At 49.7% G+C, this 127,110-nt stretch overlaps 1 protein-coding gene across 1 annotated transcript; it reads right to left on the bottom strand.

The window, feature by feature from the left end:
- Positions 1-21,437: 21,437 nt before the first annotated feature.
- Positions 21,438-120,845, bottom strand: LOC133356819 (uncharacterized). The gene is made up of 5 exons (XM_061574528.1): positions 120,739-120,845; positions 75,339-75,458; positions 45,485-45,975; positions 35,422-35,963; positions 21,438-24,360 (listed from the first exon to the last, which is right to left on the bottom strand). The coding sequence occupies exons 2-5, from the start codon at positions 75,439-75,441 to the stop codon at positions 23,946-23,948; spliced, it is 1,551 nt and encodes a 516-aa protein (XP_061430512.1). The 5' UTR covers positions 75,442-75,458; positions 120,739-120,845; the 3' UTR covers positions 21,438-23,945.
- Positions 120,846-127,110: the final 6,265 nt, after the last annotated feature.

The following is a 127,110-nucleotide window of genomic DNA, read 5'->3' on the forward strand; positions in this document are numbered from 1 at the left end:
ATTCGAAATGTGGAGGAATAATCGGAGAAAATACACAGGACCACGTGGAGAACACGCAAACTCCAAATATACAGCAGATGTCAGGGCCGGGATCGAACCCACGACCTCCTGTATACCAGGCGACGTAGTTAAAACCTCGCCACCACGGTGTGACCGAGTGAGACAAATCAAATATTGGGACCCCACCTGAGCGTTTGCGGCACAGCCTGAGCTGATAATGTCTTGACTGTGTAATGCTAGCAAGGATTGAGGGGGGAGGCGGAGTCTGGGTCACGTGGGGAGTGGGTAGAGTTAGGGTCACGTGGGTGAGAGGATTTAGGGAGAGAACCGGAAGGGGAAGGGGGAGTTGAGACGGAGTGAAACACGAGGAGGCCACGCTGGGCAAGATGGAGAGTGTGGCACGGTCGCCACGCGGTGGGAGACGTCGACACCGACGGCCATCGGTGTCAGACGGAGAGAGCTAACGGGGCAGTGAGAGGCTAGCTGTGTAAGGGGCAGCAGTGACGCTAGATAGCGGAGCAGCGGTGTGGCTGCAAGGATTGCCTGATGGAGCAGCAGGGAGACTGCATATTGGAGGAGCAGGGAGACTGCATATTGGAGCAGCAGGGAGACTGCATATCGGAGCAGCAGGGAGACTGCATATCGGAGCAACCGAGGCTGTGGAGAGGTCGTCAACCGGGACGCGGGCCTGAACGAGACGCCGTGGTATCGAGATTCTACGAACCCAATAAAGGATAACGGAGATCGACATCTGAGAGAGAGAGTCCTTTATTACAACTATGCCACTGCCTCCTCCACTGAGCCCTCTCATCGCAGCCACGAGCCTCACTCCACCTTCCACCAGGGGGCTTCAGCGGCTCAGCCACCGCGAGTGTTGAGGGTTGGCCAGGACAGGTGACGTCCAAATGCAGCGTTGCCGGTTGTGAGTGCGATGACAAGTGCAGTGCACGTGGACCCCCTGACGAAGCGTCAGCGGTGAACCACGCAGATCCTTCCTGGAAAAGCCAACAAATTATTTACCGATGCTGCTGCTGCCGCTGTTGCGCTGGCAGCGGTGCGCACAAGCACAACTAGCAAACAACAATCTAACAGATTCATCAGTAAGACTACTGCGTGTGTGACCTTAAAATAACAATTTTGTTTTGAAATATAGACAATTCGAAATTGCCCTTTGGAATCGCGTTGCCCCCCAATTAATTCCACTGGCTCCCAAGCCTCCCCCCACCCCCCACCAGACACAGACTTTAAGTTCAATCTTAATTTTGGAGCTTTCGTGACTGCAGGAATTATTCTTTGGTTCTTTCGGTTAGTCACGTCTAAGTTTCATTAAACATGTTTATTGCCATGCACACGTTGCTCAAATTACCACAATGTGGCATTGATGTCCCCACGATCGGAGTATTTCATTGATACTCGAGCAATCCGATGATCTGTGAAGCTTTTTTCGATGTCCAGCAGCCAACCGTGACGCTGCCGTGAAAGTGTCAATGCTGCCGGGCAATATGAGCCGCTTTAATAAACATTATTTTCGTCGTTTCTTTATTTTGTATAATTACATCTTGTTTATGTTATTATTATTATAACAATCTCTGCCTCTCTCTCTCTCCCCGTGGTGGTGTTGATTTCTTTCTTCTCCAGGTCCTCCGGTTTTTTCCCATCAACATTTAGAAACGTGAGTCTCGATTATTTCGATTGTTTTGCTGCTGCTGCTGTGGATTTTTACGTGATACGCCACTTGGTTGAGCTATCATTTGTGACCAGATCACTACTGAAAGAGTAGCTAACGACTCTTCATCTGAGATCGACCCTCTTCAGCTCGTGCACGACTCTTCATCTGAGAGCGACCCGCTTCAGCTCGTGAACGGCTCTTCATCTGAGAGCGACTCTCTTCAGCTGGTGCACGACTCTTCATCTGAGAGCGACCCGCTTCAGCTCGTGAACGACTCTTCATCTGAAGCGACCCTCTTCAGCTGGTGAACGACTCTTCATCTGGGAGCGACCTTCTTCAGCTCGTGAACGACTCTTCATCTGAGAGCGACCCTCTTCAGCTCGTGAACGACTGTTCATCTGAAGCGACCATCTTCAGCTGGTGAACGACTCTTCATCTGGGAGCGACCTTCTTCAGCTCGTGAACGACTCTTCATCTGAGAGCGACCCTCTTCAGCTCGTGAACGACTGTTCATCTGAAGCGACCATCTTCAGCTGGTGAACGACTCTTCATCTGAGAGCAACGCTTTTTAGCTTGTGAACGACTCTTCATCTGAGAGCGACCCTCTTCAGCTCGTGAACGACTCTTCATCTTAAGCGACCCTCTTCAGCTGGTGATCGACTCTTCATCTGAGGGCGACCCTCTTCAGCTGGTGAACGACTCTTCATCTGAGAGCGACCCTCTTCAGCTCGTGAACGACTCTTCATCTGAGAGCGACCCTCTTCAGCTCGTGAACGACTCTTCATCTGAGAGCGACCCTCTTCAGCTCGTGAACGACTGTTCATCTGAAGCGACCATCTTCAGCTGGTGAACGACTCTTCATCTGAGAGCAACGCTTTTTAGCTTGTGAACGACTCTTCATCTGAGAGCGACCCTCTTCAGCTCGTGAACGACTCTTCATCTTAAGCGACCCTCTTCAGCTGGTGATCGACTCTTCATCTGAGGGCGACCCTCTTCAGCTGGTGAACGACTCTTCATCTGAGAGCGACCCTCTTCAGCTCGTGAACGACTCTTCATCTGAGAGCGACCCTCTTCAGCTCGTGAACGACTCTTCATCTGAGAGCGACGTTCTTCAGCTCGTGAACGACTCTTCATCTGAGAGCGACTCTCTTCAGCTCGTGAACGACTCTTCATCTTAAGCGACCCTCTTCAGCTGGTGATCGACTCTTCATCTGAGGGCGACCCTCTTCAGCTGGTGAACGACTCTTCATCTGAGAGCGACCCTCTTCAGCTCGTGAACGACTCTTCATCTGAGAGCGACCCTCTTCAGCTCGTGAACGACTCTTCATCTGAGAGCGACATTCTTCAGCTCGTGAACGACTCTTCATCTGAGAGCGACCCTCTTCAGCTCGTCAACGACTCTTCGTCGCTGAGTGAGAGCGAGAGAGCGAGCGGAGTGGCGAGCAAAGACTGCGCGACCGCCCCTCCCTGACATTTTGCAGCGAAATAGAAAAATAAAAACCTGTTGGGGGTAAAACAACAACAACAACAACAAAAAACCCATCTTGGCGCGGTGTAAATGTTTTATTGTTCGCGGCTTGCGGAGGCGCGTTAAAGGGTTGAGATGCTGCAGTGAACGCACACACAACACGCACACACACAGAGAGAGTTAAAGAGGAAATGCCACGTCTGTTGACGCTCTTTGTCCGGGCGAGCGGGCCAGAGCAAAACGAGGTCCTCGTGTGATAACACCAAGACCTCGGAATCGTTACAAAGAGACAAAGAGATGAAGACGAAATACCCCCCCCCCCCCAACCACCCCCCCCCCTCAATCTGCAGGGTAGTCAAACGCGCGCTCTCAAAGCATCACGCCTTGACGGGTGAACCGTGCGCATCGTTCCTGCCCAAGGCACACGCGTGCGTGCAAAGACAAGCGGTGTCCCGACCTAACCCCGCCGCCCTCTCCCCCACGTGTATCCTTCAGCAGACTGTTGGGGACAAGTGCTGTTAGCGAGTAGCGCCTACGAAGGCCGGCATGGCGCACGAAGGGGGTGACCAACACCATTCCCTGGTCGTCTTTGTGTCTCCGGCGCTGAGATGTCTAAAATACCACACATACAGTATTAGAACCACACACACAGACTCATAACCACATATACAGCCTCAGATCCACACACACAGAGACTCAGAACCACACACACAGACTCAGAACCACACACACAGAGACTCAGAACCACACACACAGAGACTCAGAACCACACACACAGAGTCTCAGAACCACACACACAGAGACTCAGAACCACACGCACAGAGACTCAGAACCACACACACACAGAACCACACACACAGAACCACACACACACAGAACCACACACACACACAGAACCACACACACAGAACCACACACACACACAGAACCACACACACAGAACCACACACACAGAACCACACACACACACAGAACCACACACACACAGAACCACACACACACAGAACCACACACACACACACAGAACCACACAAACACAGAACCACACACAGACTCAGAACCACACACACAGACTCAGAACCACACACACACACAGAACCACACATACAGATACTCAGAAACACACACAGAACCACACACACACACACAGAACCACACACACACACAGAACCACACACACACACACAGTGCCGGCCTTCTAAATTTTGGCGACGCATGTTGGCTTGTGCCAACGTAGTCGCGCATATTTTGTTTCGGTTAACTTATGGGAAACCTTATTATGATGAATGTTTTAATTTTTACCCTTTTATCTGGCAACAAAACTGACACTTTTTTTTACAAGGAGTCATGTTTGCATTGACCACAATAACTGCGGTCGCAATGCAAACAAAAAAACACAACTCTGATAATGTATGCACTGTCCTTGAAATGTTTTGGTCCACACCCGAGACAGCTTTTCTTAGAGCCCAGTCTCACATGGTGTTGGACCAGATGACGCCAAAAGGCGCACAACTCAAAGACGATGCACCATCAAAGTATGAGAGCTCGGGATAAGCATTTACACCATTGGAACCTCCTTTGTCAGTAGCAAAATATGATCATTGTTATTTTTAACCTTTTATCTGGCAACAAAACTAACACTTTTTTGTTACAAGGAGTCATGTTTGTATTGACCACAATACCTGCGGTCGGAATGCAAACAAAAAACACACAACTCTGATAATGTATGCACTGTCCTTGAAATTGATTGGTCCACACCCGAGACAGCTTTTCGTAGAGCCTCGTCTCACCCTGGTGTTGGACCAGATGACGCCAAAAGGCGCACAACTCAAAGACAACGCACCATCAAAGTATGAGAGCTCGGGGTAAGCATTTACACCATTGGAACCTCCTTTTCCAGTAGCAAAATATGATCGTTGTTATTTTTAACCTTTTATCTGGCAACAAAACTAACACTTTTTTGTTACAAAGAGTCATGTTTGTATTGACCACAATACCTGCGGTCGGAATGCAAACAAAAAACACACAACTCTGATAATGTATGCACTGTCCTTGAAATTGATTGGTCCACACCCGAGACAGCTTTTCGTAGAGCCTCGTCTCACCCTGGTGTTGGACCAGATGACGCCAAAAGGCGCACAACTCAAAGACAACGCACCATCAAAGTATGAGAGCTCGGGGTAAGCATTTACACCATTGGAACCTCCTTTTCCAGTAGCAAAATATGATAAAACGTTTTTTTACCCTTTTATCTGGCAACAAAACTGACACCTTTTTTTTACAAGGAGTCATGTTTGCATTGACCACAATACCTGCAGTCGGAATGCAAACAAAAAACACAACTCTGATCATTTTTCGATTTAAAGCTTTCGTGACTGCAGGGATTCATCTCCTTGGTTCTTTCGGTAAAGTCACGTAGAAGGGAAATGATAAAATAAATATAAATAAAACATAATAAAATAATTCTCACGACGTTTCGGCCACAACGCAAGCAGCCGTCCTCAGGTGTTTTTTTAATTTTATTACTTCCCTTCTACGTGACTTTACCGAAAGAACCAAGCAAACTCAGATAATGTATGCAATGTCCTTGAAATTGATTGGTCCACACCTTTCCTATGTCAGATCCAATTTGTGCATGAAACTTCGAGCATTGGCGTGGTGTGATCCACACTCTCTCACCCTCCTCGTGCGCACGGCCCGGCCTTAATAGGCGCTCGGTCAAACCCGCCATCCCCTCCCCTCCTCCCCCTTGCCTCTTATTTATTAGGCCAAGAAGAGCTACAGTTGGACAATTCCCAGAGACACTCTCCAAGTCGTGCGTTCAACGAGCCCGAAGGCAATGAAAATAAAACATAATAAAATAATTCTCACGACGTTTCGGCCACAACGCAAGCAGCCGTCCTCAGGTGAAGACGCTGTCTCCCCGACAAGACCAGGTCTTCACCCGAGGACGGCTGCTTGCGTTGTGGTCGAAACGTCGTGAGAATTAAATTTCGATTTAAAGCTTTCGTGACTGCAGGGATTCATCTTCTTGGTTCTTTCGGTAAAATCACGTAGAAGGGAAGTAATAAAATAATAAAAATAAAACATAATAAAATCAAATAATTCCCCGAAACGTCGTGAGAATTATTTTATTATGTTTAATTTTTTTTTAATTTTATTACCTCCCTTCTACGTGATGACTTTACCGAAAGAACCAAGAAGACGAGCCCGAATGCCTTTCCCCGCGCGTTGCGTGCGTTGCGGGGTGAGTTTTAGGTCTGTGTGTTAGAATATATCTGCGTTTTAATTAAGCACCAATTTCCTCTTAATAGAGTTTCCGTGAACTGTGCGCCAACAACATGTGCGACCTTTTGCCACGGCCGTTTGCAATCCAAGGGCAGCACCGCGGCCGTGATTACGAATCCGCGTATCGCAGTCAACCGTCGTCGGCAAAGTTTCGCGTCGGTCGCGCCTAATTGCCCGGTAACTGCCTGCTCGAGTGTACGGGGGAGAGAGTCCGTCGAGAGAGATGTGCATCCGCACATTTGATTGCCCTCTCGTGTGCGCGCGTGCGTGAGTGCTTGCGGATGTGTGTCAGTGTGTGCGTGAGTGAGTGTGTGAGTGCTTGCCGATGTGTGTCAGTGTGTTGCGTGAGTGAGTGTGTGAGTGCTTGCGATGTTTGTCAGTGTGTGCGTGAGTGAGTGAGTGTGTGCGTGAGTGCTTGCGGATGTGTCAGTGTGTGCGTGAGTGAGTGAGTGTGTGCGTGAGTGCTTACGGATGTGTGTCAGTGTGTGCGTGAGTGAGTGTGTGAGTGCTTGCGATGTTTGTGTGTCAGTGTGTGCGTGCGTGAGTGTGTGAGTGCGTGAGTGATTGCGGATGTGTGTGCGTGCGTGAGTGAGTGAGTGTGTGCGTGAGTGCTTGTGGATGTGTGTCAGTGTGTGCGTGAGTGCTTGCGGATGTGTGTCAGTGTGTGCGTGCGTGAGTGAGTGAGTGTGTGCGTGAGTGCTTGCGGATGTGTGTCAGTGTGTGCGTGAGTGAGTGAGTGTGTGCGTGAGTGCTTGCGGATGTGTGTCAGTGTGTGCGTACGTGAGTGAGTGTGTGCGTGAGTGCTTGCGGATGTGTGTCAGTGTTCTGCGTGAGTGAGTGTGTGCGTGAGTGTTTGCGGATGTGTGTCAGTGTGTGCGTGAGTGAGTGTGTGCGTGAGTGCTTGCGGATGTGTGTCAGTGTGTGCGTGAGTGAGTGTGTGCGTGAGTGTTTGCGGATGTGTGTCAGTGTGTGCGTGAGTGAGTGAGTGTGTGCGTGAGTGCTTGCGGATGTGTGTCAGTGTGTGCGTGAGTGAGTGTGTGCGTGAGTGCTTGTGGATGTGTGTCAGTGTGTGCGTACGTGAATGGGTGTGTGCGTGAGTACGTGAGTGCTTGCGCATGTGTGTCAGTGTGTTGCGTGCGTGAGTGAGTGAGTGCTTGCGGATGTGTGTCAGTGTGTGCGTGAGTGAGTGAGTGTGTGAGTGCTTGCGGATGTGTGTCAGTGTGTGCGTGAGTGGGTGATTGTGTGCGTGAGTGTTTGCGGATGTGTGTCAGTGTGTGCGTGAGTGAGTGAGTGTGTGCGTGTTTGCGGATGTGTGTCAGTGTGTTGCGTGCATGAGTGAGTGAGTGTGTGCGTGAGTGCTTGCAGATGTGTGTCAGTGTGTGCGTTCGTGAGTGAGTGCTTGCGGATGTGTGTCAGTGTGTGCGTGCGTGAGTGAGTGTGTGCGTGCGTGAATCTTAGCGCACGTGAGTGAGTGAGTGTGTGCGTGAGTGGTAGAGTGTAGTGGTTAGCGCTACGAACCCGGCGACCCGAGATCGATTCCCGATCACGGCCAACGCCAGTGACGAATATCTGAACCGGTCCTGGGCCTACCCTAGGTCGATTCAGCCTCAAATCAGCCCTGGGGAGATAATGAAAGCCCGGCGTGGTGCTGGCCACCCACTCCCCCCTCGTGTGTCGTACTGGCCTTGAGAGGTGCTCGCTAACAGCACTTGCCCCAAAAAGTCTGTCAAGGCTAAACGGGGGATCTTTTAATTCGTGTGCCTGTGTGTGTGGGGAGCGGTAGCGTAGTGGTTAGCGAACTGCGCTACAAACCTGGCGGCCCGGGTTAGATTCTTGCTCACGGCCAACACCAGTGACGATTATCTAAACCGGTCCTGGGCCTCCCTTAGGTCGACTCAGCCTCAAATGAGTACCTGGTGCGGTGTGTAGTAAACATTGCCACCGGGGAGATAAAGGCGGCCGGGCGTGGTGTTTGCCACCCACCTCCTCGTGTGCCGTGCCGGCCTTCATATGTGCTACTCGCTAACAGCACTTGCCCCTACAGTCTGTTAAGGCTACACGGGGGATCTTGATCTTTGTGTGTGTGGGGAGCGGTGGTGTCGCGGTTAGCGCGCAGCGATTACGAACCACGGCCACCCGAGTTCGATTCCCGCTCACGGCCAACACCATTGACGATTATCTAAACCGCCCCTAGGTTGACTCAGCCTGAAAATGAGTATCTGGTGCGGTGTGTAAACATCCGCAGGGCGGCAAAGGCGGGAGGGAGACAAAGGCGGCCGGGCGTGGTGCTGGCCACTCACCCACCCACCGTCTCGCGTGCCACGCCGCCCTTTATAGGTGTTCGCTAACAGCACTTGCCTCAACAGTTGTTAAAGGCTACACGGGGTGTCTTTGTCTTTGTGGAGTGGCAGTGCTAACGGCAGTGCCCGGATTCGATTCCCGCTTGTGTCCAACGCCAGTGACGATTATCTGAAGCAACCCTTGGCCCCATCACCGAGGTCAAATCAGCCTCAAAAGAGTGGTGGGGCGTTTACACATTGGCACTGGGGAGACAAAGGTGGCTGGGATGTTGATCACCCCCCCCCTCCCCCCGGGCGTGCCGTGCCGGCCTTCGGAGGTGCTTGATAACAACGGTACTTGCCCCAGCTGTCTGTTAAAGGCTATACGGTGGATTTTTATCTTTGCTTGTGTGTGTGTGTGTGCATTGACTGCGGTTCTCAATCATGCTGTACAATGAGCGCACATCATACATCCGATTGTATAATTCGTTAAAATTAAAAAGGTTTAATTAGCGATCCATTTAAATTGTAGAAGGGTTCTTTCGGTAAAATCACGTAGAAGGGAAATAATAAAATAATAAAAATATTAAACGATAACAATTCTCACGACGTTTCGACTGCACCACAAGCAATCATCATCATGTTTGAAATCCACAGCAAGAAAATTTGAAAAAAGTGGCGGTTGCAGTCGAAACGTCGTGAGAATTTTTATTGTTTTATATTTTAATTATTTTATTTTTTCCCTTCTACGTGACTTTACCGAAAGAACCAAGAATATGAATCCCTGCAGTCACGAAAGCTTTAAATCAGAACTTAATACTCTTTGAGGGGAAGCTCCTATATTTTACCCCTTTGGAATTATTCAGATTTGAGATTCATAAAATGCGTATTTTTTTCGTTCAAAACCGATTGGATCCTAAATATCTGAAAAACAATGAAAGATAGAACAATGGTTCTAACGCTCATCTTGTTTGCTGTTTAACGCTCTATCAAACGAAAAACAATCTTAGATTTTGAACGGTTTCTGAATGACACCCGGTCCAATTTTTTTGGGGCAATTAAAATCGACATTTGGGGGCCTTAACATTAAAACATCTCGGATTTTCAGATTGTCCCTCTTGTTTCTGCCTTAAAAGCTATCAATGTACCAATTTCTGCTTTCTCTCTCGTCGGGAAGTACCCCAGAGGTTTTTGAGACGTACAGATTAAGGTATTTATGTTCATAGAAGATAATTTCCCTACTAGTCCCAAAACCGCTTCATCTTGCAAATCATTCGACTGGTGATGATGATGATGCTACTTTTGGTCAGTAGGTGCATTGACACAGTTAACAACAACAACAAAAGACGCAACAGATTTTGTTTTGTTCAATCGAGGCATATCCTATGCTCTGTGAATCAGGGCCATGACCTAAAACGTCGTCTGCCATGTATTTATTCTCTCAAGGCCACAGTGACATCGATTAATTGTTTACCATTCGATCGGGGTTAAATAACCTTCTGTCTGTTGTCAAAACCTTTCGATACGGCATTCCAGCGAGGGAAATACATCGTTGAAATGCATAACGACTCATACTATTATTCCTATTGATAATATATTTCATACGGTAAACATTGTGTGGGTTTTTTTTTTGTTCGTTTCATTTTTCTTTTTTTCTTTCTCACGCTTTCTCTTTTATCGCCGACAATTCTTGCAGCCTGAAAATACGAGCGCACCGCAATTCTGTTCTGTATTTCCGACCCGAATGCGATCTCTTTGTATTCAAGGCCTCGGCTTTAACGCTTTTGGATGCCCCACCCCCCCCCCCCCCCCAGTAATCGGAAGGGGGCCCAGCCGCTTGCCACAACAACTGCCCTCTCCCTCCCACCCTCTGCAAAATGTTTTCATTTTTATTAAAAGAGGGGCCTTATTTGTCTGGCCCAACAAACGGCTGCATTCCTCCCCCCACCCACCCAAATGCCCCCCCCCTCCTCCCCCGCCCGTGCCCCCCTTCCCACCCTCCACCCCCCACTGGCTCCCACCCCCTCCCCCTCCTCTCCACACCATCACCCCCACACCCCCAAACCAGATTCAGTGTGAAAAGATAAATAGCCACAAATCATTTTCGTATCTTAAAATTGACAGTGGGCAACTCATCGTACTCTTCTAGCGGTTGCGGAATAAAATAAATAAAACTCGTCGTGCATATCTCTCACTCCCTCTCTCCTGGCTTCCCTCTTTAACCCTCCCACCCCATTCTCACTCCCTATCTCACTCCCTCTCCGCACTTTGCTCCCGCTCTCTGTGTGTGTGTTCATCTTCTTGGTTCTTTCGGTAAAAGTCACGTAGAATGGAAATAATAAAATAATAAAAATAAAACATAAAAAAATAATTCTCACGACGTTTTGGTAAAGTCACGTAGAATGGAAATAATAAAATAATAAAAATAAAACATCAGAAAATAATTCTCATGACGTTTCGGCCACAAGAGAAGACAGGCCTGTTCTTCACCCGAGGACGGCTGCTTGCGTTGTGGCCGAAACGTCGTGAGAATTATTTAATTATGTTTTATTTGTATGTTTTATTATTTAATTATTTCCATTCTACGTGACTTTACCGAAAGAACCAAGAAGATGAATCCCTGCAGTCACGAAAGCTTTAAATCGAAATGTGTGTGTGTTGTTAATCCTCGACACAGCTTGCGTGATGGTCAGAAAGCTTTCCGCGGGCGGGCGAGCGGACGGGGAGGGGAGCGGGGCAATTGTAAGCCATGTCATTGGAAAATTGCATAATTTATGTGCTCATTCCCGTGTAATGTTTTGGCCCCGTGCAGTTAAGCGTCTTTCATTTATCATCGTAGGCCTGGCAGCAGACGTAAAAGATTGGACGCGCTCGCTTCTCTTTGTCGGCTGTCGTTTGCAAACCACAGCGGCCGCCTACACCCCAACAACAACAACTCACAAGCCCAACCCTCCCACCATCACCACAACCACCACCGCCACACAACCCTTTCAGCTTTCAGTCATCCTGGCCAACGGCTGGTGCTTTTGCCTGACTCGGCTCATGCATATGCAGAGCCAAAGACCCCCCCCCCAACATCGCGCAAGGCGTTGGGTTCTTCGGGGGGGGGCCGAGGTCGATCTTCCGCGCAAAACCTTTTCTTCTTAGATGGAATCTTTCAAACGCGCGCCGGTGCCACTGAATGAGGACAATCACCGCAGACGATGAGGGGACCCGGTCACGATTAGAGATTGCGCCAACCGCTGACCAAACGCATTTAAATTTTTAGTATTTATTATCAGAGATGACGGACCACCCCTTCTCCCACGCATACACCGCCCCCCTCCGCCCCCCCACCCACTCTGTGTTTCCGAAGATCTGCTGGCGAGAGATGTTCACTTCTCATTTTTTAAATCCTTTATATTAAGTTCGCTTGCTTGCTTAGGACCGTGCAAATCTTTCGGTCGTTTTTTAACCCACTTCCCGTGATCCAATCGAGCTGACATTTTCCACACAGACTCGTTGTGCGTGACAATTAATGTTCGTGAAATTTTTCCCCCAAAATTTTACACTTTTTAGGACAAAAATATTATATGTAATTACCAATTGCTTAATGGTGCAATGCAATCATCTGACCCATAGGTGGCAGCCATCTCAAGCCAGAGGACGAGAGGACTCTAGCCGCCACGCATATAAAGGATTTATAGTGAAAAACTTTGTTTTTACGGGTTATACTTGTTTACTGCTATAAATGCGCGAGGCACGCAGTAGTTTCACTTCCGTCGTCGCGGATTGAGAATCAACAACAACAACACAACAACAACACCGAGATGCTGACACACATCGGCATGTTTGTTCGTCTAACTAAAAGCCATGATCTATCCGCTGCTAGATAGAAAGCGTCCCTCCTCCTCCTCCCTCCTCCTCCTTCCATTGCCATCTCCTCGTGGTCACCCGATGCGACAACCCCATACAGCTCCCTGACCAACGGAACCCCGCGTCCGTTTAAAAACAGCAAGGACACGCATCGGTATCATCATCAGCAGCAGCAGCAACCACCATCGTTTATCCGCTGCTGGATGAAAGCTCCCCCCCCCCCCCCCCCCCCAAAAGCCGGTCCATGCGATGTAACAATCCACCCACGAGAACCCAATCATCGTCACTGCGTCTCTCTCCGCTCGACGTCTCCTCTCAGACTGGCGTTCCATTCCTTGGCTGCTATTCCATGGTTAGTCTCGACCAACCGGCCGTCTTTGCTCGTCCCCGACAGTCAACGCGACCACGTCTTTAAACTGCGTGTGTTTGTTCTCCGAGCTTAATTGAGATGATTTTTTTCTTTATTGAGATATTATTTTTTTTACCAAAAATCATCGTCAGTCAGTTAAAGACATTCCTGCGGAGGGAGCTGGTAGGAACGTTGGGTTGCTCGGTCAATGGCCAGGGTCAACGGCGGCGTGGTGTATTCCGTAAATATGCCCGACTGTGAGGGCGGGCACAAGCCGGCGTGAGTAGGTTAAACGTTGAGTTTTATAAGGGCACCACGGGGTGACCAGCCCCTCCCACACCCAGCCCCACCCAAGTTTGTTGCATGTCGGGAAGTACGCTAAACATTTTGAACAGACACACATATTCACAACTTCCCCTTTTATATATATGGAGATACCAACCAGAGTGGTGAAGTATGTCTAAATAACCGCCCCCCCCCTCGTAATCGTCACGGCGTGGGCAAGCCTGAATTTGTTTGAACCTGCAGTAGATGCGTGTGGAGTAATAATTTAATGAAGTGGTGAATACTCTCACTAAGATTCACACCACCTTCATTTACTTTGATACCGTATATTGCATGCATCAGTCACTCCTACATCGTTTTAATATCGCGTTATTGTCAAATGTGAATAGCCGTGCGTGGCAGAGGTGAAATATTAATTTTGTTTTAGAAGGGCTCGAGAGCTGAGCGACATTAATTCTAGTGATGTTCTTGAAGGGTTAGAAAGCTGAGTGACGTGAATTCTAGTGATGTTTTAGAAGGGTTAGAGAGCTGAGTGACATGAATTCTAGTGATGTTCTAGAAGGCCAAGAGAGCTGCGTGACATGAATTCTAGTGATGTTCTAGAAGGGTAAGAGAGCTGAGTGACATGAATTCTAGTGATGTTCTAGAAGGGTTAGAGAGCTGAGCGACATGAATTCTAGTGATGTTCTAGAAGGGATAGAGAGCTGAGTGACATGCATTCTAGTGATGTTCTAGAAGGGATAGAGAGCTGAGTGACATGAATTCTAGTGATGTTCTAGAAGGTACACAGAGCCGCGTGACATGAATTCTAGTGATGTTCTAGAAGGGCAAGAGAGCTGAGCGACATAAATTCTAGTGATGTTCTAGAAGGGATAGAGAGCTGAGTGACATTAATTCTAGTGATGTTCTAGAAGGTACACAGAGCTGCGTGACATGAATTCTAGTGATGTTCTAGAAGGGCAAGAGAGCTGAGCGACATAAATTCTAGTGATGTTCTAGAAGGGTTAGAGAGCTGAGTGACATGAATTCTAGTGATGTTCTAGAAGGGTTAGCGAGCTGAGTGACATGAATTCTAGTGATGTTCTAGAAGGGCAAGAGAGCTTAGTGACATCAATTCTAGTGATGTTCTAGAAGGGCTAGAAAGCTGAGTGATTATAGAGAGATATATAGTACACCCGTCCAAAAGCAAACATTTTGGGTTTGGGATGCGCTAAATATGAGCGGTAATTTTTTTTTTGTTACCTGTTATGTTTTTGAACCTCAGCCTAAGAAGGTTGGCATCTGCAAGTTTTCCGAGTATTCAGAATCTCAATGAAATCAGATTAAAAAAAATAATCCACAGCCAGACTGGAAAGGTTTAAAATGTATCCCCACGAAACTCCACACCTGGGGGTGGGAGCAAAGGGTTCTGCCGAATCAATATTGAAAAAACATTAAATCTTCTGATTTTGCTGTTGGGAAGCTAACATTAACTTAAATTCTTGGTTCTAAATATAAAACAATACAATTATTGTCTTATATTTTTATTATTTTATTATTTCCCTTCTACGTGACTTTACCGAAAGAACCAAGAATATGAATCCCTGCAGTCACGAAAGCTTTAAATCAAAATTTAACATGAACTTGTTATAAAAAAATTACTAGGTAAAGCCCACCGAACTATATAGCTACTTTTATATCAACCCGAGGCCTTCACTAATTTTGACACGAGGAGGATTTTGAATGGAGCTCAATTTAAACGCAACGTGGTATATTAATATAGAATTAATAGCTCAATTCGTCGGTACCTTTGGTAACGAGTGTGAGAGCAAAGTTGATCAAAAGTACAGCAAGCCGAGAGAGACATTTACTCACCCTAAATTAAACATTACGATCACGCGAAAAGTGACTTCATTATATTTTCATACATTTCTGACGAGACAAACGAACTCAAATATGGACACACAAACAGACACGAGCAGCTGTTTAACGCATATTTTTTTATTATTATTTTTGATCATCTTGGCAAAGGAACTCAGACTTTACAAAAAAAGTTTATGTACACATCACGTGTTTTTTTTTCTTTGTTCAGTGTTCTCGCGGTGTTTTGTTGTTGTTATTATTTTAAAATCATATTTTTGTGTTCATCCTTTCGCTAAAACGACCTTCTAACTTTTCTAAATCGTGGCGGCGGTCAAAACAAAACCCAACAACCTCGCGAACAAACACACACAAACACACACACACAAACACACACACACAAACACACAAACACACACAAACACACACACACAAACACACAAACACACACACACAAACACACACAAACACACACACACAAACTCACACACACAAACACACACACATACACACACACAAACACACACACACAAACACACACACAAACACACACACACAAATACACACACACAAACACACACACAAACACACACACACAAACACACACACACAAACACACACAAACACACACAAACACACACACACACAAACACACACACAAACACACACGAACACAAACACACACACACAAACACACAAACACACACACACACAAACACACACACATAAACACACACACACAAATACACACACACAAACACAAACAAACACAAACACACACACACAAACACACACACAAACACACAAACACACACAAACACACACACAAACACACACACAAACACACACAAACACACACACAAACACACACACACAAACACACACACAAACACACACACACGCACACAAACACACACACACAAACACACAAACACACACACACAAACACACACACACAAACACACACACACAAACACACACACAAACACACACACACAAACAAACACAAACACACACACACAAACACACACACAAACACACAAACACACACAAACACACACACAAACACACACACAAACACACACAAACACACACACACAAACACACACACAAACACACACACACAAACACACAAACAAACACACACACACAAACACACACACAAACACACACACAAACACACACACACACAAACAAACACAAACACACACACAAACACACACACACAAACACACACACAAACACACACACAAACACACAAACACACACACACAAACACACAAACATACACACACACACACAAACACACACACAAACACCAACACACACAAGCACACACACACACACAAACAAAACCGCGGTGCAGCCTCACACTTTCGTTCTTTTGCCGTTTCACGTCTCGTGATGCGGACGGAGGTCAACGTTTGAGCGCAAATTTGTTTCGATTTCAGCCGCGAATGTTATTTTGACAATTGTAGATTATTATGATGATTATCAATTATTGTTAGCCCACCCCCACCCCTCTCCCATTAACGATCGCTGACATGGCAACAGGGAAAGTCTACGCGAGAAGGTACAACACTTTCATCTTCTCTGGTTCTTTCGGAAAAGTCACATCGATGAAAAAAAAAATATATAAAAAATCCATAAAAAACAAAAACTCACGACGTTTCGATCGCAACACATGCATGATGACGACCGCTTGTGTTGCGATGGAAACGTCGTGAGTTTATGGCTTTTATAAATTGTTTTTATTTTGTTATTATTTTTATTTCTTTTCCTTCTACGTGACTTTACCGAAAGTTCCAAATAAAATGAATTCCTGCAGTCACGAAAGTTTTAAGTCAAAAACTTTCTTCGTTCAATTTTTTGAACGAAGAAAGAGATGGTCGCGTAAGGCGTCGTGTCAATGCTTCAATCGCACGAACAGAGCTCAATCGATCCAATCAAGTGATCACGTTGTGGGGCAAAAATGTGTTCAATGCAGATCAGGGTGTGCCCTACACCTCCCCCCCACAAACCCCGCTCCCCCCCCACCCAGGACAACCAGCATGAAATATGTATTCAACAACAAGTGTGAAAGAACACACATCAATTAAAAACGCGGTTGGAATGTATGTTTTGTGAAAATGCTTAATGATGTGATTAGTTCAGAGGAAGCGGCGATATTCAATAGCCTGGGTGCGATCGTGCGAAGAGGCAAATCAAATATTGGGGGTCCCTCCACCCTGACCGATTGCTGAGCCAATAATGTCATCACCTCGCCACTGGTTAAATGATTTGGTTAATCAGGAGGGAGGGAGTGTTGAAAAGGAAGGGACATTTTCGATAATTGTTTACATTTTTGGCAATGTAAACATTTTTGTAAAAAAATAAAATTGTGTAAATTTTTCAAATTTTGGCAATTTTTTTGATAATTTAACACTTTTGATAACTGGAAATATTTCACATTTTTTATAATTTATCATTTTTTACAATTTTTTTTATGTCTTTTTTGCTGATTACATTTTGAAAACATTTTACATTTGAGATTTTTCACATTTACATTTTTTCTCTTAAGAATTTTTCACTTTTGATAATATTTTTTTTTTATCATTTGACATTTTTTGATAATTTAACATGTTTCTGTTTATAATTTGCCGCGACGTTTTGCTGAACATTACAATCAGCAGCAGCATCACCAGCTTCAGGGAATCGTCGTACAAATTAGTAAACAAACAAAGAACCACGTGGCATATTCCTCCACCCCCCCCAAGACTTCACACATTTATTTGCTTGCTCTCCGTCGGGAGATGGCTCGCTATCGTCAGAGATTGACACCTATAACTGGGACGACGTTCAACGCCAAAATAAACTTAATTTAGAATCGTGAAGCTTGTCGTGAAAGCCTACGCACAGAATAAACAATCGTCGTCTTTCCTCGACGAATTCCCACTACGCTATCAAGTTTCTGAATCAACGCCACGTACCGTCGACCGTACTTCAACGCATTCACTTTATACTTATTATTATTCAAAAATAAAATAAGCTGAATCACCCCGAAAGTGGAGCTTTTGTTTCTTAATTTCACATTAGCTCTGCAGCGCGCGCGCATGCACGCAGTTGCAATTGTCCAGTCCAGGATGTCCCCCCCCACCGTTCTTCTCTTCGCTGGGCTGCGAGGGGACACGCTGGCGAACGACACACACACAGAGAGAGAGAGCTGGAGACGGAGACGCTCCGCATGGGTTGACTGCCCTCCCCGTAATTCAACTCTCTCCGGTTTTTTGTTTTTGTTGCAAATAAACGACGCGCGGCTTCGCGAACCGTTCTTGCAGCTTCAGGTGTCACGGGAATGGCTCGGCAGGACGCGCACGAACCTCCGTGGGCAGTGATCGACGCGTCCGTTGTTTTGACGCGCGCGGCCGTGGTGGTCGTGGTGGTGGTCGTGGTGGTGGACGTGGTGGTGGTGGTGGTGGTGGTGGTCGTGGTGGTCGTGGTGGTCGTGGTGGTGGTCGTGGTGGTGGTCGTGGTGGTGGTCGTGGTGGTGGTCGTGGCGGTGGTGGTCGTGGTGGTGGTGGTCGTGGTGGTGGTGGTCGTGGCGGTGGTGGTGATAGTCGTGGTGGTTGTGGTGGTGGTGGTGGTTGTGGTGGTGGTTGTGGTGGTGGTGGTTGTGGTGGTTGTGGTGACGGTGGTGGTGGTTGTGGTTGTTGTGGTGGTGGTGGTTGTTGTGGTGGTGGTGGTTGTGGTGATTGTGGTGACGGTGGTGGTGGTTGTGGTTGTTGTGGTGGTGGTGGTTGTGGTGGTGGTGGTTGTGGTGGTTGTAGTAGTGGTGGTTGTGGTGGTGGTTGTGGTGGTGGCAGCGACGGTGGGGACTTTGTGAACGAGCGATTGTAGCCCCGTCGCGAGTACGATCAAAGTGGAGAGGGAGCTCGTTTGCTCTACGTGGTAGTGTGGACTTGGTGTTTAGAGGCGGCCGTGGTGGTAGTGGTGGTGGTGGGAGGGAGGGATGGGTGTGCGGAGGTTGTGAAATGGGGGGTGGGGGTGTGCGTTCATCTTGGGTGGATCACGAACAATCCGCGGGCAGCGATGACGACGGCGACGGTGATTGTGATGAAGCGGCCTGCGCTCTTTATCCTTGAACCGCCCCAGTTGTGCGAAACCTTTCACCCCCCCCAGCTCCCCATCCACCCACCCCCCAGGGTGGGCCGCCCAGCTAGCCAGAGCCGTCAAGTGCGGCGTGACGGTGGCTGTCATCGCCGGTTTCTTCTCGTCTTGGCCACGGTCGCACGGCTTCACATCCTCCCCCCCCCCCACTCCTCCTCCATCTCCACCACCACCCCCCCCCCCAAGCCTCTCACAGCTTCGTCTCAAGGACGGTCAGGCCGAGCGTTAAGGAGAAAACAAGAGACCGATGGCTTCAGCGAATACCAAAAAAATAAAATATTAAATCACCGTCGCTATCCCACGCGTGTGTGTACGCGTAGCGCGACGTTTAACAGATCCACTGCTGGATGAAACCGCACCCCCCCCCCCCCCCGCCGTCTCCCTCCGCCGCCAACCTCCCTCGCTCAACGCCGAGTAGTTTGGTGAAGGCGTGGAGGGGAGCAGCACAGACTTGGGGGAATAGAAGTATAGTACAACGGTGGGTTTTTGCTGCACTCCCCACCCCCCATGCTGCTTCCCATCACCGCCTTTCTCCACCGCAGCAGCAGCAGCAGTCGCCGCCGCCTGTAACAATCTGAAACCACGGCAGGTCACCCAGGCTGAGACCCGCTGAGCTTCTGAAACCACGTGAAGGGGATTGTCCTCCCCCCCCACACCCCCGCACATTCGTATGTATGTGTGTGTACGGCGAACTTCTTTCACACCGTACGTAGCCCAACCGTGCTAATCGGAGGTGCAACCCAAGCCACGATCACGTAGGCGGGCGCGTACACACGCAGACACAAAGACAAAGATCCCCCGTGTAGCCTCGAACAGACTGTTGGGGCAAGTGCTGTTAGCGAGCACCTATGAAGGCCGGCACGGCGGCACACGAGGGGGGAGTGGATGGCCAGCACCATGCCCGACCGCCTTTGTTTCCCTAGCGGGCGATGTTTACACACCACACCAGGTTCTCATTCGAGGCTGAGTCGACCTAGGGGAGGCCCAGGACCGGTTCAAATAATCGTCACTGGGTGTTGGCCGTGAGCGGGAATCGAACTCGGGTCTGCCGGGTTCGTAGCGCAGCGCGCTAACCGCTGCACCACCGCTCCCCACAAACAACGCACACGTTGGCGACAGAAACGGCACCTGCGACTTTTGAAAATAACACTTCACGTTTAAAAAACAACCCCCCATCCCACTCCACACACACACACAGAGACAAATCATTGAATACCGCACAAAGCAATACTGGCCGGGCCTCACGGTAAACAACACATGGGCACAATCGTGGCGCGTGCCCCCCACCATCTCCCCCTTCCCCTCACCCCCCCCCCCCCTTCGTCCTCTCCCCACCCGCCGTTTATAACGCCGCACACAACGCGACCCCATTTGAACCCAAACCCCCTCGGGGAGGGGAGCCTTGCCACTGATTGGAGGAGGATGTTCGAAAATTGTGCTTTGATTCCGTCGTGCCCCCCCTCTCTCTCTCTCTCTGCCCCCCCACGGCTCACCTTGATCAGTGACGAAAGGGAGAGCGAGAGAGTGAGCTAGAGAGTGAGCGAGAGAGTGAGCTAGAGAGAGGGGGGGGGGAGTTTACATAAAGCCAAGTTAAAAAAAAAACATTTACGAAATGATGAACGAAGCAAAGTGCCGAATACACCGAGCAATTTCTTGTTTCCACTGATCGTAAAAAAAGAAGAGAGAAAGACACAAGTGGAGAGAGAGAGAGGAGAGAGCGAGAGATATGAGTGTTGCTGCTCTCATTCTGGGGGGGGGGGGGGGGGGGGGTGGGTGTCTGCTGTTGGCACATAGCAGCCCGGACATTGCTTCATCAAAGTCAGCGAGCCATCGTCTTCCCTCCAGGGTCTCGCCACTTCTGTGACTCGATCTCGCGGTCGTACCCCGCTTGCCCTAATTGAAGCATTGATTTGACGGAGACACGGCTCGCCTCTGAGCGTTGTTAGCGGCGGTGCTTAATCCTTCGTGGATGATATCTCTATCTCTCTCGCTCGCTCGCTCTCTCTCTCGTGTGTTCTCATCTTGTTCTCCCCTCCACCCACACGTCTCTCTCGCCCCCCGCTCACCCCGCAACTCCCCTTGCCCACCCGCTCCCCGGCCGAATGTTAAATCGGCTGCCGTCCGTAACATCGGCTTATCAACTTTACGCTTTTTTGCCATTTCGCGTCCCTTCACGTGACAGAGATCATCCGCTTGAGCGCTCGCGGCCACTCACCCCCCCGCCCCACACCCCTACCCCCCGCGTCCTTCTCTGTGCGGATTTCAAATTTTACTGAGAGGGTGTTCCCGTCACGTGGTCGTCTTGCTGCTCCGGCTGCAGTGCCCGCGTCTTGCCCCGTGTCCCCCTGGTGCATCGCGAGGAGTCTCGTTGTTGGTCTCGAGTCCAGGGGGGGGGTTGGAGGGGCGCTCGGCAACCTGCTCCCGAATCACGTGCAGCTCTTTGGCTGCATCCTCAGAGGGGCAGCCGGTTATTATTATATTTGTATAAATATATTTTTTATAAGATACACTATGAGACCTCTTTTACCAGTGGCAAAAATATAGTAGTAGATTTTTACCCTTTAAACTGGTACAAAACTGATACCTTTTTACAAGCATTCATGTTTGCAATAACCGCAACACAAGCAGTCAAAATGCAAACAAAAAGAAACAACTCTGATAATGATATGCACTGTCCTTGGAGTTGATTGGTCCACACCCGAGACAGCTTTTCTTAGAGCCTAGTCTCCATTGGTGTTGGACCAGATGACGCCAAAAGGCGTACAATTCAAAAACAGCTCACTATCAGAGTATTGAGAGCTCGGGGTAAGCATTAACACTATGAGACATCTCCTTTACCAGTGGCAAAATATGTTTGTTGTTTCTTTTGATTGCATTTTGAATGCTTGTGTTGTGGTTATTGCAAACATGATGCCTTGTATAAAGGTGTCAGTTTTGTACCAGCTTAAAGGGTAAAAACCTACTACTATGTGAGTATAATTGATTGAAAATGGCAAGGGGTAGGCGGTGACCACGGCATGTCTTGGTGAGGATGAAATGTACGACGGCCCAGGTGTATCGTTGAGGAATTCACTAGGGGAGGCGGGGGGCTACACTCAATGGGGGGATTTAACACGTAGACTCATTAATCCCACCCCCTCCCCTCCACACTTTGCGCAAGAGCGCACAAGCGTGGTCACCACCTCTCCGCCTCTATGTAAGGAACGAAACGGGTGGACTTCTCCACAAATCTGGCTGTCGCCTGATGAAGCTGGTTGTAATTACTGGCGAAACGTCGTACTCGGATTGTAAATGTTGTGGCTTGGCTCTCCAACACACCGGTGTTGTGACGAATTGGCCACGTTCTATTTACATGACAAACCCTTACTAGTTGGCTGTGTTGGGCGGCGGCGGGTTTTAACGACACATTTACATATTTACACGATCTAACCCAAACAAAAAAAAACTCTTATGAATAGGGGGGAGTTTATTCCATCGCCAAATTAGTTTTATTCGAGTCAAAATCAGTTTCGTCGCCCGCTGTTTTCCTGACGCCGCTTTTGTGCGCGTCTACAAGAGGTTTGCGGCTCCTGAAACAATTGTTTTGGTCAAAGGGGAACAAAAAACGACTAAAACAAAATCTGACTCTTCTTCTTTAGACAGGTTGCCGACCGCCCTGGGCTGGACCGTCAGCCCGGTGTCCCGTAGACCTCGTGTCCCGTCAAACTGGTGTCCCGTAGACCTCGTGTCCCGTCAAACTGGTGTTCGTAGACATCGTGTCCCGTCAAACTGGTGTCCCATAGACCTCGTGTCCCGTCAAACTGGTGTCCCATAGACCTCATGTCGCGTCAAACTGGTGTCCCACAGACCTCGTGTCCCGTCAAATGGTGTCCCACAGACCTCGTGTCGCGTCAAACTGGTGTCCCACAGACCTCGTGTCCCGTCAAACTGGTGTCCCGTAGACCTCGTGTCCCGTCAAACTGGTGTCCCACAGACCTCGTGTCCCATCAAACTGGTGTCCCATAGACCTCGTGTCCCGTCAAACTGGTGTCCCATAGACCTCGTGTCCCGTCAAACTGGTGTCCCATATACCTCGTGTCCCGTCAAACTGGTGTCCGTAGACCTCGTGTCCCGTCAAACTGGTGTCCCATAGACCTCGTGTCCCGTCAAACTGGTGTCCCGCAGACCTCGTGTCCCGTCAAACTGGTGTCCCGTCATGTCAGTAACTTATTTACAAACTAAAACTCATTTTCAGAGAAATGCTTTCTGCGCTCAGTTTCTTGTCCTTCCCCCGCCCCTCCGCTTAGCACGGTTGGCTTCGTACGGTGCGCCAAAAAAAAAAAAAACTTCAACGTACATGTATGCATGTATCTACACGTGTGTGTATGTATGTAACTTGTTTCGCTAAATCGGAGATGCGCAGGAATGAAGTCGGAGGTGGTGTGTTTGATGTGCTATCCGTTGACCCACTGTTCAGCTTGGCCGGGAATATCGACTGGGGCGACGTCCGTTGATCGATAATGTCGACCAGAAACCGTGGACCTGATTCACCTCCACCTCGCGTCCCGTTTTTGCCGGCACGTCGCGTCGGCCCGGGCACCGTCAGCCAGGCGTCTCCTCTCTCTCCTCCACCCCATCACCGGCAATCTCGTCTCTCTCCTCCACCCGCAGCCTCCACCCCAACATCCGGCAATCTCGTCTCTCTCCTCCACCCGCAGCCTCCACCCCAACACCGGGGTCTCCTCTCTTTCTTCCGCGGCACCGCCGTTGTCTCCCCGGCGGACGACGTCAGCTGCATGCGCCGTCGAGCACCGCGAAGATGCTCGTCGCCCTCGACCGGCCGTACGCCGGCGGTAACCGGTACCGGGGCGGCGGCGCCGGCGGCGGCGACGACGGCGCCGGGAGGAACCCGGGGTTGGCCGCGGCGAGGAGGAGCGCCGGGGACCGCGGCTCACGGGGCAGCAGCGCTGCCTTGTGCGGCGCCAGCACGCGCCGGTTGATGGCGAGGTCCCAGCGGACGGCGCGGCGCGCGGCGGCGGGGCGGACGCGGTCCGTGCGCCGGCTCCGCCCCCGCCACCGCCACCGCGGGCAGCAGCAGCAGCAGCAGCGGCGGCGGTGGTGCTGGGCAGCGGCGGCGACGACTCCGCCGACGAGCAGCAGCGCCGAGACCACCAGCGCCGGCAGCACCGTCTCGAGCCACGACCTGCGGCGAGCGGCGTGGAGGTCATTCGTTGTGGTGCGGTGCAAGGGGTCACCCGGCGCCCCCGACGCCCGCCACGTGCGGCGACGCGGGCGGCAGCGATCGGCTTACGGACGGCGGTCGCCCATCCGAGCCGCTGTCCGACCTCGGATCCGAGGACTCCCGTGCGCGTCCGCGCCAAAACGGCTGCTGGAGTCTGCAATGCGCCATCGCCTTGAAAGGTGGTGCGAGTTTAACGGGCGTATACTCTTACGTTTTTTTTTCGGTAAAGTCACGCAGGTAAACATTTTTTTAAATTAATAAAAGTAAAATAAAAAATCACGACGTTTCGGAGGCAACACAAGCTTCCGTCTTCAGGTGGAACCGTCACAGCACGATTGCTGAATCAAGTAAAGAGGCATTCTAAGAGACCCTTCCTTGTATATGAAGTATTGGAAATGACGGCAGGAACTTCTTGACGGGTAACACACTTTTATTAAATCTTGACGTGTCACAATACAACGTGTGGTCTCTATTCTTTGTACTATACACTCCACTTAACTCGTGTAGACTCTATGCCTCTGGCTACACACAATACACTTGACTCGTGTAGACCCTATGCCTCTGGCTACACACAATACACTTGACTCGTGTAGACCCTATGCCTCTGGCTACACACAATACACTTGACTCGTGTAGACCCTATGCCTCTGGCTACACACAATGCATTCGGCTCGTGTAGACCCTATGCCTATGGCTACACACACTACACTCGCCTCTGGGTTACACAGAGTCCCGGTCCCGTTAGGACAGCGGGACTAGGTACCGCAGGGCCCTAGGTCTTCGATCCCCGTCTTCATTCTTCGCTGGTTACATACTGCCCTTACGCCTGTGTGCATCCCCTTTTATAGCCCCTGCTCACGGGAGACGGAGCTGATGCGGACGTCTACGTGAGCATCGCTCCTTAGTTAACCAATCACGACGCGCTCTCTCTACGATCCGTTCTCCCCCAGCGCGTGTTAACACTACTCCACCAATCACACCGCGCTGTCACCTGATCACTCCCTCTCAGCGCGTCACCGGCACACAGCCAATCAGCACCCCGTAACCCACGACCCCGCGCTGACCCCTGATCCTCCACCGTCAGTGCGCGTCACCACATACACAGCCAATCATTACGCGCTGGCATACGATCCCTAATCCCAGCGCGTATCACCACTACATATATATACTGGTTGAGGGTGGGAGGAGCCAAGGTAGGCACCTGGATCGGAGTTTTGTATTATTATTGTGAGGTTGGTGCGGCTGAGGCTGCTGCTAGGAATGAGCCTTTGCTGTGTAGACTGGTTGAACTGGGAGGTGCCAGAGTTGTTGAGGTGCGGCTGCTGTTTTACGGGCGCTTTACTTTCGCTGCCGAGATAACGAGGGGACTGGTGGACACGCGATGCACGGGCGGCATACCCGGCGCGGACGCCGAAGCCGGTCGGACGAGCCCCCCCCCCCCACCCCCCCCCGTTTTTTTTCTTTTTCACCGGCGTAAATGCGGCCGTGAGTGACTTCTTATGGAAACGCAGCCTCCCCCCCCCCCCCCCCCGAGCGGTCGTCACGAAGTGGCTCTGGCAGCGACGGTGTCACGACCCGCATCTCGAAATGTGAGAAACGCGGCGTCGGTCCCCGGCGACGGCGACGATTTATCGCGGCGGCGAAATTTCAAGCGCGAGCGTGACACCTGTAGCCGATTCGCATCGCTGGGATGGAAGAGAAGGATGAGAGCGAGAAAGGAAGGAAGGAATGAAGATTGGACGATGAGGCCGATCGATCAGACCAAGTCCACGCTCCCCCGCAGCAAACTAAATATTTTTTGCGGGCAACTACCGGGGGGGGCGCTCCGGTTTGGCGCGGTGCCGCGGGTTTACAGCCCCCCCACACCCCCCCCCCCCTTCCCGTGTCGTGTCAGCCCCCCCCCCCCCCCACCTCTCGCTCTCTCCGTGTCGGCGTGGCGATAACAAAATATGAATCGTGATAAAAATTGACGACGACGATCATGACGACAATCGCAAATTTGGGAAATTACGGAAACGCAAAAACTACGTCAACCCCCCCCCCACCCTCCCCCACCCCTCCCCCCACCCCTCCCACCCCTCCCCCCGTTGTTGTCGTCGTTGAGAAAAGCGCTTCAACGAACCTCGACGATCGGCGAGCGGACGATCACATTTTGTTAATGTGCGCGGTAATGTATCTCTATGCATATCGCTGGCCTTCAGTTGTCATCTTGGTCATCAGCTGGGGCTGTTGGTGGGGCTGTGGCTGGGGGTAGGGGGGGAGAGAATTGGATGCTGCTGTAGAAGTCACTGGGGGGCAAATGGTTTTTTAAATGGGAGCCCTTGAGGCCGGTTTGTTGGGAGGGAGGGGGGGGAGGAGATGGGCACGGGAAGAAAGAAGTGGGATCGGGGAGAAAAAAAACGGAACTTTAAAGAGGGGCCTTCTTCCTCAATTTCATTTAAATGGAAATTCCCTGTCTAAAATGCGAATGCGCGAAGACTCATATTCATGAGCTCTTCACAGCACCACCACCACCGCCACCGCCACCACCACCGCCCCCTGCCTCCCTGTGCGTGCCTTATCTCAGCTTCGGAAATCTGATGCTCCGTTCGTCGGCTGTGTAATTTAACTGCGGGACATTGCGAATTTCAAAGACTTGACTTGGAAGTGCCCCCCGCCACCACCACCACCACCACCCTCCACCCACTCCACCGTACATCTATTGCGGGGGGAGGGGGTGGAGCCTTGTGGTCGACTAATACTCGGCTCATACTTTTAGTTCTTTCGGTAAAGTCACGTAGGTAAAAAATGAAATTAAAACTAATACAAATAAAACAATAAAAAATAGCAATAATAAAAAATAAAATAATAATAAGTAAATAAAATAAAATAATAATAAATAAATTTCGAGTTAAAGCTTTCGTGACTGCAGGGATTCATCTTCTTGGTTCTTTCGGTAAAGTCACGTAGAAGGGAAGTAATAAAATAATAAAAATAAAACATAATAAAATAATTCTGTGGCCGAAACGTCGTGAGAATAATTTCATTATGTTTTATTTTTATTATTTTATTACTTCCCTTCTACGTGACTTTACCGAAAGAACTAAGAGTATGAATCCTTGCAGTCACGAAAGCTTCAAATCTAGAATGAATACTCGGGCTGTTGATGATGAGTAATCTCATCCGTTGAGCCGTTCTCCTGCTCTCGCCGCTGGTCGCCATCGCTCAGAGTCGCCCGTGCGGCGACGGCCCCACGCTGGCAGGTACATTGCCTGGTGCTCGCGCAAGAGCCTCAGATATTTGTTGATGGAAAGGGCCAGCGATTTCAGACTCTCCCCCCCGCTCTCCTCTCTCCTCCCCATCACCACCAGCTGGGCTCACTACACTCCCTTCCACCCCTCGCCAGCTCTCCCCAATCCCCCCCTCCCAAACTCCTTACCATGTTTTTCCTGCCAGCGCAATTGCGGCTGATTTGTACGACAGCGTTTTTCGAATTGGGAGCCGAGTGAATTTTGAATCGGTGTTCTCTCCGTCGTTTTTATATATATATTTATATAAATGTGTGCGTTGGGTATTTTCTGGTTGAGATTTCATTTTTTTTTTATCCGAAACGTGCCATCAACATCGCGTCCCCCCGAGACGGGCACGAGTCGTGAGAATCTCGCAGAAAAGCGAAACGAGAGAGCGTGCCGTGGAGGGCCGGCGGAAGAGGGTTTTTTTGCGCGCTGGGGGGGGGGGGGGGGTGGGACGTTGTCCCATGTAAAAATAAAATGCTTCTTCAGGTGTCTCTTTCCATCTCTTGCACAGAAGGAGGCAAACCCTTCACACACTCTGCCACGAGATTGTCACGAGCCGATGTGTTGTTTTTTGCTCAGATGAAATCCTGCTAAAATAATTTTTCAAAACAACTTTTTCACGTGTTATGTTTTTCAACAGCCACTTGTCTCCGGCTCGAGACGATCAACTCACCGCAGCAGAGAATCTGGTTTCGCGACGGACGGCTCAAACCTCGACTCAAACCCAGGTTCATCAGCATTGTCAGCCTACACCTCCCCTGACCTCGAAGCCACTCGACCACCCAGTATCATATTCTTAGGTTTTTTCGGTAAAGTCACGTAGGTAAAACATCAAAATTAATAAAAATAAAATAAAATAAAGATCACGACGTTTCGGAGGCAACACAAGTCTCCGTCATCAGGTGGGACCGTCACAGCCAGATTAGCTGCATCAAGTGAGGCAATCTGGCTGTGACGGTCCCACCTGATGACGGAGACTTGTTTTGCCTCCGAAACGTCGTGATCTTTATTTTATTTTATTTTTATTAATTTTGATGTTCTACCTACGTGACTTTACCGAAAAAAACCTAAGAATATGAATCCTTGCAGTCACGAAAGCTTCAAATCTAGAACCCAGTATCATATTTAAATTCACATTACGGAGCACCTAAACGAAAAGCTCCGCTCCCGGCAGAGGTGGAAATTCACTTCTGAAAAGTGCTCGCCGCTCTCTCTCCCAGCTGAGCCACCTGGCCGGACGTCGCTGTGACACGAGCCAATCTCCCTCCCCCCCCACCTCCTCGATGTTCGTCTTGCTGCCTTCTAACGGAGGAAACGTTCCCTTCCGATGGACTCATTTGCGATCCTTTTGGAACTTTCACCGGCGACGGAGCCTCCAGAGATACTGGCAACGAACGAGACTGTAACGTACGTACGTACGCATGCGCGCATGCTGACCTTCTTTTGCGCCGTACGTATTGTACGGCAAACTTTTGGGATAATAATAATAATAATGATGATGATGACAAATATTCACTGTTCTAAAAAAAAAAAACATGCATTTTCACGTGGAACTTTCAAGGTGCTGTGCGGAGCAAAAGGACGGCACGCAGATCAAATCGCGAAACTAATTGTTAAAGAGACGGAAAAAAACCCTAAAAAACACTTGCGCCTTGAGGCTGAATTTGAATGAAGAGTCGAAAATAAAATTCTGATAAATGAGCACCTGGTGAGGTGTGTAAACATCGCCACTGGGGGAGACAAAGGCGACCGGGCGTGGTGCCGGGCTTCAAAAGTGCTGCTACTCGTTGACAGCACTTGCCCCAACATTCTGTTAGGGCTACACGGGGGATCTTTGTCATTGTGTGAGTCAAGATTTGTGTGACTTCGTTGACTTGACACCGGCCACACAAATTTAGGGGGCATCTTCCTTTCCGGATCGTCTTAGAATCCGGAGTCTTGAGGCCCCAAGAAGTCCAAGGCCTCCCCCCCCACATCAACCCAACGGAGACAGCGTTGAGGGCATGCGCGGCGGTTAAGCGGAAGAGCGTCCGCTCGCCTCTGGCTCAGCGGGAGCCGCCACTGGCTCCTGGGTGCCGATGGCGATGCCGTGTGCGGTCCGCGCACGGCGCGTCTGTCAATCAGTGGGTCGGAGTCGGCCTCATTGTTGATGTTATCTCCCCCCCCCCGCTACCCCGCCACCCCGCCCCCCCTAAAGCCGAACTGAATTTGAAACAGGAAAATAAATAGGCGCTTGTGTGGCTTGAGGTGTGTGGAGCTGGGTGTGTGTGGGTGGGGGGGAGTGGGGGGGGAGGATTCTAATGTTTGTTGTATTGGAGCACTGAGCCTGCAAGGCTGAGGTCTTGGATTTGAATTCCATCACGGAATGGCTTAAAATGGGCTTTCGAATACAAAACATTTGAATGGTCTCAGCCCTGGTCACCAATGACTGCACAACAACAACCGCCATTCGCCACTAAGTGGCGGTGACGTCACCACGATGCTTGTGCCAGGCCAAGTGCACCTTGAGGCCACGTGAAGTGTCGAACGCCCGCTGGCAGGAGGTCACGGGGCAGACCCAGGTGCCAATGGTCGACTGACCGAGATGACCGAGATGACTGGCTGATGCACCACCTGTGCCCCCTACTGTACCAACTTGCTGTGCTTTAGCCACCCGGCGCTCCGCTCGTTGTTGTGAGCGTCGCTCCTCCGCCCTCCGTTGTTGTTGGAGGGCGACTGCCTCCAACTGCCCAGTAGCGTCCTTCACGAGCCTCCTCCACTGAGGCCGATCTTGACACCGCTGGTACCAGTCATCGGCAAGTCCACTCAGCTCCACGTCCTCCTGTACCACATCACTCCATCTCTTCTCCAGCCCGTGCCGCGCCCGTCTAGCCCCCTCGATCCGGCCGAACAAAAGCTGTTTAGGCATGCGGTGGCTGGGCATGCGGGCTACATGACCCAGCCAACGCAGCCTTGCCTGCCGGAGGAGCTCACTGATGGGACTTTGCCCAGATCTTTCAAGGATTTGTGAGCTCCTCACACAATCCAGCCTGGTTAAACCCAGGATGGATCGTAGGCAGGCCAGCCTAAATGTTTCCAACCGGCGAAGATGCTCCACCAGGGGGGTCCACGTCTCGCAAGCGTAGAGAAGGGAGGGAATGACCGTGGCCGAGAAGACCTGAAGCTTCGTGCGGAGCGACAGACCAGGTAGCTTCCACACAGCGTTACGCAGCCGATGAAAAGATATTGCCGCTCGACTGATTCGGAGTGAGACCTCTGCTGATAGACTGGAGCCGGTCATAAGCACACTGCCCAGGTATGGGAAACTCTCCACTCTCTCCACAACTGCCCCATCACCAATTGGGAGTTGTGGGGGTGGAGTGTCCGATGGTACAAAATACCCAGGCAGGTGCTTGGTTTTGGTGGGGCTGATGGTAAGGCCCCACCTCTTAGTGGCACGCTCCAGTCTCAGCAGCAGCGCCTCCAACTCCTCTTCTGAATGAGCAGCTATTACCAAATCATCGGCATACATAACGTGGTTGACCAATAGGGAGCCATCCCTTGATCGCACCCGGGCGTCGATCAGCCTCCCATTATATCTGTACCAAATGGAAATTCCCCCGGTACAGCTATTGAAGGCTTCACGAACTACGCGGTCAAAATAGATGTTAAATAATGTGGGAGCCAGAGGACATCCCTGTCGCACCCCAAGGTGTACAGGGAAAGGCTCCGACTCCCGGCCACGTAGTTTTACCCGGGCCCGCTCACCATCATGAAGGTCCTTAATGATCGTGAGCAGAGGGTCAGGGACTCCGAAAGCACGAAGAACAACCCAGAGCCCAGTCCTACTGATGGTATCATAGGCCTTGACCAGGTCAATAAAGCAGAGATGTAGGTCTTTTTGGAATTCCCTACACCTCTGCTGTAGCAGACGGACAGAAAATATGGCATCTGTGCAGGACCGCCCTTTCCTGAAACCGCATTGGGGCTCCGCAAGCCCCTCCTCAGCGTGCCTAGCAAGGCGATGTTGAATAATCCTTGCCAGGACCTTACCCGGCACACTGAGGAGTGAGATGCCCCTGTAGTTGTTACAGTCGGTACGGTCCCCCTTCTTAAAGAGGGGAACCACCAGGGCATCCTTCCAGTCCTGCGGAACCCGTCCAGTGGTCCAGACTGTTGTTATGATGTCATATAGGGCAGTCTGTGCACAAACGCCACCCTCCCTCAGCATTTCGCTTGGGAGATCATCTCTGCCCGGTGCCTTCCCTGGTCTCAGACTCCGGATCGCCCTCAGTACTTCCTCAACAGCTGGCACCTCAGCCAGCCACTCACAGGGGGTGACCTCTTCCAATATTTGAGGCACCGCAGCCTCAGCAGGGTTATCCCCACTTTGTGCCATGATGTTTTCCTGGCTGAGAGAATTTCCCTCCCCCAGGACCTCACAGAAATGCTCAGCAAATCTGCAAACCTGTTCCTGGGGGTCGGAGATTGGATCACCGTTTTTTCCTCTAATGATGGTAATAGGTGTGGCGCTGCAGGTTACTTTTTTGATGGAGTTAAATAGTGATTTGTGATCACGGGCCACTGAGGCAGACTCCATCTCCTCAGCAACCCGCGACCACCACCCATCCTTACAGCGCCTTACGGCTCTCCGAACTTCTGAGCGAAGGCTGCGGTAAACCTCCTCATTCTCTGACGTGGGATGCTGTAGGCGATGAGAGTGGGCCTGACGCTTTTTCTCAATTAACCTGAACACCTCCTCTGTCAGCCAGGGTTTCTGGGGAGGTCTGGACCGCGTACCCAAAGCAGCCATTGCAGCTGCATGAGTCACAGTCTTAAACCTCGCCCATTTCCCCTCGACATCAGGTGGAGTGGGGGACGATGCCAACCCCAGCTGCAAGCGATGATGAAATTCTCGCTTGCAACTTTCATCAGCTAACTGAGACCAGGCCACTTTTGGTTGGAATGGGATCCTGGGTGTACACCCACCACCGGAGTGGAAGAAAGGCAGGCGCATCTTACAGATGACTAGTCGATGGTCAGAGGACAGATCAGCTCCACGGTAGGTCCTGGTGTCAAGGACATGGGTTCGCATCCGCTGGTCCGTCACTATGTAGTCCAGCAGATGTTCTTGCTTGGACCCGGCATGTATCCATGATGTTGTGTGGATGCGCCGATGCCGGAAGAGCGTGTTGGTAATTACAAGCCCATGGGCTGCACAAAAATCTAGCAGCCTCCTACCGTTATTATTGAGCTGATCTGGCCCATGCCTTCCAATCACTCCAGACCAGGTGTCAGCATCATGACCAACTCGGGCATTGAAGTCACCCAACAAGATGACTCTGTCCCGAGTGGCCACTTTAGCCAGCACCTGTGACAGGAGGTCATAGAAAGCATCTGACTCATCGGCTTTGCTTGCATCCCTCCACGGATGTTCGTCTTCGGTGGGGGCATAAGTAACCACGACCACCACTCCTCGCCTCTGGTTGATGGGAAGGCGAGCCCAAAGTATCCTGGGGCTTACAGCTTCCCACACCTCACCGCCACGCTCCCACGCCCCCTTCATTCTTTTGTTCAGAAGAAGAGCCACACCCTGTTGTTTGGCAGTCTCCTGCCCCGAGTAGAGGACTGTCCACCCCTCATGGTGGCAGGAGCCAGAACCGGTCCACCGGACCTCCTGAATGCCACAGAGATCCAGGCGGTACCGGTCCAGCTCCCGACAGAGGAGTGGCAGCCTCTCCTCCGCAGTGAGCGTTCGAACATTCCACGTGGCCATCCGCAATGGTTTTTTGTTGTTTCTGGAGGAGCCCCGAGGGTGAAAATTCAATCTCCTGGCTCCGCCAAATGGGGTTTGGCCAGGAGACGTCATAAAAGCCTGACCCCCCGGGGCCTCCGGCACAAGCTTATTTGTTACAGGTTTATGTTTAATTTGTGGTTTAGTGGTAATGAATTGAAGGTGGAGGGGTTACCAGCCCCTCACACCCGTCCAGAGCCCCCGTTTAGCCACTGTGGTGGTCACAGACGCCATGAGGGGAGAGGCCAATGGGCATTGGCCCTCCCCCCACAGCAATGTCCACGACAGTGTTGCCCGTCCGGCACCGCGAGGAGGTAGGAGGTTGTTTTGCACACACACACACTCACACACACACTCACACACACATTCACACACACACTCTCACACACTCACACACTCACACACACTCACACACTCACACACACACTCACACACACACTCACACACACTCACACACACACTCACACACACACTCACACACTCACACACACACTCACACACACACTCACACACACTCACACACACTCACACACACTCACACAACATCTATTTACAGACTGGGGAGACCAGGCGAGGTGAACACTTTGTGGGCCGGTCGAGTTTCATTACGGGCAACCTGTGGCGAACGATACCCGGAGCGGTCCAGGACCAACACCCACCCATCACCACCGCCTACTACCCCCCCACCCCCCCCACCATCGCCACCACCCCCCCCACTACCCCCCACCCCCTCTCCCACTACCCTTCCACCACTCCCCCACCATCCCCTCCCACTACCCCCCCACCACTCCCCCACTACCCCCCACCACCACCCCCACCACTACCCCCGCACCAACCTCCCCACCACCAACCCCTACCACCCACCAACCCCCACCACCCCCCCCCCACCACCCACCCACCCCCACCACCCCCCCACCACCCCCACCACCCCCACCACCCCCACCATCCCCACCATCCCCACCACCCCCCCACCACTCCCCCACTACCCCCACCACCACCCCCACCACTACCCCCGCACCACCCCCCCACCACCCCCCACCCCCCCCACCACCCACCCTCACCACCCACCCACTACCCCCCACCACCCACAACCAAACCCCACCACCCTACCGCACCAAGCGGCTGACGCGGCACGGGGGAGGCCGTCACCGGACAGTGTGTCGAGCAAGCAGCGCAGTGATATTTGTGTTGGGAGACGGATACACGGGGCGCTTCAAAAAGATGTTCACACTTGTGGTAATTAGCAACAACGCCACGAGAAATGTGCCTCCTCCGGGCTCTGGAGACCACCTGGAGAAGATTCCAGGCCCACGCGTTGACAACGATGGCGAACGAGTGGAGACTCTTTGACATTTTAAAGCTATTATCATTACATTTATTATCATGATTTAAAGATTTCGTGATTGCAGGGATCCATTTTCTTTGTTCTTTCCCTTCTACATGACTTTACCGAAAGAACAAAGAATATTTATTATCATGTTACAGTGCATTATCCGTTCTTTTTCCATTAAAAACGATAGTCCCGTACATTTTTTTGAAGCACCCTGCATATATTGACGGGATCTGTTCCCACCCCCCCCCCCCCCCAAAAAAAAAAAAACTTTATCATAGCGACAAATATACCGTATGTATATCAATTATCTTCTTGGTTCTTTCGGTAAAGTCACGTAAAATGGAAATAATAAAATAATAAAATAAAACATAATAAAATAATTCTCACGACGTTTCGGCCACAACGCAAGCAGCCGTCCTCAGGTGAAGACCAGGTCGTGAGAATTATTACGTTTTATTTTATTATTTTATTATTTCCATTCTACGTGACTTTACCGAAAGAACCAAGAAGATGAAATCCCTGCAGTCACGAAAGCTTTAAATCGAAATTTATATCAATCATATATATGTGTGCGCGTGTGTGTCCGTTCACAACGCGTTGCGTCTCGCCGGCCTACAAGCGCCGCCTCTCGCCTCTCCCACCTGAGCTCGCTGGTGTGCAGCGGAACGCGCGTCACCTCTCCCCCGGCGAGCTCCTCCCGGCCAGCACCGTCGGCGCCGTCGGCCCTCGCCCCCCCCACCGCAGCGTCACAGGCGCCGTGGAGCTCCGTGTCGCCCAGCCGCTCCACCCAGAACTCGGGCAGCAGCGCCCAGAAGAAGCCGGCCGTGGGCGCGCCCTGCCCACCGGCGCCCATTCGGCGCGCGAGCCGGGCGATGGACCCCCACCGGCACCGCAGGTTGTGTGCCAGCGACACGTTGAACCAAGCGACGCGCGTGTGCTCGGCGGGCCCGTGGCGGTGGCGGTGGTGGCCGCGACGGCCGCGGTGTCCGCGCTCGTCCTCGGCGGCGGGGGCCGGCGCGAGGGAGAGCAGAGCGACGTTTCGGGCGTCGCGATCGCCGAAGAACGAGGCCACCTTGGAGAGGAGCGCTGCGGCAAGGCTGCGGTTTGCTGCGAAGGCGGAGTGCGGCTCGCGCAGCGTCAGCCAGAAGACGTGCGACGGAGTCTCTCGCTGCGCGGGGAGGACCTGGCGCGCGGAGATGGTGGTGGGACACGCCGGGCGGAGAGACAGAGAGAGGAGCGAGCGAGCGAGCGGTGGTGTTAGAGAGGAGAGGCTAAGGCCGGGTACCGCCGACAGGCACGGTTCGGAGTCCCGGGTTTGGGGAGTGGAGCGAGTTGATTGATGGACTCAGTCTCGGTCACAGCCATACGCAAAAAAAAACTTTTAAAATTCTATCGCGGAAAAAAAATGTCCTGCACTCAAATTGGATAAATTCCACGTCTCGGAATTAAAATGACAATGAGTTCCATGTAGAAAAGTAAGTACAGCAAGTAGGAGCAGGTTTAAAATTGTGCTCTTTTTAAATCCTTTATATTAAGTTCACTTGCTTGCTTGCTTGCGCGCTTACGACCGTGCAAATCTTTCGGTCGTTTTTTAACCCACTTCCCGTGATCCAATCGAGCTGACATTTTGCACACAGACTCGTTGTGCGTGACAATGTATTTTCGTGAAAAAAAAATTCCAAAATTTTCCACTTTAAGGAAAAAAAGAAAAATTCATATTTAATTTAAAACACCAATGTGATAAAAATGAAACTCTTACTCAAGAAAAACAGAAATTAATAATAAAATAAACCCGATGCCACGCATATAAAGGATTTATAGTGAAAAACTTTGTTTTTACGGGTTAATTTTTTTGAGCTATTGTTTCCCGTGCGTGGTTTTTTTTTGGTCCGGGCACTTTGCCTTTCTCCATGGTGACATAATGACTTTGCGGCCAGCAATGTAATGGCTGACATCCTGGGTTCAAATGGGAGCAGCCGCCCATGATGAAGCCGGCTTCTCAGGTGCGGCGAATTGACCACCTAATCCCAGTCACCGCTGACTGAACAGCGGAAGCCGTCGCATCAAGTTTGGTTCGACGCTGACATTTTGATGCATTCCAATCGCGGCAATTCGAGCCCTGGGGAAAAATATAATGAGAATAAAAGTGCGATGGCAAATCACCAGGGGCTGTCTTCTTGGTTCTTTCGGTAAAGTCACGTAGAATGGAAATAATAACATAATAATGATAAAAATAAAACGTAATAAAATGTTTTATAATGTTTTATTTTTATTATTTTATTATTTCCATGAAAATAAAACATAATAAAATGTTTTATTATGTTTCATTTTTATTATTTATTATTTCCATTCTACGTGACTTTACCGAAAGAACCAAGAAGATGAATCCCTGCAGTCACGAAAGCTTTAAATCACCAGAGGCTGGTTTAGTGTCCACCATGGGAAGTTATCACCATGGGGAGTGTCCACCATGGGCAGTGTGTTGACCAATGGAATTGTCCACCATTGCAAATGTCCACCATGGGTGGTATTCACCATGGGAATTGTCCACCATGGCAAGTGTTCACCATATGTAGTGTCCACTATGAGCAGAATGCTTGGCACATACAACCCCTCTGTTTAATTCAGAATGATATTCTCTATTGCACACGCTCCGATGTCAGCCTACTTTAGGAATATTTTATTTTTCCATGAGAAGAAGAGGGAGGAGAAAAAAAACCACTACCGCCGGTCAACTTGCTGTCATGCATATTTATGATGCGTAGACATAAAATGCTTCGAGAAAATACATGGTGAAATATGCCACCCGCCAGCGGACCAATAAGGCGTCTTTGGGTCAGTGGCTCGCAGTCAAAGTCAACGCGTTAGCCACAGGGCCACCTTTAACCCTCATTCAGCGTGGATTTCTTCCCAAAGAAAATGAGAATTAAATCCCCCGCCCCCCCCCCCAACAACTCCCCCCCCCCCGACATCCTCCTCCCTCTGTTAGCCTGACTCCGCTAAGCCACTGCGAGACATTCTGTCGCAATCACAAAACAGGCGCTCATGCGCGCGCCGCTAATCAGCAGTCATCGCCGGCCGATCGCTGGCGACGAACCCCTTTGATGGACGAGTGTCAAACAAAGATTTGAAGCTTTCGTGACTGCAAGGATTCATATTCTTAGGTTTTTTTGGTAAAGTCACGTAGGTTAAAATTTTAAATTAATAAAATTAAAATAAAAATAAAATAAAAATAACGATTATTTTATTTTTATTTACTTTTATTAATTTAATTTTTTTACCTACGTGACTTTACCGAAAAAAACCTAAGAATAGGTCAAACAAAGCCTCTTGGCGGCGGTCGTTGCGATGAGGCCCGGGAACTCGAAGGCTGCCCGACTCACCTCCGCCTTCCGTCGTGAGAGCGTTGTCATTTTTAAATCCTTTATATTAAGTTCGCTTGCTTGCTTAGGACCGTGCAAATCTTTCGGTCGTTTTTAAACCCATTTCCCGTGATCCAGTCGAGCTGACATTTTGCACACAGAGTCGTTGTGCGTGACAATTAATGTTCGTGAAAAATTTTTTTCCAAAATTTTACACTTATTAGGACAAAAAATATTATATTTAATTACCAATTGCTTAATGGTGCAATGCAATCATCTGACCCATAGGTGGCAGCCATCTCAAGCCAGAGGACGAGAGGACTCTAGCCGCCACGCACATAAAGGATTTATAGTGAAAAACTTTGTTTTTACGGGTTATACTTATTTTGAGTTCTGTTGCCGGGAGCGTCGCGCTCTAAGCTGGCGAGTTGTAAAGGTAATTATCATCTGTCGTTTGTGTGCACAAGAAAGCCTCGCCGAGTCTGAAGACGGATTCCTCGTTTTTTTCTTCTTCTCCTGGAGGGTCGTGCGTTTGAATGTTTCATGCCGGATTAAAACAACGTGGGCTTTTTGTGCGCGCGCGTGTGTGCGTGCGTGCGTGTGTGTTATACTGCGTTGGGTTTTGTTAGGGAGCGGCAGTGTAGCGGGAGTGAACCTGGCGAACCCGAGTCCGATTCCCGCTCACGGTTAACACCGGTGACAGCGAATATCTGAACTGGTCTTGTGCCTCCCCCTAGGTCGACTCAGCCTCAAATGAGTACCTGTCGTTGTGTGCAAATATCACCACTGGGAAGACAAAGGCTGCCGGGCGTGGTGTTGGCCACGCAACCCTCGTGTGCCGTGCCGGCCTTCATGACAAGACAAAAATCCCCCGTATAGCATTCACAGACTGTAGGGGCAAGTGCTGTTAGCGAGCACCTAGGAAGGTCGGGACGTCACACGAGGGGGTGGGTGGCCAGCACCACGCCCGACCGCCTTTGTCTCCCCAGTGGCGATGTTTACACACCACACCAGGTACTCATTTGAGGTCGAGTCGACCAAGGGGAGGCCCAGGACCGGTTTAAATAATTGTCACCGGTGTTGGCCGTGAGTGTGAACTCGGGTCGCCGGGTCCGTAGCGCAGGGCGCTAACCGCTGCGCTACCGCTCCCCGTAGCCGGCCTTCATAGGTGCTCACTAACAGCACTTGCCCCAACAGTCTGTGCAGGCTACACGGGGGATCTTTGTCTTTTTGGGGTTTTGGTGAATAAGGACAAGTGGCAAAACCGCGACGCGTTCCCTTCAAAAACACTGCGCTGATAAAAAAAAGTGTCAGTGAAATATATAAATAAAGTATAAAAGCATTTCTTCTGATCTTTCCGCTCTTACCTCAAGACAAGCACGAGTGTCATTGTGGAAAATATCAACAACAATTTTTGGGGACGAAAAATGCTGTCTCCCCTTCATGTTTTAGGATGGGCGAGTAGTTGTTGGGACTGACCAGATGTCGGTACCACTAAAAATTAACCCGTAAAAACAAAGTTTTTCACTATAAATCCTTTATATGCGTGGCATAGGGGCGGCTAGAGTCCTCTCGTCCTCTGGCTGGAGATGGCTGCCACCTATGGGTGAGGTGATTGTCTGGCAGCATTAAACAATTGGTAATTAAATTTTTAAACATTTTCCCCTAAACAGTGTAAAAAAAACAATTTTTTCACGAAAATGTATTGTCACGCACAACGAGTCTGTGTGCAAAATGTCAGCTCGATTGGATCACGGGAAGTGGGTTAAAAAACGACCGAAAGATTTGCACGGTCCTAAGCAAGCAAGCGAACTTAATATAAAGGATTGAATAAGTATAACCCGTAAAAACAAAGTTTTTCACTATAAATCCTTTATATGCGTGGCGGCTAGAGTCCTCTCGTCCTCTGGCTTGAGATGGCTGCCACCTATTGGTCAGATGATTGTCTGCCAGTATTAAGCAATTGGTAATTAAATATTAAATTTGTTTTCCCTAAACAGTGTAAAATTTTGGAACAAAAATTTTCACGAACATTAATTGTCTCGCACAACGAGTCTGCGTGCAAAATGTCAGCTCGATTGGATCACGGGAAGTGGGTTAAAAAAACGACCGAAAGATTTGCACGGTCCTAAGCAAGAAAACGAACTTAATATAAAGGATTTAAAAATAGCAAAACTTCAACGGTGCCATGTTATTTGTTACACCAACAGACGTAAAATAATGGACGATGCCCCTTCAAAATGAGCAGCTGTTTGATTTTTCTCGCAGGAAACCTGTTTTTGCACCTATCACAATCACGCCAATTTGCCCGGACGTCACAAATTAAACATTCCAACACCTCTGCTGTTGATTAAAACAATAAATAATTTACTAAATTGGATGTTTGTCCCCAAGGCATACATTTAATACATATTCTTGCATTTGTTCACGCTTGCTCTTCAATGTCAGTGACTTAGTGAAGTCTGGAAGAGATTGGCGCTCTCTGTTTTCCTTCTGTTTCTAGCAGCCTGTTTGCTCACGATCACTTACTGGCAGGCGAGGCAAGTACTGGTGGAAATAAAAATAAATAATAAAAATAATAACAATAGTGACTTTACCGAAAAAACCTAAGAGTATGAATCCTTGCAGTCACGAAAGCTTCAAATCTAGAATTAAGTACTGGTGGTTCTGTATTATTTCTGTTCAGTAAATATATCTAAAGTACTAACTTTACCCTCAATGTATTGTTAATGTACCTGCTAAGATTATTAGTTAAGGCCATGTACTACAGGCAAAAATAATGATTTTTGTCCAGTTTGTCAATTTTGATATTTTTTTACATTTTTATTCCATAAATTGTAAACTTTCATAACATGCACACAATTATTACCAATAACTTTGTTCTAATAACTTTGTTATTGACAATAATTGATGATTAAAATCATAAAAATAACTATTTGTATTTTATAAATAGTTAGTTTTTACGATTTTATACAAACTTCGCCAAGTAAACAAAGCCTTAAATTAGCGTTTTTTTAGCATCTTTCATCGCAATTTTTCTCCGCATTTTAAGAAATAACCTAGCTGAATTGCACATCATTGAAAAGCTCATTCTCTGGAGCAGATGTCTACGTTAGTAACATGTGGCTATTTACTTTGCTGTCATGGCAAGAAGGGGGGGGGGGGGATACACAAGTAGAACTCTCAAATCTCATTGCTACGAGCATCACAATGCCAGAACTGGCATTGCGATTTTCTCAAAATTACATTTTGCACGTCGAGTTTGACAACTCATGTTTCATAATAGGTCGAAATGTTCAGAGGGATTTAAAAAAATATATTTTGTCATTTTCATTTTACGTGGTATTATATCTACAAAAACAGACGGAAATCTTGTTTTCTTTTTTACATGTGTCAAGTGTATTTGAACGTAATTAACTGAAAGAACAATATTTTGACAAAAGCCTGTGTAGATTAACAACCAATTAGTTATTTGTCACATTAAAACGCACCAAAAACTTCTGACTTAATCTACTAAGTCAATATTGTGTTTTACGTCATGTGCTAATCTGTGCATTTTTAATTAGATAACACGTAATATGCATACATGCATGGGGGGGGGGAAGTCACAATGTTACCAACTTATAACGCTAGACAATGGGTGGGGGCCATCACGAAGCAAAAGTGCAGATGCCGATACTGCAGCCAATACTCTTAGGTTTTTCGGTAAAGTCACGTAGTTAAGAAATAAATGACAGGTACTATTCTACTTTACCGAGTGTTGACATCCCCAGCGTTTAACAGCACTCTCCTTTTTAAATCCTTTATATTAAGTTCACTTGCTTGCTTGCTTGCGCGCTTACGACCGTGCAAATCTTTCGGTCGTTTTTTAACCCACTTCCCGTGATCCAATCGAGCTGACATTTTGCACACAGACTCGTTGTGCGTGACAATTTATTTTCGTGAAAATTTTTTTCCATAACTTTACACTTTTTAGGATATTTTTTTTTATATTTAATTACCAATTGCTTAATGGTGGCAGGCAATCATCTGACCCATAGGTGGCAGTCATCTCAAGCCAGAGGACGAGAGGACTCTAGCCGCCACGCATATAAAGGATTTATAGTGAAAAACTTTGTTTTTACGGGTTAATTTTTTTATTTGGATTGTCAACCAACACCGGGTACGACTATTGTTCTCTTTTAGCCCCGTCCACCCAACCCCAACACGTTCCATTCATTGGCTACCACATTCAGATAAGCCCCTCCCCCCTCTCCCCTTAACTTGTATTTAAGAGCTCGCCTCTTGTAATTTTGCCTCACTGGATACAGTAAATCTAGCTGTGACGGTCCCACCTGATGACGGAGACTTGTGTTGTCTCCAAAACGTCGTGATTTATTATTTTATTTCTATTATTTTTTAACTACGTGACTTTACCGAAAAACCTAAGAGTATGAATGTTTGCAGTCACGAAAGCTTCAAATCTAAAACTGCAGCCAATACTCAGCTTGGGTCCTAGCACGCATGTCACAACAAGAAGACCAGTCAATCAGAAGCCGGACAAGGCTTCAACATCCTGACTCGAGGTGAGATGACGGTCATCCCCGACAATGGAGGCTCTCCGCCTACCATCAATGCTCCAGCGGCACAAATGTCTGTTGTCAACGAGGTTCTTAACCGGTCACTGAGCGTCGTGCAGTACTCAAGCCGGACAAAGATTGATGAAATAATAAAAAAATAAAACGTAATAAAATAATTCTCACGACGTTTCGGCCACAACGCAAGCAGCCGTCCTCAGGTGAAGGACAGGTCTGTCGAGAAGGCAGAGGCTCGACAGACCTGTTCTCCACCTGAAGACGGCTGCTTGCGTTGCGGCCGAAACGTCGTGAGAATTATTTTATTATGTTTATTTTTTATTATTTTATTATTCTCCTTCTACGTGACTTTACCGAAAGAACCAAGAAGATGAATCCCTGCAGTCACGAAAGCTTTAAATCGAAATTTAACGGACAAAGATTGTCTGCGTCTTTCACCAATCCCTGTGTGCAAAGGCTGTCGAGATCACATGAAACACTCTGACGAGTCCCATGATGTCATCGTCAGGTTCGGGGTATTCCACACCATCTGCACACTGCTGGCGATAAGAGGAAAGCGTTTCCAAGATGCTCGACTCCGAGATCTCTGCATTGAGTCTGGCATGATCGCAGGAGGCTCCATTGCTGGTGTTACGGATGGCTGCAAGTATAACAGCGCAGTGCGACAACACAAACTCCCGTACGAGCCTCTCGTGTGACTGACATGGAATGAATTTCGATTTAAAGCTTTCGTGACTGCAGGGATTCATCTTCTTGGTTCTTTCGGTAAAGTCTCGTAGAAGGGAAGTAATAAAATAATAAAAATAAAACATAATAAAATAATTCTCACGACGTTTCGGCCACAACGCAAGCAGCCGTCCTCAGGTGAAGACCAGGTCTGTCGGGGAGACAGCGTTGTGGCCGAAACGTCGTGAGAATTATTTTATTATGTTTTATTTTATTATTTTATTACTTCCCTTCTACGTGACTTTACCGAAAGAACCAAGAAGATGACATGGAATGGTTTCCTGTCCTGGTTGGAAGCAACTCGCGTGAACGACATGGTTCACCTGGATGAGACACTGATGACCATTGCCAACCTTGGGAAAGATGTCTCACAAGCCGCTTTGAATGAGGTCCTCGTGAACAGCTCATGTACAGGCGTCATGGAACTATTTTAAGTCTCACCGCGAGTTCCTCAACCTAATTGGCTTTCACGCCTTCACAGGCTGCGATACTATCAGTGCATTCGCCGGTCGAGGGAAGATCAGTGCCCTGAAGATGGCGAGGAAGGACACTTCCTGCCAAGAGACTTTTATATTCTTAGTTTTTTTTTGGTAAAGTCACGTAGGTAAAAAAATAAATTAATAAAAGTAAAATAAAAATAAAATAAAAATCACGACGTTTCGGAGGCAATACAAGATTCCGTCTTCAGGTGGAACCGTCACAGCACGATAGCTGTATCAAGTGATACAGCTATCTCACTGTGATAGTTCAAGTGATACAGCTATCGTACGGTGACAGTTCAAGTGATACAGCTATCGTGCTGTGACGGTTCCACCTGAAGACGGAATCTTGTGTTGCCTCCGAAACGTCGATGATTTTTATTTTATTTTTATTTTACTTTTATTAATTTTCATTTTTTACCTACGTGACTTTACCGAAAAAACCTAAGAATATGAATCCTTGCAGTTACGAAAGATTAAAATCTAGAAGAGACTTTTACTCGACTGGGGCGGTCATGGAATGTGAGTGATCAGCTGTTCGAGACATATTGAGCGTTTCACCTGCCGCATGTACGTTGCTAATAGCAGCAGTGGCGATTTGAACGAATTGCGCTAGCAACTCTTCTGCACCAAAAGGGGAAAAGTCGACACACTTAAGCGGTTGTGCTTTCGCTAAGTTGTTATCGCTCTGATGAGCACGGTCGGCTACGTACGGTGCGAAAGAAGTGCAACAATACGTACACACGCGCACACACCTCCAATTAATGCAGTTGGCGAGGTATGGTGCGGAAGAAGTTTAACATACATACATACACCTCTGATGAGCATGGTTGGCTACAACACACACACAACGACACACACACACGCACAAGACAAAGACAAAGATCCCCCGTATAGCCTTAACAGATTGTTGCGGAAAGTGCTGTTCACTAGAGGGTGGGTGGCCAACACCACGCCCGGCCGCTTTTGTCTTCCCAGTGGCGATGCTCACACATCGCACCAGGTACTCATTTGAGGCTGAGTCTACCTAGGGGAGGCCCAGGACCGGTTCAGATTATCGTCACCGGTGTTGGCCGTGAGTGGAAATCGAACTCGGGTCGCCAGGTTCGTAGCGCAGCGCGCTAACCGCTACACCACCGCTCCCCACATATGTTCACACACACGCACGTACGTACTTACACACACTTGCACACATACGTGCTTACACACGTAAACACACACACAGCTTCGTACTTACACACATACACACGTACGTACTTATACACACACACACGTACACACACACAAGTACACACACACACGTATGTACTTACACACAAACACACATGTAGGTACTTATACCCACACACACGTACACACACACACGTACACACACACACGTACACACACACGTACACACACGTACACACACACGTACACACACACACGTACACACACACGTACACACACACACGTACACACACACACGTACACGTACACACACGTACACACACGTACACACACACACGTACACACACACGTACACACACGTACACACACACGTACACACACGTACGTACGTACCTCGATGACGAACGCGTCGCGCGTCTCGAGCCCGCCGGCGTCGCGCGCCACCATCACGAACTCCTGCGGGGGCCGCGCTGCGTCGCCTCCCAGCGGCACGCCGACGATGGCTCTCGCCCGGGCGTCGAAGCGCACCCACGACGATGATGACGACGACGATGATGACGATGATGACAACGACGACCACGAGGGAGGCTGCTGCTGCGGAGGATGATGATGATGACGATGACGATGCTGCTGATGATGATGCTGATGATGATGATCCTGATGCTGATGATGCTGATGATCCTGATGATGATGATGATGAGGACGATGCGTTTCGGCCGGCACGAGCGAGAGACGCAGCCGGGCGGCGTCGCCGTCCTCGGCGTCGAAGAAGGTGTCGTCGGGCACGCGGAACGAGAGCATGCGGCCCGCCTGGGCGCGCACCAGGTCGATGGGGTTGAGCAGACGCGGCGGAGTGTTGGCCGACGTTCCAGCCACCGCAGCCGCTGAAGGAAACGCGCGCGGGACACCCACTCGCGATTAGCCACAGCTGCCGATTGGACGCACGTACGGTGCGAAAGAAGTTCGACGCGCAACGCGCCTTAGCTGTCAGGCCGTATTGGTCTCAGTCCGTGTTCTTGTACAGGGACGTTGAGTGTTTGCGTGGGGGGTGGGGGGGTAAATACAGCGTAACGCCGTTTCAATACGGGCAAAAATAAATAAGTAATATTTGTCTATTTTGGTTTGAAGCTTTCGTGACTGCAGGAATCTATAGTGTTTGGTTCTTTCGGTAAAGTCACGTGGGTAGAAAATAAAATTAATCACGACGTTTCGGGCGCGACATAAGCGTCCGTCATCAGGTCGTGATTTATTTTATTTTATAGCTATGTGACTTTACCGAAAGAACCAAAGAGTGTTTGTCTTATTTGTTTGTGTTTATCGCCTGGGATGGGACTTTGTAGGATGAACGTTGAGATTTAGAAGGGCACCACGGGGTCACCAAAACGGTCTGAAGTGGTCTGTAATAAGGTAGGGCACTGATAAGGGGGTGCCAGGTATGACATGCTGTGCACACACTACACTACACACACACCACACGATTATACTTTACTACACAACAACAACCACCGCCAATCGCCACGAAGTGGCGGTGACGTCACCACGGTGCTTGTGCCAGGCTAAGTTCACTTTGAGGCCACGTCAAGTGTCGAACGCCCGCTGGCAGGAGGTCACGGGACGGACCCATCAGCTTGGCATGGGTCGACTGAATGAGATGACTGGCCGATGCACCAACACCTGTGCCCCTGACTATTCCAACTATACCAAAGACAAAGATCCCCCGTATAGCCTTAACAGACTGTAGGAGCAAGTGCTGTTAGCGAGCACCTATGAAGGCCGGCACGGCGCACGACGGAGTGAGTCGCCCACACCACGCCCGGCCGCCTTTGTCTCCCTAGTGGCAATGTTTACACACCGCACCAGGTACTCATTTGAGGCTGAGTCGACATAGGGGAGGCCCAGGACCGGTTCAGATAATCGTCACTGGTGTTGACAGTGAGCGGGAAACGAACCCGGGTCGTCAGGTTCGTAGCGCAGTGTAGCGCTAACCGCTACACTACCGCTCCCCAACTTTACACTACTTTACATACACACACAATACACTACGATACACTACACTATACATTACGATACACTACACTATACACTACAGTACACTACACTATACACTACAGTACACTACACCACTCTACACTACTATACAAACACACACAATACACTACGATTAGCACGGTTGGCTACGTACCCTGCCAAAGAAGTTCTACATACGTACACTATACACTACAATACACTACACTATACACTACAGTACACTACACTATACACTACAGTACACTACACTATACACTACAGTACACTACACCACTCTACACTACTATACAAACACATACAATACACTATGATTAGCGCGGTTGGCTACGTACCCTGCCAAAGAAGTTCTACATACGTACACTATACACTACAATACACTACACTATACACTACAGTACACTACACCACTCTACACTACTATACAAACACACACAATACACTACGATTAGCACGGTTGGCTACGTACCCTGCCAAAGAAGTTCTACATACGTACACTATACACTACAATACACTACACTATACACTACAATACACTACACTATACACTACAGTACACCACACTACTATACATACACACACAATACACTACGATTAGTACGGTTGGGTACGTACCCTGCTAAAGAAGTTTTACATACGTACACTATACACTACAATACACTACACTATACACTACAGTACACTACACTATACACTACAATACACTACACTATACACTACTCCGCTATACGAAATTGAAAACTCATTTCTTGATAACTTCTTCGTGTGTTTAGTTTGTTGTCCTTCCCTCGCACCTGCAATTAGCACGTTTGGCTACGTACGGTGCGAAAGAAAATCGGCGTACATACACCGTCTCCTCTGGCCAATCCATGTTTTGTGCTACGAATAAGGGCCATCGCTCGAAACGTCGTCGACTGCATACTTCACCATGTAGAGTTGTAAGGAAGCTCATGGGTTTGATTGACGAACGCGTTATTTTTATACATCTTGATGTACCCCCCCACTCACCCATACACCATAAGTGTGCGGCACCATTTCGATTTAAAGCTTTCGTGACTGCAGGGATTCATCTTCTTGGTTCTTTCGGTAAAGTCAAGTAGAAGGGAAGTAATAAAATAATACAAATTAAACATAATAAAACAATTCTCACGACGTTTCGGCCACAACGCAAGCAGCCGTCCTCAGGTGAAAACCAGGTCTGTCGAGGCGACAGCGTCTGCATAATGCACGGGCATGAGTAGTACTAATCACATACCTGCATTTCCCATAAATATGCTAAATGCCTCTTGATATGTATATTTTTTTGTCAAGGCGCTCTTTCCCCCCCCTTCCAACCCAGCTTATATATATGCTCCAAGCACGTGTGCTGTTTCATTCAGACGCTGTCGCCTCGACAGACCTGGCTTTCACCTGAGGACGGCTGCTTGCGTTGTGGCCGAAACGTCGTGAGAATTATTTTATTATGTTTTATTTTTATTATTTTATTATTTCCCTTCTACGTGACTTTACCGAAAGAACCAAGAAGATATGCGGCACCATATTGCGACCACGGGAGGCTGATCAAGCCCCCATGAACGACCTCGTCCTGTAAGCGTTATTATTATTGTTGTTTGTGTGCGCTACTCAACACTTTGACATATTTCGGCGACGAAATGCCACTTCGGGCACGGCAATGCGACTCTTGCCTTTATAGACGTGGCGTTTGGGGGGGGGGGGGTGATGAGTGATGGTCCTATTGCTCGGTGATGGAAATTTTTTTTAAACGAAAGGGGCTCAGACTTGTCGGTAATGAGGCCGGCCTGATTAACCGCATCGCCGCCGGGGCTAATTGATCTTGGGAGGGTTGAGAGGTGTTTTTTGTTGTTGACATTTTACCGGTACAGCGATAGACCCCGGAAAACTTAACCCCCCTGGACACGATCGGTGAATCCCGAGGTATTTACTGGGGGTGTGAGGTCAATGAGTGTGCGCTGTTGAGCACGTACACACACACAAAGATCCACCGTATAGCTTTCACCGACTGTTGGGGCAAGTGCTGTTGCCGAGCACCTATGAAGACTGGAACGGCACACGAGGGGCTTCGGTGGCCAGCACCACCCTCTCCCCACTTGCCATGTTTTACGCATCGCACCAGGTACTCATTTGAGGCCGAGTCGACCTACGGGAGGCCCGAAACCGATTCAGATGATGGTCATTGATGCTGGTGGCCGGACGCATCCACGCGCCTACAGGGCAAGGTGACTCGGCTCGCGAGGGCGCGGAGTTGCACGGGGAGGCGCAGGACCCGATCCGGACACGTTTCGTGCCGCGCGCGCATGTTGAACTTCTTTCGCGCCGTACGTCGCTCCAATCGGAGCCGTCGCCGCTCGCGACGAGTGAACGAAACCCGCGTTACGAACCACCGCTGCGGCGAATGAGCGCGCCCACACACTCGCCCACGACGACGACAACAACAACTAAATAATAATACAAAGAAGAAATTAACGACTTTGGCGCAGCTATTGAAGCCACCAGTGAGTGCGGCGGTGGCATTTGGTAATGCCACTGTAATTGCCATTGTAAAGTTCAAGTTAAAAAGGTCTCGGTGAGCCGTCGCTCGCCGACTTGCTCCAATCACCCCCCCCCCTCCCAACGTCACCCTCGCCGCCCCCCCCCCCACCTCCCCCGGACCCCCCCCCCCCTGTGTTGTTACACGCGCCCTGTATCTGCTCGTCGCATCGCAGGCTGTGCGAGACTCTGGGCGCGGTCACCACTTGCCTCGTGTGTGTGCCATGAAGGAGGGCCCGGTGTGCGAAACGTTGCCTATTTAAAAAAAATGTTTTACCATTTAAATTTTTTTTAACGGCCAAAGTGTCATATATTGATACTCTTAGTTCTTTCGGTAAAGTCACGTAGGTAAAAAATGGAATTAAAATTACAAAAAAATAAAAACAATAAAATCACACTTTCACCTGAAGACGGACGCTTGTGTTGCCTCCGAAACGTCGTGATTTTATTGTTTTTATTTTTTATCAATTTTAATTTCATTTTTTACCTACGTGACTTTACCGAAAGAACTAAGAGTATGAATCATTGCAGTGACGAAAGCTTCAAATCTAGAATGTCATATATTGAGTTGTTGTTAACTCCTTGGCCGTTAAAATTTTTTTTAATGGATAAACATTTTTTTGTCCACCACTGCCAACGCAACAGCAGCAGCCAGAAGCAGCCAGAAGCAGCGTCGTCAAATGATTAGCAAGATGGCACGTGGCAAGCGATCACGGGGCCTGGAGGAAATTATCAAGAAAAAAAAGGGGGTGGGGGAGGAGGGAGGCAGGTGGATGGGTGTGGAAGGGGGGGGGGGGCAAAATAAGAATATCGGAGGTGGGATGGCCAGAGACTGCGGAGTTCAAATAGAGCGATCTCCCGGCGCTGCGGTTGAAACTGTGGGTGCGAGTTTCTTACGCCGTGGGCTTCGTTGCGCCCGCCTAGCCTAGTCGATCCGCAGGCCGCATGTGAGTGGGGTAAAGTGTGGGCACTTGGTATTGACCAGCGTGGAAGAGTGGGTCAGGGCGGCTCTGAAGAGATCCGATTCCAGCCTTCCGGACAGACCCTCCTGGACATTCCCCTCCAGACAGACCCTCCAGACAGACATTTTCAGACAGACCCTCCAGACAGACACTTCCATACAGACCCTCCAGACAAACCCTCCAGACAGACCCTCCAGACAGACCCTCCAGAAAGACACTTCCAGACAGACCCTCCTGGACATTCCCTCCAGACAGACCCCCCAGACAGACACCCTCCAGACAGACCCTCCAGACAGACACTTCCAGACAGACCCTCCAGACAGACACTTCCAGACAGACCCTCCAGACAGACCCTTCCAGACAAATCTTCCAGACAGACCCCTCCAGACAGACCCTCCAGACACCCTCCAGACAGACCCCCTAGACAGACCCTCCAGACAGACCCACCAGACAGACCCCCCAGACAAACATTTCTAGACTAACCATCCAGACAGACCCCCCAGACAGACCCATCCAGACAGACCCTTCCAGACCGACAGCATCGCAAGAGAGCCGAGTAACTGCCTGGCTGCCACCTTCGTTAACCTTTCACCCTGAATAACAAGATAAGCGAAACGGAACGGGCAGGGGCATATAAATAAAATATGAGCGGCGGCCCACAATAATAATTCAGCGCTGACGCCGCACGGGCCATTACGACAGCGCGCAGGCAGCCCTCAATCACACGCGATGACTTTTAATCTGGCACGGTCTCGTTACGTTTGGCCTGGATAATTTGCCACTTATTCTGCGCGTGACGTTGAAAATGTGATGTTTGCGGGCGGGCGCGCGGTCGGGCGGGCGGGCGGTGAAAGGTTTTGTTAATAAGAAGTTGCCCTGCCGTGTGAGTGAGTTCGTGCGCGCGTACGCTTGTCCGCTGCTAGCTTAAGGCCGGCCCTCGCACGGAATCTCAAGAGCCATGCCAAACCACGCTGGTTCGCGTACTTTTCCATCATCATCATCATGAATCATCATCCATGTTCAATCCACTGCTGGATGATGCCCCCCCCCCCCTTACCTCCGCCCCGCAAACCACCGCCCTCCCACAATGCAACGTTCCATCTGACCCCTGCTTGCGCACGAGTGGATGTCCATCGCTCCATCTCCGCGGAGGACTTCCCGTACTCGTCGGTCGTGTCCTCTACTCCGATATTCGTCTCGACCGTCGGTCGATCATCCCTTGCGCATTGTAGCATCAGCCCATTCTCTATCCACTGCTGGCGCCACCATCACCGATCCTCGGCGGTTATCTCCATCGACTGCTGCTCTGCAGTTATTCTTGCCCAGTGCCCATCATGCCGTGCTGGCAAGTTACATTTACGATTCAATCAGATCATCTTGGGAGCTCTTACGACCGAGTAAAACCAAACTTAAAGCTACGTTTTAAACAATTGTTTTTTTTTAATGTAGCTATTGTTATCAGAAGCGACCTGGCCACCAATGATGACTCAAAAAAGTGGCTTATCTAGTGTAAATGTATATCAGCCAAATACTCTAAACGCGTGATGTTGTTTCTAAACGCGGAGAGAAAACCCGGAGGACCCGGAGAAAAATCCACGCGACCACGGTGAGAGAGAGAGACGCGCAAACTCCAAATATCCAGCAGCAGGCGTCAGGGTCGTGAACGAACCCACGAAATCTTTGTGGCGAGGTAGTTAACATCTCGCAGGCAATAACGCAGCCTACGCCTGTAGAAACACAACAGCAGCAGTAGCAGCAGCGGGAGCAGCAGCAGCAGCGGCAGCAGCAGCGGCAGCGGCGGCAGCGGGAGCAGCGGCAGCAGCAGCAGCAGCAGCGACGCCTCCTCACTTCGTGATGACGGAAAGCCTCGCACTGGACGAACCACGAAGACGCGAATACCAAAGGCGCTCAATTGTTCAAAACGCACGCACGCAAACAACAACAACAACAAATACCACCCTCCCACCCCCCTCCCAAACCTCCGCACGATTTAATGTCGTCGGCTTTTCACATTCGCTTTTCAAAGTCTCGTGAGCTCGAGTGGGGACAATTCGGGGGAAGCGAAATGAATATACGGGGGGGGGGGCGGAAGGTAGGAGGGGGGTGAGGGGAGGGGGAGTGAGGGGGGGGGGTGAGGAGAGGGAGTGAGGGGGGGTAGGAGGGGGGTGAGGGGAGGGGGAGTGAGGGGGGGGGGTGAGAGGAGGGAGTGAGGGGGGGTAGGAGGGGGGTGAGGGGAGTGGGAGTGAGGGGGGGGTAGGAAGGGGGTAGGAGGGGGGTGAGGGGGGGGTTGGAGGGGGGTGAGGGGGAGTGAGGGGGGGGTAGGAAGGGGGTGGTGGGAGGGGTAGTGAGGAGGGGGTAGTAGGGGGGTGAGGGGAGGGGGAGTGAGGGGGGGTTGGAGGGGGGTGAGGGAGTGAGGGGGGGGGTTGGAGGGGGAGTGAGGGGAGGGGGCGTGAGGGGGGGTGAGGGGAGGTCCGTGGATTAAGGTGACAACGGCGACCGTCTCCACCGGCATGGAGGTCCGTGCGAGGGGCCCGTGACGGCTTAAGCGTAAATCTCTCGCATCATCTACGTGGCCTTTCACATGAAACCGGGGTGGTGGGGTTTTGCCTAAGCCGGCTAATTTGGTGGCAAAACTCAAATTTCACCGTCGGTATTGCAGATTAACAACCGGCTTTAATGCGCAAATCTTTCCCTTTAATGGATACGTGTCACGTAAATTTTAAGCGATTCACGATGGCAGTGAGTGGGAAAGAAATATATTTTTTTTGTGTGTGGCAGCGATGACGGCGTGGTGGGTAGGGGAGGGGTGTATTGGGGGGTGTGCGTGCGTGTGTGTGTGTGGGGGGGGAGTGTGTGGCTTTTGTCTAGTTTTATGAATGTCAGCTTTACGCCTCGGGCAGGTGTGCCGTGATTTATTCCCGCGGGCTTAGGAATTGCTGCGATGGGGCAACAGCTTTACTGGCCACCGTAAAAATAAAAAAGGAGGAAAAAATAAAAACACAAAAATCACAGCCGCCGTAAAGGACGCCGAATGTCACAGTCACCCGCCGTTCTCTATCCACTGCTGGATGAAACGCCCCCAGCCCTTGTCGTGCCATTCGGCCCCTCGATCTCCACCCCCAATTCGCTTGTTACTCTACCCCCCCTCCCCTGTTTGCTTGTAAATGCCACCGCCGTTTTGTCGGGGACGGCCACGGCATCCGGTGAACGCCCGCGGTGCCACGGCCGAGTTAACGGAGCTGAAATTCAAAAATTCGCCGGTTCGATTCCATCTCATGGTGGGGCAATTTAAAATTAACAAAAATAAACTACCATGAGGCAAAATTTCGATTTAAAGGTTTCGTGACTGCAGGGATTCATCTTCTTGGTTCTTTCGGTAAAGTCACGTAGAAGGGAAATAATAAAATAATAAAAATAAAACATAATAAAATACAATTCTCACGACGTTTTTCAGAAGGTCGCTTATGATTATTTAAATCTGTATTGCTCAGTTTGGCTTTACCTGGCAAAATAAACACACAATCTTGATTCGAAGCTTTCGTGACTGCAGGAATCCATACTCTTTGGTTCTTTCGGTAAAGTCACGTAACTTCACCGAAAGAACTAAAATAAACACGTTTTAATTTGGCCTTCCAATACGTCTGGCCAGCGTGCAAAAGGAGAAGGCCGAATGCCACTCTAGAGGGGCTGTCGGGAGGGGGCCTTCTAGAGGGGCTCCTCCGGCTAGCGGTGACTGAGCCGACAATTACAGGACGGCGCTTCTCCCCCCCCCCCCGTGTGACCCTTTGACCTTTTGATCCGATCGGGCCGAACGGGAGAGGCGCACGCGCAGCGGATGGCACGGCTAACGGAACCGAGCGGCGTGCCCCACCTCGCCCTGGGCACCGCTCGCGGCTCTCGGTTTATCGTGGTGGGTGGGTGGGGTGGGGGGGGGGGTTAAGCACCGCGTTTGGAGTTACATCTCCGTGTGTATGTATGTTGAACTTCTTTCGCACCGTACGTAGCCACCTCCGTGTTAATCGGAGTCTGCGGGGGAAAAGGACAGCGAACTAAACGAACTGAATCGTCGCGTGGGTCGACACCGGAGTGTACCACGCTTTAGCCCACCACTCGACACTTGCCGATGGGGTAACAGTGCTACATACGTTTATGATTCTCGGTGGACAGAGGCCGTGTTCAGTTTGGCTGTGTGGCAGAGGGAAAGGCTTTGCCCTGGCTATTTTGATTGTCCACAACCGCGCACTGCTTCCCACTCGCGTTTAGAATTAGAGCCCCCCTCTCCCCCCGGCAGCCCCACCTCCGATAAGAAGATATTTGGCCTACTCTTCCACGCTGGACAGATGTCCCCTGGGTAGACATCGGAGTGTCCACGCTTTAACCCACCACTCGAGACTTGCCAATTGGCTCACAGTACTCCATCCGTTCATTCTGCTCGGTGTGTTTGGGATTTAAATGCCGCGCCGGGAGATATTGAATAGATATTCTTAGATTTCGATTTAAAGCTTTCGTGACTGCAGGGATTCATCTTCTTGGTTTTTTTTCGGCAAATTCACGTAGAAGGGAAGTAATAAAATAATTTTATTATGTTTTATTTTATTATTTTATTACTTCCCTTCTACGTGATTTTAGCGAAAAAAACAAAGAAGAGATATTCTTAGGTTTTTTTCGGTAAAGTCACGTAGGTAAAAAAATTAAAATTAATAAAAGTTAAATAAAAATAAAATAAAAATCACGACGTTTCGGAGGCAACACAAGCTTCCGTCTTCAAGTGGAACCGTCACAGCACGATAGCTGTCGTGCTGTGAAGACGGAAGCTTGTGTTGCCTCCGAAACGTCTTTACCGAAAAAACCTAAGAATATGAATCCTTGCAGTCACGAAAGCTTCAAATCTAGAAAAGATTGAATAGATCCAGGCAACCTCTGGATTGCAAGCCCAGTTTGCTCACCATTCCACCGTGGTAGCTCTTCTGAGACTTTATTGCTATTTCCTATTTGTATAATACATAATATATGTAATACACGCATGTATTTGTAAATCCATTGCTGCACGTATCGGCCCATGGTGGTCAATGGGCTCGCGTGACGAGACTTCAGCACGCTGGTCAGTGTGGGGTTGGTGAAGAGGTGGAGGGGGGCTGGGGGTGGGGGGGCTAGCCGGGGGGGGGGGGTATCCACCAGATGGGTCAGATTTCGCCCTACATTGATGTCAGTCGGAGACGGGGATACAACTATTAAAACATCTATTTTCTATTTTACCAATTAAGGCCCCCTGAGCTATTTAGTTCTTTTTCAGAAGCGATCTGGCCACAAATGATAGCTCAGCGTTGTGGAAATATATAGCAGCCAAACACTCTAAAAAGTAGATTTGAAGCTTTCGTGACTGCAAGGATTCATATTCTTAGGTTTTTTCGGTAAAGTCACGTAGGTAAAAAATTTAAATTAAAATTAATAAAAGTAAAATAAAATAAAAAATCACGACGTTTCGGAGGCAACACAAGCTTCCATCAAGTACTTGATACAGCAATCGTATCAAGTAACCCTAACCCTACTTGATTCAGCAATCGTGCTGTGATGGTTCCACCTGAAGACGGAAGCTTGTGTTGCCTCCGAAACGTGGTGATTTTTTATTTTATTTTTATTTTACTTTTATTAATTTTTATTTTAATCTTTTACCTACGTGACTTTACCGAAAAAGCATGTTGTTCCTAAATGTGGAGGGAAAAACCGGAGGACCCGCAGAAGAATCCACGCGAAACACGGGGAGAGAGACGTGCCAGCTCCAAATATACAGCAGGCGTCAGGGTCGGGATTGAACCTATGACCCGCTGTATTCGAGGCGAGGCAGTTAACATCTCGCCACCGTGGCACCCTCCTTTAGCTGCCACTCCACGTTAGTCTCGACCATTGGACATCGTCCCTTCTCGCCACGCCTGTGCCCTCTCCAAGCCTCACCCACTCTCCATGTGTTCCGCGTTCTCTCTCTCCCGGTGTTTGTCTAATTCCCCCTTCTCAGATTTCTTTTGTTCCATTTTAATTATCGGCATCCAAGTTTCTGATCCGTATGTCACAGCAGGACACACGCAGCGATTGAAACATCTCCTCGTGAGCATCCTGGGTAAGTTGCTTGTTGTTGCCTTCCAAGCGTGAATCATCGGTAATTATCTTCAATTCTCGGACGATGGGAGGTGTTCAAGCTTGGCAAAGAAAGGCTGAAAAGTCGCGCTCAAAATAAGTGTGATGAGCGCGTACGTTAGCCAAACAGCTCAACACCATTAAACACAACACGTTCATCCTCCACTCGACATCTGCGAGGTAGCTAACGTCTTGCCACCGCGGCGCGCTCGGATCGAACTCAAGCCCCCAGGGTTCGTAGCGCAGCAGTGCGCTGACCGCCACTCACTCCCCTTCCTTTTGAAAACATTTTAGGAATTTTTTAAAAAATCCGCTTTGAATTCTTCGCATTTTTATTAAATCCTTTATATTAAGTTCGCTTGCTTGCGTGCTTGCTTGCTTACGACCGTGCAAATCTTTCGGTCGTTTTTTAACCCACTTCCCGTGATCCAATCGAGCTGACATTTTGCACACAGACTTGTTGTGCGAGACAATTAATGTTCGTGAAAAATTTTTCAAAAATTTTACACTGTTTAGGGAAAACAAATTAAATATTTGATTACCAATTGCTTAATACTGGCAGACAATCATCTGACCCATAGGTGGCAGCCATCTCAAGCCAGAGGACGAGAGGACTCTAGCCGCCACGCATATAAAGGATTTATAGTGAAAAACTTTGTTTTTACTGGTTATGCTTATTTCATTTCCATCGTTTGGCAAACCTATCGCTGACGGCCACTCCCATTCCTTTTAAAAACATTTTACAAATTTTTTAAATCCGCTTTGCATTCTTCGCGAATTTATTTAATTATTAATTGTTTGGCAAAGCCACCGCTACGCCGCATGCATTGCCGCTCGGCCACGCCGCTCCTCTAAATCGACAGCGCGTGGCGAGATGCTTCGAAGGTGCCGTACGTTGGATTTAAGCGGCGAAGGAACAGCGAAAATCTTTAGCATTAATTATTTAACAGGGTGTAGTAAAAAAAAGAGAAATCTTTAAGGAGGTGCGGGGGGGGGGGTGAGGGACAAACCCCCACCCCACCTTCCCCCCCACATCCCCACCCCCTCCCCCACACACCCCCCACCCCCAGACGACGGCTGTCAATCCACCGCAGTGACAAGAGCAGAGACGCCACATCACCAATATCGGCGTGAAATGGTTGATAATTGAGGGGGGCTCTTTAGCCCTCCCCCCTCCCCCCTAACCACACCCCCATCCCAGCCCCAGGCGGCCCCACACTCCCCCTTCCAAAAAAATAATCTGCAGCTTAACTCGTTCGGCCTCGGTCGCCTTGAAAATCTTTTTTTAAACGTGCGATGCATCAGAGACGCTTCACCGGTCGGTTTTTGTTGTTTTTAAATCCTTTATATTAAGTTTGCTTGCTTGCTTGCGTGCTTGCTTGCTTACGACCGTGCAAACCTTTCGGTCGTTTTTTTAACCCACTTCCCGTGATCCAATCGAGCTGACATTTTCCACACAGACTCGTTGTGCTGGACAATTAATGTTCGTGAAAATTTTTTTCCAAAATTTTACACTGTTTAGGGAAAACAAATTAAATATTTAATTACCAATTGCTTAATGGTGGCAGACAATCATCTGACCCATAGGCGGCAGCCATCTCAAGCCAGAGGACGAGAGGACTCTAGCCGCGACGCATATAAAGGATTTAGAGTGAAAAACTTTGTTTTTACGGGTTATACTTATTTCCCCCCCCCCGGCTACTTGCCAGCGGCGTGCGTGACGCGTGGGCTCACCCCCCCCCCCACACCTCCCAGCTAGCTCGCTCGCTCTCCCCTTCATCGCTGTCGGTACCGGGGCGATCGTCTGGAACCCGAACTCCGCCAAGTCGGTCAATGCGCGCCACGGTGACGCCGGCGAGGACAGCCGCGGGGAGCCAACGCGGGGGGGTCTTCCCCGCGTGGTGGTTGGTGTGTGTGTAGTGGTGCGTGTGTGTAGTGGTGCGTGTGTGTAGTGGTGCGTGTGTGTAGTGGTGCGTGTGTGTAGTGGTGCGTGTGTGTAGTGGGGGAGCGGTAGTGTAGCCGTTAGCGCGCTGCGCTATGAACCTGGCGACACGAGTTCGATTCCCGCTCACGGCCAACACCAGTGACGATTATCTGAACCGGTCCCGGGCCTCCCCTAGGTCGACGCAGCCTCAAATGAGTACCTGGTGCGGTGTGTAAACATCGCCACTGGGGAGACAAGGCGGTCGGGCGTGGTGCTGGCCACCCACCCTCTTGTGTACCGTTCCGGCCTTCATAGGTGCTCGCTAACAGCACTTGCACCATCAGCTTGTTAAGGCTATATGGGGGATCTTTGTCTTTGTGTCCGTTTGTACGAAGAGCAAAACCTGCAACCTTGCATGTAGATCGTAGGTCGGCAAACCACGATAACAAGAAGAGCAAATGTGTTTTTCTCTCTTCAAATTATTATTATTTTTTTAAAACCTTCAATATTTCAAGGCCCACAATGAAATGCGATGAAAACGGTGGCGTCTCGCGAAGCGGTTCATTCAAGAGACGCACGTGCCAGACCCACCGCTCGACACCAGTGGCCCTTCACCTTTGCAATGCAAGTTAATACAATGGGGCTTTGCTCATGATAGAGGTCTTTTGGGTTAGATCGCGTAAATACGTAAATGTGTCGTTAGAACCCGCCGCCACCCCACACGGCCAACTAGTAAGGGTTGTCACGTAAACAGAACGTGGCCAATTCGTCACTAGGACAGCACTAGTGTATAGTGTAGTGTATAGTAGTGTAGTGTATAGTGTAGTGTATAGTGTATTGTAGTGTAGTATATTAGGACAGCAGTAGTGTATAGTGTAGTGTATAGTAGTGTAGTGTATAGTGTAGTGTATAGTGTATAGTAGTGTATTGTGTATAGTAGTGTAGTGTATAGTGTAGTATATTCTATAGTATAGTGGATAGTAGTGTATAGTGTAGTGTATAGTAGTGTAGTATACTAGGACAGCACTAGTGTATAATGTAGTGTATTGTGTATAGTATTGTAGTGTATAGTGTAGTATATTGTATAGTGTAGTGTATAGTGTAGTGTATAGTGTAGTGTATAGTAGTGTAGTATATAGTGTAGTACACTAGTACAGCGCACCGGTGTGTTAAAGAGCCAAGCCACAACATTCACAATCTGAGTACGACTTTTCGCCGGTAATTACAACCAACTTCATCAGGTGACAGCCAGATTTGTGAAGAAGTCCACCTGTTTCGTAGATGTGGTGACCACGCTTCTGCGCTCTTGCGTAAAGTGAGGGGGGTGGAGGGGGTGGATATTGGTCGCGAAATCCTACATATGAAACTGACATCGGGTTTGATGAAACAAAGGAGGTTATATTTCGATTTAAAGCTTTCGTGACTGCAGGGATTCATCTTCTTGGTTCTTTCGGTAAAGTCACGTAGAAGGGAAATAATAATATAATAAAAATAAAACATGATAAAATAATATAATATATAAGAAAAAAATATAATATTTTATTATTTTATTATTTAAAATACAACATAATAAAATAATATAATATATAAAAAAATAATATTATATATAATTTTATTATGTTTCATTTTTATTATTTTAGTACTTCCCTTCTACGTGACTTTACCGAAAGAACCAAGAAGATGAACGGAGGTTATACTTACGTGCTCGTGATTAAGTCGTGTTTTTCGATTATTTACCTTCTAAAAAAAAATCTGTCCGCGTCTCGCATCCCCGGAAAGGGACATTTCGCAACCCCAGGGCGTGCGTGCACCCCCAGATGATGAACCACTGCTCTGAATGAACCAGCGTGGAAGTGACAGCACAACGATGGGGGGTTGTTACATCCCCGAACTCTGCTGCGCATGGGGTAAAACCCTCGCCGCCGCCGCTGCCGCAGCAGCAGCAGCCTATAGCACCTGTTATACATAGCACAGTCGCCCATCGGCCGAGCTGAGCGGTGGCTGCATCGGTGCGCGACATCGCACACGTGACCTCGAGCAGACGTCAAGAGGCGCCGAGTGCGATTCAACGGCGCCTCGCTTTGTGTGTGCGTGGGAGTGTGTGTGTGTGTGCGAGTGTGTGTGTGGGAGTGTGTGTGTGGGAGTGTGTGTGTGTGGGAGTGTGTGTGTGTGGGAGTGTGTGTGAGTGTGTGTGTGGGAGTGTGTGGGAGTATGTGTGTGTGTGCGAGTGTGTGCGAGTGTGTGGGAGTGTGTGAGTGTGTGCGTGTGTGTGTGGGAGTGTGTGTGTGTAACAACTACAGGGGCATCTCACTCCTCAGTGTGCCGGGTAAGGTCCTGGCAAGGATTATTCAACATCGCCTTGCTAGGCACGCTGAGGAGGGGCTTGCGGAGCCCCAATGCGCTTTCAGGAAAGGGCGGTCCTGCACAGATGCCATATTTTCTGTCCGTCTGCTACAGCAGAGGTGTAGGGAATTCCAAAAAGACCTACATCTCTGCTTTATTGACCTGGTCAAGGCCTATGATACCATCAGTAGGACTGGACTCTGGGTTGTTCTTCGTGCTTTCGGAGTCCCTGACCCTCTACTCACGATCATTAAGGACCTTCATGATGGTGAGCGGGCCCGGGTAAAACTACGTGGCCGGGAGTCGGAGCCTTTCCCTGTACACCTTGGGGTGCGACAGGGATGTCCTCTGGCTCCCACATTATTTAACATCTATTTTGACCGCGTAGTTCGTGAAGCCTTCAATAGCTGTACCGGGGGAGTTTCCGTTTGGTACAGATATAATGGGAGGCTGATCGACGCCCGGGTGCGATCAAGGGATGGCTCCCTATTGGTCAACCACGTTATGTATGCCGATGATTTGGTAATAGCTGCTCATTCAGAAGAGGAGTTGGAGGCGCTGCTGCTGAGACTGGAGCGTGCCACTAAGAGATGGGGCCTTACCATCAGCCCCACCAAAACCAAGCACCTGCCTGGGTATTTTGTACCATCGGACACTCCACCCCCACAACTCCCAATTGGTGATGGGGCAGTTGTGGAGAGAGTGGAGAGTTTCCCATACCTGGGCAGTATGCTTATGACCGGCTCCAGTCTATCAGCAGAGGTCTCACTCCGAATCAGTCGAGCGGCAATATCTTTTCATCGGTTGCGTAACGCTGTGTGGAAGCTACCTGGTCTGTCGCTCCGCACGAAGCTTCAGGTCTTCTCGGCCACGGTCATTCCCTCCCTTCTCTACGCTTGCGAGACGTGGACCCCCCTGGTGGAGCATCTTCGCCGGTTGGAAACATTTAGGCTGGCCTGCCTACGATCCATCCTGGGTTTAACCAGGCTGGATTGTGTGAGGAGCTCACAAATCCTTGAAAGATCTGGGCAAAGTCCCATCAGTGAGCTCCTCCGGCAGGCAAGGCTGCGTTGGCTGGGTCATGTAGCCCGCATGCCCAGCCACCGCATGCCTAAACAGCTTTTGTTCGGCCGGATCGAGGGGGCTAGACGGGCGCGGCACGGGCTGGAGAAGAGATGGAGTGATGTGGTACAGGAGGACGTGGAGCTGAGTGGACTTGCCGATGACTGGTACCAGCGGTGTCAAGATCGGCCTCAGTGGAGGAGGCTCGTGAAGGACGCTACTGGGCAGTTGGAGGCAGTCGCCCTCCAACAACAACGGAGGGCGGAGGAGCGACGCTCACAACAACGAGCGGAGCGCCGGGTGGCTAAAGCACAGCAAGTTGGCACAGTAGGGGGCACAGGTGGTGCATCAGCCAGTCATCTCGGTCATCTCGGTCAGTCGACCAGTGGCACCTGGGTCTGCCCCGTGACCTCCTGCCAGCGGGCTTTCGACACTTCACGTGGCCTCAAGGTGCACTTGGCCTGGCACAAGCATCGTGGTGACGTCACCGCCACTTAGTGGCGAATGGCGGTTGTTGTTGTTGTTGTGTAGGAGTGTGTGTGGGAGTGTGTGTGTGGGAGTGTGTGTGTGGGAGTGTGGGAGTGTGTGAGTGTGTGCGTGTGTATGTGTACGCGAGTGTGTGTTAGTGTGTGCGTGTCTGTGTGTGTGCGAGTGTGTGTGTCTGTGTGTGTGTGGGAGTGTGTGTGTGTGTGTGTGTGCGAGTGTGTGTGTGGGAGTGTGTGTGTAGTAGTGTGTGTGCGAGTGTGTGCGAGTGTGTGGGAGTGTGTGTGTGTGTGAGTGTGTGTGTGTGTGCGAGTGTGTGCGAGTGTGTGGGAGTGTGTGTGTGAGTGTGTGTGTGAGTGTATCTGTGCGAGTGTGTGGGAGTGTGTGTGTGTGTGCGAGTGTGTGTGTGGGAGTGTGTGTGTGTAGGAGTGTGTGTGCGAGTGTGTGCGAGTGTGTGTGTGGGAGTGTGTGTGTGGGAGTGTGTGTGCGAGTGTGTGCGTGTGTGTGTGTGGGAGTGTGTGTGTGTAGGAGTGTGTGTGCGAGTGTGTGCGAGTGTGTGTGTGGGAGTGTGTGTGTGTAGGAGTGTGTGTGCGAGTGTGTGGGAGTGTGTGTGTGTGCGAGTGTGTGTGTGGGAGTGTGTAGGAGTGTGTGTGCGAGTGTGTGTGTGGGAGTGTGTGTGTGTTAGTGTGTGTGTGTGGGAGTGTGTGTGTGTGCCTGTGTGTGGGAGTGTGTGTGTTAGTGTGTGTGTGTGGGAGTGTGTGTGTGTGCGAGTGTGTGTGCGAGTTTGTGTGCGAGTGTGTGTGCGAGTGTGTGTGCGAGTGTGTGGGAGTGTGTGTGTGTGCGAGTGTGTGGGAGTGTGTGTGTGTGCGAGTGTATGTGGGAGTGTGTGTGTAGGAGTGTGTGTGGGAGTGTGTGTGGGAGTGTGCGTGTGTGTGTGGGAGTGTGTGTTCGAGTGTGTGGGAGTGTGTGTGGGAGTGTGTGGGAGTGTGCGTGTGTGTGTGGGAGTGTGTGTGCGAGTGTGTGGGAGTGTGTGTGTGTGGGAGTATGTGGGAGTGTGTCTGTGTGCGAGTGTGTGTGTGTGTGCGAGTGTGTGTGCAAGTGTGCATGTGTGAGTGTGTGCGAGTGTGCATGTGTGATTGTGTGGGAGTGTGTGCGAGTGTGTGCATGTGCGAGTGTGTGGGAGTGTTTGGGAGTGTGTGCGTGTGTGTGCGTGTGCGAGCGTGTGTGTGTGTGCGAGTGTGTGCGTGTGTGCGAGCGTGTGTGTGTGCGTGTGCGAGCGTGCGAGTGTGCGTGTGCGAGCAAGTGTGTGTGTGTGTGTGCGATTGCGTGCGCGGCCAATGCACAAAAACAAAATTGGCCCCCACTGATCCCATCCGACCCGCGCGCCTTGTGCGTTTCCCTTTCTTATTTAAGAGTTGTGACTTTATACCCCCCGCACCCCCTTCCTGGCCCACGCGACCTCGCTGCGTGCCTGCGTTCGTTCGACACTCGCCTCGGGGAACGGTGAAAGTTTTCCATCTCTCTCTGTATCTCTCGCTCTGGCTCTCTGGCTCTCTCTGGCTCTCTCTCTCGCAAGGTCAGACGATCGTATTTTTGACCTGCGCCCCGGGGCTGAGACACAAATATTCATTGGGCGTACCCACCCCCCCGGGGATCCGTGCCGAATAACAAGTTCGTGCAATTCCGTCGCTGCAGGCTTTTCCAGACACGGTGGCTGAATGGCGTGGGGCGGTTCTGTCGGGCGGATCTTCGTCTGTCTGGTTGACGGTCTCGTCTGTCGATGAGTCGAAGTCCGTCTGCGTGGCTGTCGATCGCTGGGTCAGCTTCGTCGACGTTTTCTCGCACCGTCTTGTCGGTGCGTCTGTTTGTCTGTCAACCTGTCTGTCCGTCTGTGCCGTTGAGTGGCAAGGTCGATCGTTAGCGTCGCGATACAATCGTGCGCGCAGCCAATCAATGCAAACGATGTGTTGTTGTTGTTGTTCGTACGTTCAGCTGAATCGCTGAATCGCGACGCATCATTCCAACAAAATCAGCCATCGTTTGACTGATGGCCAAACAATTCCAACCTTGCTCTAGCTTCCATTCTTATTACATATATAAAACATATATCATTGTGTGTGTGTATATATGTTTTCGCTTTGAAAGCGACGTCCTTCGGCAGTTTGCGCAGTCAGCAGAACGCCGCAGGAACATCGGTGCACGGCCTCCGAGGGGCTATGAGATGCCAACTACCTCGCCTGGTATGCACGAGGTCCTGGCTTCGAGTTTGCATGTTCTTACTCTCTCCCTCGTGGACTTTCATCTCAGGGTCCTCGGAGATTTCCCTCCGCATTTTGGAACCGAGGTGCGTTCAGAGTATTTGGCCGCGATACATTTACCGTACACGCGATGATGAGCTGCTTCCTCCAACTATCATTTGTGACCAGGTCGCTTCTGATACAAATAAAAATAAAGATCTATATAGCTCAGCGGGCCTCACCCGGTCAACACAAACAACAGTTCGCAGTTTTAGCTTTAAACCGCTTCGAAGAGTTTAGCACCACGCCTGAGGACGGCTGCTTGCGTTGTGGCCGAAACTTCGTGAGAAATGTATTGTATTATGTTTTATTTATATTATTTTATTATTTCCCTTCTACGTGACTTTACCGAAAGAACCAAGAAGATGAATCCCTGCAGTCACGAAAGCTTTACATCGAAACAACTAATTGCTCCAATAAAAGCATTTCAGGAGTTGCGGCCATTTGTAATCTTAATCAAAACTTGAAGCCAGCCTCGTTTTTTTTTTATTTTCCGAAACGAAATTCCTTGGGCCAAATTATGAAACATTGTGGGACTAAATAATTTTTCTAAAATATATTTTCATGGCTGCCTAATTAAGGGAGGGGGTGGGCGAGCGGGCGGCGGCGGGAGGGGTGGGGGGGGGTGCAGGAAACACATCGGGCGTGTAAACTCATTAAAACATTGCAGTCGGGGGCATCTTCTTATCAAGTGTTGGGGACTGATTAGGAAGAAAATAAAGGTTGGGTTAGTAGAAGCCGCCGAGGAGGCGATTCCAGCGGAGCGAGCGTGCAGCCGACGCTCGTGCCGGTTATGAACGACGTGGAGTCTGCTTCGCGATTATTAATTCGGTCCCCCACCCCCCTCCTCTCCATTTGTCTCATTCATTTCCGACCGCTTGTTTTATTCTACCTTATTACGGCAGCCGTTCTCACTCGAGAGGGGGGGGGGGGCAGGGGGGGGAGCCCGAAGCGACAATTGTAAACGCTCGTCAACGAACGGGGGGGGGGGGGGAGAGGATTTCGCTCGCGTGCGAGTAAATTAAAAACGTGGCACGGATTACTAATTCCTTAATTTTCTTTTCATTATTAATTTGTTTGGCTTTTTGTGCAAAAAATTCGAGCCGCCTCGATTGTCACGGCTTGAGCTCAGATTTTTAAGCTATTCAACGTGTTTCTTTCACCTCTTTTTCTCCGTTACAGCCATCGTCTGGCATTAGCACACCGTACTTATGAAAAATATGTGTTTTTTTATTCTATTCTATTCTACAACTGTATCAACCGTCGATGCCATTCAATGAGAACAAAAAAACATTACCGGGCACGAGTGCGTGAAACTGTTAATATAATTGGCTCTAAGTGTAAGCACTCATCTGGGTATCGTGATCTATAAGACGGCAGTGCATCGCAGTCGCGATGGGACACGCGAACCAATCCTGCCACTTCTGTTCAAACATCTCCACTCCACTGCCAAGATAATCTTACATTTGTTCTTGTTGTTACCCAGTTGGGATTACACACACAAAGACAACGACTCCCCGTGTAGCCTTAACAGACTGTTGGGGCAAGTGCTGTTAGCGAGCACCTATGAAGGCCGGCACGGCACACGAAGGGGCTGGGTGCCCAGCACCACGCCCGGCCGCCTTTGTCTACCCAGTGGCGATGTTCACACACCGCACCAGTTACTCACTTAGAGGCTGAACCGGCCGAGGCGAAAGCCCAGGACCTGCTCAGATAATCGTCACCGGTGTTGTCCGCGAGCGGGAATCGAACTCGGGTGGCCGAGTTCGTAGCGTAGCGCTTACCGCTCCCCCCCCCCACGCACACATCAGCAGCAGCAGCCATGGGTCTCTACCGCCAGGCTAATGCTGGCTTGCAAAGGGGCTGCTGGGTCAACCCTATTTGCCGCGCGGTGACGGCTGTTTTTTTTCCCCAACTCGCTTGAGATGAGATGCGATTTGAAGGGGCTCAGGCGCTCCCCTCGAAAAAAAACCGGCGCCAGTAAGTCATCACTTTTTAGAATCGTCGACTGGTATATCCTACAGTCTCGTCGTATAAACATTGCGAATGTTGTGGGGGTTTAGTCTCCGATACACGGGCGTGCTGAAGGGGTAACAGATTGGCATGTTTTGTCTACGTGATAAAACCTTGCCAATTGGCTGTGTCGGGTGGTGGCGGGCTTAACCACAACACTTTTATATTTACGCGATCTAACACAAAAAGCCTCGATTATGGATTTTCTACATTATCAGCTCGGTGGGGGTGGGAGGGTGATTGGTTAGGTTGGGGGGGGGCAATATTTGATTTGCGAAATATGCAGACGCCAAATGTCACCGCTTGAACGAAATAAAACATATTTCAAATTTTTTATTTTTATTTTACACCGTTGCTGGAAAACAAATGTCATGGTGGTTGTCAAGGGGGGGGGGGGGGCCTAACTCGTATCTTTGTCCACTGGTGGTGGGGGGGGGGGGGGGGGGCGTGAAAGCCCCCCCCCTCTCCCCACCAGCACGCTCGTTACCGTCACCACATTGCACCCAGCCCTGATGTTCGCCTGTATCTCGTGCAGCCCGTATTGCGCCAAACTTATATTATTATTATTGTCCGCGCTATCGGGATGGTGGCTCTCACAGTAAAACAATGAGGGGGGGGGGGGTGATGGGGGGGGGCACGTTAGTGGGGGGGGGGGGATTTGCATTAGGAGGGGAGGGGGCCGTGGGGGCCGTGGAGGGGAGTGATATATTTACAACTATTTGCATGAATGTGTTTTGCAGCGATAGGGACCGGGTGAATGTAACTTCTGCTCTGTTAGAGATGTGATATGCGCGTCTGTGTGTGCGCGTGCGTGTGCACGTGGGGAGCGGTGGTGCAGCAGTTAGCGCGATTTGCTACGAACCCGAGTTCGATTTCCACTCGCGGCCAACACCAGCGATGATTATATGAACCGGTCATGGGTCTCCCCTAGGCCGACTCAGCCTCAAATGAGTACCTGATGCGGTGTGTAAACATCGTCACTGGGGAGACAAAGGCGGCCGGGCGTGGTGCTGGCCACGCACCCCCTCGTGTGCCGTGCCGGCCTTCATAGGTGCTCGCTAACAGCACTTGCCCCAACAGACTGCTGCAGGCTATACGCGAGATCTTTGTCTTTAGTGTGTGGGCGAAGCACAAAGCTACGAACCCGGTGACCAGAGTCCCGTTCCATTCCGCTCACGTCCAACACCAGCGACAACGACAATTACACGAAGCAGACCTGGACCTCCCCTAGGTCGACTCAGCCTCAAATGAGTACCCGATGCGGCGTGATAACATTCGCACCGCGGAGACAAGAGGTGGCCCAGCCCCAACCCTCCCATGACCACGTGTGCCGTGCCGGCTTTCATCTTGCACTCGCTAACAGCACTTGACCCGGCAGCCTGCACAGACTACACGGTGAGGTGGGTGGGGTGGGTGGGTGGGGTGGGTGGGGTGGGTGGGGTGGGGGGTCATCTTTAATCTGCGCTCGCGAGCGTCCGTGAGTGCACGGCTGTAGTGCCGTAGCGTTCTTTGGCCGACCCGAGACCATTGCTTCTGCTCCCAAATGCATCACCGCGCATATAACAGCACGGGTGCACACACAGGGAGATAGAGAGGGGGGAGGTGGGATGGCAAGGCGGGGTTAATGCACAGGCTGTGTGCCCTGAGCAGAGGTCGCAACCGGGTACCCCATACCCGTACCCTACCCGATACCCGACCCTGGTGCGGCCGGGTACGGGTACGGGTAGACCGTGAGTAACTGGTGAGTAATTGTTTGTCACTCATTTCCCAACGTCTTGTCTCTTCTCACAATTCAAGTTCCTAGAATCAACCCACCCGCGCCTGCAACGTGGCTTCATCCCAGAGGTCGCAATCAGGTACCCGATACCCATACCCTACACGTACCGGGCCTGGTACGGGTACGGCCGGATACGGGTACGGGTACCCGTTTGCGACCCTGGTGCGGCCGGGTACGGGTACGTTAAGGAATCAAAACCCGTTTGTGACCTCTGGCCCTGAGCAAAAACGCCGCGTGCTTTACTCGGCAGGCAGACAGGGCAATACGCGACGATTGAAAATGTACCCTTTTTGGGGGGAAGGGGGGGTAGATCTGGGTTTTTGTTGTTCGTCCCTTGAGTTTGTGAGCCACACTGGGCCAGGATTGGGCAAGGACACCCTGAGCCCCCAAACGCCGTTCGCCGAGTGAAAGCGGCGGGGAGCACGCAGGCTTAGGCGTTGCTTGACTCCTATCGCTCTAGCAACTCACTTTTGAGAAGGTTGCAATGTGAACACACACACACACACAAGAAAATTGCAACAGATATAGAGTTGAAAAGAAGAGGAATTAAAATATCATTTCAAAAATGATATATTGTCCACGATTCTCATCCTGTCTGGGACAACGTTGATAAGAGTTGGCTTTATCGAGTTTTATTGAATAATAATAATAAACGCCAACTTTCTTTCGCTCACCTTCACGCGCAACGATTGTATATTTCCTCGCGAGATTCTCAATTTTTTGAACGTAGGAGGCACTCGGTCACGATTCTCAGTTCCGCGTCGCGCTCGCAAAATGATTCCCTCTTGCTGAGCGAACTCAAAGTTCGCGCGATGGATTTACTCGGTGATGGTGCGACCCTTGACTCAGCGAAGCTGCTCAAAGTGCTCCCGCTACTGTGTGTGTATGTGTGACTCTTCGTAATGTGCCCAATACAAAACACACACACACACTGGTCATCTTGAAAACATCTTCTTGGTTCTTTCGGTAAAGTCACGTAGAAGGGAAGTAATAAAATAATAAAAATAAAACATAATAAAATATTTTTATTATTTTATTACTTCCCTTCTACGTGACTTTACCGAAAGAACCAAGAAGATGTTTTCAATCTGACCAGTGTGTGTGTGTGTTTTTTTTGTATTGGGCACATTACGAAGAGTCACACAGACACACACGTGACTTTACCGAAAGAACCAAGAAGATGAATCCCTGCAGTCACGAAAGCTTTAAATCGAAAAATCTTGAAAACATATTTAAACATGTCATTATGTTCCCCCAGGGTGTAAACAAGGGAGGTCTCCAACTCTAATTATCCACTCTATCTCTCTCCTGACTCGCCTCTCGATTTAACTGCCATGCAGACGGGCCGTTGCCTTAAACGTCGTCTAGATATTTTTTTCTTTTTTAGTACCATTGTTTTTTTTGTCAGAAAAAGAATCAGAATACGTATTTTACAGTGGAGAAATCCGATGAGCTATGAAGCTTTTTTCTTCACGGATGTCCAGTAGTTTGACAGATGTTCAGCAGATGATGCACGTGCTGTATTCGATGGCGTTGAGGTGTTTGGCGAACGCACGTCACTTAAATCTCCCATCACACTTCTTTTGAGGCCCAACTTTCCATGATTTCTGTGCCAAGCTCCACAACCTCCCGCCGTCCGATAATCAAGATAACTGCGCGATAAATCACGCTTGGGGGGGGGGAAGAGCGACGCACCAAGGATGCTAACGAGGAGATTTTCCAGTCGCTGGTTATTGCCTGCTGCGACGTACGAATCAGACACTTGGATAGCGACAATTAAAATGGGACGAAAAAATATTGGAAGGTCAATTACACAAACACAGGGTGGGAGAAAGAGAGTTGGGGGGGGGGGGGTGCATGTGTTGGAGAACAAACGCCTGTCATAGCTGGAAGGGACTATGGTCAGTGGCCGAGACTAACCAAAGAAGGGGGGGGGGGAGAGTACTGTGACGAGATGTTAACTGCCTCGCCTCGTATACAGGAGGTCGTGGGTTCGATCCCAACCTAGACAGACGCCTGATGTACATTTGGAGTTTATGGTGTCCCCTCTACCCGTATGAAAAATAATAATTGGTTTAAGCCTTTCTGGCAATAAACAGGTGTTAAGCTTCGATTTAAAGCTTTCGTGACTGCAGGGATTCATCTTCTTGGTTCTTTCGGTAAAGTCACGTAGAAGGGAATATGTCTGTGGTTCTTCGCCTGAGGACGGCTGCTTGCGTTGTGGCCGAAACGTCGTGATAATTATTTAATTATGTTTTATTTTTGTTATTTTATTATTTCCCTTCTACGTGACTTTACCGAAAGAACCAACGAGTATGGATTCCTTGCAGTCACGAAAGCTTCAAATCAACAATGCACGTAGCATAGCATTCATAGCTCGGGGTGAGCAGCTACAACATGGGACCTTTTTTTGGGCGTTTAGAGTATTTGGCGACTTTAACTGTCCACGTTTATGATAAACAACTTGGTTGGGCCATCATTTGTGGCCAGGTCGCTGCTGAAAAAGTGCTACGTAGGCTCAGTGGGGCTTTCCCACCTGATGACGGACGCTTGTGTTGCGCCCGAAACGTCGTGATTTAATTGAGTCGTTTTCATTTATTTTATTTTTTACCTACGTGACTTTACCGAAAAAACAAAGAGTTTGAGGGCGGTTCCTGGTTGAAATAAAAACGAGTTTCGTCGATAATTTTAGGGGGACATCTCCCAGAGGATGGCAACAGCGAGGTGGGTTGTCGCACGGGGCGGACTGCCACGAGTTGGCGATGGTAGTGACTTTAATGACTCAACCGAAACAGAAGTAATGCATGTGTAGTACTAATCACTTTGCTGCATTTCCCATAAATATGCTAAATTCCTCTTGATATGCTAATTATTTTGTCGAAGCGCCCTTTCCCCCCCTCCCAACCCAGCTTATATATATGCTCCAAGCTCGTGTGCTGTTTCATTCAGACGCTGTCTCCCCGACAGAGCTGGTTTTCACCTGAGGACGGCTGCTTGCGTTGTGGCCGAAACGTCGTGATAATTATTTAATTATGTTTTATTTTTGTTATTTTATTACTTCCCTTCTACGTGACTTTACCGAAAGAACCAAGAAGAAGAAATAATGAAATCATGTTCTCGGGGCGTGTAAATCCCGAGCATGAAGTGCTGGGATAAAATGACGCCAACAGTGCATTGAAAGACCCCTTTAAGGGGTTCAATTTTCCACGGGATACAAATTAAATCGTCCTCTATTTCCCCATCCATCACCAAACTCTTCAGTCATTAATTAACTGAGCGTCGCTTCCGCCCACCCCACCCCCCACCCACCTCGCTTTTCACCCCACCCTGTAATTTCCACAGCACAAAATGGCCTCAATTATTAAACGGTGGCCTAATTACATCTAATGACTCTTTATTCACGAAGGCAGGAAGAGAAGGCGGGGGAGGCGTGGATGTGTGCGTGGATGTGAGCGTGGGGAGCGGTGGCGCAGTGGTTGGCGAACTGCTGCGCAACGAACCCCCTGCGAGCCGAGTTCGATTCCTGCCCGCGATCAAACGCCGTTGACGATTATCTGAACCGGTGTGCAAGTGTGTGCGAGTGTGAGTGTGTGCGAGTGTGCGTGTGGGAGTGTGTGCGAGTGTGCGTGTGTGAGTGTGTGGGAGTGTGTGCGAGTGTGTGGGAGTGTGTGGGAGTGTGTGCGAGTGTGTGGGAGTGTGCGAGTGTGAGTGTGTGCGAGTGTGCGTGTGGGAGTGTGTGCGAGTGTGCGTGTGTGAGTGTGTGGGAGTGTGTGCGAGTGTGTGGGAGTGTGTGGGAGTGTGTGCGAGTGTGTGGGAGTGTGTGCGAGTGTGAGTGTGTGGGAGTGTGTGCGAGTGTGTGCGAGTGTGTGGGAGTGTGTGGGAGTGTGTGCGAGTGTGTGGGAGTGTGTGGGAGTGTGTGCGAGTGTGTGCGAGTGTGTGGGAGTGTGCGAGTGTGCGAGTGTGAGTGTGTGCGAGTGTGCGTGTGGGAGTGTGTGCGAGTGTGCGTGTGTGAGTGTGTGGGAGTGTGTGCGAGTGTGTGGGAGTGTGTGGGAGTGTGTGCGAGTGTGTGGGAGTGTGTGCGAGTGTGAGTGTGTGGGAGTGTGTGCGAGTGTGTGCGAGTGTGTGGGAGTGTGTGGGAGTGTGTGCGAGTGTGTGGGAGTGTGTGCGAGTGTGTGGGAGTGTGTGCGAGTGTGTGTGAGTGTGTGTGAGTGTGTGTGCGTGTGTGCGTGTGTGCGTGTGTGCGTGTGTGAGTGTGCGAGGTTGTGGGAGTGTGTGCGAGTGTGTGTGGTGCGTGTGTGTGCGTGTGCGAGTGTGTGGGAGTGTGTGGGAGTGTGTGCGTGTGTGAGTGTGTGAGTGTGTGGGAGTGTGTGCGAGTGTGTGGGAGTGTGCGAGTGTGAGTGTGTGCGAGTGTGCGTGTGGGAGTGTGTGCGAGTGTGCGTGTGTGAGTGTGTGGGAGTGTGTGCGAGTGTGTGGGAGTGTGTGGGAGTGTGTGCGAGTGTGTGGGAGTGTGTGCGAGTGTGAGTGTGTGGGAGTGTGTGCGAGTGTGTGCTAGTGTGTGGGAGTGTGTGGGGAGTGTGTGCGAGTGTGTGGGAGTGTGTGGGAGTGTGTGCGAGTGTGTGCGAGTGTGTGGGAGTGTGCGAGTGTGAGTGTGTGCGAGTGTGCGTGTGGGAGTGGTGTGCGAGTGTGCGTGTGTGAGTGTGTGGGAGTGTGTGCGAGTGTGTGGGAGTGTGTGGGAGTGTGTGCGAGTGTGTGGGAGTGTGTGCGAGTGTGAGTGTGTGGGAGTGTGTGCGAGTGTGTGCGAGTGTGTGGGAGTGTGGTGGGGAGTGTGTGCGAGTGTGTGGGAGTGTGTGCGAGTGTGTGGGAGTGTGTGCGAGTGTGTGGGAGTGTGTGCGAGTGTGTGTGAGTGTGTGTGTGCGTGTGTGCGTGTGTGCGTGTGTGAGTGTGCGAGTTGTGGGAGTGTGTGCGAGTGTGTGTGTGCGTGTGTGTGCGTGTGCGAGTGTGTGGGAGTGTGTGTGCGTGTGTGCGTGTGTGAGTGTGTGGGAGTGTGTGCGTGTGTGAGTGTGTGAGTGTGTGGGAGTGTGAGTGTGTGTGAGTGTGTGAGTGTGTGTGAGTGTGTGAGTGTGTGAGTGTGTGGGAGTGTGAGTGTGTGTGAGTGTGTGAGTGTGTGTGAGTGTGTGCGTGCGAGTGTGCGTGTGTGAGTGTGCGAGTGCGTGTGTGAGTGTGCGAGTGTGTGTGAGTGTGTGTGAGTGTGTGTGAGTGTGTGTGAGTGTGAGTGTGTGTGAGTGTGTGCGTGCGAGTGTGCGTGTGTGAGTGTGCGAGTGTGTGGGAGTGTGCGTGTGTGAGTGTGCGAGTGTGTGTGTGCGTGTGCGAGTGTGTGGGAGTGTGCGTGTGTGAGTGTGCGAGTGTGTGGGAGTGTGTGTGTGCGTGTGTGTGCGTGTGCGTGCGTGTGCGAGTGTGTGGGAGTGTGTGCGTGTGTGCGAGTGTGCGAGTGTGTGGGAGTGTGTGGGAGTGTGAGTGTGTGTGAGTGTGTACGAGTGTGTACGAGTGTGTGCGAGTGTGTGGGAGTGTGTGCGTGTGTGCGTGTGCGAGTGTGTGGGGAGCGGTAGTATAGCAGCTAGCGCTATGAACCCGCTCACGGCCAACACCGGTGACGATTATCTGAACCGGTCCTCGGCTTCCCCTAGGTCGACTCAGCCTCAAATGAGTACCTGATGCGGTGTGTAGTAAACATCGCCACCAGGGAGACAAAGGCGGCCGGGCGTGGTGCTGGCCACCCACCACCTCGTGTGCCGCTGTGCCAGCCTTCATAGGTGCTCGCTAACAGCACTTGCCCCAACAGTCTGTTTGGGCTATACGGGGGGTCTTTGTGTAAGAGTGAGGGTTAGCGAGCGTTGAGTGCGGCCGCACGACGTCGGTGACGAACGCCGCGGCTGATCCCGGGGCCTCCCCTAGATCGACTCGGACTCAAGTGGCCTTGTCGAACATCTGCCGTGGCGTATGAACAACGGGAGCCGGGAAGACGGAGGCGGCGGTCCCACCTCGTGCACCTCGGCCTGTTCGAGGCCACGTGGGGGCATCTTCGTCTGCTTTCATGGCTTTATTTTGGTGATTTCGAAAAGTGTATTGGTTTGGCCATGTTTGTTTGTTGTAGTACAGAGTTAGACTGATGGCCTTAATCTAAGTTGTCTTGTGGTTGTTGTTGTTGTTTGACTTGCATCCCACTGGGATTTTTGCACACACCGTTGGTGTACGGTGCTTTTTTTCTGCAATATTTTGCTGTCTTTTCTTGGATTTTCTGTTTGCACTTAGTCATATATTCACTTTAAGATGTTTTTTGTTCTTGTTTTTGTTTTTTGTTTGTTGCGGTTGCACCCGATTCATAAGCCGAATGGCTCACAGGGCTCTACCTAATAAATGAACTTGAACTTGAACTTGCGTGCGTGCAATTGCGGGTGTTTGAGATGCAGGGGAGTCGGGTAAGTTGCGGCCAGGTTATGCTCGTGAAAGTTTTGGGAGGGGGGGGGGAATGTGTCTTTCGACCAGAAGAGACAGTGAATACAAAAATCCCCAAACATAAAAAAACGTAAACAAAAAAGTTGATACCTTGACCGGCGCCTCCACATCCAGACAACGATGCGAAAAGAAAAAAAATACGAGCGAGCGTGATTCGAGAGCGATGTACCGGCAGTCTTGGACGCATGTGGGACCGCGTTTGGTGACCTCTCGTTGCCGTGGTCAGGGGTCATCACCGCAAATTTCCCGGGAATGCTGGGAGCCGAGAGCATTGCCGTGGTAACCGTCGCTGTGGGAGATATTGAGAGCGAGGGAGAGAGAGAGGGAGGGAGGAGAAAGAAAAATGATTGTTTTAGCAAAAAATCTAAGTGGAAATGAAAAAAAAAATTCTGATGACAGCTTAATAAAGGTGATCTCTAACTTAAAAGTGCCCCGATTTGCAATCTAAGAGAATGTGCTCCGCTCTTCTAAAAGTAATTTGACATTTTTGCTTATGTGAATAAATGAGCATCTTACATTATTAATCTGAACAAAGAGGAAGAAAACCCATTAATTTTCTAAAATCAGGGGCATTTGTAAATTCTACACCGCTCTTTTTCGTTTCGCTCCACGTGATTTTTTTTTCCAAACTGAGAAACAGAGAAAAGGTCCATTTCCATTTCCGCTTAATCCCTCGGCATTTTCTCTCCAAGATTTTGTTTTCATTATTTTCCCCTTTTCCCCACCGACTATTTTCGTGAGAGCCAAACCGCGTCTCGTTCGCACGCGGCGAAATTCAGCCGCTGCAGGAAAATTATACAACCCGCGAATTAGTTACGTGAGTTGAATGGATCCGCGGCCGGAGATTTCACCCACGGCAACTGACAATTTGTCTCGAAACCGCATGGCTAACGAGGCCGGCCTTGCAAAGGACTGTCAAGTGATTTCGTCAGCACCCGATGTAACGAGGACGTCTCTCATCTCATTTTAATGCCCCCACCCCACTCCCCTAAAATAATGAAACAGATGCAGACAGGTGGCCGGGCTGGTGCCGATAAAACCCTGGGTTCGAATCTAGGCCGTTGCCAGCCTGCGATTAAACAGGCTTCTCAACATGTTCACCAATGACCGCACACACGCACACACACAGTTCAAGACAAAGATCCCCCGTATATAGCCTTAACAGACTGCAGGGGCAAGTGCTGTTAGCGAGCACCTATGAAGGCCGGGACGGTACACGAGGGGGTGGGTGGCCAGCCCCACGCCCGACCACCTTTGTCTCCCTAGTAGCGATGCTTACACACCGAACCAGGTACTAATTTCAGGCTGAGTCGATCTAGGGGAGGCTCAGGACCGGTTCAGATAATCGACATTGGTGTTGGCCGTGAGCGGGAATCGAACCCGGGTTGCCGCAGCGCGCTAACCGCTACACTACCGCTCCCTACACACACACACGCAACCACACACACACACACGCCACCACACACACACAAAAATTCACGTGAAGTTTTTTATCTGCATTTCATTTGGGCTGAACCGCAGCTCTTGAGTGTTCGAATGTTTTTCTTGTTCTGGTTGTCACGTGACGGACTTGACTCTCGTGTGGCGGACCAGAGGTCACTTGACGGGATCTCAAAAGCTAGTTCTGCGATATCCACTTCCGCGGGGGGCCGCATTGCACGAGGCCCAGCGCGTCTCGTGGTGCCGCGTCTCGCGGACGCGACTGTCGATGTAGCGATCGGGATGAAAGCGAGTCGGGCAATAAATAAATAAGTAATGCACACAGGGTGGTTAAAAAAAAATGTCAACACTTATACGGTAAAGTCACGTAGATGGGAAATAATAAAATAATAAAAATAAAACATAATAAAATAATTCTCACGACGTTTCGGCCACAACGCAACCAGCCGTCCTCAGGTGAAGAACAGGTCTGTGGTGAGAATTATTTTATTATGTTTTATTTTTATTATTCTATTATTTCCCTTCTACGTGACTTTACCGAAAGAGCCAAAAAGATGAATCCCTGCAGTCACGAAAGCTTTAAATCGAAACTTACACGGTTCTATCGTTTTTAGTTGGGAAAAGAACGGATAATACTACACTGTCAGGTGATAACAAATGTGATGTTAATAGCGTCACGAAGTCAAAGAGTATCTCCACTCGTTCGCCATCGTTGTCAACGCTACCCCTGGAATCTTCCCCAGGTGGTCTCCAGAGCAAATTCTCAGAAGTGTTAACATTTTTTACGAAGCACCCTGCATTACAAAGATGTTTCAGCTACAAGAAACGAAAGTTCACCTTAAAAATGTTGAAACAAATTGTGAAATAAAAAATAAAATAAAAAATGAAACGAATCGACACAACAGCGCACTGATTGCGCCACGGCGAACTTCAAGATCGGAGCCGTTAGTTTTATGGTGGTGGTGGTGGTGATGGTGGTGGTGCCGTTCTCCGCATAACAATTCGGCCGCTTGTCGCACTCCCATCGAGACGTGAGGACGATGGCAGTCGGAGGAAGAGAGATGGGGGTGGGGGTGCAACTGGCCGTGATTGCGAGCAAGGCTTTGCAACAATGACAACGCGTAACCTGCCGAGCGGTTTCAAAGACAATGGCGTGGATGTTGGGAGCACGTTTTGTTGTGCGCGGGGGTTTTTAAATCCTTTATATTAAGTTCACTTGCTTGCGCGCTTACGACCGTGCAAATATTTCGGTCGTTTTTTAACCCACTTCCCGTGATCCAATCGAGCTGACATTTTCCACACAGACTCGTTGTGCGTGACAATTTATTTTCGTGAAAATTTTTTTTCAAAATTTTACACTTTTTAGGAAACAAAAAATTATATGTAATTACCAATTGCTTAATGGTGGCAGGCAATCATCTGACCCATAGGTGGCAGCCATCTCAAGCCAGAGGACGAGAGGACTCTAGCCGCCACGCATATAAAGGATTTATAGTGAAAAACTTTGTTTTTACGGGTTAATTTTTTTGCGCGTGCTTTTGCCACATGTCCGCCGTGTGATTCATGCGGGCGTGATTCCTCTCGCGAGAACGGTATCTGTTTGGTGCTTTGAACATCTGAACGCCCATTGTAGTGCTAGCAAAGGGTAAAACTAATATTTTACATTTTCAAACTACCAACAACTTTACATTTCAAGTGGCCGTGGGCTCAAGGGCGGGAGGTGGTGGGGAGCAACAAGGTTGTGAATACTTTAGCAGTTGTGCGTATTGGGATCCTATGATGGAATGGGCATTATACATTTTAATTATAATTAATAGTAGCATTAATAATTTGAGTAGTGATAAATACAATTAGTAGTTGTAATACTAATACATTAGTAGAGAAAATAATGCAGAACAAACAACACACGGTGCATTCATCAGTACAGAGATGTATACTGGTAGGAACCTCCTGGTTCCACCAGCCCACAGGGGATTATTGTGTCCATCCAAAAATGGGAGGGGTGGGGCTGGGTGGAGAGGGTGGGGAGGGGCTGGGTGGGGAGGGAAGGGCTGGGTGGAGAGGGGAGGGTGGGGCTTGGGGAGGAGGGGAGGGTGGGGAGGGGCTGGGTTTGGAGGGTGGGGAGGGGCTGGGTGGGGAGGGTGGGGCTGGGTGGGGGATGGGAGAGGTTGGGCTGGGTGAAAAAAAAACGGAGGACCCGGAGAAAAATCCACGCGACCACGGGGAGAGAGAGAGAGACACCGCAAACTCCAAATATACAGCAGGCGTCAGGGTCGGAATCGAACCCACGACTACCTGTATACCAGGCGAGGTAGTTAGCATCTCGCCACTTTGATACCCCATCGATTAAATAATAATGTAATACTGCGTTACATGTAATTATAATAGACTCATCAATATAATTATCGTTGTTGTTATCAGCACAGTGTGCATCCACTGCTGGATGAAGGCTTCCTCATGCCACGTGTGGGTCACGAGGTTCTGGTTGAATAGATGTCATAATAGGGGGGTTAGTGTGCTAACCACTTTTCCCACCGCTCCACGCCAGTAATAAGGTACAGTATCAACATCGGCCATGGTCATTCCACTGCTGGATCAAGGAGCACATTAATTAGTATACAGGCGTTCCGCGTGCAGTTATTAGTCCTGCGCTGATATTAAATATAACGTGGGGGTGCTGCTGCTGGTGCTGCTGCTGCAAGCGGGCAATGTGCGTACGAAAATAACACTGGTCAACACCCTTTTTCTGGCATAAGGTATTCCAACGGTTGTAAGGTAATTTTGGGGTGCTGATTCCAAATCTGGCATCAGTTTTTGTCTTTCACATCAGGTTTTTGAGATATCAAATATTGCATTTTCAATAAAAACTGCAGAAGAAAAATATTAAATAAATGTGGATATCTACATAAAATTATATTATAAACACACTATCCTAAAAATACAGCACCATATTTTAACACTAAAGCAGTCACTGACTCGCAACAACTTGCAATCATAAGTGACAGAGTTAATTTTGGGTAAAATCAATGAAAATGGGGTATGCCGATAGCATAAAATGAGATGTGATAGAGCAAATCTGAGATCAGATTTGGAATCAGCACCCTGAAATTAGTCTAGAACAGCTGCAAAAGTCCAGGCCAGAAAAACATGTTTTTTGTTGTTGACCAGTGTCATTAAACGCATTCGTCAAAAACACAGTGGCCTGAAAATAAAATTAAGAAAAAAATGCGACATTTTGATCCCACGGCCCTTCCATGAAGAATGTGCTCTGAAAAAGGCGCTCTGAAGAAGGCACCTTGACCGAAACGTCGCCGATCAAACACACGGCTTTTTTTATGTATTTCTTTAAAGCCGCGTCAGTATCGCCGAACGAACGCGAACGCTCCGCGCGCCAACGGCAGAGAACCTTGACGCGTCTGCAAACGCGCGCGGCCGAGACATCTTCATTTGCGTGAGAACAGGTCAAACAGAGATAGGTCTGGTGGGGGGGGGGGGGGGGTTGGTGGAGGGGGTTGGTGGGGTTGGTGGGTGGGTGAATTAATAATGTTCACGGACACCATCCCATCAATAACGCGCACGCACGCGCGCCGCGGCCGTGACAATGCCATGCATTAACGCAATCATTAGGCGGGAGGGTGCCCTTCCATCTCTCGCCGCTGCCGCATTTGCATGGCTTAATTAAGGAGGCGCTGTAATGATGAAACACTCGAGAATGTCCACGGAAACGTGCTGCCTCGGTTGGGTTGGGTTGGCTGCTGCCGCCGCGGTGGTGGTGGTGATGGACGGCGAGGGGGGAGCGGTGGCGCAGCGGTTAGCGGCGGAGATCGATTTGCAAACGTCAGCGAATATTTACAACCATTGGAACCTCATTTGCCAGAAGAAAAAATATGATAATTGGTGTTTTTTTACCCTTTTATCTGGCAACAAAACTGCCCATTTTTTTTACAAGGAGTCATGTTTGCATAGACCACAATACCTGCAGTCGTAATGCAAAAAAAAAACTCTGATAATGTATGCACTATCCTTGAAGTTGAGACTAGGTTCTAAGGAAAGCTGTCTCGGGTGTGGACTGAGTCGACCTAGGTGAGGCCCAGAACCGGTTCAGATAATCGTCCCTGGTGTTAGCCGTGAGCGGGAATCGAACTCAGGTCGCCACGTTCGTAGAGCAGCGTAACGCTAACCGCTGCGCCACCGCTCCCCACAACACGCACACACACACGTACACACGCGTGCACGCACGCACCGCAGAAACACACACGCACACACACGCGTGCACGCACGCTCCGCACAAACACACAAAGATCAAACACACACGCACACACACACACACGCACCGCACACACGCACACACGCACGCACCGCACACATACACACGCACGCACACACACGCACACACGCACGCACACACACACTCGCACACACACGCACACACACGCACACACGCACGCACACGCACACATACATACACACTGCACATACACGCACACACAAACAGAGAGGCTTGGAGTGGACGAATTTAAATCTGGACTGGAGACCGCGCGGTCTGTTAGAGACTCTGCTGGGCGTCTCTGTCTTTGGTGAGCAGTGTGGTGGTGGGAACGTGGTGGTGGTGGTGTGAGCGGTGTGGTGTGAGAGCGGTGTGGTGGTGTGAGCGGTGTGGTGGACGAGCTGGGTGGTGGGTGAGCGGTGTGGTGGACGAGCTGGGTGGTGGGTGAGCGGTGTGGTGGGGAGCGGTGTGGTGGTGTGAGTAGAGTGGTGGGGGAGTAGTGTGGTGGGTGAGCGGTGTGGTGGGGGAGCGGAGTGTTGGGGGAGCGGTGTGGTGGGTGAGCGGTGTGGTGGGGGAGCGGTGTGGTGGAGGAGCGGTGTGGTGGTGTGAGCGGTGTGGTGGGGGAGCGGTGTGGTGGGGGAGCGGAGTGGTGGGTGAGCGGTGTGGTGGGGGAGCGGTGTGGTGGTGTGAGCGGTGTGGTGGGGGAGCGGTGTGGTGGGAGAGCGGTGTGGTGAGTGAGGGAGCGGTGTGGTGGGGGAGCGGTGTGGTGAGTGAGTGGTGTGGTGGGGGAGCGGTGTGGTGGGGGAGCGGTGTGGTGGGAGAGCGGTGTGGTGGGGGAGCGGTGTGGTGGGGGAGCGGTGTGGTGAGTGAGTGGTGTGGTGGGGGAGCGGTGTGGTGGGAGAGCGGTGTGGTGAGGGGAGCGGTGTGGTGGGGGAGCGGTGTGGTGAGTGAGTGGTGTGGTGGTGTGAGCGGTGTGGTGGGGGGTCACTGGGGGTGGCGTGGCGGGTGAGACGAGGAAACGCTACCACTTCATCGCGCGCCGCCGGGAGCTCTGCAACTCTTAAATCATCTCGATCAAAAAAAATGTTTAGAAATATTTTCTATTGCGTTGAGTTTGTTGTCCTTCCCTCCCCCGCATCACCCTAGTGACACGGCTGACGACGTACGGCGCCAAAGCAATTCAACACACACACACGTACATACGAGGAGGGTGGCGGGGGAACGTAGGTAGGTGGGTGGCCGATTTGCCGCATATTGACCGCGGGTAGACGGTCACGCGCCGCTTTGAAGCCGCTCCGCGCATCGGGGTCACGGCTGCTATGAACTGCGGGCCAACTCGGCGTCCAAAAGAGAGAGAGAAGAGAGATCGAGCGAGAGAATAAAAGAGAGAGGGAGCAAGCGAGGAGTGGTGGGGGAGTGGTGGGGGGGGGGGGCTTGATGTGGCGAGGCGACAACACTTGGCGTCGTTCGTGGTGGCGTGCGCGTGGTACACACGTGTGCGCGCGCGTGCACGTGTTCGCACACGCGCGCACACACGCACGCAAAGATCCCCCGTATAGCCTTGCCAGACAGTAGGGGCAAGTGCTGTTAGCGAGCACCTATGAAGGCCGGAACGGTACACGAGGGGGTGGGTGGCCAGCACCACGCCCGACCGCCTTTGTCTCCCTAGTGGCAATGTTTACACAAAGCACCAGGTACTCAATTGAATCTGAGTCGACACACGCACACACATACACGCACACACGCGCACACACACGCACACACACGCACACACACGTGTACGATTTGCTCGTCTCATCGTGGCATTGCGTGGCCAGGCCCTCGACCATTGCGCTCGTATCGGTGCGACTGAGTCCGACTGCCGGTCGCGCAAGACGTGAAAACGTCGAGAGAGATTTCCGATTCGAATGAGAAGCGTGGCCATTCGTCGGCGCTGTCTGCCTGTCGACAGCAATGAACCAAGTGGTGGACATGCCACGTTACTATGGCCGGGGCGAGTATATATCCTTGGGTGTAACGACCACCGTTGGCTTCCCGCGACAAAGTGGTGCTTATTTTATCGACGCTCGGACAGATGATGATGATGATGGGGCTTAGTCATCCCATACACGCAATTCAACCAAACCAGGAGTTGAACTCGCAACCTTCCGAGGTACCCTCCCTCTACCAGTGAACCGGCGAGGTGAAGTATGACCAAATGGACCCCCACAAATGGCACGGCGTAGGGCCTCGGACATCGACAAAGCAGTGGATCGACTCGGCGCTGTCAATAATAATCGCGGTAATTATAATTAGGGTCGTTTTTTGGCGGTGCGTTATTTATAGGGTAATTATACTGCTTGAATCTTGATGCGCGCGAGGAAACGTCACTTCCTCTAGCGCTAATTCACGACCTTGCCTCGGGGGGAATAGTATCACGAACGACTTTTCCCACATCTGCCACTCGGGAGACGTAATTAATAATAGCAGCAAACTGCTTATATTATTACCCGACTGTCCTTCCCCTGAAACGTTATGCACGCGCGCGCGCGTGGTTTTTTTTTGCGAGCGAAAACACCCACAATTCGTTGCCGTGCACTGCGTAATGGCTCAAAGAAAGTGTGGGCAGAAATGATTTTCGGTGTCTGGCCTGCGTCGGGTGATGGAGGGGTTTTTGCATTAATGATCGGTATCCACGTTTTCAGATCAGCAGGTAAAAAACACGGCGATTGAAAACTCACCTCGTTAGCGTCCTTGGTATGTTGCCGCTGTTTTTTTTTCTTTCGCAATCATGACTTCGCGGCAATTATTTCCATTATCGCACGATAGGAGGTTATACAGCGTGGCAAGGAAAGCTGAAAGGTTGGGCTCAAAATAAGTGTGATGAGAGCATAAGTCAAGTACGTGAGCCAAACAACTCAACACCATCAAATACAACACGTGCATCATCTCCTGGACATTTGTGAAAAAGAGCTTCATAGCTCATCAGATTCCTCCAGTGGAAATAAAATATTCTGATTCTTATTCTGAAAAATAGTGGGCAGAAAAAAAATGTATAATTGATATAGACGACGTTGCAGGCAATGGTCCTTCTTCATGGCACCGTGCATAGAGAGGCGAGTCAGGAGACTAGATAATGAAATATTTGAAGCTTTCGTGACTGCAAGGATTCATACTCTTAGGTTCTTTCGGTAAAGTCACGTAGGTAAAATAATAATAATAAAAAAATAGAATAATAAAAAATGAAAATAACAACATTTTCATTTATCATTTTATTATTTGTATTATTATTTTACCTACGTGACTTTACCGAAAGAACCTAAGAGTATGGATAATGAGAGTTGGAGACCTCCGTTTTGTCACACGCATGACTTAGCTGTAATGATTTTCACCTTTTAAAACAGTCTGCATCAGCAGCAGACCACGCTTTCCACACCTGATGACGGACGCTTGTGTTGCGCCCGAAACGTCGTGATCTATTTTATTTTATACCTACGCGACTTTACCGAAAGAACCAAAGAGTATGGACGATAGGAGGTTATAAAATTTGGCAAGGAAAAGCTGAAAAGTTGGCCTCAAAATAAGTGTGAATAGAGCAAAACAGATCAGCACATTCGTCATCTACTGGACATTTGTGAAACAATTGGACATATAATAATTGGGGTTTTCCCCTTTTTTCTGCCAACAAAACTGAAACCTTTTTACGAGGATTCATGTCTGCATTAACCACAATACTTGCAGTCAAAATGCAAACAAAAAACATACTATGATAATATATGCATTGTCCTTGAAACTGATTGGTCCACACCAAAGGACGGCTTTCTTTATATGTTGTTACTGGCAAAGGAGGTCTCATGATGAAAATGGACATATGTGACAGTATAAATAAATAATACTGGTAGGAACCACCTGGTTCCACCAGCCCACAGGGGATTATTGTGTCCGTCCGTCCGTCGTGCATCCAAAAATGGGAGGGGTGGGGCTGGGTGGAGAGGGGAGGGTGGGGAAGGGCTGGGTAGGGAGGGTGGGGAGGGGCTGGGTGGGGAGGGGAGGGTGGGGAGGGTGGGGCTGGGTGGGGGGTGGGAGGGGTGGGGCTAGGTGGGGAGGGGCTGGTCACCCCGTGGTGCCCTTATAAAACTCAACGTTTAACCTACTCACGCCGACTTGTGCCCGCCCTCACAGTCGGGCATATTTGCGGAATACACCACGCCGCCGTTGACCCTGGCCATTGACCGAGCAACCCAACGTTCCCACCAGCTCCCTCCGCAGGAATGTGTTATAATTCAGACAAAAATAAGTTTGGCCAGGTACATTTTTTTCTCGTGGCCCAAACCCCAAGCAAGCTTCGATTTAGAATTACGCGACTGATGTTCCACAAGACCGGCCCATCACAGCAGTTGTTGCAACAAGACACATTTAACTGGGCACGACGCATATCCCAAAACAATGATGTTTAAAAATAAAGAAATCGTACGAAATAAATAACAAACGACAAATTAAAAAACGTCACATTTTACACCATAATTTCACGCACATTTGTCACGTTGGGAAGAAAAAAAATGACCCATGACGGATATTTCTTTCTCAAATAATAATAATAATAATGATGACTATTAATAGCAAATGTCATCATGTAGAGGTACCGGGACGTCCGTGCAAACGAGACAGGACATTCTCGTAGAGCTGCCGAGTCGTGGGAACTTCGGAATAAATAAGGAAACAAATGCACCGGACGTCCGCTGCGACTGCTGCCAAGAATAAACATCGTGGCAATGGATCGACAGCCCCTCCCCCCCACTACTCCCTCCCTCCCTCCATCCCACCCACAACACCTCCGACATCCCCGCCACTCAGCTCCCTCCCGTGATTGGCATGGCTTTTTTAAATCCTTTATATTAAGTTCGCTTGCTTGCGTGCTTGCGTGCTTGCTTGCGACCGTGCAAATCTTTCGGTCGTTTTTTAACCCACTTCCCGTGATCCAATCGAGCTGACATTTTGCACACAGACTCGTTGTGCGAGACAATTAATGTTCGTGAAATTTTTTTTTGCAAAATTTTACACTGTTTAGGGAAAACAAATTAAATATTTAATTACCAATTGCTTAATACTGGCAGACAATCATCTGACCCATAGGTGGCAGCCATCTCAAGCCAGAGGACGAAAAGATTTATAGTGAAAAACTTTGTTTTTACGGGTTATACTTATTGGAAGTCATGAGAGCCAAATCTCTGGACTTGGAAGCTCGCAGCAGATTGTTTTAGACATTCACCGCAAACTCCACTCCCGAATGTCACCGCTGGGAAAGTGTTTTTTTTTGTTTTTGGACGCACGTATGTTTTGTATGTGTGTCGAGCTGACTTTTTTCGCACCGTACGTAGACGACCGTGCTTTACCGGAGGTGCGGATTTTGGCCAGTCGTAAGCGCAGCGGGTTGAACTAACTAAATAACTAACGATTCATTTGACCAGGTAAGGCCCACTGAGCTAACGTAGCTGATTTTCGGAAGCGACTTGGCCACAAATGATTGCTCAATGGAGTGACTCATCATCACGCGGGCCATTTATTGCAGCCAAATACCCTCAACGAATGTTAATTCTCACAGCGCAAACTCCAAATATGCAACAGGCGTCAGGGTCGGGATCGAACCCAGGACCTACCGCGTACCCAGGTAGTTAACGTCGCGCATACCGTGGCGCCCTGAGCGCATGTTCCGTGCTCGCCTTCGCAAGGCGTTCGCCAGGAACAGCTCTTGCCACACTCGTCCGCTAAAGGCTACACGGGGCACCTCTGTCTTTGCATGGATGTGCGTGCGGGAAAAGGGCACGGCTATCCCCTTGCGGGGGGTGCGGGCGAGGACTGCACATTATCTATTTTTCATGGTGTCAGTTTGCGTCGTTACTCTCTTACCCTGTCACATCGGATTTGCCGAGAATGTATCGCCCTCGTGGCTTGTTCCATGGCTCTGTCGGCTGCCTGGGCTGCCTGGTAGGCGGGTGGGCGGGCGGGTAGGTTGGTAGGCGTGTAGACTGCTAGGCAGGGAGGTTGGTAGGCTGGTAGGTTGGTAGGTTGGTAGGCGGGTAGGCCGGTAGGCCGGTAGGCAGGGTAAGCGGGCAAGCACTGTGTAGCCTGGCGAGCGAGTGAGTCGAGATGGCTATCTGGCTGGCTTAGCCGAGGAGCTCTGCTCGTGGCGAGATGTTAACTCCCTCGCCTGGTCTACAGGAGGTCCTGGGTTAGAGCCCGATCCTGACGCCTGCTGTCTATTTGGAGTTTGCGTGTCTCTCTCTCTCTTCCCGTGGTCCCGTGCATTTTTCTCCAGGTCCTCCAGTTTTTCTCCACGCATTTAAAATCAACGTGCGTTTAAGAGAATCTGACTGCAATAAATTTCTAAGTGATGATGAACCACTTCATTAATCTATCATTTGTGGTAGCCAGGCCGCTTCTGAAAAAAGAGCTGTATAGCCTTATTCTTGGGTTTTTTCGGTAAAGTCACGTAGGTAAAAAAATTAAAATAAAATTAATAAAAGCTTGTGTAGCCTCCGAAACATTGTGATTTTTATTTTACTTTTATTAATTTTAGTTAAAAAAATTTCCTACGCGACTTTACCGAAAAAACCCAAGAATATGAATCATTGCAGTTACGAAAGCTTAAAATTTAGAACTGTATAGCCTTACCTGGTAAAACATTTTTTTTTAGTTTAGTGTATCTGTGCGTGTGTGTGTGAGTCGCAGTGTCGGGCGGGTCACATGTGTGCCGATGCTCTCTCCGCATAACCGCTGTCGCCTTTGGCGCGTTGTTCATTACATTTTTTGTCACCTAAAGATGCTTTTTTTTGTCCCGCTTGAAATCGTGGGTGCAAGGTCGTCTCAGACAATCACGGCAACGCGAACGCAGTGCGTGCAGAGAGCCAACCCCCCCACACACACCCACCTACCCCCGGGGCATTGAGTGTCGCACGAAATGACAAGAGAAAATAAACCACCAGTTCCTCTGGAACTGGCGTGCAACTGTTGTGGATTCTAGATTTGAAGCTTTCGTGACTGCAAGGATTTATATTCTTAGGTTTTTTTCGGTAAAGTCACGTAGATTAAAAAATAACATTTAAATGAATAAGAGTAAAATAAAAATAAAATAAAATCACGACGTTTCGGAGGCAACACAAGCTATCGTACTTTCATTAATTTTAATTTTAATTTTCGATTTAAAGCTTTCGTGACTGCAGGGATTCATCTTCTTGGTTCTTTCGGTAAAGTCACGTAGAAATAAATTAATAAGATAATAAAAAATAAAACATAATAAAATAATAATTGGCCGAAACGTCGTGAGAATTATTTTATTTTTTATTATTTTATTAATTTCTTTCTACGTGACTTTACCGAAAGAACCAAGAAGGGTTTAATTTTAATTTTTTATCTACGTGACTTTACCGAAAAAAACATTGTGGAGCTGGCGTTATTGTTTCGGCGAATGCGACGTCGCCGTGAAGGTTGTTTTTAAATCCTTTATATTAAGTTCGCTTGCTTGCTTAGGACCGTGCAAATCTTTCACTCGTTTTTTACCCCACTTCCCGTGATCTAATCGAGCTGACATTTTGCACACAGACTCGTTGTACGTGACAATGCATTTTCCTGAAAAAAATTTCCCAAAATGTTACACTTTGTAGGAATTTTTTTTTTATATGTAATTACCAATTGCTTAATGGTGCCAGACAATCATCTGACCCATAGGTGGCAGCCATCTCAAGCCAGAGGACGAGAGGACTCTAGCCGCCCCGATGCCACGCATATAAAGGATTTATAGTGAAAAACTTTGTTTTTACGGGTTATACTTGTTACTCGCGCCGTAGTGGTCGCCTCACGTTCACTACCTCGTCCTTGGATTTGTTTTCTGCTGCAGTACTTCTCTTTATTTCGTGAGAATTGTTAATTTTTTTTCTGTGCGCGTTATTGTTGCTGTACCGCCGGTGCGTTCTGTCCCGATGTTGCCTGTTCCTCTGAGGAGTTCTGTTATCGTATTGCCTGTTCCTCTGACGAGTTCTTTCCCGATGTTGCCTGTTTCTCAGAAGGGTTCTGTTATGGTGTTGCCTGTTCCTCTGACCCGTTCAGTTCCAATGTTGCCTGTTCCTCTGATGCGTTCTGTCCCGATGTTTGCCTGTTCCTCCGACGAGTTTCTTTTCCCATCTTTTCTGTTCCTCAGACGCGTTCTGTTCCAATGTTCCCTGTTCCTCCGAAGCGTTCAATTCCCAGGTTTCCTCTCCCTCCGTAACGCATCGCGCTGCTATTGCCATCCTTGTTTCTGTGCTGACGCATCGCGGATATTCCGTTACAAACTATAGCTGGGCAACTGGCTAAACGGGACAAAATGAACATTGCATTGAATGTTACAATGCCATAGGGGGCGTCTCCTCGCTTGCACGTTGGAATTGAATGGTTCGTTTTGTTCAGCCCAGGGTTGGAATAAATGTGCTCGCGTCTCCAGAGGTGTGGGAAGGGGAGGGGAGGGAGGAGGGGGGTTGGGGGGGGTGAATTGCCAAGTGGGTGCGGTGTTGATATTTTGATTTTTGTGCGGGTGTGGATGTGTATGTGCTTGTAGACCTGTGCGCGTGTGTGTGTATCGGCCTCAGTGGAGGAGGCTCGTGAAGGACGCTACTGGGCAGTTGGAGGCAGTCGCCCTCCAACAACAACGGAGGGCGGAGGAGCGACGCTCACAACAACGAGCGGAGCGCCGGGTGGCTAAAGCACAGCAAGTTGGTACAGTAGGGGGCACAGGTGGTGCATCAGCCAGTCATCTCGGTCATCTCGGTCAGTCGACCCGTGGCACCTGCTGGGTCTGCCCCGTGACCTCCTGCCAGCGGGCGTTCGACACTTCACGTGGCCTCAAGGTGCACTTGGCCTGGCACAAGCGTCGTGATGACGTCACCGCCACTTAGTGGCGAATGGCGGTTGTTGTTGTTGTGTGTGTGTCTGTGTGCGCGTGTGTATGTGCGTGCGTGTCTGTGGGGACCGGCGGTGTAGCAGGTTAGCGCTACGCCGCGCTACGAACCCGACGACCCGAGTTCGATCCCCGCTCACGGGCCAACACCGGTGACGATTATCTGAACCGGTCCTGGGGCCTGCCCTAGGTGGATTCAGCCTCAAATGAGTACCTGGTGCGGTGTGTAAACATCGCCAATGGGGAGACAAAGGCGGTCGGGCGTGGTGTGGGCCACCCACCCCTTCGTGTGCTCGTGCCGGCATTCATAGGTGCTACCCGCTAACAGCACTTGCACCAACGGTCGGTTCAAGGCTATATGAAACCTATGTAAAAAAAATGTAGATATCAGCACAGGGGAGACAAAGCCAGCCGGGCGTGGTTCTGGCCATACATCCCCCGCCATGCTGTCCTCCTCCATAGGTGCTACTCGCTAACAGCACTCGCCTTAAGAATCTGTGGGGGGAGGCGGGGGTGCTTTAGCTTTGTTAACTGCCTCTAGCCGTGAATTACAGGCTGCGCCATCTGTGCTCTCCAAACGTGACCCCCTTTCAACGTCTGCGTTCGTCACAAGGGCGACGCGTTCGTCGGTGTCGTGCAGGCGAAGATAACGAAGGAGGGTTGGCCATCACAGAAAGACAAAGAAAAAAACTCCACAAAAGTTGCAGCCACAGTTTGCCCGATGATTAGGCGCACACAGCAAACTTGCAATGCGGCGGTCGCAAAGTTCGATTTGTTTACGACAATCGGCTCCACTTTCTTAAATCACTCCACCACCTAGTCCGCCGAGAAAGTTGATAATGGGTTGAACGCCGTCGATTGACAGACGCGGTGGGCTAACGTGATTATTTTAGGCAATTTTGTTTGCTAGAGATGCCCACGTGATTAGACAATTTGTTGAGCTATCATTCGCGGGCAGGCCGCTTTTGAAAAAAAATCAAGTTAATAGCTCAGTGACCTTTAGCTGGTAAGGTAACAACATTGTTTCGTTTTACCCGTAGCTTTTTTGTGAAGTTGTGGTTTAGTTTTTCTATACTTTGCATTCCTAGCGTGGGTTTTTGTTTGTATTGATTATTGTTGCTGTGAGTTTGAAACCCGTCCCCATACTGGAAATCTGTGAGAAAAAAAACTTAATACCCTATCGGATTCCTCCTCCGTATGTAAATAAACATTCCTCTTCTGTTGTACTGTACACATTAGTTTTTTTCTATTTCTTCTTCATAGACGCCTGCCCATTGTGGGAGAGTAGCCCGAATACTGCGGGGCAATTGCAGGGTTGGTGGCGTGCTTTAGCATTCCAATGGGTACCAGCAGCGCCGGACGTCACGTTCAAACGAGCCCAATCAGCCATTGGAAAACCCATGATCTATCCACAATTGAATATTGGCTGAGCTTGATGGATGACCTGCCCGGACTTCGATGCCTTGGGACTCTCTCACCGGGCTCTCTGGCTGCCTACAGAACTACATGGAGGGGTGCTCCCCTTGTCGATAGGAAGGGTCATCCCCTTATTTATAGGAAGGGAGTTGCTCCTCTTGTCAATAGGTACAAACTGCACGCGACCAAGGGGAGACCACGCAAACGACAGGCGTGTCAGGGTCTGGGTAGAACCCACGATCTCCTGCATACCACGTGGTGGAAGTTGATATCTCGCCACCGTGGAGCCTTATCCGTGGGAGCGTCTCCGCGGGTTTGAAACTGGACAGGTGTGAAAAAAAAGAACTTCGTGAGCTCGTCGGGATTTCTTCCAGGATGAGGTCAGATTGCCAAAAGGCGTGGAGAGGAATTCCCAACCAAGCGTTGGCCGCCGAATCCGTGCTCTCTACCCGGCTGCCCGTTCGGGGTTTTGGCGAGGCCACGGAGGAAAGGCGATCAACGCTTTTGGGCGGAACGATATATTTGTGGTGGCGCTACGGTCCCGCAATAGTAAAAAAGCAAACTAACAAACCTTTTTTGAGGGTGCCTTTTCTAAGGTCAGAGGCAAGGGGCATGTAAAGCAAAAATAAAAAAGCTGAAAGCTGAAAAATAAACGGCTTCCAAAGTTTTCGTGACTGCAAGGATTCATACTCTTAGTTCTTTCGGTAAAGTCACGTAGGTAAAAAATGAAATAGAAATTAATAAAAATAAAAACAATTAAATAACGACGTTTCGGAGGCTTGTGTTGCCTCCGAAACATCGTGATTTTATTGTTTTTATTTTTTTTATAAATTTAATTTCATTTTTTACCTATGTGACTTTACCGAAAGAACTAAGAGTATAGGCTTCCAAAGTGTTTTTCTCAATCTTAAAAAGAATTAAAGTGCAATGTGTCTCATTTCAGCAGCTACATGGATGGATTATATTTAGACGCTTCAAGCTGCAACGTAAAAAAAACATTGCCCGACTCTCTTCAAGTTAAAGAGAAAAAAGTATGCATACGTTGTCTAAACAGTATTCATAATCTATATACTTTTTTAATTGCTGATTTTGTTTCGGAATTCAAATGAGTGACTTTTAATTAAATTCCACACTCTATTATGGGAGAACAGTAATGAGTAGTATCATGACAATTGGGATAAAACGTCGTAAGTTATGACTACATCTAGACCAAATACTACCACTGAACAAGTCAGCACCCAGCACTACCACTACACCACCCAGCACCACCACTACAACACTCAGCACTACCACTACAACACCCAGCACTACCACTACACCACCCAGCACTACCACTACACCACCCAGCACCACCACTACACCACCCAGCACTACCACTACACCACCCAGCACCACCACTACACCACCCAGCACTACCACTACAACACCCAGCACTACCACTACACCACCCAGCACTACCACTACACCACCCAGCACCACCACTACACCAACCAGCACCACCACTACAACACCCAGCACCACCACTACAACACCCAGCACCACCACTACACCACCCAGCACAACCACTACACCACCCAGCACCACCACTACACCACCCAGCACCACCACTACAACACCCAGCACAACCACTACAACACCCAGCACCACCACTACACCACCCAGCACAACCACTACAACCACCCAGCACCACCACTACAACACCCAGCACCACCACTACAACACCCAGCACCACCACTACAACACCCAGCACTACCACTACACCACCCAGCACCACCACTACAACACCCAGCACCACCACTACAACACCCAGCACCACCACTACACCACCCAGCACAACCACTACACCACCCAGCACCACCACTACAACACCCAGCACCACCACTACACCACCCAGCACCACCGCTACACCACCCAGCACCACCACTACACCACCCAGCACCACCACTACACCACCCAGCACCACCACTACACCACCCAGCACTACCACTACACCACCCAGCACCACCACTACTCCACCCAGCACCACCACTACACCACCTAGCACTACCACTACACCACCCAGCACCACCACTACACCACCCAGCACCACCACTACACCACCCAGCACCACCACTACACCACCCAGCACCACCACTACACCACCCAGCACCACCACTACACCACCCAGCACTACAACACCACCCAGCACTACCACTACACCACCCAGCACCACCACTACACCACCCAGCACCACCACTACACCACCCAGCACCACCACTACTCCACCCAGCACTACCACTACACCACCCAGCACCACCACTACACCACCCAGCACCACCACTACACCACCCAGCACTACCACTACACCACCCAGCACCACCACTACACCACCCAGCACTACCACTACACCACCCAGCACCACCACTACACCACCCAGCACCACCACTACACCACCCAGCACCACCACTACACCACCCAGCACTACCACTACTCCACCCAGCACCACCACTACACCACCCAGCACCACCACTACACCACCCAGCACTACCACTACTCCACCCAGCACCACCACTACACCACCCAGCACCACCACTACACCACCCAGCACCACCACTACACCACCCAGCACCACCACTACACCACCCAGCACTACCACTACACCACCCAGCACTACCACTACACCACCCAGCACCACCACTACAACACCCAGCACCACCATTACACCACCCAGCACCACCACTTCACCACCCAGCACTACCACTACACCACCCAGCACCACCACTACACCACCCAGCACCACCACTACACCACCCAGCACCACCACTACACCACCCAGCACTACCACTACACCACCCAGCGCTACCACTACACCACCCAGCACCACCACTACACCACCCAGCACTACCACTACACCACCCAGCACCACCACTACACCACCCAGCACTACCACTACTCCACCCAGCACCACCACTACACCACCCAGCACCACCACTACACCACCCAGCGCTACCACTACACCACCCAGCACCACCACTACACCACCCAGCACCACCACTACACCACCCAGCACTACCACTACACCACCCAGCACCACCACTACACCACCCAGCACCACCACTACACCACCCAGCACCACCACTACACCACCCAGCACCACCACTACACCACCCAGCGCTACCACTACACCACCCAGCGCTACCACTACACCACCCAGCACCACCACTACACCACCCCGACCAGCCCATCCACAGCTGCTGAACGCTTGCCCACCCGCCCCGGCAAAGTCCGCGAAGTCTACGCGTGTCGTCTCTTCGTCTTCGTGAGCGATTGCGTTGCTGTGACCCGCTGAGTGATTGTTCGAGACGACAGAGTCGGTCTGCTCGACTTCAAAACAACACCACCACCACCACCGCCAGCAGCAGACAGAGCACGCGGGGGTCTGTCCGCTACATGAGCATCGCTTATCCCCTCTCGAAGGACCTCGTGCGCGTCTTTGGCGACATGCATCCCTGCTGGCTGTCTCGCTGACAGCGGTGCTTTGTGCCGGGGTTTGAAGCCGGGGGGGGGGGCGGACTTGTATCGCCCCCCCTCCCCCACCGGCTGCGGTAATTGATTTGGGTGCATTTAAGGGGAGCTCTGAAACGGGTGGACAGGGGACCCCGAGTGTGAGCGCTGTCAATGGAGTGAGAAGACGGTGCCATGATTCATTTAGACGCTGTCGCTGCCTGGCTCACGGTAGAAACCCCGTCGCATCACTCCCGCCCCTCTTGAGATACAGAGAGTGCGAGGGAGAGAGACAGAGAGAGAGGCGAGAGAGAGTGAGAGTGTGAGAGTGTGAGAGAGAAACACGCACAAAGAAAGAGAGAGAGAGGGGGATGAATCGCTGATATGAAATGAATCTTTGAAAAAAAAATAACGCTTCTTGGCTCTTGTCGAAGCGTTGAGAATTGGGTTTACAAAAAAAAAAAGAAACTGGCCACGCTAATTCATCTTGAAATCCGATGAAACTTGATTATCGACGGGGCTTTCATTTGACAATTACCATTTTTCTTTTTAGCCGTGACTCGATACGCTCAAGGGACGGCCGTTGATAGCGGCAGCTGGGACTGGCTGAACCCCGAGGTCGCCGCTTCTACTCAAGAAGTCAGAATGTTTACTTCGACCGGTGGAGGAATCCGATGAGCTATTAAGCTCTTTTTGACAGATGTCCAGTCGGGGGGGGGGGGGGGGGCACGGGCTCAGAACGTTACGACAAGAAATGAAACAAAAATACGATTTGAGTGTCCGAAGTATACCAAAGGTAAACAAAAATCACTTACAAAAAATATACACATATAAAATTAAACTCCTTTTTTATACTTAATTTGGAGCTTTCGTGACTGCAGGAATTACTCTTTGGTTCTTTCGGTAAAGTCACGTATATTTAAGGCCTCGACACAGAGACGTGGTTTCTCTGTGTGCCTATGTATGTCTCTCTCTCTCTCTCTATGTATCTCTGTGATATCTGTCTCTACTTATATGTCTGTCTATATGTCTCTGGTTCTGTGTTTTATCTCTCTCTCTCAAATTTAGCATTCTCAGGAAGAACGTAATCAACCAGGTAGGGTGTTGACTGTTATGTTATCCGACTCTCTGTTGTATTACATTACATTTCTAAGTATACTAGATTTGTGTTTCTATTTCATTTATACCTGATGATGATTGCTTGTGTTGCAATCGAAACGTCGTATGCTAGTATTTAATTTATTAACTCCTTTGTTTTTACCTTACCAGGTAAAGCCCTCTGAGCTATTAGCTTCTCTGTCACAAGCTCTCTTTCGATCTCACGGTGGCGGCGATGCAAACGAAGGGGAAAGTTTTCTTAAATCGCCACACGTTGTTTTAAGCAAGGCCTGACAAATGTTGAACGTCGCTGACACGGGTCCAGGGTTTTCGTGTCTTGTCTATTAAACCTCTTTATTGTCAGCCAACACTGTTATAAACATGGGCATTTTCGTTCTTTTCTATCATGTGCATCAACAGGTGCTTGTGCACAGGCATGTCCACGTACACGTGCACCTCGTGCTTTCTTTAAGTCCCGCCCCCTTCCAATACGTCATCATGTGCACCAATAGTGACTTGCGCACAAACACGTCCACGTCGACGCCTACGAGCACCCCGTGCTCTCTTTTAGCCCCACCCCCTCCCCTCCCGATACGTTCCATTCAATGGCTACCACATTCTGATAAGCTCCCCCCCCTCTCCTCCCCCTTAACTTGTATTTAAGAACTTGCATCTTGAATCCCCCTGCCTCACGTGATGCAGCAAATCTGGCTGTGACGGTCCCACCTGATGACGGAGACTTGTGTTGCCTCCGAAACGTCGTGATTTATTTTTTATTTTTTATTAATTTAAATTTAAATTTTTTACCTACGTGACTTTACCAAAAGAACTAAGAGTAAGAGTTTTACACCGCTGTTGCTGAACCAACAACGCACTCGCAGAACGCCGTGCGTGCAGCCAACGAGACGTGTAACAAACGGGGTTTTTAAAAATATATAATTTTCGCGTTGACGGAAAATTACATACCACCCACTTATTTACGTTACGTCCATCCGTATCGCTCATGGAGGCGTAAAATGTGGGGACTCACGCCTTTTCTTCCGACGTCTTACAAGACGTCTTATAAGACGTCTACAAGAGGGCCTCTTTCGGGCTCTATCTCGTGGAGGCATTTCCCTGCAGACACTCAACACGAACTGTGTGGGGTCAACCGATAGCCCCTTCCAGATGGCACACGGAACAAAAAACGGCACGCTGACCAACCAGTCTGTTGACATTTGTGTGTCGACATTGAACTTCCTCTTGGTTCTTTCGGTAAAGTCACGTAGAAGGGAAATAATAAAATAATAAAAATAATGAATAATAAAATAATTCTCACAACGTTTCGGCCACAACGCAGGTGAAGAATGAGGACGGCTGCTTGCGTTGTGGCCGAAACGTCGTGAGAATTATTTTATTATGTTTTATTTTTATTATTTTATTATTTCCCTTCTACGTGACTTTACCGAAATAACCTAGGAGATGAATCCCTGCAGTCACGTAAGCTTTAAATCGAGACGTTGAACTTCTTTGACAACGCACGTAGCCAACAGTGCTGATGATTCTTCTCCACTACGAGAAATATTCACTCACCGCCCTCTTTGATTTCTCCTCCCGCATGAACGGTAGTGTCAGCCGGGATGTAGTAGGATTGGTTGTTATTTTCTATTATTTTATTTTTCAACTCGTGACCTTTGCTCAGTTATCGCTGGAACCGTTTGCCGCGCGTTCGTGCCGGAGATAGCATCTCATCAGACAGATTTGACCAGAAAAAAATTACTCGCCACCGAAATGTGAGAGAGAAAATAACAACGATATATAGTAAAAAAAGAATACACCACCTGATTCTACGTAGCAACAGTCATCCGTGGAGCAGTCCGCTCGCGAAAGCGATAATGATTTCAAATTGGCTCTGACTCGGTTAAATACAATTGCAATCGATGGAATAAAAATTGCCGAGATGCAAACAGTTGCGGGAGAGCAATTTTTTTTTGTTCTCTCCAACGATGAACCAAATTGAACTCAGGATTGGATTTGATTTTTTTCTATCTGCCCCACTTCACAAAGGGACACGTTAACCACCGCCACTCGGCCCGCCAGCGTGGAAGCCCCCAGCGTACCGCGACGGGAAGGCGTCTCGCAGCGACCCGGTGCCCGAATTAGCAAGCAGCGCGCATTAACATCTCGCCCGAGATGTCTTGCTGTCCTAGGCACCCCCTCGCGTTATACGCGTGGAGCGGTTCACCCAGCGTCTGTTCAGGCAAGCCTGACTGCCGATGGGACGCACTGAACGTCGACACCGGAGCACCGTTTTTGCTTGCGTTGAATCAACGCCGCCTGAGTGTTTGTTGCGTATGATACAAAGACAAAGATGCCCCGTGATACTGTAGCTCCAACAGACTGTTGGGGCAAGTGCTGTTAGCGAGCACCTGGGAAGGCCGGAGCGGTACACGAAGGAGTTGGGTGGTCAACACCGCGGCGGCGATGTCCACGCACCGTGCAAGGCAACTCATTTGAGGCTGAGTCGACCTAGGGGAAGGCCCAGGACCGGTTCAGATCATCGTTACTAGTGTTGCCCGTGAGTGGAAATCGAACTCGGGTCACCGGATTCGTGGCGCTAACCGCGACACTACCGCTCCCCGCAATATTCACGCGTATTTGTACTTTCGCAGAAGGCTGTACCGGCCTATGGGATGCGTTGAATAAAATGTGTGAATTAAAATTCTTCTTCTTTTTTGTCTTTACGGCAAGGAGGCATGTTGTCCGCTTATTTATTTAGTAGCCTATTTACTCGCAAAATGCAGGCGGGGGTTTGTTGATGGCGGGCGCTGGGAGAATTGTAAAATAAATCAAAACATTTCTCGAGACGGCGAAGGGAGCCAGCCGGCGATCGATCGCGAGATGAGAGGTGGCGTTGCGGAGGTGTTCCAGGTTTCAAGTGGGATTTGTTTAACCGGGACGAGAACTCAAAGAGTCTCGTTTGCAAGTGTGACCCCCCCTCTCCTCCTCCTCCCAAGCCCGTGTCACCCAAATCACGAAAGCAACGATAGCAAAGCTGAACACGCAGCAGCAGCAGCAGCAGGCTTTTGGCTAAGCATCGGACTAAACTATTTTTAATATTTTTACTTCAGGTTATTCCAACCGCAGCTCTGTTTTTATTTTCGGAAGCGACCCGGCCACAACTGAGAGCTCATGGAAGTGGCTTATCGTGTAGACATTGCTACAGCAGCCGAATGCTCTAAATGCACTTCGATTCTGAATATGGAGGGGAAAATAAGTATAACCCGTAAAAACAAAGTTTTCACTATAAATCCTTTATATGCGTAGCGGCTAGAGTCCTCTCGTCCTCTGGCTTGAGATGGCTGCCACCTATGGGTCAGATGATTGCCTGCCACCATTAAGCAATTGGTAATTAAATATAATAATTTCGTCCTAAAAAGTGTAAAATTTTGGAAACATTTTTTTCACGAACATTAATTGTCACGCACAACGAGTCTGTGTGGAAAATGTCAGCTCGATTGGATCACGGGAAGTGGGTTAAAAAACGACCGAAAGATTTGCACGGTCGTAAGCAAGCAAGCGAACTTAATATAAATGATTTAAAACCCGAAGACTCGGAGAACAATAACGGTGGTCACCACATCGCACGCTTTCAGATGCGGCCGTCTGGAACGCTCTTGCCTTCCGATAATAGGAAGCCACCGCTGGAGCCGTGCAACTTTTAAATCTAAATTGAAAACTCGCTGGGTTAGAACGCGCTATTTGTGTTTAGTTTATCGCCCTTCCTCTGCACCTCCGATAAGCACGGCTGGTGTGAATGAAGTTCAACGTCAAAATGGGGGTGCAAGGTAAGGAGCCGAGAGGCAGGGCAAGCGTACAATGGAGAGACAAGATCGAGGACTTGGAGCGAGTTAACCCTTTACCATTGCGGAATCGAAAGAAAAAACAACACTAAAATTAAATTACGTCATCATTTCCGAGGTACCCACAAAGCCACGCGGGAGGGCCAGTGGCACAGTTTGGCACCGGCCATCGCATAGTGCGGCCGTGTCTCCTACAGTTCTCTGCGGTGAGTACAATGTCTTTTAAAACAAACGGAGCTATTAAGTCTCTCTGAATAAAATCCACGTGGAGTTGCTTGCACGTTCCGAGATTCGGCGGTGAACGGGAACACCAACCCTGCAGCTCGGAACGGGAAAGGATTTCATCCGTGGCTGGAGGAAGCCAAAATCGGCTGGAGGAGGAATCCGATAAGCTGTGAAACTCTTTCTCACTGCTGTCCGGTAGGGGCACGGGATCGGCAAGTTACATCCACGAACGACACGAGAGCACGGTAGAGAAAATGTAAGTTCTAGTCGCTAAAATAAATAAGTTATATAAGTATATAATTGCACAAGGACATAAATTCCGGCCAATTTGTCAACACAAAATGCAAGCTGGTGGCAATGCAGCAGAACAGCAACAACAACAACAACAGTGCCAGAACACACCAAGGCACCAGGCAGTCACACGAAATATAACTGCACATTCAAAGTGAACTCTGGAAATACACGGATTAGGACGGGATTTACGCATCGCGCAAATGTGGTTTGTATCCAGCGCTGGAAATCTTCCGCCTTATCTTCGGAAGTGTGAACATTCACCAACGTTGAGGGAGGAGACGCAAGGCGATTACAAAGCCACCGACTAAAATATCAAATGCAAGCTTGGAGCAATGCAGCAACAACAACAACAACAAGTCCCAGACCACAGCAAGACAACGCACGGCCACACTAAATATAATTGCCAATTAACATTGAACCGTCACACCTCGCATTTGCACATGCGTCTACATCCGGCACTAATATTTTGGCTTCGGATTATTTGTTGAAGGAAGTACTACACGGTTAAGGGTTGTTCCAAAAACGTTGGCGCTGCAAAACGGCAAAAAAGGGCTTTGTCACCCATTACAATTGTTGCTTTAACAGATAGTTGGTAGGCAACAAGATGGACTTTAATAGGTTATTTGGTTTGACGGCGGGGTGAACGAATCAGCTCACACGGCGTGGTAATGTGGAAGAAGCAGAGAGTGAAGCGTTTGTGTGGCCTGCAGTGTGGTGAGTGGGTGGGTGAGTGGTTGAGTGAGTTGTTGAGGGGGTGGGTGAGTGTGTTGTTGTGGCCTGCATTGTGGTGAGTGGGTGGGTGAGTGGGTGGGTGAGTGGGTGAGTGTGTTGTTGATGGGGTGGGTGAGTGTGTTGTTGTGGCCTGCAGTGTGGTGAGTGGGTGGGTGGGTGAGTGGGTGAGTGAGTTGTTGAGGGGGTGGGTGAGTGGGTGGGTAAGTGTGTTGTTGTGGCCTGCAGTGTGGTGAGTGGGTGAGTGAGTTGTGGAGGGGGTGGGTGAGTGTGTTGTTGTGGCCAGCAGTGTGGTGAGTGGGTGAGTGAGTGAGTGGGTGAGTGAGTTGTTGAGGGGGTGGGTGAGAGGGTGGGTTAGTGTGTTATTGTGACCTGCAGTGTGGTGAGTGGGTGGGTGGTTGAGGGGGTGGGTGAGTGTGTTATTGTGGTCATCAGTGTGGTGAGTGGGTGGGTGAGTGTGTGAGTGGGTGAGTGTGTGAATGAGTGTGTGAGTGTGTGAGTGAGTTGGTTGGTTCGTGAGTGAGTGGGTTGTGTGTGAGTGAGTGAGTAGGTGGGTGAGTGTGTGAATGAGTGGGTGGGTGAGTGAGTGGAGTGCGTTGTGTGTGAGTGAGTGGGTGAGTGTGTGAATGATTGGGTGGGTGAGTGAGTGAGTGAATGAGTGAGTGAGTGTGTGAGTGAGTGTGTGAATGAGTGTGTGAGTGTGTGAGTGAGTGGGTTGGTTCGTGAGTGAGTGAGTGTGTGAATGAGTGGGTGGTTGAGAGAGCGGAGTGCGTTGTGTGTGAGTGAGTGGTTGAGTGTGTTAATGAGTTGGTGGGTGAGTGAGTGTGTGAATGAGTGTGTGAGTGTGTGAGTGAGTGGGTTGGTTCGTGAGTGAGTGGGTTGTGTGTGAGAGAGGGAGTAGGTGGGTGAGTGTGTGAATGAGTGGGTGGGTGAGTGAGGGGAGTGCGTTGTGTGTGAGTGAGTGAGTGAATGAGTGAGTGTGTGAGTGAGTGAGTGTGTGAGTGAGTGGGTTGGTTCGTGAGTGAGTGAGTGTGTGAATGAGTGGGTGGTTGAGAGAGCGGAGTGCGTTGTGTGTGAGTGAGTGGTTGAGTGTGTTAATGAGTTGGTGGGTGAGTGAGTGTGTGAATGAGTGAGTGTGTGAGTGAGTGAGTGTGTGAATGAGTGTGTGAGTGTGTGAGTGAGTGGGTTGGTTCGTGAGTGAGTGAGTGTGTGAATGAGTGGGTGGTTGAGAGAGCGGAGTGCGTTGTGCGTGACCTGCATTGTGGATGAATCAAAGGGGGGGCGGCGTTCACGCGCGCAGTAGAAGCGGTAACAATGGAACAGTGCTACGGAGGCGAATGATTGTAAGGCGTGCGTTGAACTTTTTTTGCACCGCACGTAGCCAACCGTGCTAATCGGAGGTGCGTGGGATGGGACAACAAACGTGGGTTTGAGTGAGCGAGTGCGTGGAGTGAGTCGGTGAGCTCTTGATCATCAATCAATCAACCCTGACTACTGCTTCAGCCCGAATCCTTCCCGGCGGCTTGATCTGCGTCACATTACATTGGTTTTTGTCGCCGACGTCTTAACCTTTAACCCCCTCCCCCCCACCAATCCCTACCCCCCAGGCCTTCCTCAAACTCTTCGCCCCTCCCTTCGCAAATTTTATTCCACAGCGGATAAACGGAGACGTGAATCTCCCCTCTCCTCCCCTCCCTCGCTCCCTCCTTTGTTTTTAAACGATCAGACGAGAAAGATGCTCAGTCTTTCGGCACTTGACTTCGTTCATCATGTCGTTTTTTTTTAAATCAAAGATATAACGCGGGTTTCCCGTGTAACATCAGTCCCATTGTGTGTTACTGTGTTCATAGACACCAACAAGAAACACAAATCACCCTAAAAAACCCATCACCAGATCCCCTGCTGCTGCGCTACCAGCACCATAGCGGCGAAGGCACCTGCCCTCCCTCCCTCCCTCCCTCCCTCCCTCCCTCCCTCCCTCCCTCCCTCCCTCCCTCCCTCCCTCCCTCCCTCCCTCCCTCCCTCCCTCCCCTCCCCTCCCCTCCCCTCCCTCCCTCCCTCCCTCCCTCCCTCCCTCCCTCCCCTCCCCTCTCCCTCCCCTCCCCTCCCTCCCTCCCTCCCTCCCTCCCCTCCCCTCCCTCCCTCCCTCCCTCCCTCCCTCCCCTCCCCTCCCCTCTCCTCCCCTCCCCTCCCCTCCCCTCCCCTCCCCTCCCCCCCTCCCTCCCTCCCTCCCCTCCCCTCCCTCCCTCCCTCCCTCAACTCCCCTCCCCTCCCCTCCCTCCCTCATGATTGCAAACGCTTTAGCGTCTCGGGGGGGCGGGGGGGGGGTGAGCGCCGTGCCTTTAAAATGTCACGCCATGGATTTATCGACGGGGATAATGATGATGATGACAAAAATAAAACAAGCCCCCCCTCCCCCCCGTGGCGTAACCTTTCCAGGGGGGGGGGGGTGAGGAGGTGGAGGGGGTGAATATGTTTTCAATAATTACGGATCATACCGCGGAGGCGGGCGTCTAGCTGCTGGAAACGCTGAGACAATTCACGGCCAGAATCGCCGAGTCGATCGACCGCATTAAGGGTGGGTCGGGGGGGGAAGGGGGGTGGGTCGGGGGGGGTGGGGGTTGAGTGAGAATCGCGGTCCTCGTTCATCCGAGGCAACTCCCTGCGCCACGTGACTGTGTGTAAGAGGTGGCCGCTGTTGGGTAAATTCTGCAGCTCACTGGTCAGCCGCCGTACGTTGGATCGGGCTGCACGCGCCATGAGCGTGCAGCCCGATCCGTAGCCGTGCCTGGCAATTGAACTCACGCCATGCGGTTACTTAATTGTTAATTATGTCGTCATTATCTTAATTGTTGTTTTCTTGGTTCTTTCGGGAAAGTCACGTAGAATGAAAATAATAAAATAATAAAAATAAAACATAATAAAATAATTTTATTATTTCCATTCTACGTGACTTTACCGAAAGAACCAAGAAGATGAATCCCTGCAGTCACGAAAGCTTTAAATCGAAATGTAATTTTTGTTGTTAGGGGCGCCACCGTGGCGAGATGTTAACTGCCTCGCCGGGTGCACAGGAAGTCGCGGGTTCCATCCCGACCCTGACGTCTGCTGCTGTATATTTGGAGTTTGCGTGTCTCTCATCATCATCATCACGGTGGCTAGGAGATGTTAACTACCTCGCCTGGTATACAGGAGGTCGTGGGTTCGATCCCGACTCTGACGCCTGCTGCTGCTGTATATTTGGAATTTGCGTGTTCTTTCCTCGGTAATTATATACATTTCCACGTGTGGACATGTCGCTTCTTAAAAAATAGCTATGCAGCAGCTCATTGGGCTTGAGCTGGTAAAATAAAATAAAAAAGTTTAGTTAACTTTTTAGTTTCCATCCAACGCACTTCCCTCCCGCCTATCTCTCCCCCAGTGTCGATCTCTCACCCGTCACCATCGCTCTCTCGCGTTCCCACCTCTCTCTCGCTTCCCCGCCTCAATCTCTCTCGCCTCTCCGTAATCTTCCCTCACACAGCTTGCCACTTTCCTTCACTCTCCTCTTTCCGTGTTTCTCTCGCTCTCTTTTACTTATTCGTATGACACCCTACCCCTCCCTCCCTCCCTCCCTCCCCTCCTTCCCTCTCTCCATCACCTCTCTCCCCTCCCTCCCTCTCTCCCTCACCTCTCTCCCTCACCTCCCTCACCTCCCTCACCTCCATCACCTCCCTCCCTCACCTCCCTCCTGGTCCACCCTAAACCTGCCGTAGTGGTGGTGGTGGTGGTAGTGGTGGTGGTAGTGGTGGTGGTGGTAGTGGTGGTGGTAGTGGTGGTAGTGGTGGTGGTGGTAGTGGTGGTAGTGGTGGTGGTAGTGGTGGTGGTAGTGGTGGTAGTGGTGGTGGTAGTGGTGGTGGTAATCGTGGTGGTGGTAGTGGTGGTGGTAGTGGTGGTGGTAGTGGTGGTAATGGTGGTAGTAGTGGTAGTGGTGGTAGTAGTGGTAGTGGTGGTAGTGATAGTCGTAGTAGTGGTGGTAGTGGTAGTGGTGGTAGTGGTGGTGGTGGTAGTGGTAGTCGTAGTAGTGGTGGTAGTGGTGGTGGTAGTGGTGGTAATGGTGGTAGTAGTGGTAGTGGTGGTAGTAGTGGTAGTGGTGGTAGTGATAGTCGTAGTGGTGGTGGTAGTGGTGGTGGTAGTGGTGGTGGTGGTAGTGGTGGTGGTAGTGGTGGTGGTGGTAGTGGTGGTGGTAGTGGTGGTGGTAGTGGTGGTAATGGTGGTAGTAGTGGTAGTGGTGGTAGTAGTGGTAGTGGTGGTAGTGATAGTCGTAGTAGTGGTGGTGGTAGTGGTGGTGGTAGTGGTGGTGGTGGTAGTGGTGGTGGTAGTGGTGGTGGTGGTAGTGGTGGTGGTAGTGGTGGTGGTAGTGGTGGTAATGGTGGTAGTAGTGGTAGTGGTGGTAGTAGTGGTAGTGGTGGTAGTGATAGTCGTAGTAGTGGTGGTAGTGGTTGTGGTGGTAGTGGTGGTGGTGGTGGTAGTGGTGTTGGTGGTAGTGGTGTTGGTAGTGGTGGTGTTGGTAGTGGTGGTGGTAGTGGTGGTGGTAGTGGTGGTAATGGTGGTAGTAGTGGTAGTGGTGGTAGTGATAGTCGTAGTAGTGGTGGTAGTGGTGGTAGTGGTGGTGGTGGTAGTGGTAGTCGTAGTAGTGGTGGTAGTGGTGGTGGTGGTAGTGGTGGTGGTGGTAGTGGTGGTAGTGGTGGTGGTAGTGGTGGTGGTGGTAGTGGTGTTGGTAGTGGTGGTGTTGGTAGTGGTGGTGTTGGTAGTGGTGGTAGTGGTAGTCGTAGTAGTGGTGGTGCGACTGTGGTCATTCAGACCAGAGACTGCACGATGCATAACGACGCAATGCCCCGATCCACGGAAAGCGAGGAGACGTCAGAGGGATAACGCGACTCCGCTGTCTCCTCATGCAGTTTATCTGCTGGTCTTGACCGCCCTGAATGTGACATTGTAGTCGCTGCCCTGCGTCTACTCCAGCAGCAGTACGAAGAAGAGGCATAAGCAGCAGAGTGGACGGCAGGGGGGTGAGGCTTGTGAGCGAGAGAGTGAGCGAGAGGGTGAGCGAGAGAGTGAGCGAGAGAGTGAGCGAGAGGGTGAGCGAGAGAGTGACCGAGAGAGTGAGCGAGCGAGAGAGTGAGCGAGAGAGTGAGCGAGAGGTGGGGGTTTACATAAAGCAAAGTTAAAAATAAAAAAAAATTACGAAATGATGAACGAAGCAAAGTGCCGAATACACCGAGCATCTTCTTGTTTCCACTGATCGTAAAGAAAAGAGAGCGAGAGAGTGAGCGAGTGAGAGAGCGAGCGAGTGAGCGAGAGAGTGAGCGAGAGAGTGAGCGAGCGATTGAGCGAGTGAGAGAGTGAGCGAGAGAGTGAGCGAGAGAGTGACCTAGAAAGTGAGCGAGAGAGTGACCGAGAGAGTGACCGAGAGAGTGAGCGAGAGAGTGAGCGAGAGGGTGACCTAGAAAGTGTGCGAGAGAGTGAGCGAGAGAGTGAGCGAGAGAGCGACCGAGAGAGTGAGCGAGAGAGTGAGCGAGAGAGTGACCTAGAAAGTGAGCGAGAGAGTGAGCGAGAGAGTGAGCGAGAGAGTGAGCGAGAGAGTGACCGAGAGAGTGAGCGAGAGAGTGAGCGAGAGAGTGAGCGAGAGAGTGACCTAGAAAGTGACCGAGAGAGTGAGCGAGAGAGTGAGCGAGAGGGTGACCTAGAAAGTGAGCGAGAGAGTGAGCGAGAGAGTGACCGAGAGAGTGAGCGAGAGAGTGACCTAGAAAGTGACCGAGAGAGTGAGCGAGAGAGTGAGCGAGAGAGTGAGCGAGAGAGTGAGCGAGAGAGTGAGCGAGAGGTGGGGGTTTTACATAAAGCTAAGTAAAAAAATGTAAAAAAAAAAATGTACGAAATGATGAACGAAGCAAAGTGCCGAATACACCGAGCATTTTCTTGTTTCCACTGATCGTAACAAAAAAAATACATCAGCGTGACGCACGGACACGCGGGCTCAGCGCTCAGGGATGCGGGTAACTTTCACCGAGCAAGATGCGTGCAGTGACATCACCAGCAAGACTCCAGACCGCCAGGCGGACAGGAATCCACCGAGGAAGTCACCCAAGACGACTGCTTTTGTTTTGTCTCCTACTTGAGTGTGATTATTACGACTACAATGAGCTAAGAATGTCTGTCTGTGTGTAACGCGCGTGACGTCACTCCACATGCCGCACCCCCCCCGTCATTAATATTCATGAGCGGGCATGCAGAATAAGGTCGAGCGGAAATACTTTTTTCTTCGCAAATTCGCTTTAAGTTTGACGCTTCTTTATTGAAAGTGAATCTAATAAATAATTCTACGCAGCAACAAAGTGGATGTGGTGTCTTTATTTATTTCTTCAGCACTTGAGACGAATTGATGCTTCTACATTATGGTAAAATAGACATTTCTCGGTGATGTTCCAGATATCGTTTCGAATTCCAATTTATTTCAAACCCAGCGACCGAAAGCAGAAGAGAATCAAGTATCAGAGCAGTGAATTTGAACAAATTCAAGGTCAGTTTATATACAGCGCTACAGTGACATGAAGTGAGGTGTTTGATGACTTCGTTTTGTGCCAGATTCACTGCCATTACATTTACACAAGATACCATTATAATCTGTACTCCATGAAAGCTTCAAATCAATTATAATCTGCTCAATTTTTTCGTAAATATTACAGCTTCCGTCCTAGGACGTGCAAACAAGCTCGTAGATTATGGGACCTAAATATACTAATAGGGGTTTTCCCATTTTTTTTTCTGGCAACTTGCAAAAGGTGTCAGTTTTGTTGCCAGAAAAAAGGGGAAAAACCCTATTAGTAAGCTTATAGATCATCATTATTTCAACCCGTTTACTCGGGAGAGTCTTGATACTTTTTTCTTAGGAGGGCTCTTGCCAAGTTTTCACAAGAACAGGCGATGATTGCCCAGCATGATCGTCCCAAGTGAGTCATTTGCCGTGGAGGTATTAAAATTTGGCAATTTTACGGACCTATTATAAGCTGACGTACGCAGTGGCCCACTCTTGCAAATGACGTAACGGGGTCTTTGACGTCCGCTGTAAATCAGACGGACGCGTAGTTCTTTTCACGGTCGCTGCGCGCCGCAGTATTAACCAGGGTGGCCGCTGCAAAATCGAAGTGCGAACCTCTGCCACGAGTTGATTTTGAAACTTGAAAAAAACTTCTTTCGCACCGTACGTCGCCAACTCTACTGCCACCCCCTCTGCTTCCATTCCCTCGTTTTTTTTTCCCGGGTCCAGCTCCCTGTGATCTGGATGGCCAAGGTCTCCGGTTTTGAGATCCCAGATCCCCCTCTATCCTGCTGGGCCACGTCACCACCACCACCACCACCATCACCACCCGGGCAATGAATACATAAATAAATGAATGTACATCACGACATGCATGCTTCTTCTTGGTTCTTTCGGTAAAGTCATGTAGAATGGAAATAATAAAATAATGAAATAAAACCTAATAAAATAATTCTCACGACGTTTCGGCCACAACGCAAGCAGCCGTTCTCAGGTGAAGACCAGGTCTCCCCGACAGACCTGGTCTTCACCTGAGGACGGCTGCTTGCGTTGTGGCCGAAACGTCGTGAGAATTATTTTATTAAGTTTTATTTTATTATTTTATTTTATTATTTCAATTCTACGTTACTTTACCGAAAGAACCAAGAAGATGAATCCCTGCAGTCACGAAAGCTTTAAATCGAAATTTGACATGCATGCTTGTCGTGTGTATATATTTGTATTGTGAAGATCCGACAAAAAGGTAAAATATGAAATGCTAAACTCTCTCTCTCTCTAAAATATATATATACAGACAGCACAATACGTCTTAAAAGCAAGCCTCAACGAGCCACCCACCCCCCTCCAAAAGAGAATAAATCAAACCGTCTGTGTGTCTCGCATCTCACTCTGACTCAGTCCAACACTGAATTCATATTCCTGAAATCGCATTCATCTCACTCATCTCGCTCATCCCATTCATCCACCTCATCCCAAGCGTTCTAAGCACTTACCCCCCCTGGCTTTCCCAAACTCCAGTCCTCACGATCCCACCACCACCACCAACCACAACCAAGCACCACCAACCACTATCAACAACCACCACCATCAACCACCAACCACCAACCACCACCACCCATCACCAACCAACCACCACCAACCACCACAACCACCACCAACTACCACCACCAACCACCACCACCAACCACCACCACCCATCACCAATCAACCACCACCAACCACCACCAACTACCACCACCAACCACCACCAACCACCACCACCACCCATCACCAACCAACCACCAACCACCACCACCAACTACCACCACCAACCACCACCACCAACCACCACCACCCATCACCAACCAACCACCACCAACCACCACCACCAACTACCACCACCAACCACCACCAACCACCACCACCCATCACCAACCAACCACCACCAACCAACACTACCACCACCACCACCAGCTACCACCACCAACCACCACTACCACGCTCCGTCTTTCCGCGTTCATCAATGTACCCCTCCACATCCAAATCGACTTAACTCGTGAGTTGTACGTTCACGGGCGCCCAGTGGTGATTATTAAACGACACCTCGGTGTCACGGTGGCTTGGAGATGTTAACTACCTCGCCTGGTATACAGGAGATCGTGGGTTCGATCCCGACCCTGACGCCTGTATTTTTGTAGTTTGCGTGTGTGTCTCTCTCTCTCTCTCCGTGGTGGGGTGGGTTTCCCCTCCACGTGTAGAATCAACGTCACGCGTTTAGAGTATTTGGCTGCTTTAAAAAAAAACCAAAAATTCCCACGCTATGATAAGCCACTTCGTTGAGCTATAATTTGTTACAGCCAGGTCGCTTCTAAAAATTAGCTACGTAGTTCAGTGGGGGGGGGGGGGGGGGGGGGTGGGCATTACCTGTTAAAGTAATCAATAGTTAAGTCGCGGTTGTAGTTTATTCGGTGTCACCCAGGTGAGAGCTCTAGAGACCATGATAGAGACTAATTTTGCAAGTGACCTGGGGTCACCAGAATGACAACACTGCATGTTGACAAAGAGAGGTATCATCACGCCCATTGAGTCGCCGCGTAACGGGACAACAGCAAACGAAGCAAAAGGCTTGGGGCCCCAAGTTTTTCAAGGGGTCCCGCATTAATAATAACCAACTCGAAGCAGAGGTACGCGGTTCGATTTCCAGCGGTCGCCCTGAAATCAATGATTATTGTTTTTATGTGACTCACAGATAGACCACCCTAGACTAACAGAGAGACTCACAGACACACAGAGACCAGAGACACGCACAGAGAGCCACAGACACACACAGATACCCACAGACACGCACAGAGACTCACAGACACACAGAGACCCACAGACACGCACAGAGACTCACAGACACACACAGAGACCCACAGACACCCACAGACACACAGAGACCCACAGACACACAGAGACCCACAGACACACAGAGACCCACAGACACACACAGAGACACACAGACACGCACAGAGACCCACAGACACAGAGAGACCCACAGACACACAGAGACCCACAGACACACAGAGACCCACAGACACGCACAGAGACCCACAGACACACAGAGACCCACAGACACACAGAGACCCACATAGACCCACAGACACGCACAGAGACACACAGAGACCCACAGAGACCCACAGACACACAGAGACCCACAGAGACCCACAGACACACAGAGACCCACAGACACACAGAGACCCACAGAAACCCACAGAAACGCACAGAGACCCACAGACACACAGAGACCCACAGAGACCCACAGACACACAGAGACCCACAGACACACACAGAGACCCACAGACACACACACGGAGCCAAGCTGTTCCTCCTTCCCCTCTTCCTCATGAGATCTAGCCGGGGAGGATGCTGGCGCGGGGGAGGGGGGGGAAGGTCTGACTCATTGATGAGTTCCCCTAGCAATCTCTTCCCATTCCCAGCCCTGCTCATCTCACTCCATCTCTTCCCATTGTGGACGTTTCTCTCTTAATCGCACTCCCGTCGCCATGTATATATATTCACTTTAAGATGTTTTTTTGTTCATGTTTTGTTTTTTGTTTGTTGCGGTTGCACCCGATTCAAGAGCTGAATGGCTCACAGGGCTATACCTAAAAAGATTAACCCGTAAAAACAAAGTTTTTCACTATAAATCCTTTATATGCGTGGCGGCTAGCGTCCTCTCGTCCTCTGGCTTGAGATGGCTGCCACCTATGGGTCAGATGATTGCCTGGCAGCATTAAGCAATTGTTAATTAAATATTTTTAAAAAAATTCCCTAAACACTGTAAAATTTTGGAAAAATGTTTTCACGAAAATTCATTGTCACGCACAACGAGTCTGTGTGCAAAATGTCAGCTCGATTGGATCACGGGAATTGGGTTAAAAAAAACGACCGAAAGATTTGCACGGTCGTAAGCGCGCACGCAAGCAAGCAAGCAAGCGAGCGAACTTAATATAAAGGATTTTAAAAATTCACTTCAACTTGATGTCTTGTCTAACGCATCGTGCCTGTCACCTCGCTGCATCGCCATCTCATCTGCACCTCCAGTCTCTCGTCTCGTCGCCGGCACTTACGGCTCCACGCCGCTCGCTTTTGGAGATCGACCCGAGCAATCAGAATCACCATCGTGAGTCACGCCGGAGGAATCCGATGAGCTGTAAAGCTTTTCCTCCCCCCACCCCCCACCCCACAGACGTCCACTGCGAGGCAGAGGTCGCAACCGGGTACCCGATACCCGTACCCTACCCGATACCAGGATACCCGTACCCGGCAGAGTACGGGTACCCGTTTGCGACCCTGGTGCGGCTGGGTACGGGTACGGGTAGGCCGTGAGTCACTGGTGAGTCACCGTTTGTCACTCATTTCGGGTAGGGTACGGGTAGGGTACGGGTACCTTTTTTCGACCCTGGTGCGGCCGGGTACGGGTAGGCCGTGAGTCACTGGTGAGTCACCGTTTGTCACTCATTTCGGGTAGGGTACGGGTACCCATTTTCGACCCTGGTGCGGCCGGGTACTGGTACGGGTAGGCCGTGAGTCACTGGTGAGTCACCGTTTGTCACTCATTTCGGGTAGGGTACGGGTACCCATTTTCGACCCTGGTGCGGCCGGGTACTGGTACGGGTAGGCCGTGAGTCACTGGTGAGTCACCGTTCGTCACTCATTTCGGGAAGGGTACGGGTACCCATTTGCGACCCTGGTGCGGCCGGGTACGGGTACGGGTAAGGAATCAAAACCCGTTCGCGACCTCTGCTCCGAGATGCTTCGCGAATTCCCGAATTCATTCCGTGTCTCGGATCGTGCCTCTTACAAAACCGGCGGCTCGTGGACAGTGGGAGGTGGGTGGGGAGTGGTGGTGGCTGGGGGAAGGATTGGGATCTGATTGTGTGGAGAGAGGCAGACGGACAGCGATGCATTTAATTCATCTGTCGCTCGCTCTTTATCTGTGAGCTGCTGACTGTTTAGGGAGGGGAGGGGGGATATCGGCGGCTCTCCCTCTCGCCTCGCCCTCCGGGGATGTTTGTTTTATTTCTGCAGCTGCGTCTGATGGCTTTTGAGGAGATGAGGAGGAGAGAGAGAGGAGGAGAGAGGAGGAGACGCAGGAGGAGGAGGACATCGTCTTATCCGCTCGTGCTGCTCGCAGCTGCTCGGCTTCAAAGCGAGCCATCTCCAGTGGGTCAACAACAAAGAATACTGTCGTTGTTAAAAAATGAAAAATAATAAACCGCAGAAGATTAAACTACAATAATATATTGTTTGTTATTATTGTTTGCCGCTAATGTTCAAATGCTCTTCAATTAATTTCCTGCATTCCATTAGAGTCATTATCATTTTTTTTTCGGTGGGATTATTATTTTTTAAGACTTTTTTTTTTACGACTCCGCGGGGTACAATTAAAGTGTAATCGCTCCCGAGAGCGGTGACACTCTTTGCCCTCAACTCTCTCCGCTTTCCTCCCTGCGATGCTGAGCGGCAACAAAGAGTTGCGTTGTTGCTGCTGCCCCTGCTGATGTTGTTGTTGTTGCTGACGTGCCATTATCGAGTAAGCAGATCTGACCCACGTACACAAAGCCACGGACATCGAGAAGATACATGCGGAGATATCAAGAGAGACGTTCACCACTGGAATCCCCTTTGCCAGTAGCAAAATATGATAATTGGTTTTTTACCCTTTTATCTGGCAACAAAACTGACACCTTTTTTACAAGGAGTCATGTTTGCTTTGACCACAATACCTGCAGTCGGAATGCAAACAAAAAAACACAACTCTGATAATGTATGCACTGTCCTTGAAATTGATTGGTCCACACCCGAGACAGCTTTCCTTAGAGCCTAGTCTCACATGGTGTTGGACCAGATGACGCCAAAAGGCGCACAACTCAAAGACAATGCACCATCAGAGCATGAGAGCTCGGGGTAAGCATTTACACCATTGGAACCTCCTTTGCCAGTAGCCAAATATGATAAGGTATTGTGGTCAATGCAAACATGACTCCTTGTAAAAAAGGTGTCAGTTTTGTTGCCAGATAAAAGGGTTAAAAAACAATTATCAAGAGAGACGTTATTCACAAGGCTGCTAACGAGAGAGAGAGAGAAAGAGAGAGTGCGTGAGAGAAAAGCCGCGAGAAGTATAACACAAAATCGAGACGTGGCAAGAGGTGCATTTGCAAAGGGAGATACAAGGAGACGGGAGATGCATTCGGAAGAGATAACGAGCAGTAATTCTCAAACTTGTTTGACTCCTGTGTTGAATCTAGCTTCAACCGAACTGTGAACGTCAACATTTTAACCAAATGTCCATTTGTTTAGGTGCCCCTAAACTGGCTGAGTAGCCGCGAGCGAATATTAAAACAAAGTCATCGGACGCTCTGCGTGCGGCGATGCTCGCTGGTTACCCTCGGAAACCAACATTGCTTACGATCAATAAGTTTAGAAAGGGCTTTTCCATCGCTACAGGTTACCATATGGATACAAATTGCATCGCAGTTATTTGAAATTGGCAGATGCATACACGCGTGACTATTCACGCACGATATCATTGCACACGCTTTTAGAATCATCTCACGTACCCCCACCCTCGCCAGACATTGCCACGTGAACCCCCCCCAGGGGGGTCCGCGTGACCCCCCCCTGCCCCCCCCCTCCCAGTTGAGAGCCACTGCGCTAGAAGATGCACGGCATTCAAAGAGCGAAGAAAAGTGCGTCAATTCATTCGAAGCCCTCATTTGTGTTTCAGCCACGCGCCGGGTTGGTTTGACCCAACGGCGGAGCCAGGATTTTCAGGTAGAAGGAGGGAGGGGGGGCAACCCATCCAGCAATGAAAAATGATAGAGGAGTTGTTAGTAAGTAAGGACTTTGTCCCTTGCTTTTTAATCGACGCGTGTGCGGCGATGGCGCAGCCGTCGATCGAGGGTCGAGTTCGAACCGCGTGGTGTGATCGGCATCGCGCTCGCTGAAGGTGTTGATGCCTTCAGGGAAGTCGTGTGGACTGTGTACGCAACTGCGCACAATTCTGTGAGTCACTTATAACCTCTATTGCCAATTATGGACGCAGACTATTGTCATATCATCTCGTAGAGTCCCTGGAACGTCATACTATGCCTCACAGTGGCAGTGGGGGTCGCAAAATGCCGATTTATTGCTAATAAACCCCAATTGTCCGATCGAAATTAGGGATTTCGATCGGATCATTGGGAGGGGGCACGTGCCATCCCACCCACCCCAATGGCTCCGCCAGTGGTTGGACCATTCTTCACTGGCCACTGATGTTATCCGTCGCCGGTAATCTGACTCGGGCCGTCGGATTCATAGCACAACGCGTTTCCCGCCTCATCTATTATCAAAGAATGGCTAATTAGAGAGCAGTTTTGGCTCAGTCAATAACATCTACAAAGACAAAGATCTCCCTTATAGCATTTTAACTGACCGTCGTGGCGAGAGCTGTTAGCGGACACCCCGTCAAGGCCAAGAAGGCATATGCAGCGGGGGGGGGGGGGGGGGGGGGGGCAGGTGCAGTGCCACGCCCGGCCGCCTTTGTCTCCCCAAGTGCTGATATTTTGCACTCCGCACCAGGTACTCATTCAAGGCCGAGTGAGTCGACCAACGGCAGGGCCGGCCACGGATAATGCCACCGTTGTTGGCCGTGAGCGGGAATCGAACTCGGGATGCCGAGTTCGCAGCAGCGCTCAAAGACAAAGATCCCCCGTATAGCCTTCACAGACTGTTTGGGGCAAGTGCTGTGTTAGCGAGCAGCACCTGTGAAGGTCGCCACGGCACACGAGGGGGTGGGTGACCAGCAACAAGCCCGAACGCCTTTGTCTCTCCAGCGGCGATGTTTTTGCACACCTGCACCAGGAACTCAGTTGAGGCTGAGTCGACCTAGGGGAGGCCCAGGATTGATTAAGATAATCGTCACTGGTGTTGATGGCCGTGAGAGGGAATCTAACCCGGGTCGCCGGGCTCGTATCGCTAAGCACTGCGCCACCGCTACCCCCACCCAGCCCCTACAAAGACAAAGATTCCCCATATAGCCTTCATAGACTGCTGCGGCAAGTGCTGTTAGCGAGCACTTACCTCCAATCAGCACGGTTGGCTCCGTGCGGTGCGAAAGAATTAGTTCAACATGCATACAACAAAAACAACATCATCCGCCATTCGCCTCTAAGTGGCGTCACCACGACGCTTGTGCCAGGCTAGGTACCACTTTAAGGCCACGTGAAGTGTCGAACGCCCGCCGGCAGGAGGTCACGGCACAGACCCCAGCAGGTGCCATGGGTCCACTGACTGAGATTATTGGCTGATGCACCACCTGTGTCCCCTACTGTGCCAACAAAGACAAAGATGCCCCGTTATTTTCTTAGCAGACTGTAGGGGCAAGTGCTGTTAGCGAGCACCTATAAAGACCGACACGGCACACGAGGGGGTGGGTGGCCAACACCACGCCCGGCCGCCTTTGTCTCCCCAGTGGCGACACACAGCACCAGGTACTCATTTTGAGGCTGAGTTGACCGAGAGGAGGCCTATCATCGGTTCCAACAATCGCCACCGGTGTTGGCCGTGAGCGGAAATCAAACTCGGGTCGCCGGGTTCGTAGCGCAGCGTAGCGCTAACCGCTGCACCACCGCTCCCTGAAGATCTCTCGCGTGAATGTCGCTTCCTCTAAGCCCCTCCTCGTGGCCTTCGCGGTGGCCTTGGCGATACGCGATGATCGCATCGAGATTTTGAGAGAGAGGGAGAAAGAGAGAGGGAGAGAGACAGAGACAGACAGACAGAGATAGACAGAGACAGACAAAGAGAGACAGAGACAGAGAGAGTCAGAGACAGCGAGAGACAGAGAGAGGCAGATAGACAGAGAGAGACAGAGAGAGACAGAGACAGACAGAGAGAGTCAGAGACAGCGAGAGACAGAGAGAGGCAGATAGACAGAGAGAGACAGAGAGAGACAGAGACAGACAGAGAGAGTCAGAGACAGCGAGAGACAGAGAGAGGCAGATAGACAGAGAGAGACAGAAAGAGACAGAGACAGACAGAGAGAGTCAGAGACAGCGAGAGACAGAGAGAGGCAGATAGACAGAGAGAGACAGAGAGAGACAGAGACAGACAGAGAGAGTCAGAGACAGCGAGAGACAGAGAGAGGCAGATAGACAGAGAGAGACAGAGAGAGACAGAGACAGACAGAGAGAGTCAGAGACAGCGAGAGACAGAGAGAGGCAGATAGACAGAGAGAGACAGAGAGAGACAGAGACAGACAGAGAGAGAGTCAGAGACAGCGAGAGACAGAGAGAGGCAGAGAGACAGAGAGAGACAGAGAGAGGCGGAGAGAGACAGAGAGAGGCGGAGACAGACACAGAGAGACACAGAGAGACATCCCCCCACAGAATGCTACTCGTTGAATCGGCTTCTTCCCCCGCCCCGCTGCCACCCGTGGAGTGAGGGATGATCGCTAGAAATAGGAAGAGATGACTGGGGGGGGCGGGGGGGGGGGGCAAACCCCCCAAACACCCCCAACCAGGAGTTGAACTCATAGCTCCCCCCCCTCTCGGATTGTGAGCTGCTCTTCGTACGCCTGAACACAATCACGCGGCCCGATGTGATTTTTTGTTGTTGTTGTTGTTGGTATTGGAATAACTCAAGCGGAATTGCGATGGTTTAATGAACGTCTGCTCAAGGCAAGCGAATTGGAATGCTGTTGGTATGCCTTATTGCGTAGGGGACGACTAAATCAAAATTGTCGTGCGCGTTCACACGCGACACGCTGGAATGGCGAGGCATTTGAGTGCCGTGCTATGAATCCAGCAACCTCTGTTCGAGTCCCCTTCCGCTGTTAACATCGTTGGCAAAGAGTCATCTCTGAACGGGCCCTGAGGTGCATCTTTTTGGTTCTTTCGGTAAAGTCATCACGTAGAATGGAAATAATAAAATAATACAAATAAAATATAGTAAAATAATTCTCACGACGTTTCGGCCACAACGCAAGCAGCCGTCCTCAGGTGGAGAACAGGTCCGTCGGAAAGACAGCGTCTGAAGCTCCCCGACAGACCTGCTCTTCACCTGAGGACGGCTGCTTGCGTTGTGGCCGAAACGTCGTGAGAATTATTTTATTATGTTTCATTTTTATTATTTTATTATTTTCATTCTACGTGACTTTACCGAAAGAACCAAGAAGATGAATCCCTGCAGTCACGAAAGCTTTAAATCGGGCCCTGAGGTCTCCGCTAGGCCCTATCAGCTCGGTGTTGAGAAGCTGATTCGCTCTGTGAGAGCATCACCGCTGGCGAGACGAAAACGTCTGGGAATGGGGTGCTACTCCGTACCACCCTTGTGCGCGTTGTAACAGCAATCTTCTTCTGCTTCTTGAATATGGCATCGCGTCGTTTAAATCGTGTCCGGTCTGTTCTGGATGACCACAGTCGCACCCAAGGGCCGGGTTCATATTGTGTAGGCCCCGGGCCTGCAGGTACTGTGAGGGGCCCCCCAGTAATATTTTCCAAAAGGAAAATAAAGTTAAAAGAAAAATATAATTGATTTTTTTACGAGGCTAACAACAAATTAAATTCCGCGTTCGCAAATGAAATCACTTTTCCACTCAATCTCTGGAGACTGCTTCCAGCTGGCAGAGGTTCTCTCTGGGCTGAAGCCCCTAAAGCCCCCCACGCCTTGATCCGGCCCTGGTCGCACCACTACTGGAGAGTTGAGTTGAGTTTATTTTAGTTTCCATTTGTGCAAATGCTATCCGCGCACCTAATGCCGTGGTTCGTGCAGTGCACGCGGTTCGGGGTGGACCGCGAGCTTCGTGGAACATCACACCCAGGCGAGATCTGCCGCGTTGAGGATTTTTTTTTTAGTTAGTTAGATCGCGTAAGTCTAAATGTTGTCTTTTTGGTTCTTTCGGTAAAGTCACGTAAAATGGAAATACATATTTGATTATGTTTTATTTGTTGAAATTTTTTTATTATGTTATTATTTCCATTTTACGTGACTTTACCGAAAGAACCAAGAAGATGAATCCCTGCGGTCACGAAAGCATTAAATCGAAATATAAATGTTGTGTCGTAACCCTCCACCACCCGACACAGCCTATTAGTAAGGGCATTTGTCACGTGAACCAAACGCGCCAATTAGTGACTGCTTCAGCCCACCGGCGTGTTGGAGAGTAAATCCACAACATTTAGAATTTGAGTAGTACGACGTTTCGCTGGTAATTCCAGCAGGACGACGTCATCACTGAACCCAATCACGTGCAGAGATCACTCGAACGAGGGGGGGGGGTTATTGTAATTACATAATATATCAGTAATGAATTAATTGGTATGCGTTTCCTCTATAAGGAATTCCAATTGCAAGATGTATTACTGAATAATACGAGGTGTTTGTTCGCGAGCTCTTTTGACAGCCATAATAGGTGCTCACTGACAACACTTGACCCCGAGATTCTGTGACGTCATGTGACCCCCCCCCCCTCCTCCTCCCCCACATTAACAACCCGCCCTGAATTCCGTGGTGATGTATGGCCAACTCTGACCCAACACGGGGGTGGCTTTCATCCAGAATTGGCTGGACAAAGAGGCCTGTCAAAAGTCTGTGGTGTCTTCTTGGTTCTTTCGGTAAAGTCACGTAGAAGGGAAGTAATAAAATAATAAAAATAAAACATAATAAAATTATTCTCACGACGCTTGCGTTGTGGCCGAAACGTCGTGAGAATAATTTTATTATGTTTTATTATTTATTATTTTATTACTTCCCTTCTACGTGACTTTACCGAAAGAACCAAGAAGATGAATCCCTGCAGTCACGAAAGCTTTAAATCGAAATTTAAGTCCTGTGGTGGATATTGTTGAAACACTTAGACGCATTGCAAACAGTGGCCGAGATATTGGTGGCAGAAAGACGCCCTACTGCTTGAGCACATTGGCACAAGACAGACCCGTAAAAGTGGATACGAATGGCGAAATATCTGCCCATTGATCGTGATGATGATGCTGATAATACCACGTCTCTATGAAATGGTCCATATTACATTTCATCTACCGCGAGATGTGATCGCGTGTCTCCAAGTAGCTTCTTGCGAGCGTGGTGCTTTGAGCGAGGATGGGTTTCGTCGGCAAATAACTTCGTGTCGCGGGCAGATGGCGGCTCCGAGGATTGCTACAGAAATGCCGTCCCCGTGAAATGAAAGGCCACTTCAGAACAAGTGGCAAAGGCGGGCGAAGGAAGACAAAAACACAGGAAGTAAACTATTTACATATAACCAGAGCGAGTGGATGCAATTTTTGTTTCATTACAAAGTGGTTGCACTTTTCTTGCAAGTGCACGCGCATATGCTGCGTATATGGATGCGTGCGTTGAAAAATGTTGATACTCCGACTGATGCTCCTGCTGTTGTGGAGTGACTCATGCGGCCAGCTATGGCTGCAGAGTTTGGTAGTACGTGTCGTTTATTGTGAAAATTCGGTCACAGTTCCTATGATCACTGTTTCATTGCTTTAATGGCTTTATTTTGGTGATTTTCGAAAAGATTTTTGGTTTGGCCATGTTTGTTTGTTGTAGTACAGAGTTAGACTGATGGCCTTAATCTAAGTTGTCTTGTGGTTGTTGTTGTTGTTTGACTTGCATCCCACTGGGATTTTTGCACACACCGTTGGTGTACGGTGCTTTTTTTCTGCAATATTTTGCTGTCTTTTCTTGGATTTTCTGTTTGCACTTAGTCATTTTAAAATGTTTTCTTGTTCATGTTTTTGTTTTTTGTTTGTTGCGGTTGCACCTGATTTAAGAGCCGAATGCCTCACATGGCTATACCTAATAAATGAACTTGAACTTGAAAGACAAAGCTTCTCCCTTCCCTGCATAGCCTCAACAGGCTGTTGGGGCCAGGGTTCAGTTTAATGCGCAGTAAGCTTTCGCGCAGCAATACCATCCACGACGAAGTATTTGTTTGGGTTAGATCGCAGTAAATATAAATGTGTCGTCAACCCGCCGCCACCCGATGCAGCCAACGAGTAAGGTTTGTCACGTAGCCGCTTCAGCACGCCGGCGTGTTGGAGAGCAGAGGTCGCAAACGGGTTTTGATTCCTTACCCGTACCGGTACCCGGCCGCACCAGGGTCGCAAATGGGTACCCGCACCCGTACCCGGCCTGGTTTTACCTACGTGACTTTACCGAAAAAACCTAAGAATATGAATCCTTGCAGTCACGAAAGCTTCAAATCTCAAAGTACGGGTACCCGTTCCCTATCCGTACCCGTACCCTACCCGAAATGAGTGACAAACGGTGACTCACCAGTGACTCACGGCCTACCCGTACCCGTAACCGGCCGCACCAGGGTCGCAAACGGGTACTCGGGTATTGGGTAGGGTACGGGTATCGGGTACCCGATTTCGACCTCTGTTGGAGAGTAAACGCACGACAATTTACAAAGTCAGTTAACGACGTTTCGCTGGTGACGTTGCCGCGTTAACGCCGCATTGACATTTCCGTGACGTAACCCAATGTTTCTCATCACGGGCAAAGTGGCATTAGCGAGTATGAAGCAATAAGCCGCACGCACATACACATACACACACAGGTTCCGATGCACACCACAAAAACAAGGTTCCCCTGTCTTCTTGGTTCTTTCGGTAAAGTCACGTAGAATGGAAATGATAAAAAAATAAAACATAATAAAATAATTATCACGAAGTTTCGGCCACAACGCAAGCAGCCGTCCTCAGGTGGAGAACAGGTCTGTCGAGAAGACAGCGTCTTGCGTTGCAGGCGAAACGTCGTGAGCATTATTTTATTATGTTTTATTTATATTTATTTTATTATTTCCATTCTACGTGGCTTTACCGAAAGAACCAAGAAGATGAATCCCTGCAGTCACGAAAGCTTTAAATCGAAATTTAAGGTTCCCCTGTTCCGCATGAACAGAGTGTTGGGGCGAATGCTACGAGCGGGCACTTCTAAGACTTTGCACGGCACACGAGGGGGGTGAGGTGGCCAGAACCAAGCCCGGCCGCCTTTGTCTCCCCAGTGCTGGCTCTTTGCACACCACACCAGGTGCTGTTTCGAGTTTAAGGCTGAGTGAGTACCTGCTGCAGTGTGTAAAAATATAACTCATTCACTCACTCAACCACCCACCAACTCACCCAGTCAATCACCCACCAACTCAGCCATACACTCAACCACCCACCAACTCACTCAGTCAATCACTCACCAACTCAGCCACACACTCATTCACTCAATTCCCCATCAACTCACCCACACACTCACTCAACCACCCACCAACTCACTCACACACTCACCCGCTCACTTACCCACCCACTCAGTCAATTACCCACAAACTCACCCACTCACTCACCTACATACTCACTCAATCACCCACCAACTCACCCACACACTCACCCACTCATCCACACACTCACTCATTCAATCACCCACCAACTCACCCACATACTCACTCACTCAATCACTTACCCACACACTAACCCACACACTCACAGGCTCACGCACACACTTACACACTCACCGACACACTCACAGGCTCACGCACACACTTACACACTCACCGACACGCTCACCCACTCAATGACTTCACCATACACTCTGCCCCTCAACGTACCCACACACTCACTAACCCACACGCTCACTAACTCACACACTCACTAACCCACACACTCACTAACCCACACACTCACCCACATACTCACTAACCCACTCACTCACCCACACACTAACCCAAACACTCACGCACACACTTACACACTCACCGACACGCTCACCCACTCAATGACTGCACCATACACTCTGCCCCTCAACGTACCCACACACTCACTAACCCACACGCTCACTAACCCACACACTCACTAACCCACACACTCACTAACCCACACACTCACAGGCTCACGCACACACTTACACACTCACCGACACGCTCACCCACTCAATGACTGCACCATACACTCTGCCCCTCAACGTACCCACACACTCACTAACCCACACGCTCACTAACCCACACACTCACTAACCCACACACTCACTAACCCACACACTCACCCACATACTCACTAACCCACTCACTCACCCACACACTAACCCACACACTCACTAACCCACACACTCACTAACCCACACACTCACTAACCCACACACTCACCCACACACTCACTAACCCACACACTCACCCACACACTAACCCACACACTCACTAACCTACACACTCACTAACCCACACACTCACTAACCCACACACTCACTAACCCACACACTCACCCACATACTCACTAACCCACTCACTCACCCACACACTAACCCACACACTCACTAACCTACACACTCACTAACCCACACACTCACTAACCCACACACTCACTAACCCACACACTCACCCACATACTCACTAACCCACTCACTCACCCACACACTAACCCACACGCTCACTAACCCACACACTCACTAACCCACACACTCACCCACACACTCACTAACCCACACACTCACCCACACACTAACCCACACACTCACTAACCTACACACTCACTAACCCACACACTCACTAACCCACACACTCACCCACACACTCACTAACCCACACACTCACCCACACACTAACCCACACACTCACTAACCCACACACTCACTAACCCACACACTCACCCACACACTCACTAACCCACACACTCACCCACACACTAACCCACACACTCACTAACCTACACACTCACTAACCCACACACTCACTAACCCACACACTCACGAACTCACACACTCACTCACACACTCACTAACCCACACACTCAGTAACCCACACACTCACTAACCAACACACTCACTAACCCACACACTCACTAACCCACGCACTTAATCACTCACAAACTCACCCACACACTCACCCACACACTAACCCACACACTCACTAACCCACACACTCACTAACCCACACACCCACTAACCCACACACTCACCCACACACTCACCCACACACTCACTAACCCACACACTCACCCACACACTCACTCACTCACTAACCCACACACTCACTAACCCACACACTCACTAACCCACACACTTACTCACCCACACACTCACTCACTAACCCACACACTCACTAACCCACACACTTACTCACTCACACACTCACCCACACACTCACTCACTAACCCACACACTCACTAACCCACACACCACATTACTTCCTCCCTCTCTGCGATGTCTCACACGCCGCTGCACTCTGTAACCCCCCCCCCCCATCCAGCGTTCTCTTCTACCCAAGCTCTCGTAACATTGTTCAATTGAATACAACAAAAAGTGTTAACTCTTATCTGTCACAACTTTAATAGTTGCCGTTTGTTGTCGAAATACACTTCACTGGCATTTGCAGGCGTTCATTAAAATCATTCTCCCAATGCCACTCGATGCTCTCCTTCACAACAAACTAATCCAGCCAGGTGGCTCAGTGGAAGAGCCAGGGGGTTTACTTAACCCCATTATTCCTGAGGGGTAGATAAAGTGAGTACGCCACTTTGCATGGGTGGAGGGTGGTGGAGGGTTACCACACATTTATAAATAACGCGATCTAAACCCAAAAACGTTGATTATGAATAATATTGGTCGCGAAAGCCTGCTACGTGTTAAACTGAATAGCAAAGTAGCAAAAATAATTGTTAGCTTCAGCGAACCAGCGGCATCAAGAGAGCTTCGATCAAATAAATATTTCCGAATTCTGTCGGCTGATAAAGGCCGCACGACTGTGACGATGTCACGAGCGGGTTATGATAATTGAATTAAAGATCTACTGGAGGAAAGAACCTATATTAAAATTAAACGAGATTCAACTAATTTTTTAGAGCGTAAGACTACTGCAATCATCGCACATTTATTAATTCCCGAGGCTGAGAAATACCAAATTAAGCCAAGGGCCTCAAAACCATCTCGACTGTACGGGGCTACCAAAGATTCATAAAATCGGTATCCCATTACGACCCATAGTAAGTACAATAGGCTCTGCCATATATAAATGAGCTAAATATGTGACTAAACAAATACAGCCCTGCATCGGTAGGACATCTTCATTCATAAGAAATTCAGAACATCGTGTGAATGTGATTAAATATATTAAATCTAACCCTGATGATACTCTGGTGAGCTTTGATGTAATTTCTCTATTTACAAAGGTTCCGATTAACGAGTCACTTAAATTACTCGAACCCCGAATAAATAAGACAGGTTTACCAAAATATAAACTAGCTGCCCAATGTCTAAATAACACATTTATTACGGAGAGGTGATTACTTTAAACAAAAGGAAGGGGCAGCAATGGGCTCTCCTTTGTCTCCTCCTATTACGAATCTGTACTTGGAAAACTTTGAAACAAGAGCACTTGCTTCAAGTACATTAAAACCATCTTTTTGGTTTAGATATGTGGTTGCCACTGTGGTTGTCTGGCCACATGGTAAAGATACACTTAATGGATTTCTAAATAATCTCAATTCGCAAAACCCAGCCATGCAGTTCACCATGGAAATGGAAGTGAACAACACACTCCCATTCCTGGAAATTTTGCTCGGACGCGGCCTAAATGGTCAAATAACACAAAGCGTTTATCGAAAGGGAACACACACTGATGCCTATCTGAATGCAGATTCGCATCATCACCCCGCACAGAAATCCTCTCTCATCAAGACGCCCATACATCGGGCTAAAACAGTGTCAGATGGTGAAAGTCTGAGGAGAGAGATTAAACATGTTAAAGAAGCGTTACGATTAAATGGCTACAACGATGCTCAAATTAACAGAGCATTCAATGCCAAACCAAGATCGAACAGCAATACTGCTTGAAGCGATCAGGTTATTAAAACAACTAACATACCATATATTGCGTGAGTAGCTTATAAATGAGCTCGAGTTTTGGAAAACTAAAAATCTAAGTACGACTGGGCACTGTACACAAACTAAAAAAACGAGTATCTTGTCAAATTTCGATTTAAAGCTTTCGTGACTGCAGGGATTAATATTCTTGGTTGTTTCGGTAAAGTCACGTAGAAGGGAAACAATAAAATAATAAAAATATCAAACAATACAATTCTCACGACGTTTCGGCTGCAACAGAAGCAATCATCATCAGGTGTGAAATCCACAGCAAGAAAATTTGAACAAAAAAAACGTCGTGAGAATAATATTTTAGATATTTTTATTTTTATTTTATTATTTCCCTTCTACGTGACTTTACCGAAAGAACCAAGAATATGCGATTCTTGTACTAAAGATGAATTTACGAAGTTATCAACAGAAGGTGTGTATCGGATTAATTTCTTATGTGGCAGATGCTGCATTGGACAGACGGGACGTAACATTAGCGTAAGACTAAAAGAACACCAAATAAATGCTAAATACTCTCAAATAAATATCAAATACACAACTGTCGGCAGTTGCAGAGGCATGCTTGCCAACAAGGACACTCAATTGATTTTCATAACGTTGATGCGTGTGTAAAACTAAGGATTACTAATTCTTATTCAAGAATCCATTGAAATTGAGAGAAATACTAATTATTTTAACCGCTCCGACAGCCACATACTTAGTGCGGCCTGGTAGCGTATTATTAAGTAATACATCTTACAAGTATTTATAGAGGGAACGCGTGCTAAATAACTGATTACTAATCTATATATATAAAAGGGAAATTTGTGATTATGTGTGTCTGTTCGAAATGTTTAGCAAACTTTCCCGATATGCCACAAACTTGAAATTTGGCATGTGGGTAGCTTCCAGACTGTACACAATGCAAAAAGTATAAAAATAGACACACAACACACACCCCACACACCACACACACACACCACACACACCCCACACACGCCACACACACCCCACACACTACACACACCACACACATAACACACACCACACACACCACACACAACACACCACACACACTCCACACACACACCACACACCACACACACCACACACACCACACTCACCACACACACAACACACACGCCACACACACCCCACACACTACACACACCACACCACACACCACACACATCACACACACACCACATACACACCACACACACACCACACACCACACCAACCCCACACACGCCACACACACACCACACACACACCCACACACACACCACACACACCACACACACACACCACACACACACCACACACACCACACACACACCCCACACACACCACACCACACACACACCACACACACACACCACACACACCACACACACTCCACACAACACACAACCACACACACACCACACACAACCCCACACACCACACACAACCACACACACACACCACACACACCACACACCACACCACACCACACACACACACTCCACACCACACACACCACACACTCCCGAGAAATCGAAGGAGCGCCCCACGTCCACGTGTCTCTTGTCAAAACCTCCATCGACCCCCCCCCACTGGCTGTCTTCCCCAGGCCAAAGACCTCAACAACCTCCCGCTACCTCTCTCCGCTCCACCCCCGCTTCTCCTCCTGCACTCAAGACCCCTCGTCCCCACCTCTCTCGCTCGCCTGCGTGTACCGCCCCCCAACCACCACCTCCTTTCTCGTGAAGCCCACAGAGGAGGGAGGGTGGGTGGTGGTGGTGGTGGGTGGTGGTGGGTGGTGGTGGTGTG

The sequence above is a fragment of the Lethenteron reissneri genome, chromosome 55, assembly GCF_015708825.2.
Source record: "Lethenteron reissneri isolate LAM-NWPU_2019-01 chromosome 55, ASM1570882v1, whole genome shotgun sequence".
NCBI classification, from domain to species: domain Eukaryota; kingdom Metazoa; phylum Chordata; class Hyperoartia; order Petromyzontiformes; family Petromyzontidae; genus Lethenteron; species Lethenteron reissneri.

Bases quoted from the DNA above. Each gene is read 5' to 3' on its own strand.
- LOC133356819 (XM_061574528.1), bottom strand. From the start codon at position 75,441: ATGCTCTCGGCTCCCAGCATTCCCGGGAAATTTGCGGTGATGACCCCT. The intron at 45,976-75,338 runs GTACATCGCTCT...CGTTTCCTTCAG, and splicing joins ACATGCGTCCAAGACTGCCG to CGGCTGCGGTGGCTGGAACG. The intron at 35,964-45,484 runs GTACGTACGTAC...TCCGCGCGCCAG, and splicing joins GCGACGCGTTCGTCATCGAG to GTCCTCCCCGCGCAGCGAGA.